At 34.2% G+C, this 140,596-nt stretch overlaps 4 protein-coding genes across 7 annotated transcripts; 3 read left to right on the top strand and 1 right to left on the bottom strand.

Moving 5' to 3' along the window:
• Positions 1-19,405: 19,405 nt before the first annotated feature.
• LOC115884108 (39S ribosomal protein L47, mitochondrial) lies at positions 19,406-29,852 on the top strand. The gene is made up of 5 exons (XM_030902596.1): positions 19,406-19,709; positions 19,764-19,910; positions 27,144-27,377; positions 29,464-29,604; positions 29,667-29,852. Exons 1-5 carry the CDS (start codon positions 19,618-19,620, stop codon positions 29,803-29,805), a joined length of 753 nt encoding a protein of 250 aa, XP_030758456.1. The 5' UTR covers positions 19,406-19,617; the 3' UTR covers positions 29,806-29,852.
• Positions 29,853-38,521: 8,669 nt separating this feature from the next.
• On the bottom strand, positions 38,522-80,034 carry LOC115884070. 3 transcript variants are annotated; one of them, XM_030902523.1, is made up of 17 exons: positions 79,951-80,034; positions 79,373-79,572; positions 68,516-68,815; positions 68,230-68,463; positions 67,884-68,166; positions 67,386-67,759; positions 67,159-67,301; positions 66,860-67,098; positions 63,361-63,673; positions 54,469-54,669; positions 54,255-54,410; positions 53,811-54,191; positions 43,121-43,278; positions 42,709-42,928; positions 42,428-42,652; positions 42,247-42,369; positions 38,522-41,629 (listed from the first exon to the last, which is right to left on the bottom strand). In XM_030902523.1, exons 1-17 carry the CDS (start codon positions 80,010-80,012, stop codon positions 41,498-41,500), a joined length of 3,744 nt encoding a protein of 1,247 aa, XP_030758383.1. In that variant the 5' UTR covers positions 80,013-80,034; the 3' UTR covers positions 38,522-41,497. The 3 variants fall into 3 exon arrangements, with proteins under 3 accessions (XP_030758383.1, XP_030758384.1, XP_030758388.1); XM_030902524.1 differs by having other exon boundaries at positions 68,230-68,436; XM_030902528.1 differs by having other exon boundaries at positions 79,691-79,960.
• A 473-nt stretch (positions 80,035-80,507) lies between these two features.
• On the top strand, positions 80,508-82,715 carry LOC115884093 (GPI transamidase component PIG-T). The gene is made up of 3 exons (XM_030902578.1): positions 80,508-80,823; positions 81,088-81,421; positions 81,476-82,715. Exons 1-3 carry the CDS (start codon positions 80,532-80,534, stop codon positions 82,665-82,667), a joined length of 1,818 nt encoding a protein of 605 aa, XP_030758438.1. The 5' UTR covers positions 80,508-80,531; the 3' UTR covers positions 82,668-82,715.
• Positions 82,716-91,926: 9,211 nt separating this feature from the next.
• Positions 91,927-134,209, top strand: LOC115884071 (serine/arginine repetitive matrix protein 1-like). Of its 2 annotated transcripts, none has more exons than XM_030902530.1 (8): positions 91,927-92,087; positions 92,362-92,451; positions 92,530-92,652; positions 92,772-92,942; positions 110,910-111,430; positions 118,429-118,851; positions 132,434-132,664; positions 132,755-134,209. In XM_030902530.1, the coding sequence occupies exons 1-8, from the start codon at positions 92,079-92,081 to the stop codon at positions 134,094-134,096; spliced, it is 2,910 nt and encodes a 969-aa protein (XP_030758390.1). In that variant the 5' UTR covers positions 91,927-92,078; the 3' UTR covers positions 134,097-134,209. The 2 variants fall into 2 exon arrangements, with proteins under 2 accessions (XP_030758390.1, XP_030758389.1); XM_030902529.1 differs by having other exon boundaries at positions 91,929-92,209.
• The last annotated feature ends 6,387 nt before the right edge of the window (positions 134,210-140,596 follow it).

Below are 140,596 nucleotides of genomic sequence, written 5' to 3'. Positions count from 1 at the left end.
TCAGTATAGTTTGATGTTGAAACCCTTTCTAACACAATCTCAGCTTCAGGTTTACATACCATTCATACCTTGATTTTTGACCTAAAAGAATCACTAAATATAGAAAAACTATGGGGAAAAAGTGTTTATCATAAACCTTACTTTTTGCTTTGATAAGGATATGGCCTGCAACTTTAGGCATCATAAAACCATAATCACTAACAAAATCTTGCTTTAAAATATTTGAACACACGCCTCCTATTTCCTTTTAATTTCTGGAAATTTGTAAGAATTCATGGTGAACACTACTAATAATTTCCGTGTTTCTTATATCTTTGAAAACTCCACTGGGCAGTCTGGGTCTGAACTAGCATTTAAAATAAATATCAAAACTAAGGGCTTCTATTTTCTATGTTATTCACAAGTTAAATGTTTGGTTTGTACCGATTCCGCATTTCTAGGCTTTCAGGTTCTAATTTTGCAAGATAACTTTACATTTTAAAGTATTTTAAGTGTACATTTCCACCAAAAACAAATTGCGGTGACTTGTTTACAATGTAAAATACAAATAGCGAGGGGAGGAGCCGAGATTCGATAACTTCCAATCGGGACCATTCGGTCTACCGTTCGCTTGCGTTCGGGTTTTCGATAACTTGGGCTTTCGAGAGTTTATGGTTCTCCCGTCTTATCTACTCTTTGCCTTTACCTAGTAAACAATATCATTTATTTGTTAGAGATGCGATTTATATTACAATAATATTGAAATATATATATTTTTTTAACAATGAAAAAGAATATCCCGGAACCTGAAAAAGAAAGATGATCAATTAATGACTTAAATTAGTTCAAAATACATTTTGCAAATAACTAGTGAATTGGATAGATAAACATACTATATTAAAAAACATGTTACATTATATCCGCCACATTTTTTGAAGCACCCATTATACTCAAAAATAATATTTGAACTGTGTCTCTTAAGATTCTCTATACCCTTTTTTTTTGAATTCCCAAACAGGCAGAGATAAATTAGCTTTATTTATTTCCTGATATCTCATTTTATAAAATTTCGGAAGAATCAATCAGACATCTTATTTTTTATAATTATTAGAAATAAAATCAGTTTAAAGGATAGAGATATGTAAGTGTATACCATACGATAAAACGGCGTCCCAGGAGGTGGCTTGGAAATGAATATCGATGTCATATATTTGTACATAAACAAATAGACGCCGTTTTTTTTTTCGCTCATACCATATAAGAAAACAAATTTAATAAAACAAAATGTTTTTTTTTATTTTTTAGTTATATGTATATGAATTTACATGGTATGAAAAATTCGCATTATAATCTCTGGAGGTCCTACCATGGTCCCAACAATGGTTGGTTAAAGTGGCGAGTACGACCACTTATCAGTCACACCTATAATAATTTAATAAAATAGCATACATATAATAAACAAACTTATTTCTTTTAGATTTTTTTAAAAACTGAGTTACATATGTGTTAAGTGGTTTTGATTATTTTAGACTAAATTTTTTTTAGACATATGAATTTTTAAAATAAAATTGTCTGCCCTCAAACGTCTTTCAAAGGAAAATTATATTAGAAATTCTTAATATGTTTTGGTGGGAATGCTTTTAGAAAGTTTCATTTTCGCAAAAATAAAACTACGTATGTAATCAACTATAATGCATGATATATACTGGTGACGTCAAAACTAGATGTTGGGTTTTTCTCGATTATTTCAAAGAGAACTCCACATTTTATGACTTGTAAACGTAGTTTTCTCAACTTTGTTTGAAAATGAATTTTTAAATCCAAATGAAATCGATATTTATTGGTAGTGGGAACTATCGAATGAGTACTATCGAAGCATTCGATAGTTGCAATTCATTCAGGCAATTCGATAACTAGTAAGAAAACATTCGTTGAAAACTATTCGAATAAAAATTATCGAATAGATGCGTCATCTACCTTGAAATATTGTATTCTAGTAATTCGGCAGTAAAAACCATTCATTTATAAAATTCGTTGTTTATCAAATTCATTTATTCGTGAGGATCGGTTTTAATGAAATATAAACTGGATTGGTTGTCGTCCGGCTGACGTAGGTTTCTTCCTAGAGGAAGCCCGACAGCGATCAGTGGCAATGCTATGAAAAAGCCAATCTTTTGATTTTTGCAGGTCAGAATAAAGATAAGGACACATTATTTTTATTGAGATTAGAGTATTTACACAAGAAAATACATTATGAAGGACGCTGTTGCCATATATTCGTATTAATTGGTATTAGCAAAAGAATATTATTCTTTAGCATCAGTTAGTTAGGGATGGTATGTCTAATGTTTTGCATTTTTTATTAATATTCTGTTATTACACTGCAATAATACTTTTTATTTTGGATGTAGGAAAATGATTTTTAATGTTTTTAAGCAAAGACTGGTTTAATAAATAATAATAACAGTAATAATTTGTTATACCTATTAACAACAAAATTTAAAATCATTTAATAATATAAACATTTTTTTAACTAGTAGCAAAATATAAACAACAAATAGAAGTTAATATAATAATATAATAGTTACAGAACTAATTTGTTATATTAACAACAAATTTTAAAATCATGAAATATAAGCATTTATTAATTTTCTAAGCATGCAGTGTAATGGAAGGAAAATATAAATAAAAAATTAGAAATCAAAATTATTTATATTACTTTTTATTACTTTTTATTACTTTATATTACTATTTAAAAATAATATTTACTTTTACTGGCATTTACTTTAAAAAATAAATGAAATATTTCTTCATATTTTTTTTTTTTTTTTTTTTTTTGAAAAAAATGTTTTATGATCGAAAAAACGGCGTCCAGTTGGCTTGGGAAATGACGATCAATATTGACATTTTCCATATAATTTTACGCATATAAAATGACAGCGATCTCTTCATTACATAGCCATCGTTGACGCCGTTTTTATTCGATCATACCAATTAAGCCAATGATAACTTTTTTTTTTTTAGAATTGGCGTGTAAAACTTTTAATTTAATTTTCTCACTTACCCCAAAATTTGGGTTCAATAACCATTTACTTAACCACATTACTTAAATATGATTATTAAGTTCAACTAATTCCCTTATTATTAAAACATCCAAAATACAAATATGTGTTTTAAAATTAGTGTAGTTCATCTCATCTCTCTTAAAAGAAATTGTTGCCTCAAATTCCCCATTAAATGTAATCTAACCTAACCATAATATACCATATAAAATTAAATGGTGAAAGATCGGGCTACGAGGAAATCCGCACCGTTTTTTCCGGAAAAGGAATTTTTGACCACTTCGCTCACAATCGTCAATTCAAAAAAACTATTATTTTAGTATTTAAATATTCTTTTTAATAAATAGCATAGTATTTACAAGGCGAAGTTATAAAAATTTGGAAGAACTAATAATCACTGACATACACAAAATCAAACGAATACTAAATTTCATTTATCAAAAACATTCGATATTCGTGGCTCGTGGCGCAACGATAACCATTTAGTCGCACGGCGATGTTTTCACATATGCTTTAGTATGAATGAATGATTTTATTCGAATAAAAGCATTCGATAGTCGCACGGCGAGGTTGTCGCATATGCTTTAGTACACAATTGAATGAATGGTTTTATTCATTCGATAGTTCCCATCGCTAATATTTATACAGTAATGTCCTCTTTTGGAATACATAATTATTTTCAGCTGCAGCGATGAAGTAAATATTTACTATTTTGTAAGTAACAAAATAATTAGGAAATTATTTTAGACATCTAATTCTTAGTTTTTGTCGCTGATAAATATGTAGATACATCACTTTTAACGACAAACCTACTAATAAAATTTAGAAAAAGAAACAAAATCCCATGTTTATTCTCAAAGGAAACAATTATTGAGAACAATTCAATAACTATTAATTTGGGATATAGATCTTAACAAAACAAAAGTTGGATAAAAGATTTGTTGATTTATGATATAAAATACAGTGTTCCATTTAAAATAAAGAAAATATATCTAATTTTGAAGAAACTTTATCTTAAAATATATAATACAAAAAATAATATAAAAGAAAATTTAATCATATTGTCAAGGTCAAGGTGTATTACTGGTTGCATAACTGCATACTGCTAAACAATCTCAACGTGCATTGAGGAACCCGGCGCATTCATAGAAAGTAAAAAATTATATAGAATGCTTTAGAAAAATCTAGAAAAAACCGCCAGGGGGTATATAAAAGGCCCGCGCTTTGACAGTTGGAGAAGTTTAGAAGTTTGAAGTCTAAGTCTGAAGATAGTCTGAAGTTTGAAAATGCCGCGAAATACCGTTAGAATATAGTTTGCATAAAGTTTATTGTTGTAAATAGTATAAGTTGTGGTATTTACAGAAATTGAAACAAATGGAGGTAGTTAAGTATTTTTATCCGTGAGTTTAAAAAAATAGTGGACTCACGGAATCCCGTACAATATAAATAATTTAGGAATGTTAGCATATTTTTATTATAATTATATGAAGGAACACATACCCTTTAAATTAGTTCCAGTAAAAATCTTCCATATACTTATTTTTAACTTAGAAGGGCTTTAAATAGTATATTTTATTATATACAACAAAAAATTTAAATTATCAAAATGGTCAAAATGAACTCTATAAGATTACGACATTATAGTAGGTATTTTCTGGAATGACAATTTTTTTGACCAATTCACCCAAGAAAATAAAATATTATAGCCTTTCTTTTGACAAACTATACAACTCTAAAGTAAATATGTATTTTAAATCTATGAATCATCCTGTAAAATTCTATAAAATACTCCCTGTTAAATTTACGTTACTTTTGCATGCAAGCATACCTATTTACAAAAATATGATTTTGAGGAAAATATAAAATATAGAGAAATCTGAAATAGGTATGAAGCTTTATCTAAAAACAGGGTTGACTGTAGATAACAATATTTTAACCGTTATATTAATTAAGAAAAATTAATTAAATACACCAAATTATTCTGAGAGTTTCCAAAAAAGAAGTAAGAATGAAACATAATTATAGATAAAATAGTATTTTTTAAAATTTTTAAAGTCCACTGGCCATTATCGTTTAATCTATCTATCAAGCGAGCGAGGAGTTAATGTTTATTAGTAAACTTATCTCAACTCCTAATATGAAGTAAAACTCTAAGATAAAATCTCTAAAAACCAAGAGTGATTTAAAACAAATTTATAGGAATTTTGAATAAATATGAACAGTATTTACTCACCTGTAATACAGATGCTTTTGTAAATTAAAATATGTTTCAAAATACTATCCAGCAAGTACAAAATACACATTACACATCACGTAAACAACACAACACAGACATAAAACTCCATAAAATAAAAGTTTGTAAAATCAGAATATTCAAAAAAATGTTTTTTTTTTTTTTTTTTTTTTTTTTTTGAAAAATAGATTTTTTAAATTTTATTTAGATATTGCATTAAGTTATATTTCAACCTCGAAAGCTTATAAATAATTATTTTTTAAAGACATAAAACCTAAACGAAAAACGAAAATCAGAAGTAGAGAAAAGATCTTTGAATAAGAAGAACATTAGGAGCATATCAAAATCTTAGGTACTATGCACCGCGGATGGGCCTCAAATATGGCCGACTATTTTAATTATTCCGCGTATTAATTATCAGTGTCGTTCATAAATTTTATTTAATTTAAAAAAATGTAAAACTAGAATGTAGGGTAGACGTGGGGTAGACTCAATATAATTGTTTGTTTATTTACGTTGTTGAATAAATGTTGGTAGTTATTATGTTATAAAAAAATATATAATTCCTAATAAAATTAGATTAAGTTATAATAAGTATTTATTACACAAACATCCGATACGCACTGAACTGAAGCACAGGTAAGTCAATGATTAAACGTATCTAAATTCCTTTGACAAATAATGAAATAAAATAAAAGATGCAAGAAAAAAATTATAAATTTAGTTAATTTAAGAGTGAAATTCATAAATGATCGGTTTACTAACACGTATGTATTATATAGGTCACTTACTAGCGAAAAGGTGTTTCATTATTTCACTCAATTTTGGCCGAGATCTACCGCAGGCTACACAACCAACTATTTCAGAGTCCTTTTTTCGATAAATCGCGATAGTGTCACTGTTATTATTTAAGTGGTCTGCATAATTTCCATCTAGATACTAAACCTTTAAAATAGTAGGCAACTATCAGTAGTGGATAATAATAAATAAAGCTCCGTAAAGACTGACAATATCCAACCAAATATTTCAAAATTCAAATTCATTTGACACATTTGAATCGTCAAACAGAACTTTTTAAGGATCCCCACCCTAGGAGCTTTTTAGGTGGCTTTTTCCGCTCCAGTGCACCATGCATGAATAACATGGATATATGGAGTCTAAAAGGATTAGGCGAATCGAACGTAAAAATTATGGGCCCAGTTTTTGAGATCTAAATGAAGTTCGAAAATCGCCGTTAGGGGCGATTGTGATGATTGGGATACTAGAAATACACAGCTTCTTATGGCAAGAATAATTACACTATGCTTTGTTATAAATATATTGGAGCCAGTTAAGTATTTGGGGCATATTTTTTTACGCAGAGTTAGAGTAGCTTTTAGAAACGTGGTTTTTCTAACTGAGCAATGTGCGTGGGTAAAATTGTGAATACAAACCTTAAATTTGAGTTTGAAAAAAGGTTATTAGGTTTAATATTAGAATTGTGCCGGTTTAATAATCTGTTCCTAAGTTGAAATTTTAGAAAATGTTTTATTTATGTGGTTCTTTTAGTGCATACACGACCAAAGAAAAATATAAAGGGCGCTAAATATAAATCTTCCCTAGAACTGTTGTACAAAAAAGATAGAAGTTCCAGCAACAAATTTATCACCAGTTAAACCTTTGATTTGATGTAAAAAGTAATTGTTCTTTTTATAGTTTATTGAAATTCCGAATGAAATCGTTTATGGTGTGATTGTGAGTGTTTTTAATTAATAGTTTTGTGAATGCAGTTTAAAGGTTCATAGTTTTTTCAATTAAAAACATTTGGTTAAATAAAATTTATTAAAAAAAAAAAAAATATTGATACCATTTAAATAAAACATTAAAAAATCTTTTTCGGATACTTAGTAGTGGATTTAATGGCGATTGTTACCCAGATTGGAATATACCGCAAAATTAAGGAAGTAATTATATCAGGTAATAACTTATATCATATAAATGAATACGACAAAGACGAAACGTTACCATTGCATATATTGTACCCTTTTGATCGTGTGGTTATCTTCTATTCCATAGACTTTTTATAGCTGAAACTAGAGAGTAGGTATATTGAGCTGAATCGTTTCCTGTGTTCAATAGCGTTTTTTCTAGCTTTGAATTGTAAGTTTTAATGTTATATGTAGAAAGTTTGGCAAATATTGGTCACTTTGTGTTTGTTGCGTAAGACAGACCCTACATTCAAGAATATATATTCAATTGGTGTCTACATCTAATAATTGTAAAGGTTTTCGTATGTGTAATATTGTGTTTCTACTGTTATAGATATGATTTTTGGGTATGGTTTTGTAAATAAGATATTAATGAATATAATAATGTACATCAGTTTTTTTGTGTTTATTTTTTTCTAATAATTCACAAAAAATATTTTTCAAAAAAAAAAAAAAAATGTTTATATGTTTTATTTCTTCCTGATCTTATTTCATCATTTATAAATTATTTATTGTAAGCGAATATTAAAAGTTATAACATTACGACTTGTGTTTCTTATTTAAACATGATCTAATTAATTGTGAAAATTAACCTCCTTTAATAATGGGTCTATTTTAGCACTCTCCCGGCTTCAATTCTACTGAGTAGGGTTTCGTCAGTTAGATTGAATCTCATAATATGGAAGTCAAGGATAGTGTTTCTTCATGGCTATGAATTTTGGGTTAGTTTCACAAAAGTGTTTGTGTGTGTGTAGCAGGCATCTGGTGCTGTCTTAATGTTGCTGGTTCTGATTCTGGCGTTATCATTGCCTTTGCCTGTAGTGGTGTGACTGTGCTTGGTAGCACAGGTCTAGGATCCTAATTAAAAGAGGATAATATAATTTGTTTAATAAAATAGAAAAATAAAATAGTTTTTTTTTTTTTTTTTTTTTTTTTTTTTTTTTTTTTTTGTTTTATTTTGTGAATGTATATAAATATTGTAAAAATATTCTAACCTTTTCAATAGCATTAGCTTAGTTCAAGTGGACTGTGTGTAAATTTATAGGTTTAACACTGCGAATCGTAGGTATAATTATGTTTGGATTTAAAGTGGATTTAAATAAAAAAAATTATTTTAGAATTTAGTAACACTGCACAAATTTTTTCTATGTCAATATCGTTTAATTTTTATATATTAAAAAAAAATATATTTTCCTATTAATTTGGTTTATAAATTTAATCTGTACACTGACAGTATAATTAATTTTTTAATGTTTTTTTTTTTTTTTTTTTTTTATTAATTTTATAATATAAATAGTCCAATACTACTTACATTAGGAGATTTGAAAAAAGGCCTTGGGTTTCTTTTGCACCCCGTTCTCCTTTATTGCCTTGTTTTTTATTAAAAATATTGGGATTCCACTCGTGTTGTGTAACGAGTCCAGGTACAAAGCCATTTCTAACCCACGACTCATGTGTTGTACTCTAAAAATTCAGTAATTAACTAATTAAAGTTTATTAAAAACAAAAATTAAATCGTAAAATACTAACAATGAAAATGTAGTATACCAGTCGATCGCAGTGCCTCTGCTGTCAAACCGAGAAACTTGCTTTAAAGTTGGGACAGAAATTTCAAATTTGCCCAATGCCAGATAAACATCCTCCTTTTTTAAGCTCCATACATGGATAAGGCATATCTCCTTCCTTAGTCTTCTTATCAAAGTTCAGGGTGCACCCACCATCCATACCTTCCTAGAAAAAGCGGAACAACGTATCGGCGTAATGACCTTGTATTGATTTCCAGCAATTCTATGGTCTGAAATTTTCGACAGATGAATTTCAAAAGATGACACGAAATATAATTTACCTGTGAATCAAAAAACTTTTTTAAAAAAAAAAAAAGATAAAAAAAACTGCCGAATTTAGAAACGAATATGACTTTTTTTCCTCTATTTTCCTTGTCAACAGTTGAAAACAAAACAATGGATAAAGTAATTTGTCGTAAAAGCATGCGTGAACCACACGTGCTAAAAGTAGCCCAATCCACGCCCTGATGTAATTAGCGCAGACACTCTTCCATTTTTGAACGATGGGCGGGTTTAACGGATTCCCCTCAAAGAAAATCGTAGGGGAATACAAAAATGCAGAACGCTTAGACAAGGAAAGAGAGAGGACGCGTAACAGAGCGTCGAAAGCGAAGCAAATTTGAACCAAACGAGTTCTGTGAAATTGCGCCATGGGCGTATCATTAGGGTTGGAAGTTCTTAATTAAATTAATTTCGCGTTATTTAGTAAAATTTGAGTATTGTAAGAAATTGATTTATAAGAAAAGCGGGAGTTGTTGAACACGGGTTGTTTTGTCAATAGTGTTTAAATAGTTAACAAATGGTGTATTAGATATAAGAAATCAATGGCAATAAACCAAAAATATTTATTTTTTTTTTTTTTTTTTTTTTTTTTTTTTTTGAAAAAATGAAAATTAAACTAGAAAATACATACAAACTTAATAAAAAACAACCTATTGAACCCTTTGAATAATATTGTTTTTGTCAAATTAAATTTTCCTAACTGGATCCGAATTTCCGATTTCCTCTTAGTAATAAAATGTATCTATCAAATATTAACAATATTTTTTATAATTATAGATTCAAATAGAAAAATATATAATTCGAGTTGGTGTTTAAAATGTGGTCTCTAGTAATTTTTTGGAAAAATAATTATTTATTTGAAGGCAATACAAACATACCTTACCTTTTTAAGAAATCTATAAAAAATTTTGTAAGACAAATTTTTTTTCACAATACGGGGCAAAAAAGCTCGGTAATCTGTGCATATTTCGACAATATCTTTACATGGATATGTAAGACCACCACGGTTTTTCTTTGCTATTAGTTGAATTTAAGAACTATTTATTACTGCGTGTAAAGTGAAAGATTGCGCGTAAAGCATTTCAACTTACACCAGATTTAATGGAGAGTTCAGCATTTGATGTGCACGAATCCAGCAATGTAATAAGTTTCCACAATTGGACTGAACAAATACTAATTACATTGTGGATTCATCGAATGTATTCCATGATCAGTGCCAACCATTAATTGTAGTTGGTATGTGTTATCCGAATATGCTATCGTCAATTATCTTGAAGCCTGGACCTTGTCTCGTTTAGGTTAATATTTAAGTCAGGGTTTTTGTATCTTGAAGGCCCTACTAAAATTGGTATATCTCAAGGGGGAAGGGATACAATCCTTCCTAGAAGTCCGCCATCGCGAATTTCTCTCTTTCTGCGCGTACTTATCGTTTTATTAGGCCGCGGAAAAATTGCCTACTGGTTTGAATTGTTGTTTCCATCCACACCTCCTAGAAAACGCAACTGAAGAAAAAAAGCTCCAAGTGGTCTTGGCTCATTTTATACATTGGAAGATAAATTAGCGATTTTTTTTCTGTTAATGGAGGTCATAATAATAGAAGCAACGTACTTTTAAGGCAAATTATTAACCCCAAAAATCCTGTTTTCCTTTTTGATGTTATAACTAGCTCACCATCAGAAAATTTTAATTGAGCTATATAATTAATGGCTTCATCAATAAACTTTGATGTTAAAATTCAAGTTTTCTCAACAGAAGAGGCCCTTGTAAATTTGTGAGGGAGGCACACCACAATTGGAAATGATTGAATAAATAAAAAATAATTATTAAACAATTTTAATAAAATTGGCTTGTTATGCCCGTGAAACCCTCTGAAACTCATCGAGGCCCTAGGAACAGTCTCCGCAAAAAGGAAAGGATAACGCACAGCACTGAGTTACTCAGTACTGTACAGCCGAGTTTCACACCACGGCGTTCATGTTTTTTGTTTATAAAAAAAAATTGAGGTGGGCTGTGCGAAGTTTATTGCCTAAATGTAACCTTCAGATTTTGTTAATTATTAAGTTCTTCCAGAAACTCCCATTTAACAAGCTGCCCACTATTAGCCATGAAGCTTTTTTTCCTTTCACCCAAATCGTGTCCTAGAACCAATTTTAAACAATGCAGTAGTTACACAAAAAATGTTAAATATTAAAAAAAAAAAAAAAAAATTAAAAATATGGTTTGTAAGGAGTTTGAAAATTCCCGCGGTTTTACACCCTAAAATATGGGCCATACTAATATTTGATGGATCCCCATCAAAAGTTAATGAGGTAACAAACGCCCCAGTTTCACGAAGCAGTTTTATGCATTGCGTTACAAGAGCACTTTTGGTTACCATTTAAACCATCCGTAAAAAAATATCCCACTGGCAACTTCCATCTTCCGTTAATACAGGATATCAATAAAACAAATGCCTCTTTTGCCATGGCATTCCCGTCATCCTGCAGATCCCCACACAAATGGTTAACGTACCATGGGAATTTCTTTACCGATCACCACTCTACATATTTAAAGCGAAATTGACATTTCCGTCGCAAATAATTAAACATAGATTAAAATATGGTTAGTTTTGAAGACAGAACATGCACTTTTAAAATATTAAATAAAAAAAAAATGCTTTCTTTTGTAAAAGCCCCGGTTCTGGCAATCAACATTCCATAAACCATTGTTGGCCAATTGATGCTTCGATTGAGGGCAAAGAACAACATATCAAATGCTTTACGTAACATAGTCTATTAGGCCTGTTGGCGAAAGAAACAATGTAACTGAGGCACAAACCTTCTAATTCGGGAGAGAGCGTCGGATTTCTTTCCCCTAAGGTCCGCCATATTTCGATTCTTGCGTAACACCTGGCATATTAGATTAATAATTTCGCGAATGTTCCTGTGATAATATGTTTTTTTGTTTGTCAAGTTCTCTTTACGAGAGATATTTCTGATAGAATATTATTTTTTCGGTTATACCTGGTGGTTCGTGACTTGTTTTGCTTAAGAACCCTTGAGACGTTTCTTGGGACTTCTTTAGAGGATTTCTGGGGCACTGCATTGAAGATAATTTCCTTCGAGGCCTTTTTTTTCGCTTGGGGTTCGCCTTCCCTCTGACTTTGCAGAAATTACTTTCATTCTTGATGTAAGGTACTGCGTCAATATTTTTCTTCTAACGCTAATTTCCAATTTTTATCTTATTTAAAAAAAAATCAATAACCTTAAAAATGAGAAAAGGATCCACTTACTCGCTTTGGTGTTGACTTTGGTTGAAGATATTTTGGCAATGCCTCGAACTTAATGGGTATGGCTTCACCGAGTAGATAAGTTTTGTTGCTGTCCAGTAGAAAAAAATATTTTTTGTTCAAAATCTTTGAACAAAAGCCTATCGAACTTGCTGTCGGTTATTTAAAATCATGTAAGAATGCGATGTGTTCTCACCCAATTGAGAAGTATGCTTCTGCATTTTTCCTTCAAGAATGCTTAAACAAAAGACAATTAGCAATATTTAAATAAAATTTTTTATTTTATTATAAAATAACTATTATTTCACACATTTTTTTTTTTTTTTTTTTTTTTTTTTTTTTTTTTAATGAAAATTTTTTTTTTAATTTGTCTACCATTAAAAATATCCACGCCACTGGTGAAAAGTTCTTGTTTAATCAAAGTTGACAAATTTAACTAGATAATATATGAATGATATATGAAAATATTCAAAAGACAGCAAACTTGTTCACACAACAAGAAAAGTTTACTTAATTACAGTCTTTAAGACTACTGCCGTTTAAATTTAAATTCGATATATAAACTATTCTTTTAAGAATATTTTATAAAAAATTTAAAGACGCAGGGGACGGGATAGTTTGGTATACATGTGAAAAACGTAATCCCGGCGTCCTTCCTATAACTACTCTAAGTGCTATTCCAGCCGTAGGTCTGCACAACCAACCATCTGTTTTCCACTTAATAATAATACAGTGCTATATGTTCAATATTCAATTTTAATCATTTAATCACAATCACACAAAATACGTTTGGTTCTATTGGACCAACAATATGGCGTCGCATCGAAAATCGGCACAAAACTGAGTCACTGGCAGAATACGAGGTTATCCGTCCCCTCTCTTTCCTTGTCTAAGGCAGAACGGGCAAGGCGCCATCTAGAAGATAGGATTTTACTAAGCCCTCATTGTATATCTATTTATACATAATCAAGGATACTACTATTATTTGCTATTATTTGGTTCATTTCCATCTCACCCAAATTTCACCGAACACCTGCCGAACACTAAAATTAATTTTCTTCTTTTATCTAAATACTTATTGATTGCAACTGATAAAATAAAAAGAAATACGAACCGCACGTAAACAAGGACATACTTATATCGTTTTAGAAGAAGCTTTTATTTTAGATATGAGCTTTTCAATAGGAATTGAAACAATCATAAACTCGGCACTTTTAAATTTAAAACTTTATGGTTTAATTTATTAAACGGCTTCGGCACAGTTAATAGAAAACATTGAATAAAGATTTTTTATTTTTTATTCAGTGATAGAATATATGGCAATGGTTCAGATTTGTTTAAAATAGCCCCTAGACGAGCACTAGCTGGGACGAATTATTTTTTAGGTTAAATTTATAATACTACTAAATAATTCGAATTATTAATTCGATGGTGAAATATGAATTATTACTAATTATTCGATGGTGAAAATAATTCGATTATTCCCATCACTAACGAATACCGCCACCTCGACTGGTGGACCCTGGGTGAACCTAACCCATAGACAAACTAACAAAAGCAAGACGCGTCAACGCTGTACTGCAAAACGGCAACAAGTTTGATAAGAGTTTATTACCGCGCTTGCGTCAACTGGCCTTTTAGACGAGGACGGTTTACTTATGGATTGTGTATTTTGTAGTAGTCTTTTAGACGAGGATGTTTTACTTATGGATTGGGTATTTTGTAAAAAGGATGTTTAATTAATAAGCGTTTATTAAAATCAAATACATTTATTTCCATTTCCATCGGTAAAATAAACAATAATTTCTGGACGTAACAGATATAAAAACAAAAAAGTCAAATAAACGAAAACGTATTCCTCTTTAATAAGAGGAATACGTTTTCGTTTATTTGACTTTTTTTTCGTTTATTTTAATAAATAACAAAAAAGATGATAAAAAACAACAGTTATATGGCAAACGAAATAAAAGCATTATTCTTCAAAAGGTACAAAAAAATAATTATGTATATTATAATATTAATAATAGGAACAACAAGAAACATCTTAAAAATATACAACTTTTTCAAATATAAAACAAAAACATAAACTTCACATTTCCACAAGAATTTAAAAAATATTAACATTTAGAGTCTATTATAAAATATAAAGCACGAAAATTCAAATCATAAAAAGATTTAAAAGATAAAGATTCTTATAACTTACAGTCAATTTGTAGGACCTTCGGTTTGTGTACGTTAGCGATGTAATCACAATAATATGTATAATCACAGTAATTATTATGCTCTTCATAAGTGTAAAATGTATTACATTACTTGTTTTCGTTTTGTACGCTAATAAAATAATAGTAATAACCAATCAAAACGCAAAATCAGGAATTCAACAGTTCGTTCAAGGCAAAAACGTTTTTCGTTTTATTTAGGTTAGGTTTGACGAGTGCGACTGCGCGATGAATTCTGACTCAACTGGCCAGCCAGAGAATAGGTACATTAAAGAAATGCTAACTTCATGTTAAAAAATGGAAACAGACGCCACCTGGTGTCGCCTGGCAGTACTAGCTAAATTGAGGGGAATTGGAGGGGCGGGGCTTAAAAGAGGGGAAATTTTTAAAAAAATACTTTTATAAGTATCACTGACTTACTGTTTAAAGTTAATAAACATATTTTTATTACTTTAATATAATTTAATGTATTAAAAATATGTCTATTAACTTTACACAGCAAATCAATGATATTATTAAAGACTTATTATTTTCAGAGAAAATTCATAGTAAATAAATTACACATTAGTAAACAATATCATTTATTTTTTAGAGCTGCGATTTATATTACAATAATATTGAAATATATATATTTTTTAACAATGAAAAAGAATATCCCGGAACCTGAAAAGAAAGATGATCAATTAATGACTTAAATTAGTTCAAAATACATTTTGCAAATAACTAGTGAATTGGAAAGATAAACATACTATTAAAAGACATTTTAGTAGTATGTTATCATCTATTTACTGATAATACATTACATAAGTATATAATAGGTAAATAACATGCATAAGGCACTATGATACAACTACCTGTATCATGATAACACACTAATATGACAAAAAATATATGCTAATTTAAATTCCTTTAATGATCTAATGAAACACTATCTAGCCTCAATGCATGCCATTCCAAAGGCAAAAAAAAACTGTTATACTAAATAAATATAAGCTGAATAAAACATAAACCAAGCCAACGTGCATAAACAAACAAAAAATGCATCAAAAAATACTTTTATCAGATCATACCCTTGGATATATTATGTATTTTATATATCGCACCTCCCGTTCAAAAGTTTACTAACTTAAAATAGAGAATATAGAGAACATTGTCAGGAGAAGTAAAAGAAAATTAAAGTTAAGGCAATATGCTCCTTTTTGCATATTAACTGCCAAATAATATTATGTTGTTGTTTAATAAAATTTTACTGGCATCCTTCTGAGGTATAAATCAGATTAAAAGGACATTGTTTTTTTAATAATTGTTTGTTTTGTAAACATTTTTTGAAGACAATACAGTTTTGAATGGGCTGTGCGATATAAACAAGGATCTTACTATTATTTGAGGTTAGAAAGTATTTAAATAATATAAAACATAATCAAAATCATTTTTCATCATAAATTATAGAGGTACTTACGTGTTTTGATATTATTATCAGGAAATAATACGTTTAGTTAAACAGGTACGCTGCCAGGCAAGTTCTATCAGCGGGTCTTTGCAAGAGTTGAAATCTAAAAATACAAAAATACGTTTACATCTTAGTTGTATTTACGAATAAAGTATTTGTGTGTAATTTCTGACTTACCAGTTAACTGAATAATCGCATTAAATACATCCAAATGGTAATTTAATATTGTAAAAAAGCAAAATTGTTTTAAATCACTTGCCAGGACAGCCCGGCCAGCTTCTTTGTTGACAAAATGGCCGCGGTATCATGATTTAAGCAATGTGAGTGACAAAGAAAGCCAATGCCTGGCAGATGTTGCTTTCTTTGTCGTTGGTCCTGGCACGTTTAAATTTGACTGTTGCCTGTTTTCATATACAAGTGACACCCCCGTGTGGCCAGCGCAAAAACAATAATTCGACTTCCTCACAGAATAACTACAGAACGATCAGTCAATGTAATAAAAAAGCGAACAAAATTTTTGCTGCCATCTATAGTGGGCCGAGTGCGGCTCAGGGCTTCAAGGTCAAAATAATTATTTATTAAATAAAAAAGTCGTGTCGGCGGCAGTCGGCGGCACGATTCGAACCGGCTACCTTCGTGTTGCTAGACGAGAGCCTTATCCCCTACACCACCAGATATCTTGACGAGAATTATATCTTTATGGTAATAAATTATGAATTCAGCCTGCTACAACGGATATGTAAAATTTATCCTAGAGGCTGCTTATACTTTGAAAATTCATCTCGTTGCAGTTCATCACAGTTGTATAATTCAAGAAGCACTAAGAAATATGGCTACCTTTGAATAATATAATATGAAAAAGTTGGAATACAAAAAGCACGAGAAATACATTTTGTATTAAAAACAAAATAAAGGCAGCTTAAATATAGTTTGAAGCATAAATATAGGAGTATTTGAAGTACTGTGTGGACGGAAAAGGGAAATCAATCGCAAAATTCATAAAATGAATTTAAAGACCGAACCAATCGTAACGTTTGAAGCAACCATACATACACGAAGAACTGTTCTGCAACCATATATACACGACGTAAATTAGCACCATCTATAGTGGGCCGAATCGTCAATTTGTAATTTAATGCTCCATAAGAGTGACTGAGCCCTGGACTTCCTCAATCGTTTGAAAAGTCTTGCTTTTGTTAGTTTGTCTATGACCTAACCCAAGGACCGCCAAGGACCTTCCAAGGATCTAACCCATAGAGAAAGTTAATAGTTTAGAGAGTGGCAAATCGCGTGGTAAAATGTTGGGAGATTGCGCTTTTGGCGCCCTCTGGTTGGCTACAGGTACGAACTATGAAAGAGCGGGAGATTTAAATTATTATTATACTTATTATTTTTATAGCAATTAAAACTAAGAGTGCCCTTAACCAAAAACAGTGAAATAAATGGAGATACCTACTCAATTTTTATATTATCATGATATTAAAGGATATAAATACAGCATTTATAATCCTTTTAGACCTTTTTATTCAAAGTCTTACACGCTAATATAAAATTTGACTATCTCCATTTATTTCACTATTTTTGGTTAAGGGCACTCTTAATTTTAATTTTCCTTTTTTTATGGGAAAACGACTAAATGGAAAGAATTGAATGGGAATGGAAAGAATGACCAATTATTGTATTTTGTATTAATTTATAATACCCCTATTCTACTAAATATCTAGCTACATTGTACTTACAGTTAAATAGCTACATTGTACTAGTTATATACATATTTACAGTTTTATGATGGCTATTATTTCTTTTCATCGTGCTATCTATTGATTCGATCCGACTTGAGTACTATACCTCGAGATGGCTCCAGGAATTATTTATCTTTACAGGCCTAGAATATGAAGATTCACAGTAGAATTTTTGGTTTTACTGCCTATTAGAAACAAACCTACCCCCCTACATCAAGGGGCATACAATTATGCCTTGTTCTCGGCCATGATATTCCTTCCATTCTATATCCAACATCCAACTTAGCAGACCTTCTGGTTCACAACAGGGCCTAGACTGGCCGGATGATATTTTAACAGAATAGCCCTTGATATCTCTTTCACACTTTCAATTAATAATTAAATAGGAGGGCTGGATGGTATAATTTCTAGAAAGAATAGCCTGTGAAATAAAAACTTCTGCATGGACATCACCTTTCTTACCTTTGTCTGCTATTTTTTAATAAAAAACAACTGTTTAGTTTGCACAAAAATAAAATTAACAATCAAAAATTTCTTAAAAAATGATCAAGCCTTGTACTACGCCGTGTGCCGGTTTATGAACAAACAAACAAATGAATGAGGTTAGCGGCGTTGCCATTGCCAATGTCAATTTTCTAAACTACCCAAAAATCTAAATTAAATTCGCCAATTTGGGGAGAAAAATATCCCGATTCACCAAAAATTCCCCATATGATTATTTTAACAAAAAAAAATAATTTTAATAAAAATACAATATTTATTATATATGTTAGATTTTATCTTTCACTTTTATTATTTTAAAAAAACATTAAAATGCTTAAAAACACTTTATTAAGTTTTAATAAAGATATAAAATTATTATATGAACTTCGATACGACACGGATACGAGTTGCGTTCGAGAGTTGTTCCTCCTGGGAAAGAGATTTTCTTAAATATTCTTAAAGTTGCTGAGTCTTCGCTTCCCATCACGGAACTGCGACTTGTTTACTGAAGAGACCATGGGAACATCGTAGTTGGAAAGATTCTCAAGAAACATAATATGATTGTTTATGAGTTATATTAGAACGAACTTATACGTTTAACTTTGGAATAAACAATGAATAAGAATAAATAAGTATAAAGAGTAAATAAGGTCATTTGAAGGTTAAATATGGATATAACATATATGTTAGAGGGATTAAACTGTAAATTACCTCCTTGTTTTTTAATCCCTTCCCTAGAAGTGATTAAATAATTTGAGGTCACTAAATTTTCTTTCAACTGAAGCATTTGCAAAGGGAAGCACAAGTAAAAAGCAGATTATAATTTTTAAGTTGGGAAAGATATATGGTCCCGCTCCGTTTTTAAAGCTAAAAATTTTACGCCATTTTCAATCAGCAATAAAATGTTGAAACTCCCCTTATTTTCGCCGCCTATTGCTAATCCCCACAAAATTCCCAATCGGCTCCGGATTCCCCAAAATTTGGGGAATTCCTCACAAATTGGCAACGCTGGAGGTTAGCGTGTTCTTTCTGAATATGCTAAGACTAACGGACTAGTGTCGAAACACAGATAGCTAGATGGACGTATTTCGGCACTTGCGTCGATGCGCTACAGGAACATTTGCCTGCGCCAAAGAGTAGATAAGACTCTTTGCCTGCGCGTCGTATGTCTTCTGGCTGGCAGTCTTTTAATTTTTCTGTTTGTCTATGATCTAACCGTGATCTAACCTAACCAAAGTAAATTTTTAGGTTTGGATTTTGGTTTTATTATTTTTTTTCTACATGTACAAGAGGTTTCTATTTTAAAACATAGACTATAGACCTGTGACATAGACAAGAGATTGAACAAGAGATATACTTATTTTAAAATGAGTTCTAACAAAATTTTAAATTTATGTAAACTTTTAAATAATGTTAGTCTTCGAAAAAATGAACCAATTGTTTCGTGTATATTCAGCAGGTATTTGGTAAATTATGTTGATATATATTCTGTGCTAATAGTTATTTAATTTAGGAATATCTCAACTACAACACGAAAATTTGATTTGATGGAATTTTTTGACGATCAAAAAAACTGGGGTGCAAACGACGTAAAAGTTGGTAGGGCATGGAAAAAAGATGAAATGAGATTAAAATCAAATGTAGATTTACATAAACTATGGTAAGAAGTTCTCAATTAAAATTAATAATTAAAGGGTGGTAAAATGAATGTGTTATGGTTATGAGTATCCTTAATCAGTATAATGTTTTGACCTTCCCCAGCACTCCTATTCGCTCCCTGATCCCGTAAGTTTGTTTGGTTGAAAAAATATTTAAAAAAACACAATTTCTCTACTCTCCCAGTTTATTTTTAATCCCTTGGGACAGTAGAATGTGAGTATATAAAATATTTCCTATACCGGGTGCATCTAAAAAATGGCTCACCCCTATAACTTTTTTAGTTTTTCAGATAAAACAACGAGATTTGGTATGTTAGTATATGACATAAATTAGGATTGATTGACATATTCAATTGTTTTCAGTCACTTCCTGTTTCACCAGAAATATCTACAACATTTCGACGGTTGAAAGGAGAAATGGCTAATATGCCACTTTTATCGAAATCAGCGAATTTTTCTGCGTCGATCTACTTAGGTTTTCTTCCTAATAATCCAATGGTTTGGCGCATTAAACATTTTAAATTTTGAATAAATTATAAGAAACATAATGCCAAGCGACAAAGTTTCGAAATAAAACAGACAAACAGGTCTTCTGTAAAGTTACGAAAGTGGCGTATTAGCAGTTTCTCCTTTCAACCGTCGATTTGATTTTTAAATGGCACCCTTGGTATTTTTTTACTTTATTTGATAGAAAATGACACTCTGAATCGAATGACATATGTCAACTTTGACATATTTGCTCAAAAATAAATTGTATTTTAAATTTCAGTCTAGAGTGCCATGGGTGTGTCAAAAAACACTAATTTTTAATCAAGGAGCCTTGGAAAAATAGATTTGATAGTCTAATGTTTTAAGTGTCTTGTCCTGGCCAGTTAAAAGATGCCCAAATTGTATTTGTAATCATATCTCAATTTTTTCAAATGGTACGAGGGTCATTAGCATATTTGGAAAAAGCATTTTTTACAAACAATTTGATACCACATACTTGGTTACAATTTCAAATATACCATATGCGAAAATGTCAAAAGTTGACATATGATATGTCATTCTATTCAGAGTGTCATTTTCTATCGAATAAAGAAAAAAGAATACCGAGGGTGCAATTTAAAAATCAAAAGTTGTAGTTATTTCCGGTGAAACCGGAAGTTTCCGAAAACAATTGAATATGTCAATCAATTCTAATTTATGTCATATACTAACATACCACATCTCGTTGTTTTATCTGAAAATTTAAAAAAGTTCTAGGGGTGAGCCACTTTTGAGATGCACCCTGTATAATCCAAAAATAGTAATTGTACAGGGTGGCGCCTCTCATACGAAGGCTCCAAGGAGAACGACAGTTTGTATCACAAAACACATAGGTTTGTATTGAAATAAAATTTTGTGAGCATATGTAGGTTAATACCGTTAATTCAGAGCACTTTTTAAAAATATACAGAATTCTACAGGGTGTTCCCAAAAAAGTTACATATCAAAGTTGTGTTTTTTGTAATGGAACACCCTATATATTAATTGATTTTCGGATTTTAGGAGAAAAATAAAGGTGAGTTTTATTAGAGAAGTATACCGGGTGCGTCTGAAAAGTGGCTCACCCCTATAACTTTTTTATTTTTCCAGATAAAACCAGATTTGGTATGTTAGTATATGACATAAATTAGGATTGATTGATGAATTCAATTGTTTTTGGTCACTTCCTGTTTCACTGGAAATGACTACAACTTTTGATTTTTAAATGGCACCCTCGGTATTTTTTTACTTTATTCGATAGAAAATGACATTCTGAATAGAATGACATATCATATGTCAATTTTTGACATTTTTGCTTAATCAAAAATTGTATTTTAAAATTCAATCTAGAGTGCTATGGCTATGTTAAAAACAACGATTCTTAATCAAGGAGCCTTGGAAAAATAGATTTCATCGTCTAATGTTTTTAGTGTCTTGTCCTGGCCAGTTAGAAAATGCTCAAGTCGTATTTTTAATCATATTTCAATTTTTTCAAATGAAACGAGGGTGGCTTATTAGCATATTTGGAAAAAGCATTTTTTTACGAATAATTTGACACCACACACTTGGTATTTCCAGTCAAATTTTTCTTACGAACCGCAAGTTATAATTTCAAATAAACCATATGCGAAAATGTCAAAAGTTGACATATGATATGTCATTCTTTTCAGAATGTTATTTTCTATCGAATTAAATAAAAAAATACCGAGGGTGCCATTTAAAAATCAAAAGTTGTAGTCATTTCCGGTGAAACCGGAAGTTTCCGAAAACAATTGAATACGTCAATCAATCCTAATTTATGTCATATACTAACATACCAAATTTCATTTTTTTAACTGAAAAAGTAAAAAAGTTATAGGGGTGAGACGCTTTTGAGACGCACCCGGTATAACTAAAATGTAAGGTTTTTAACATATTTAACATTTTCTAAAAATAAAAAGCAATTTTTAAATTTCAATAAAAGCTGTCTAAATTGGAATTTACCCGGTATACCCTAATATGAAGTTAAAATAACTATTGTACTTTAAATCAAATTAAAACTTGACCCAAAAAGTAATACAGGGGAGACAAAATTAATATCAAACATTGGTGACCTTTAAAAGCAAGTTACTCTTTTATTTTAAATGGAACACCCAGTATATTCAATGGGGAATTCATGTCACTTCAAAATATTATTAAGGTTGTCTACCCCTCAATCAAAGATTTTCCTAAATATTTTTATTTTTATGATTTAGTCTCAGTAGAACTTTATTATTTGATAAAATCTAGGTGGCCGTGATATGTCTGACGTTACTGCAACATAGCTGCCTAATTCGTCCAACTTTAATAACTAGTTATTATTTTGTGTCAGTCAAAACAAAAACAAATTCAGAAATTTGCCGAAAATGTAAACTTATTCTACATCATGCATCAGAGAGAATTGATATGATTCTATTAGTTGGTGAATGCAGTGTGCATTCGCCAATTAATAGAATACTTAAATGCTCCCGATTTTATCTAGTCTATGCTTTTTTGTATGGAAATAATATGTTAGACAGTGTTTACAAAACTCGACCAACTATTGTCGACAACATGAGAGAAATGATTGTAGCTGCTTTTAAAAGTAGAACACGTATGAATTTAAAATAAAAATATCTTTTGAAAAGATAATCATTTTATGCAGTGAACAGGAGAAGAAGCATTTTGAGCATTTGATTTCATCTAGGTAATTTTTGTCCCTTATTTGTCCTGGCTAATAAATATGATGCGAACACTGCACTAGTGTCTGAACCAAACAAAGCTGTCCTTAACAAATACCCTGGATGGGTTTGTAGTGAAAACTTCAATGCAGCTATCTGGTTGAGAAACGGAGCCTGCGACGAACTTTGGAAGGGAAGGAGCTATGTAGCTGCCAAGCTTGGAAAAATGATTGCTTTATCTGTATATCTGCACCCCAACGCCACGATAGGAGAGGTCTCAAATGATCTTGATGAGATGTCTGGGCTAGTGCAATCGGCACCAAATGGAATAAGTCTCCTCGTGGGTGGCGATATGAACGGCTGGCATGTTAGCTGGGGTTCAAGATGTAACAATACCAGAGGCACTATGATCGCTGAGTGGGCCGCACAAAATGGCCTAGAACTATTAAACCAGGGAAATACGCCCACTTTCAGCAAGGGTGGCAGATCAAGTATTGTCGATGTCACCTTCTGGAAAGCAGGGGCAAACAATATTAATGCGGACTGGAAGCTACTTGACGAAGATTCCGCGAGCGACCACAGAACCATAATCTTTCATACTAGTCTAACCTTGAAAGAACATAGGCCACCTCATAGACAAATTAGATGGAATAACCATGTCACCGCAAGATTCAGAGACAGGCTCGCTGAATCCATGCTTACTGTCAGGGAAAATACTATAGAGGCAATTGAAAAAGCACTAAGAAATGCGTGCGATAGTGTTAGGCCCAAAGGGCGACCACGGAAAGACACCGTGTATTGGTGGACACCTCAAGTCTCCGATGCTCTTAAAGTCAAAAATGCTGCACACCGCAGGCTTGCGAGGCTACACAAGAGAGGTGCACCAACGGAGGAAGAGACTGCCGCCAGGCAAGAACTCGTAATAGCCAGGAGAGCTGCCAAACGCGCAATTGAGGCTGCAAAAAAAGATTCGTTCAGAAATCTCATTAACGAGGTGGAAAACGACATTTGGGGCACGGCATATCGTCTTGTGACAAAAAGATTTGGCAAACAGGTGAGCCCAGTAGTGCCGGATAACATTACAAGAGTGCAGGTAGATAGACTGTTTCCTGACACACCTATAATTAGATGGGAGCTAGATTCAACTGATGGAAATAGTATCCCTCTCATCGAACGAACGGAGATAAAAATTGCGGCAGCCACCCTGGAAATCCACAAGGCTCCAGGACTTGACAACATTCCTGCAGAGGCGGTAAAGATTTTGGCAGATGATTATCCCGAAGAGCTGGCAGAGGCCATGACAAAGTTACTGCGCGAGGGACGTTTTCCTGATCAGTGGAAAAGTTCACGAGTCGTTTTGATTGAAGCCGGGAAAAGACCCAGGAGAGCCTGGAGGCCTACGACCAATCTGTTTAATCAGCGCGATGGGCAAATTACTTGAGCGTATAATCCATACAAGATTGGAGGATAATATGACAGCCAATAATGAAGAACTGAACTCAGAACAGTACGGGTTTCGCAAGGGATGCTCCACGGTGGAGGCTGTTAAGAGAATTTTGCAGCTCGCTGAGAGCGCAAAAGCTGGTGGATACAGGCACAGGGAGACCTGCCTGATGGTAGCTTTGGACGTGAAAAATGCGTTTAACACGGCCAGGTGGGACATAATAAATTATAGAAGAGCTGGAGAGAAGGAGAATACAGAAATATTTACTCAACATCGTAAAGAGTTATTTCTCCAAACGGGTGGTTCTTACTGGGAGTGGTTACAGTAAGGTAGTCAGTATGGGAGTTCCACAGGGGTCAGTTTTAGGACCTTTTTTGTGGAACATCATGTATGATCCGGTTCTCGCCATCGATCAACCCAGTGGCGTCTACACGATAGCCTTTGCGGATGACTTAGGCGTTGTGTCTATAGGTAAAGATCTGGATGAAGCCAAGAGACTAGCAACGATAGCCGCTGAAAATATAAAACAGTGGATAGAAAGCAGAAGGCTAGAACTAGCTCCTGAAAAGACCTGTGTTTGCAGACTGACCGGCAGAGCAAAACTGGTAGGGGCTTTGGAGGTCAACATTCTGGGAGTAAGGACATTCTGCCAATTAAGGACGAGATTACTCTACCAAGAATACTTGGGCGCCTGGCTAGACAAAAATGGCACCTTTGTCTACCACACTCAGACAAAGGCAAAGAATGCAGCGGAGAGTGCAAGAGCTCAACAAGACTCATGCCGCGCGATGGTGGCGCCGGCGATTGGGCACGCAGGATGCTGGCAACTGCACACGCGTCGGCTGTGCTGTATGCTGCACCCACATGGGCAGAAACCGCTCTAAAGCTGGCAAAGAATGTTGACGCTCTAAACCGGGCACAGAGGACGGTGCTCCTATATGTAAGCAGGGCAAACAGGACAGTGTCCACAGAAGCACTACAAGTGCTCGCTGGGATAATGCCTCTAGACCTACAAGCTAGATATAGGAGCGAATCTTACGGGTTAGAAAAAGGTGCCATCAAGGCAAAAAAAGAAAAATTCCTGGAGCTGTGGAATAGAAGTGGCAAAGCAGCGATCGGGGCGGATGGACTCGGTGCTGGATATCAGACCTGAGACCATGGCTACGGAGAGACCATGGGAGACTGACCTACTGCTTGGTGCAGTTTCTGAGCGGACATGGTACGTTCGCTGCCTACAGACATCGCATCGGAAAAGCTGCCTCTTCTCACTGCGGAGCTTGTGGCGATGTAGAGGATGCCGGGCAGGTACTATTGAAATGCGACCGACATGCGGCACTGAGAACTGAGACGGAAGCCATCACAGGACACCTGACTGAGGGAAGCCTCATCACGGTTATGCTGCGTGATGAGCACTGTTGGAAGGCTGTTGACCAGTTGTGTCTCAACATTCTTATTGAAGTCGACGAGGTAGTGGCCGCAAGACCTAATAGAACTATGTAAATTGTCCTGCATGGGCCCCTGTCAGTGATAATCGATTCTGTGATAATAAAGATTAAGTTTAAGCGAGCTACTAGAGCGATTCAACGTCGACGGAGTGACTAGTAAAGGTAGGAGTGGATGCATCCGTATGCCTCACGGCGATCGACATCCACTCCTAGCATAGGAGAGGGGTTTAGTGGGTATTATGCGGCTAATATGGTATTGTCGCATTGAGCCCCACACTTCGGCGGTAAATCGCTTCCCCTCTTCTCTAACAAAAACAAAAAAAAAAAAAAAAGGTAATTTTTGTCACATAATTATACTAATTTTAATTCTGTAATAATTAATATGTTTTAAACGTGTATTTTTTATTACCCTTGAATATTTTACTATACATCTTTTAGTTTTTGTTAAACTAACAATAGGTATATCACAGCCACCCTAGATTTTTTCAAATAATAAAGATCTACTAACGCAAAATCATAAAAATTAAAATACCTAGGAAAATATTTGCCTAAGGGGTAGGCAATCTTAATAATATTTTGAAGACATTAATTCCACATTGAGCACCGGAATAATATACTGAGTGTTCCATTTGAAATAAAGGAGTAACTTGATGATTTAAAAGTGACTAATGCTCTATATTAAATTTGTCTCATCGGGTCAAATTTTAATTTGGTTTAACAAACAATAGTTATTGTAAAAAATCGGGGTATACAGAGTTAATTAAAACTTTGGTAGATGTTATTGAAATTTAAAATTTAATCTTCATTTTCACAAAATGTGAAATATGTCAAAATTCTTACATTTTAGTAATATGCATTTTTTATAAAACTCACTTTTATTTTTTCCTAGAATCCGAAAATCAATTAATATATCGGGTGTTCCATTACAAAAAACACAACTTTGATATGTAACATTTTTGGGGACACCCTGTATAAGTGTACATATTTTTATAAAATGCTTTCGTAACGTATATATGATCGCAAAATTTAATTTCGATATAAACTACCGTTCTCCTTGGAGTCTCCGCGTCGTATGGGAGGCACCACCCTGTATATGCAATAATTACCACATTTTTATTATCTCTTGATCTTGATGGTTTTAAATAACAAAAATACTCCTAGGTACGTTTTACTTAAAGAAAGAAATATGCTATTAACAATGGAACAAGAGGCTAACGAACAAGTCCAACTATTTCCAAGCCCGGAACGACTAGATAAAGTTGAAGAATCTATGGAAAATTTAGAAGCTGTAATTAGAGAAAGAAATAAAGCCTATCATGAACTTGAAACGGGAGAAACTGGTGAGAGGCCAGGAAAACATGTAACATCTCGCCTCGGTCTGAGATATTATTATAAGTATGAAATATATATATATTAAATGTATCTTTTACTTTTTCTCTATTACATAAATTAAGCAGTCTTTATAATAACCACATTACACTTACTACCGGTATGTTTAGCATTAGGTTGTGACCAAAGATATTAAAACACGGGAGATATAATGATTCATTCATAAAATGCTCTAAAACTTCATCACACATTGGTTTCCGTAAATCAACGAGTGCGAGAGAATGCATAGAGAAGGGAATAGGTTATCTTCCCAATGGCAACGATGTAGGTGTATAAAGCCCCATTCTCAGAACTGCGACTGTCGCCAGCGACACGACAAAAGAACAGAATTAGACGTTTGAGGGTGCGTCCACATCATCCTAGAAGAAGCGGAACGGCGCGGCGTAACGACCTTGAATCGAGTTCCAGCAATTCTATTGGCTGATAAATTTATCTGTCAAAAATTTCATCTGTCAAAAATTTCAGCCAATAGAATTGCTGGAAATCAATACAAGGTCATTACGCCGATACGTTGTTCCGTTTTTTCTAGGATGATGTGGATGCACCCTGAGCTTTGAATAAGAAGACTAAGGAAGGAGCATAATGCTATCCATGTATTTATGCATGGTGGGCGGAAAAGCCACCATAAAAGCTCTCTAGGGTGGGGATCCTTGACAGTTCTGTTTGACGATTCATTTGACACATTTGAATTTGATTTGAAATTTTGTGGATTTGTCAGTCTTTACGGAGCTTATTTTATGTTACTTATTATTTATTCTACTACTGATAGTTGTATAAAGGTAGTAAATGTAGATGGAAATTGTGGCAGAACTTAAATTAACAGTGACACTATCGCGATTTATCGAAAAAGACTCTAAAATAGTTGGTTGTGTAGCGTGCGGTAGATCTCGGCAAAAATTGAGTGAAATAATGGAACAACTTTTCGCTAGTAAGTGACTGTATAATATACATACATGTAGTAAACCGATCATTTATGAAATTCACTTAAATTAACTTAATTTAATTATTTTGTTGCATTTTAGCTTTTTTTTATTACTTGTCAAAGATTAGATGTCAAAGAATTTAGATACGTTAATTTGACTTACCTGCTTCAGTAGCGTATCGGATGTTTGTGTTAATAAATACTTATTATAACTTATATTTTTATTAGAATTATATATTTTTATAACAATTTTAATAACTACCAACATTTATTCACAACGTAAAATAAAACAAAAAATTATTGAGTCTACCCTACATCATAGTTTTATATTTTTTAAATAAAATTAGAACGACACTGATAAACCGGAATTTAAGTCGGCCATATTTGAGGCCCATCGCGGTGTACGTAAGATTTTTGATATGCTCCTTCCTTAGTCTTCTTATTCAAAGACCCTGAGATAACATAAATTTCCAGTGGCGTGCAGATCGACCGACAGTATTTTAAGGAAATAAAAAAAAACTTACATATTTGTCGCAATGTAAAAAAAATAAGTTGAGGGAGGATAGTGAAAGAAATAAAAAACGGCAAAACTTTTATTATAAGATGTCTTTTCACATAAGGGTAACGATTAAAAAATCAATAAGTGTTTAATTTTATTTTATTAAATAAAATATCAAATTTAAGTGTCTCAGTAAATGCAGTTTCAATATATGTATGTAAGTAATAATTACAATATAATAATTAATTACTCTACAAAATTAAAATATGTACTCAATATAATGGCCAGGCTCTACAACAATAATATCTAAACTTATAATCAGTTATTATAACATTTATGGCATTTGAAAATGTGTTAAAACCCTGTGTTATACCCTGTATCTCCGAAACTAAGCATTTTAGGACATATATTTTATACGAACTGTTTTACTTGTTTTTATCTGCAGAATATGCTACCGAAGTTTCCGGAATATTATTCGGACCACCCTGTATATAAACGTGATTACAATTTACAATGGATAAATGGTTAATTATTAACTACTAATTAATCAGTAATTGTTGTCACAACCATTGCTCTTAAAATTGTGGTTTAAAAATGACAAACGCTCTTATTTTACGATAATTTGATCCGCTGTATTATAATAGTAACATTAATAACCACATTATTTTTAGAATGTCTGAACACGTAGTACCAAAGCATATGAATACAAAGTGGCAACAGAAATACCAGTTTTATAAATATGATAGAGATGTAGAAGCATTTTTGTTAAAATATAATGAGAAATTATATTTAACGAAAAAAAGGAAGCAAAGGTAAATCATTAAATTTAATGGATAAAAATACATTAATATATTTTCTTAATCACAATTTTAAGGAGAGATTTCAATCATGTTATTGGCTTACTAAAACGTTTCCCTGGCATGGATATGGAGGCATTAAAACAGCAATATCCAGATGTTGATATAGAAAAAGCAAAACATAGTCGTAAATGTCGAGGACATTTTGAACCTTAATAATGTATAATTAATAATTAACGTTAAGTAAATGTTTGTTAATATTTTTTTTACTTTGTTCAACCATTCACAGTTCACAGGGTGTTTCATACTTTCGCTCAAATAACATTTTGTTTTCCTTATAATACAGGTTTGTTCACCACATACGACACGGAGTATTGTAGCTAAACAATTAGATTTTTACAAATTGTAAGTTTTGGGTTCGTTGAAGGACTAGAGCTACAATTTAAAAATAATTTTACAGGATACAGAGTGTCCCAAATAAGTAAAAAATATTATAGTTGTATTTTTTTAAATGGAACACCCTGTGTATTATTCTATTTTTAGATTCTACGATTGAAATAAAGGTAATTTTCATTAAGGTTTATCACACTTAAACCTTACCGTTTTTGAAATATTTTCAATTTTGTAAAATTGCAGTAAAAAAATTAAGGCTTCATTTCTCCAAGGGTATCAAAGTTTTTAATACTAAATATTTATTGAAGATTATTTATCGATCAGATAATGGTGTTGCAATAATAAAAATTATGCTACCTTATAAAGTTCATATTATCAAGGTGTGTGTGGCGCCATCTGTCGGAGAAGCGAGTGACAAAAATGGTATTGTGGTTGCTTACATTGTCAATAAATCTGAAGACCTTGAGGCGCCATCTTTTAATCAAGTCGACAAGTACGCGAATCAAGCAATAGAATTTACTGGTAGATGGCAGAAAAGTATCGAAAATTACAGAAGGTTCGAGAAACAGTCAGTAGGGGTATATAAAGGCCCGCGCTTGGCGGTTAGACAGTTTGAAGTTTGATAATATCGCGTTTTTAATTGTGAATTAATTGGCGAAGGTGCCAGAAAAGTTAGAGTAATAGTAGTTGCATAAATTGTGTATTATTATCAGTATAAATTAAATTGTGTGTACGGAGTGAGAAAAAATAAATTCGTATTTAAAAATAAAGTATTTTATCGTGAGTTTAAATTAGTGGACCCACAGAATCCGTAACAATTGGTGTTGGAAGTGCGATTTAAGTGGATTTTGAAGATTTTACACCGGATTGGAGAATTTTATGGTTGATACAAGAGAACAAGCGAAGAAAATGGAGGAACTGAGCAAATTATTAGAAGGTTTTATGGAGAATATGAGAAGAGAAAAGGAAGAGGAAAAATTACGACGTCAAGAACAGGACCGGCTTGAGAAAAATTTTGAAGATCTGAAAATTCAACGACAACGAGACAAACAAGAAGAACAGGACAGGCTTGAGAAAATATTAGGTAATTTGGAAATTCGTTTGGAGGGGCGACATCGGAAATAAAGACAAGAAGATCAAAATCGTCTGAAGAAGAACTTTGAAGATCTGAAAGAAAGACAAGAAATACAACTTCAAGCCGTAGAAGATCTGGAGGAGCGCCTTCAGCAGAAAATGGAAAAATTAGAGATGGACTTACAGAAGACCAAGGAAGAAGTAAGAACATCTGGCGTTCCTGGAACTGCGAACCTTAAGGCCCCAACCTACGATGGACAAACCACCTGGACCATGTACCACCAGTTTGAAGCTGCCGCCGCTGCCAACGGTTGTACAGACCAGGAGAAAGCAGCGGCACTTGTCATCGCGCTGCGTGGCCCTGCCCTGGAACTGCTGCAAACTATTCCTGCAGCCCAACAGCAGGAATACGAAACATTGGTTGCTCCATTGGACAGAAGATATGGCGATCAACATCGACGTCAACTTTACCAGGCCCAGATCAAGACACGCCTGCAGAGGTCCGGAGAGAGTCTGCAGGAATTCGAAGCAGACTTACGTCGACTGGTACACCTCGCATATCCAGAAGCACCGGAAGGGTTTAGAGAGGAACTCGCTGTCCAGTGTTTTATCAGCGGACTGAGGGACAACGAATTACAGAGGGCGCTGCAAATATCCCGATTTTCTACTAGCAGCGAAGCACTGATCAAGGGGCGCTGGAAATTGAAGCTGCGTTTGGCGCCATTCCAAAACCAAAAATAAGATTGGTAACGGTCGAGGAACAGCCCGAGGGTACCCACAGAAGTTTGGAGATGTGTAGAAAATTCGACAAAACAAGGTGAGCTCCTAATAAACAAGGAAGTCAACAACACCCAGACAGAGAACCAGAGAAGATTCCAAGACATAAGATCCTATAGATGTGGCAGGAATGGCCACATCAAACGGGATTGCCGCGTCCAAATGCGATCCCGTTCACCATCCAGAGAACATAGGCACTAGGAAATCAATGCTAATGGGCGAGTATTGGATGAGGAAAACAGAACTTCTAGGATGTTTTCCATTATAGGAAGAACCGCTAACAGTTTACTGATCAACGGGAAGGTCAATGATAGAAGAATTCGAATGACTGTGGATACAGGCGCTATGGTATCGTTGGTGCGGACTAACTCAGTGCAAGGATTCAAGCTGATGCCTCTTAGAAGAAGAGTGTGTTTACGTACAGTTACGGGGGAAATAGCCGTTGTACGGGGAGAGGCTTTCATTGAACTGGAGTTAGGGAATTTGAAGTTTCGGTATAGCGTTTGAGTGGCAGACATTGAAGATGATTTTATCATGGGTATGGATGTGATCAGTCAACATGGTTTTTCGTTCAATCACCATAGAAACATCATGAAAATCGGAAATGAGGAATTTGCTGTATTTAAAGAGAAAAGTTCGGAAAATATGGAAGCAAGATCAGCAGAAATTGTGATGATACCTGGTGGTACCAAGAAGACAGTGTTCGGGAAAATGGAGAAAACCTCTGGGTGCCGTGTAGGACGGGTACAAAATATCGACAACGAGCCAGATCGACAACGAGCTAACTTGGACAAGAAAATGAAACATCGTGAAAGCACTATCAGAGTAAGGAATTTTAAACTGAGAACTGACGAACAATGGATAATGACACAATTGAGGAAAGATCAAATGGAAGATCCAGACATCGGAGCAATACTACGGCTCAAGGAGGGTAACGGCGAGAGACCATCGTGGTAGGATATTGCGGACAGAGGGCTGATTTTCAAAGCTCTCTGGGCTCAGTGGAATTCACTGTTTATTGAGAATGGATTGTTAAAGCGCACGTGGGAAAGTGCGGATGGCAGGACAGTAACAACTCAGTTACTGGTACCAAGGAAGAAAGTTGCCCAGGTATTGGAAGAAATTCATGGTGGTAAAACTGGAGCCCATCTTGGAGTAAACAAGACCTTGAGCAAGCTGAGAGATGTTTTTACTGGGTGGATTATTGCGAAGATGTCCAGAAGTGGTGTCAACATTGTAAGACTTGCGCAGCCAGACAAGTACTCGATCTGGGGGAAAAATGGAACAAGATAACGTTGGACTGTCGTTCGAAAGAATCGTTAGGAAGGAAAGATTACTGGACGTTCATAAGGCCGTTAGAACTAAGATTGCGCTAGCCAGTGACTGGATGAAAGCTCGTTACGACCTCAGAGCTAATTCTACGGGATTTCAACAGAACGATTTGGTATGGTTATATAACCCGCAGCGTAAGAAAGGAAGGTCTCCCAAGTTAACCAGTCCAGCATGGGAATGTCCTTATACAGTACAGGCGCCATCTGTCGGAGAAGCGAGTAACTAAAATGGTATTGCTGGTTGCCTACATTGTCAATAAATCTGAAGACATTTTAATGAGGCGCCATCTCTTAATCAATTCGACAAGTACGGGAATCAAGCAATAGAATTTACTGGTAGATGGCAGAAAAGTATCGAAAATTACAGAAGCTTCGAGAAACAGTCAGTAGGGGTATATAAAGGCCCGCGCTTGGCGGTTGGACAGTTTGAAATTTGATAATACCGCGTTTTAAATTGTGAATTAATTGGCGAAGGTGCCAGAAAAGTTAGAGTAATAGTAGTGGCATAAATTGTGTATTATAATCAGTATAAATTGTGTGTACAGAGTGAGAAAAAATAAATTCGTTAAGTATTTTATCGTGAGTTTAAATTAGTGGACCCACGGAATCCGTAACAATATTAAATAATTACTAAATTTAAACGGCAATAATTTGTTTAATTTAAATGGAACACCCATATTTTACGCGAATCACATGCACAATTTAATTGTTTATCAAATTGTATTATACTATTTTTTACCTACATATCTCTTCAACTTTTCCTAGAAAATGCATTTTCTTATAATTTAGACCTCGTTTATCACTATACCCATTGAATATTGACGTTTTAGATTTTTTAAAGCACAGAAACATATGAACAAAATGTACAGGGTGGTCGAAATTGGTCTGTTTTAACAGAGAAAACCTATTTCCTGACTAGATGGAGCAAAACCGACATAGATGTCATGGGCTCGATTTCAGAGACATGTTTAATGGCGTAAACCGCCTGTTGATATTTTCACTGCCAACTGAGATACGGAGTCTTTTTGAATTTTTTACCATTTGGAAAATTGCCCATAACTTTTGTATTTCGCGGAATAATAAAATTATGTAAAAACGTTCTTAAGGCACTTAATTAAGCACAATTCAGTGGCGTAGTCAGTTTTTTTTCTATACTTTCTCTTTTTGTCAGAAATGATAAAAAATATAATTTTTTAAATGGAAATCATAGTTGGCTATGAACTTAAAAAAATGCTGGCGTGTAACCCTTTCCAACGATATAAAGTTATGTGTATTTATTTCTAAGAATGAGAGAAATATTAGGTTTTTTATCTTTGTATCGAAGCGGGCCTTGATTTTGTGTTGACCTAGTTGCCTAATTATTTTTTGTCACAATTTAATATTCTATATTTTTATTTATCTGCATAATTAAAGACTTTTGAAAAGGTAAATCAACATTCTATATTAGTATAACCAATTATAATTAAAACGCCAGGGTTATAACTGAACTATTAAATGGAGAATTTAGAGAGTATTGGATTGGAAAATGGTCCTGAGATTTAACTAACCCCTTTGGACTTTTTTTATTGGGGAAATTAAAAGACCTTATATATACGGGAAGAACCATATTTTTAAAGAACATCTTTGATGGCTTTTTTTAGAAAACTATATTCGTGACTCAAAACATACGTTTTTTAGTTTTGTTCATTGTTTATTGTATCGATTTCAATTGTAATTACTAATGCTAATATAGAATAATTTACCTTTTCAAAAGTCTTTAATTATGCAGATAAATAATAATATAGAATATAAAGTGTAAAATACTAGGCAAATAGGTCAACACAAAATCAAAGCCCGCTTCGATATAAAAATAAAAAACCTAATATTTCTCTCATTCTTAGAAATAGATACTCATAACTTTATATCGTTGGAAAGGGTTAAACGCCACCATTTTTTTAAGATCATAGCCAACTATGATTTCCATTTAAAAAATTATATTTTTTATTATTTCTGACAAAAAGGGCAAACATAGAAAAAAACTAACTACGCCTTTGAATTGTGCTTAAAAAAGTGCGTTAAGAACGTTTTTACAGAATTTTATTATTCCGCGAAATAAAAAAGTTATGGACAATTTTCAAAATGGCAAAAAATTCATAAAGACCCCGTATCTGAGTTGGCAGTGAAAATATCAACAGGCGGTTAACGTCAGATAGGGCAAAAATAATATGTACAGACGACATTTCACTAAACAGAGATATAAACCACATAAAAAGTACATTAATAAAAAACGACTATCCACCATATTTTATTGACAAAACATTAAACGAAATACAAACCCCAAATCATAGACACAATGATAACAATACACAATATATACAACTTACAATTCCATACATACGAGGCGTTTCGGAAAAAATAAGAAGGATAGGAAAACAATATAACATACGAACATCTTTCAAAACACAAAATACACTTAGATCCATTTTATCGCATACTAAACTAATAAATACAGAACAACAAACAAAAAATGTAATATACCAAATACCCTGCGAATGCGATAAATTTTACATTGGTGAAACATCTAGACCCTTAAATGTTAGAATTAAACAACACAAAGATTATTTAAGAAAGGGAGATTTTCACAAACCTAAGATTTGTCAGCATTCATGGGACACAGGGCACAGAATAAATTTTAATAATGCCAAAATTATAATGAAAGAAGCGATAGCCTCTAAAAGAAAAATAAAAGAGACTTTTTTAATTCAATCTAATAAAAATAAATGTATTGCTTATGCATCTGTAGATGTTAGTAATGTATGGCAATCGCTTCTTTGATTTTAAAGAACATAACATAAATAAACATAACATACGTAAAATTTAAAAATAATCATACAGAAAGTTTGGGCTTTAGACTAAGGAAGGAGCATAATGCTATCCATGTATTCATGCATGGTGGGCGGAAAAAGCTCTCTAGGGTGGGGATCCTTGACAGTTCTGTTTGACGATTCATTTGACACATTTGAATTTGATTTGAAATTTTGTGGATTTGTCAGTCTTTACGGAGCTTATTTTATGTTATTTATTATTTATTCTACTACTGATAGTTGTATAAAGGTAGTAAATCTAGATGGAAATTGTGGCAGAACTTAAATTAACAGTGACATTATAGCGATTTATCGAAAAAGACTCTGAAATAGTTGGTTGTGTAGCGTGCGGTAGATCTCGACAAAAATTGAGTGAAATAATGGAACAACTTTTCGCTAGTAAGTGACTATATAATATACTTACGTGTAGTAAACCGATCATTTATGAAATTCACTTAAATTAACTAAATTGTATATTTTCTTGCATTTTAGCTTTTATTTATTACTTGTCAAAGATCAGATGTTCAAAGAATTTTGATACGTTAATTTGACTTACCTGCTTCCTGTAGCGTATCGGATGTTTGTGTTAATAAATACTTATTATAATGTTACGTTTTTCGTCGGTTCCGTGTGGATAGAAAGTCACAATTTATTTAAACACTATTTATTTAACACTAATTAACAAAAACAATAACGATAAAAGACTTATAGAACTATTTACAAACGATTTATAACTAAGAATTTATTTTGAATTTTAGCGCGTCAACTGCACTGGTATATTTATAACTGTCCCCTGTAGGCCACAGCCGCCGGCTTTTATACCGACAGGTAAAGAACTCTAGAATAGTCCATATATCGTTAGGTGCGTAGAGAAGGTTTTCGAATGTTCTCGTATGTACTAGTCCATTCCAGTGGGACTCGATTCTTCTCGAACGAATGAATCATTACGGTGTCTATTCTTTAATGCGATGTTAAGGTCATTTGAGGGCCGGACATATAGTTAGGTTAGGTCGAGTCCACACGGGTCCGCAACACTGCCCCCTTCTTAGGCACATGCTCGTCCCGAGATGTACACGGTGAATGAAGGTCTTTGCAAAGCTGGCCCCTGGTACATTGCGAAGTCTGGTAGAAATAGCAGTCTACAGTTTTCTCTCCCGATCTCAGCTTTGGGTTGTAGCAGCAAACGAGGATCTCGATTCCCGTAAATCTGAACAAGACTTCAATCATGTTCCGGATTGTACGCCAACTCAAACCATCGAGTCCACACGCCAGCTTCGGAATGGCTAATCGTGTAATGTTGTTGTTTAGCAAGGCTTCTCTGAGTTCAATCAGGGTCTTCCATAGATTGAGATAAGTCGGCTTACTCGGCGACCATTCCTTAGTGACCAGGTAGAAGATGTGTCTTGCTTGACCATGCGCATTGTCGGTTAGCCTCAAGACGCTTCAAACCTCTAGATCCTGCCGGCGTAGTTCTCCGACACGCCCAAACTTCTCATTGAATTCCTCTGGACATCCGCAAATCTCGGGCCACACAATGAGCGAGCAAATAATCAAGAGGCACGGAAAAGAGGTCTAATAAAAAACGCTTAATAAAAAAAACGGTTTAATAAAAAACGCTTAAACACGTATATTTTATTTTGTTTTTTAACATATTTTAAGATTTTTTAAAAATGTATACAGGGTGTTTCGAAAAATCTGGTCATTGATTAATCACGATCCTGCTTAAAGCGCTTGACGTAAAAAGCTGATTTTTGGAAAACGGATTTTTCGAAACTCGAATTCTAAGGGGGTGAAACTATCCCTCAAATATTAAAATATTTTTTATTTAAAAACCGGTGAGCTTTTCGGAAAAAAACTCTTAAACACGCATATCTTATTTTGTTGTTTTACATATTTTAAGATTTTTTATAAATTTATACAGGGTGTTTCATAAAATATGACCATTGAGTAATCACGATTCTGCTTAAACTGCTTGACGTTTAAAGCTGATTTTTGGCAAACGGATTGACTGTGGGGTGTAGAGGTTCGATAAGGAAGGGTTTCTTGAATCTCAAATTCCAAGAGGGTGAAAACGCCCCTCAAATATTACAATATTTGTTATTTAAAAAACGATGTCTTTCGGGAAAACGCTTGGACAAGCATAATTTATTTGTTTTTTTACATATTTTGAAATTTTTTAAAAAATCATACAGGGTGTTCCAAAAAGTTGGGTAATTTCTTAAGCACAATTCTGCTTAAACTGCTTGACGTAAAAAGCTTATTTTTGGCAAACGGATTTTTCGAAAGTAAAATTCCAACGAGATGAAACTACCCCTCAAATATTACCAAGTTATATAATAATATTGCCATATTGTTTTTTCTCATGCTGACATAAATGTGAGAAAATTTTATCCAGTTTGTATGTTAATGGAAATTCTTGCTTTGCTTTATCATCGCCATTACAAATGATTAATTCGACGGGAACGAAGTCGCTGGTACACGCTAGTAGGATATAAAATAAAACATATATTTGGACTCAACTCTATTATTTATATTAAATATTTTAAACCAGTTTACACTCTGACGAAATACATAGGTGGTGAAGTTTTTAGAAAAACCAGTTTTAATGTAATTTTTAACGCATATATGCAAGTAAGTAAACTACTAAGGGTGGCTGCAACGACCTCCCGTAATCGTGCTGTTAAAACAAAACAATTGGATTTTATATAAAAAAAAACCAGTTGTCATGTTTTAACAGTAAGATTACGGGACGTCGTCGTTACAGCCACCCTAAAGGTACTAAAAATTAGTGAATGAAAAATAGCTGACTAAAAACTAGCTACTAAAAATTAGTATTTGAAAATGTTGTTTAACGTTATATTTGAGTTCTTTGATCTATAATATGCATATAGGTAATATTAATTTGTAAAATATTTTAAAACTGTTAATGTCACCAATTTTATAAACAAATTAATTACTACGCAACGTTCGTAGTTATATGATTTTTTTTTTCAATTAAAAAGTAGTTAATATGTTTATCCATTGTTTTAATAAATTGGCAAACATGTATAAATAAAGTAATAATAATATAGTAGCAATAATTTTAATAAATATTAACTAACTATATATTACTTATACCAAAAATTATTAGATATAAGGTTAAAACATTTTCAAATAAAAACAATGAAACTTTTTAAATCAAATAATTAAGGCAGAGTTATCTTATCATATTATTTGTCCTCTACAGATATAATATATCACGTTATCCAATGATGAATCGTCAGAAGAATCTGACGTAATATATCTTATGCATAATATCAATATAAATAATATCTTCTTTTTTTTATAATATACCTATTGTTTAAGATGGGACAATTCGCACATACCATGCCATCCAACATCATCCAATGTGATGTGAATTTTTGCTAAATTTCCTTTATAAAATATTATATTATAAAATTCCAATATCACGTTTTACTTAAAATTGACATGATTCTCCCCCATGATTGAGTAGGGTCAAAATCTTTACAGTCAATACGCTCAGTACAATAAAATGTACTGGACAGGGAAAGAAGAGCAAGTATTTTTCCAAGCACATCAAATATAGCTGTGATAAGTTATTATGTACCTAATTAAAAAATGGTTTATTATAATAAAAATGAAATATTTATTTCGCATTTTCCTCTCCGACTTACAAGATCGCCATAGCGATTCACTCCTAGACATGTAAATACCGACCCAAGGCTGTGGCTTGTCGATATGGTATTTATTGGAAATATACACACAACTGTTTTTTTATCATTATCACCATTACTTAAATTTTTAATCAAAAGATTATAAATTAATTTTTCTAAAGATGCTAATTTGTGCGTCTAGATTGTAAAGAACTTTGGTATAGCAGAGCAAAAGTATTTTTCTTTCACAAGTGGAATAAGGTTGGGACCATATGGGTGATAGAAGACCAACCTGAAGTTTTCAGTTAGTTTTAGTTAGATTACATTTTTATATCATCTTTGAATTTAAAAATACTATTACATATTCATTTTAAAAGGGCATTGAAAAATAATGTTAGATGGCATGGAAACAGTATACAGTGTACATTTCAGTAGGACTGTGATGTTATTCTCAAGAAATGATTATGCCACAACTCCGACGCTGTTAGTCACAACCTATAAGCACAAAATAATAAGCTATATTTTTCCTAAATCTTTAAGGAAAGAGCTTCGCTAAACCAGATATGACAATGGCGCATTTCTCCATCCGACCCGACAATAGTGTCCGTAGCATTTAGCTGTGAATGCAAATTTTTAAAATTAGATAAGAGAATGACCTTGATCTAAATTTTTCAACAGGTTCTTACTTTTAAACGTTTTATTTCGTTATTTGGATCTTAGAGACTTGTTGCAGAGATACATTGCATATGTCTGTGACAATGACAGGTCGGAGATAAGACATAAGAGTCAAGCTTTTCTTCAGTCCTACATCTCAGGCATTAAGTTCAAATGGTTAATAATAATTAATTAAATTACTCCACTTATAATACTTAATATTTCATAATTGTATTTGGTGTTATACCACAGATTATGCTACTCAAAGATAAATATTTAGGATATTAGTATATACATATTAGCTATTAGGTAATTAAAATAACGCCAACTAAAACGAATATAACATATAAATAATTTATCACTGAGGAAATAATAATTATTACCCAACAGAATATATACAAAAATGATATTATCCAATTGTCCCTTTAAAAAAGGTACAAATTCTTTTTTAGTATTCATTAACATCTAAACAGCAATTAATAAAAATGAGCCTACTTCTAGCTTCTAGAAGTTAAAAACAAAAAAAATATTCTCTTATATCCTTATAAATATTTAGTAATTCCCTAGTAAATTATGTAAAATAAGACATTTCACCTCATGAAATGCATGAATTAAATTCCATCCCATTTTACACAAAATATTACCAATTTATGATATATTTTGATTATTGTGCATTGTCTACATGTGCATATATTTTAAGCATTATATATTTTATAGGATTACTAAATTATTGTTGTCTTTCTTAATACCATACACTATACACCAATACAAAAATTATTCGGTATTATCACAATACAGGTTACAACTAATAAAAAAATTGTAACCAATTTTGACTAGAAAATCACAATATGTTCTTCATAATGAAACAAATATGGCAACAAATAAATATTCCATGTCAATTCTTATCGTATTATATGCCGCATTTAAATGTCATGGATTATTAAAAAAATAACTATTTAAAGCTACCATTATCTCAAAACATGGTAATTACTCTTTTAATGCGGTATATAATAAAAAAAGAATGTATGTCACGGTATAGATGTAACAATAAATTAATAACAATGTAAAAAAGTAAAATTAGTAGGTAAATATAACATAACAATATAAACATCTTCTTTTCCATGTGTGGTAACTAGAATGCTGTAACGGACTGAAAATTTTAGTTACGTTGGTTGAGCGAGTATCACTCATTTCGAAAATATTGTAAATGTACAGTGTTTGGAGGCCAGGTCTTTATCAAGGTTGAATATATATCTACACACTTCTTACTTAAGGGATCCGTCTCTGGAATGGTACTTAGGGGAAAACTTTCCTCCTAAAAAGTTAAAAGAAGTCTTAGTCTCTAAATATGTACGGGCGATACGATATTAACTCATAATAATCCCTCACTGCCCCGAGAAAACTGCTTTTTAAATTTTAGCCTGAGATGTTTGAAAATAATATGTTTATTCTCAGTTAACTACCTTCAGCGTACAACGACTGTTCAGTAGCTATTATAAAATTATATCTAAATACTATTAAAAATTAGTGATCGTCCTCTATTTTTAACTCGACTGCGGCAAGAAGAGACAAAAGCAATGAAAAAAATAACAGTTGACCAAATACTAAAAAATAAATACATAGTACAATTTTAACACCTTGTGCAAAATATCAACACTCTGTGAGATCTGTATATCCTTCAAAAACGTTAACCAAGACAACGCCTGCTCTTACAAAGTGTAGCGTCATAGCATATGATACACAGGCGTTCTCGCTGTCGCGGAAGAGATGATTTTATCTGAGACGGTTTGACGGAGGTTAGTTCTCCATTTCCGATATCAGTCTTAGATAACTTAGTCTTAAATAAACTTAAATATTAGAAGTTATAATATTGCTCAAAGAAATATTTGCATTAATGCCAGAAAATTAAAACAATACAATTTTAATACTTACATCATCATTACTATACTGCCACAGCATTTCTAAAGTTGAAATAAAGGTCTCTAACTCGGCATTTGTTGAGAAATATACAATCCAGTCGCCACTGTACTCATGAACTTCTCTGCATGAAAATTCCTGCAATATTGTTTAGTTTAACACAATAACTTATGTGAAATAGTATTCAGTTGCTTACCATAACGCACCAACTTTGTTCAGCAGATGGCAAGCGAAATGAAAGCAAATCCGTGATAGCGGCACAAGAAAGAGCTTGAGGACCTTGTATAGGTTCATGCTTACTTCTTTGTGGAAGAAATAAGTTAACGGTACTTGGAAATGATTCCCTAATTGTTAAAATATGGTGACCGGTCATGAGAAGGGAACACGAGTAAGTTGATTTTTTTTCTTTGTAACTACACATCTGCAAGAATTAATTATAAAGCAACTGTTATCAACTATTCCGTTCTCTAAGCTTACCCCACTGGCGGAATGTATTAATTCCTGTAACCATTCACTAGCTACATACTCATCAGGTGCAGCCAAATGTAAATCTTTTCCTTCAATAATGACTTGAAACGTATGAGGTCTTTGACAATTAAAAACTCTTCTGGCTCCTTGACAGGCCCCATTAATTAAAGGAAATATCCTCATTGGTACTCCTTGTGAAGCTGAAGATAACATGTATAAGACACCAGCTCTAAAAGAATGAGAGTATATATTATATCATTTATTTGCAATTATTAACACTCTTATGTATTTTAATAGGACTAGTATATTTCTCATTTCCATGTTACCATTATATAGCAGAACTACAGTGCCAAATAGGAAAATGAGAAAAACTAAAAAATATTTATGAACAAAAATACATATTTTTGAACAAAGAACTAACTTTAATATGAAATATGCTGTTTCCCATCTACCATAATCAATATCTCCAATTTTAAACATCAAAGGACCTTCTTTAGTAGGCCCAAGTGGTGTTTGCATTACATCTTCTTGGCCAGAATCTTGAATATTAACAACACTATAGTAGTAATATTCTTCATCCTGCAATTTCAAAAATTAGAAAAAAAAACATATTCTTAAAATACAAAAAAAAAACATTTTAAAACGGCTAATTTACAGTAAGAATTATACGGTGTATAATTAGTTAATATAATATAATGTAATACAGTGTGTATCAGCCAAAAAAAAATGTCTTATTTTAAATGAAAAAACCTAGAGACGAGTCTACCATGCCTATCTTCAACTGTTGTCAGTGATATAATGGTTTAAATTTCATTAACTTCATATCATAAAAAGGTTAATTTGCGAGAAATGTACAAAAAACGACTCTATAGAATTGTTTGGTTGTGGAGATTATTATAGACAGACAAAGAAATTTCATAAAAAAACAACCAATTTATTTTTTTTCTTATTTAGTTAATTGATCGATTGGTATTTTTAGTTGCGTGCGTTTCTTTAACAAAAACTTTTTATACAGGGTATGTCATGTAACAATGGCAAACACCAACTTTTGTTCCAAACAATTTTGATTGTCTTCCTTAAGCTTAGGAGCTCGTGAAAGACTCTTTCAACTCCTGCTTTTAATGTTCCGATAACCGATATTGAATATATCTATTTGACTGCTTGCCATGTAGAAGTATCTAAGTTTTTCGTAACACTCAATTATAGAAAAGAATGATTAAAAACTCAATTATGATATCCAATTTGTTCTCATTACATATTGCCTTGGCAGGTATATTTTCATCTGCCTTACATGTTAAAGCTCGCAAACTTCTTATATACAGGGTGAGTCTTAAATAAGAGCAAATATTTTTAGGGGTAGTATATTTCGAGCCAGGGGCGCATATACGGGAGGGGTAATGGGGGTAATTACCCCTCCCAGGAAGAAATTTATTAATGAGAAAATCTGGTATAAATTAAAATTGCCACAAAATAAATTAATAATATCAATCAAAATAGAAATCCAGAACAATCTAGGTTTATTTTTTTTCCATAGTCACAATACCTTTAAGCGAAAATTTAATTTAAATCTATTACTTTATTTAAATATTGCCACTACCCCTCCCAGACTCACTCTCTGGATGCGCCACTGTTTCGAGCCCAGAAACACGATTATAAGGTTTTTTTTCGCGAAAAAAAAAATTGAAAATTTGGAATTTTTAAAAAAAAATTTGGATTTTTTTTTAGTTTTTAGTTAATTCTTGATAATATGGCAACTGGCAACAAAGGTAGTAGATTAAATTCTCATTAATATATTTTTAAAAAGATTTGTTAATTTACAAGAAAGAAAACCCAGAGAAGATCTAGCGATTAGTGATGGGCAAAAAACAGTTGAACATGTTATAGTTATCTATAAAAAACAGCTTAAAATGACAGGTTTCTTTATTTTATTGCTAAATATCTGAAAGAGTATGAGGCGTATTAACGCAGTTGCAAGTTGCAACAATGACATGCTCGGTGGTAGTATTTCCAGGGTGTCAAAACATTTCTAAATATCGATTGTTATATAAAATACCTCTCTAAAAACGGTGGTTGTTTACAAATAAGCGCTGTTGCGCAAATTGCGATATAAAAAAGCCAAAATTCCGCCACTCATCTATACCTATACATTCCGATCTACCTACGCCTTGCCCCTCCATCCGCGTAGATCCTGAATTGCGTACAGGGTGCATCTCACTCGACGGGCGAGAAGCTCTTAGTTATAATTTTACCATTTGCGGTCAAAAAATAACAATATAAGAAAATGTGTAGTATATTCTTCATAAGTAAACCAACTACACACTAGAGTTCGAATTAATTTTACACTTAAACTAGCGTGTACCCGCGACTTCGTTCGCGTCGAATTAATAATTTGTAATGGTGATGATAAAGCAAAGCAAGAATTTCTATTAACATACAAACTGGATAAAATCTTCTCACATTTGCCAAAAATAAGCTTTAAACGTCGAGCAGTTTAAGCAAAATCGTGGTTAATCAATTACTCAACTTTTTGGAACACCCTGTATGATTTTTTAAAAAATTTCAAAATATGTAAAAAACAAAATAAATTATGCGTGTCCAAGCGTTTTCCCGAAAGACTAACCGTTTTTTAAATAAGTAGTTTTCACCCTCTTGGAATTTGAGATTCGAGAAACCCCTCCTTATCGAACCTCAACCCCACAGTCAATCCGTTTGCCGAAAATCAGCTTTAAACGTCAAGCAGTTTAAGCAGAATCGTGATTACTCAATGGTCATATTTTATGAAACACCCTGTATATATTTTTAAAAAAATTTAAAATATGTAAAACAACGAAATAAAATATACGTGTTTAAGAGTTTTTCCGAAAACTCACCGGTTTTTAAATAAAAAATATTCTAATATTTGAGGGTGGTTTCACCCCCCTAGAATTCGAGTTTCGAAAAATCCCTTCTTATCGAACCTCTACACCCTAAAGTCAATCCGTTTTCCAAAAATCAGCTTTTTACGTCAAGGGCTTTAACAGGATCGTGATTAATCAATGACCAAATTTTTCAAAACACCCTGTATACATTTTTAAAAAATCTTAAAATATTATTCTGAAAATTTTTCAGAATAAATAAACACCTAAATATTGAAACTTAATAACGTACTGAAACATACAGCGGCATAATATCTCAACCTCCGCCCGTTATGCTCGTAACAGGTTGAAAAACAATGTATCTAAAACAACTGATGCGTTATTCTCCAACCTGTTTCGAACCTCCATCGACAATCGACCGATGCAGCAGCGTTCCTTTCCCACTCCGATTATCTCGACCGTCGCCCTGTTATGCTCGTAACAGGTTGTATCTAAAATGACTGCTTCTCCAACCCGTTGCGAGCCTCCATCGACAATCAATCGATGCAGCAGCGTTCCTTTCCCACTCCTGTTATCTCGACCGCCAGGCGTTATGCCCGCAACTGTTTCAAAAAACCTGCTTCTTTTATATCCTATTATTTTTAAGCTGTTGCAAACCCAATACGACCACCGACGGCGTCGACCGAAGCAGCTACGTTCGCCGTAGCGCATTCCCCACTCCGTTGTCCGTTGTCTCGCCGCCTGTATCGATGGTTGACGAAATAACATGTTTTCCATCCATACTAGTTGTTTTTTGGAATTGCTTCGAGCAGCATAGAATTTCGCGGGTTTTTCGTTTCACGAGCGGCCGATCTCTACGTGTCGTTATTTTATATCTGTTATTTTTTATAAGTAGTAACGGTTGCGTTATGTTATTTCTAAATAATAGTTAAATAACAACCCATCACTACTAGCGATTCTCAAAGTTTAAACAATTTTTTTTGGAAATTTTCAAATTAAAATAACTCGGATATTTTGGACTTATTTGAAAAACGGTAAAGAGAAAATATGTTTCTTTTATCGAGATTTAACAGCCCTGAAAATATTTACACTTACTTAAGACTCTTCCTGTATATTCCAAGAAAATCCTGTATATTCCAGGTCCCTGGAGTACAGGTAGCAAATATGTATTTTTTATGATATAGGCGAGCAACTTTCACTTATGTCCATGCCTGAGATCTACTGTTAAACGATGCACCAATTGAAGAGAAACTCAGTTTGCGGGCAATACGTGAAACGACTAGGCACTACAGGTAATGACGGATTTCAATATATAATGACGATATAATAGTTTTACACACATCAGTGGTCTAATAAATAGGATACTGATTGTCCTGGCTGGTTAAAAGATGCCCAAATCGTATTTTTAATCATATCTCAATTTCTTCAAATGGAACGAGGGTGGCTCATTAATATATTTGTAAAAAGATTTTTTACGAATAATTTGGCACCACACACTTGGTATTTCGAGTCAAATTGTCGTTACATTTTTAGCCATGGATTAAAAATACGATTTGGGCATCTTTTAACCGGCTAGGAAAAACATTAGGCGATCAAATCTATTTTTAAAATACGACTTTTTAAGCAAGAATGTATGTCATTCATTTTCTAATGAAGTAAAAAGAATACCAAAGGCGTTATTTAAAAATCAAAAGTTGTAGTCACTTCCGGTGAAACAGGAAGTGACCGAAAATAACTGAATATGTCTCAATCAATCCTAATTTAAATCATATAGTAACATACCAAATATGTTTACCTGAAAAAATAAAAAAGTTATAGTGGTGAACCACTTTTGACACGCACCCGGTATAGCACAATTGTCCAGTGAAAAAATACACATTGATACTGACAATTGTCTATTCTTTTAATTAAAACGGAGTGTGTTTAGTAGTATGTAACAATATAAAAATCTGTATATTGTTGCGGACCGGTGTGGACTCGACCTAACCTAACAATATGGCCCGCCCTCGGATGACCTTAACATCGCATAGACACCGTAATGATTCATTCGAAGATTCGAGAAGGATCGAGTCCCACTGGAATGGAGTAGTACATACGAGAACATTCGAAACCTTCTCTATGCACCTAACGATCTATGGACTATTCTAGTAAACTTTAACTGTAGGTATAAAAGCTGGCGGCTGTGGCCTAGAGAGGGCAGTTATAAATATACCAGTGCAGTTGACGCGCTAAAATTCAAAATAAATTCTTAGTTATAAATCGTTTGTAAATAGTTTTATAAGTCTTTTATCGTTATTGTTTTTGTTAATTAGTGTTAAATAAATAGTGTTTAAATAAATTGTGACTTTCTATCCACACGGAACCGACGAAAAACGTAACAATTGGTGTCAAGTGTGGCGTGTGTGATAGACTAGAAGAATAAAAAGACTGACCATGGCTCTGAAAAAATTGTTGAAAGACTTGAAAGTGTCCGAACTGAAATGCATATTGGAAGAGAGAGAGAGTGCGAGACAGATGAAAAAAAAAAGCATTTTGCAAGCTAGACTGAGAGACGTTTTGGTGGAGGAAGGTGAGGATCCTGACACATTTTACTTCGAGCTGGAAGGTGACCTTGACTCGTCCTTACAAGAATTAGAAGACAATTTGAATAATAAAATCAGTGATAAAATTATGGAAAATTCCCAGGATTTGCAAGAAACTTTAAATGATAAAATGAATATTTTAGAAGATAAGATCGCAGAAAATTCTAAAGACATACAGGCCAGCTTCAATAATAAAATATTGAATTTAGAACAAAGTTTATACAACAAGATAACAGAAAACTCCAGGGAATTAGAAGAAAAGATAATAGATATACAAGACAAAATAGCACAGATTGAGGACGATGTTAACAGAAAAATCGAAATTTTAAAAGAAGAAATAGCGAAGTCGAATTCACCAAAATGTCAACAAACATCGGAGGGACCGAAACTAGTCGAAAATAGGTATGCCTCAAAATCAGTTATGAAACCTCCACAGTTTGACGGAAAAACCGCTTGGGCCAATTATTTTTGCCAGTTTGAGGCCGCTGCGAGAGCGAACGGATGGACAATCGCTGAAAAGGCTACCGCTTTGACTGTCGCACTGCGAGGAGATGCGACGGATATCCTGCAGACACTGTCACCATCGGAACAGGGAGATTATCAGCAATTGGTACGACATTTAGAAATGAGGTACGGCCAAGCTCGTTTGGCACATGTCTATTATTCCCAGCTAAAAAATCGCATTCAAAAGTCAAATGAGTCTCTGCAGGTGTTTGAAGCCGACGTAGCCCGTCTCGTTCGCCTTGCGTACCCCGCTACGCCCGAGAATGTGGAGCGGTTGGCAGTACAGGCATTCTCCGACGGCTTACGTGACAACGAGACAAGACAAGCACTTCTCCTAGCCCACCCAACGCACTTGGTGGATGCTTTAGCACGTGTTAGAATTTGAGGCCGCGAAACAAAGTTCTCGGTCTTTAGGAAGAGTACGGGCCATCGACGAATGTTCCGACGAATCCGTGGAAGGGATTGTTCGGAAGGTAATGGACCAGTACATGGGCAAGAAGGGACCAATTCGTTGCTGGAACTGCGGACAGGTAGGACACGTGCGAAGCCGTTGTAAGGAGAAGAACGAAGAACCGGCTTCGTCGAGGTCGGAAAACTACTAAGGGTCGAAATGAAGGGGCACACGTCGACCTGTACCCAACATGCCCCAACGAAAACTGCTCAAGTCGCCTCGCTACAACACAAGTTCAACAGCATTTTTGTGGATGGTTTCGTGGATGGAGAGTTACGGACCATGCTGTTGGATACGGGTGCGACCAAAACGATCATCAGGCCGGATATGCTTAAAACATCAAAAAGGATTAAAACAACACAATGGCGACTACGTACAGCTACAGGAAGCTCCGCTCTCATCCATGGAGAGGTAGATCTTAATTTTGTTATCGGAAGCACCTGTTTTAATCATCGAGTGTTAGTAGCAGACATCGAAGATGAACTTATTCTCGGAATGGACATCATGACCACTAGAGGTTTTGAACTAAACCTCAAACAAGGAATTTTGAAAATAAATGAAGAAGAAGTGGTTCTACATCGAAAATGTGAGGAGACGCTTCGCGTGGTAGTAGCAGAAGATGTTTCGATCCCTGAGCGCTGTGAGATATTTTTGGATGGTTGCCTGGAAGGTAAAATGAATAATGGGAGTATTATTCTGTTGGAGCCAAGGAACCATGACAGCGAAATAGGACGAGGGGTCGCTGTTGGAAAAGCCCTGCTACGAGCGAAGAAGTCTGTACCGGTAAGAGTAATGAACACGAATTATTATTCTGTATCCTTGAAGAAGGGAACCCTGTTAGGGTACTGTTGTTCGGTCTCCTCAGTCATTCGAGGCGTGGAAGCCTCCAAAGTTTCGACTTCAAAAATTCCGGACAAAATGGTGAAGGAGTTAGTAAACGTTAAGGGATTATCTCCCGAAGATAGTAGAAAATTGAGAAACCTGATAATCAAGTATCAAGATGTGTTTGATAAAGGAGAAGCAGGACATAGAGGTCGTACCAATTTAGTACAACATAAAATTGACACCGGAGATGCACGACAAATCAAACAAAATCCGGGAAGACTTCCGCTCGCCAAACGTGAAGAAGCTGACAAAATCCTTCGAGAAATGAAAGAAGAGGGTGTCATCGAACCATCTAACAGCCCGTGGACATCGCCGGTAGTACTAGTAAAGAAGAAAGACGGTACCACCAGGTTCTGTGTTGATTATCGGCAGCTCAATAATGTTACCAAGAAGGATAGTTATCCCCTGCCGAGGATAGACGATACTCTAGACACGTTGGCGGGATCGACAATATTCTCTACCTTGGATCTGAAGACTGGATATTGGCAAGTCGACATGGCGCCTAAAGACAGGGAGAAGACAGCGTTCTCGGTGGGCTCCGGACTGTGGCAATTTACCGTCATGCCTTTTGGATTGTGCAACGCGCCAGCTACCTTAGAAAGACTAATGGAGTCTGTGTTAAAGGGACTATCCTGGACCACCTGTTTAGTGTACCTGGATGACATTATAGTGATGGGGAAATCCTTCGACGATCATCTGAAGAATTTGGAAGAAGTTTTCAAGCGACTTGCGAGCTCTGGTTTGAAACTTAGCCCCAAGAAATGTCATCTGTGTCAAGAAAAGGTACACTACTTGGGCCATGTAGTCTCCTCCCAAGGAGTTGCGGTAGATCCACAGAAGACCAAGACAGTGGAAGAGTGACCGATACCCAAAGACAAACATGAACTCAGAAGCTTTTTGGGGCTATGCACATATTATCGCCGTTATGTACAGGGTTTCACCACCATCGCAAAACCATTGACCAGACTTACCGAAGGCGAGAGGCGTTTCTCTTGGGACTCAGATTCTGACGAGGCATTCCGAAGATAGAAGAAAGCCCTGACTAGTGCGCCTGTACTTAGCTATCCTCTTGGCAACGGAAACTTTATATTAGATACCGACGCTAGCAATGTTGGATTAGGCGCTGTTCTGTCTCAAATCCACGATGGCCAAGAAAAAGTAATTGGTTTTTTAGTAAGACCTTGTCAAAGCCGGAAAGGAACTACTGCGTGACCAGACGAGAATTACTAGCCGTAGTTAAAGCAGTGGAACACTTCTACAAGTATCTCTATGGAAGAAAGTTCTTGTTAAGAACAGACCATGCTGCTTTAAAATGGCTGTTGCAGTTTAAGAATCCTGAAGGGCAGGTAGCTAGATGGATCGAACGATTACAAGAATTTGACTTCGACACAGAACATCGAGCTGGAGGATTGCTCCAGCTCGATGTCGAAATGCCGACGCACTTTCCAGAAGACCTTGTGCTAAGGACTGTAAACATTGTTCCCGAGCAGAAGAGTAAGAAGCGAAACTCCTAAGAACAACTGCGGTTAACGATACTTGGCAACCCGAAGATCTTGCAAACGACCAAATCAGTGACCCAGAATTAGGCTTAGTGATTAACTGGAAAAACGCGGACCAAAGACCAACGTGGGAAGAAGTTTCCAGATATTCCCCGAACGTGAAGTCGTACTGGGCCCAGTGGAATTCCTTGGTAATAGATGACGGGTTACTCCGCCGCGTAATTGAGAGACCAGAGGGACAAGAAGAGAGAAGGCAGATCGTCATTCCAAAGAAGAGAGTCCCGGAAGTCTTGGAGGAAGTTCACAATGGAACCAGCGGTGGACATCTTGGTGTTACCAAGACACTTGGCAAACTGCGTGAACGGTTCTATTGGGTGAACTGCAAAGAAGATGTGAGGGCCTGATGCAAGAAATGTGACGTTTGCGCCGCCATCAATGGGCCACAAAAGCGCGGTAAAGCCCCAATGCGCCAGTACAATGTAGGCAGTCCCTTCGAACGAATAGCGATCGACGTGGCTGGTCCTTTCCCAGAGACGAACGACGGCAACAAATATATTGTGGTAGTAATGGATTACTTCAGCAAATGGGTCGAGGCCTACGCGTTGCCAAATCAAGAAGCGTCCACCATTTGCTGATGCCCTTGTTAAAGAATGGATCTGCAGGTTTGGTGTTCCCATGGAGCTTCATTCCGATCAGGGAAGAAACTTCGAGTCTAATCTGTTCCAAGGCGTCTGTGAAGTCCTGAACAGCCGCAAGACCAGGACGACTGCTCTACACCCACAATCCGATGGGATGGTTGAACGCATGAACAGATCTATCAACCGTTATCTGGCTAAAGTAGTCTCTGACCACCAAAGAGACTGGGACAAATTTCTTCACCTGTTCCTGTTGGCCTACCGTTTATCAGTCCAAGAATCTACAGGGCAAACTCCAGCCAGCATCGTTATGGGACGGGAAGTGCGCCTACCCTGTGATATTGGTTGCCGACCGGGAGAAGAAGTCGCCGGAGATTATGTCCACACACTACGTCAAAGGATGGACGACATTCATCAGAGAGTCCGCCTCAATATTCAAAGTGCTAGTGACCGAATGAAGGAGCACTACGACATTCAAGCTGAGCATGGAGGATACCAACCAGGGAAGTTGGTGTGGCTATACAACCCGCAGAGACGTCGTGGATTATCTCCGAAGCTACAATCCTCATGGGAAGGGCCATACGAAGTCATGGATAGGATTAATGACGTCGTATACCGTATCAGAAAATTGCCAAAAGGAAAACCGAGGGTAGTCCATTTCAACCGTTTGAGCCCCTACCAAGGCGTAATAGAAGATCGTGCTGGGACCGTGAGAAGCTGCAGCTTTGATCCCCCTGATTCGGAGATGTCTTTTGACGATTTCATGGCCCGATACAACAGCAGTGAGAAGGCTCGCTATGGTGTAACCAAAGAAGATCAACGAGACCTCTTTTCCGTGCCTCTTGATTATTCGCTCGCTCATTGTGTGGCCCGAGATTTGCGGATGTCCAGAGGAATTCAATGAGAAGTTTGGGCGTGTCGGAGAACTACGCAGGCAGGATCCAGAGGTTTGAAGCGTCTTGAGGCTAACCGACAATGCACATGGTCAAGCAAGACACATCTTCTAAGCTGGCGTGTGGACTCGATGGTTTGAGTTGGCGTACAATCCGGAACATGATTGAAGTCTTGTTCAGATTTACGGGAATCGAGATCCTCGTTTGCTGCTACAACCCAAAGCTGAGATCGGGAGAGAAAACTGTAGACTGCTATTTCTACCAGACTTCGCAATGTATCAGGGGCCAGCTTTGCAAATACCTTCATTCACCGTGTACATCTCGGGACGAGCATGTACCTAAGAAGGGGGCAGTGTTGCGGACCGGTGTGGACTCGACCTAACCTAACAATATGGTCCGCCCTCGGATGACCTTAACATCGCATAGACACCGTAATGATTCATTCGAAGATTCGAGAAGGATCGAGTCCCACTGAAATGGAGTAGTACATACGAGAACATTCGAAACCTTCTCTATGCACCTAACGATCTATGGACTATTCTAGTAAACTTTAACTGTAGGTATAAAAACTGGCGGCTGTGGCCTAAAGAGGGCAGTTATAAATATACCAGTGCAGTTGACGGGCTAAAATTCAAAATAAATTCTTAGTTATAAATCGTTTGTAAATAGTTCTATAAGTCTTTTATCGCTATTGTTTTTGTTAATTAGTGTTAATAAATAGTGTTTAAATAAATTGTGACTTTCTATCCACACGGAACCGACGAAAAACGTAACAATATTTTCTTCATAATTATTGATATTTATTACCTTATCCACAGCAGTTTGTTTACATATAGCTTTTCTTAAATTTACCATATCCCTCATGGTAAGATGTTTGATGGCTGGCAATTTAGGTTTATTGAGATCCCTTCTCATAGCTACTTCCAAGTGGCTAACTATATCATTTGCAATTTTAGAACAACCAGTAGTTAACATGCATTGCATGTCCAAATTATTGTTAGAGATGTGAAGGACTTGAGCATTGGGACCGATTAGTACTGCATTAAGGTCTGTATATGGCAAGATGAAATGATTGCAGAAAACATTGTCGTGTTTCAAACTGGTAACATACAATGTTATGTCAGTTAATATGAGCAAAAGAGGAATACTATCTCCATTTGTGGCATATGCACTTCTTATAGGATATACCTGAAAATATAAATCAGTTCTTAAATGATATTTCCTAATACTTATACAATTAGATTTATTTACTTTCAACAATTTTTCTTCTTTATTTCTAAAAATTTGTTTTCTCAGCTTTGTTGCAGTAATTTTGTCCCAATATTCAATGGTTATCTGTTTTTTCTTTCCACAAATAATTTCATTTTCAATCACCTGATCAATTTCTTTATTACAAGTAGGAGCAACCTTAAAATTTCACTAATTAAAATAAAAAGTTGTGGTTGATATATATATTTGATTGTACCTTACACCCTTTGACATATAAACCTATGCAATTGTTCATTTTCTTGCTATATCCCTGAGTTTGAATATCTACCATTTTCTTTAAAGTAACATTCCTCAAAAACCTATTAATTAGTGATGATTTTGATGTGGACGTCCTTAAGTTGGGTAAAGATTTACTAGCATCCGTTTGGTTAAGACTTTTGTATTCCGCAAGTGGTACCTATATAGATTTGATGTTATATATTTTATGATATCTTACATATCGCGGGGCAACCAAGATGCGGACGATTGCGTCTAAACTCTTCCGTGTTTTCAAAAACCCTTTCTCGTAAATAGGACAGGCTTTAACAAAGAAATTAAATGGAACACTCTGTCTAAAACTATCCAACATTAAGTAGAGATGGGCAAAACTGTTCTATCCAAAAAAACAACTAGTTAAGTTACATCTTACTGTTAATTAAAAATAATAGCTTAAAATAATAGGTTATAATAGGCAATAATAATAGAATGCAAGGTAGTATGAAAATAGGTAAATTTGTTGATATTATTGTTAAAATGTAAAAATATTAAAAAACCAAGTACACAGGATGGTCAAAACATCACAGCCAACTTTCAAGGAGTGATTTAGTAATTTATTCAAGTAGTTTAACCAAGTCTAAATTAGGTCAATCCCTAAGGATGGACTAATATGGCATATAGACAGGTCAAAGACCGCTGGCGGAACAGGAGTTGAAGTATTTGGGGAAGACAATGGGCAAGCTTACAATTTTCTTTGAGTAAATCTTCTTCTTCTTCATGTGCCTTCTCCTCATGGGAGGTTGGCGACCATCAATTGGAATTCCTCCCTGTTCAAACGGATAACTGTACTGTTCCTCCCTGGGTCAAATTAAACTGTTCTGTTCCTCCCTGGTCTCTCCTATATTAAACCACTGGCACAAATCCCGCAACCAGGAGAACCGTTTATGCCCGATGCCTCTTCGTCCTTCAATCTTTCCCTCAACAATCAGCTGTAGGAAGCTATATTTGTTATTCCTCTTGAGTAAATACTCAACCGTATTCCAGGCAGAAATCTTCGCCATTCTAAAATGCGCGAATGAAAAGAACAGAAGAATTTTCGCAGGTAAGCACATCAATATATGCCGTCACACGGCTCTTAAAGCACTTATGAGCCAAAAAGTATCGTCGAGACTCGTCTGGGAATCCTTTTTCAGACAAAATTAAATTATCCTGAGTATCGGGTCACAGCGGCATCTCAGAATAATAAAATGACATCTCAGAAAAATAATTTTGGGAAAAAATTGTAATAAATTAAAAAATAATTAATATTAACCAAGAGAAATCGGTGGAAATTAATTTAAAGTTCGAAAAATGTCCGCTGCCTCTGTGATGAATCAAAAAAACAGGATATTTCTTAAAATATGCAGGTGAAGAGTTATTGTAAATATTGCTATTGTAATAAATGAGAATTTTTTTTTGATATAGCGTATTTTGATCATTTCATAAAATAAGGTGGTGGGGAAAGTTAAACTTGCTTTTGGGGAAAGTTAAACCTTTTTTAGCCAATATAAACAAACTAGGGCTCGTTTAAAAGATAATCCCTAATGATCTCCAGTATAAAATGTATTTCCATAGATTGCTAACATAGTGGTAACCAGTTTGACATAACAGATATTGCGCTTTTGCTTAAAAAATTAAATAGCAGGTTATGTTTATATTTGCACAGTTGAAAACTAAACTTAAACGTTTTAATATTTTTATGTAACTAATTTACCTCTTTTTGTTTCCTAGCCTACTTCTATATTTTTTAGACCTTGTAATCTTAGGCGGTAACCTAACATGATTTGTTCTCTTAATATATCCCGTTAGAGAGATGATAGAAAATTGCGGTTTGCGCTGATATTTTGAAAAAATTGTGCTCTTTTTAACTGTACGATATTTAGAATGAGTGGGAGGGGGGTTAATCACTTCGACCTTACAGATCCATTGTGTCCCCCTTTCTTGAATCATAACTCATCATACAGTCCCAGGGCTTTGACAAAAGCCAGTATCTGGGACGGTTTTATAGAGGGTAGTTCTCCATCTCCAATATCAGTCGTACCAAAATTCATGGCACGAATGGTTGTCGTCTCGGCGCACTCAGTGATGAGGTGTACTGGTGTTTCACCATCTTTCCAACTGTACGATATATTAATATACTGTTGCGAGCCGGTGTGGACTCGACCTAACCTCACAATATGGCCCGCCCTCGGATGACCTTAACATCGCATAGACACCGCAATGATTCATTCGTTCGAGAAGAATCGAGACCCATTAGAATGGACTAGTACATACGAGAACATTCGAAAACCTTCTCTATGCGCCTAACGATCTTTGAACTATTCTAGATTTCTTTTACCTGTCGGTATAAAAGCCGGCGGCAGTGGCCTAGAGAGGGCAGTTATAAATATACAGTTGACGCGCTAAAATTCAAAATAAATTCTTAGTTATAAATCGTTTGTAAATAGTTCTATAAGTCGTTTATCGTTATTAGTTTTGTTAATTAGTGTTAAATAAATAGTGTTTAAATAAATTGTGACTTTCTATCCACACGGAACCGATGAAAAACGTAACAATTGGTGTCAGGTGTGGGGTGTGTGATAGACTAGAAAAATAAAAAGACTAACAATGGCTCCGAAGAAATTGTTGAAAGACTTGAAAGTGTCCGAACTGAAATCCATATTGGAAGAGAGAGAGTGCGAGACAGATGGAAAGAAAAGCATTTTGCAAACCAGACTGAGAGACGTTTTGAGGGAGGAAGGCGAGGATCCGGACACATTTTGCTTTGAGTTCGAAGGTGACCTTGACTCGTGCCTACAAAAATTAGAAGCTAAAATGACGGAAAACTCTCAAAAATTAGAAGACAGTTTGAATGACAAAATTACAGAAAATTCCCGGGAATTGCAAGACAATTTAAACGGAAATTTGAATAGTAAAATAATTGACTTGGAAGTTAATTTAGAAGAGAAAATCAGTGATAAAATTAATATTTTAGAAGATAAGATCGCAGAAAATTCTAAAGACATACAGGCCAGCTTTAATAATAAAATACTTAATTTAGAAGAAAAGATAACAGAAAATTCCAAGGAATTAGAAGAAAAGATTATAGAGAATTCTACGGAGCTACAAGACAAAATAACACAAATTGAGGACGATGTAAATAAAAAATCGAAATTTTAAAACAAGAAATAGAAAAGGCCAATTCACCAAAATGTCAAGAAACATCGGAGGCACCGAAACTAGTCGAAAATAAGTATATCTCAAAGTCAGTTATTAAGCCTCCACAGTTTGACGGAAAAACCGCTTGGGCCAATTATTTTTGCCAGTTTGAGGCCGCTGCGAGAGCGAACGGATGGACAATCGCTGAAAAGGCTACCGCTTTGACTGTCGCACTGCGAGGAGATGCGACTGATATCCTGCAGACATTGTCACCATCGGAACAGGGAAATTATCAGCAATTGGTACGACATTTAGAAATGAGGTACGGCCAAGCTCATTTGGAACATGTCTATCATTCCCAGCTAAAAAATCGCATTCAAAAGTCAAATGAGTCTCTGCAGGAGTTTGAAGCCGACGTAGCCCGCCTCGTTCGTCTTGCGTACCCTGCTACGCCAGAGAATGTTATGGAGCGGTTGGCAGTACAGGCATTCTCCGACGGCTTACGTGATAACGAGACAAGACAAGCACTTCTCCTAGCCCACCCAACGCACTTGGTGGATGCTTTAGCACGTGCCCTAGAATTTGAGGCCGCGAAACAAAGTTCTCGGTCTTTAGGAAGAGTACGGGCCATCGACGAATGTTCCGACGAATCCGTGGAAGGGATTGTTCGGAAGGTAATGGACCAGTACATGGGCAAGAAGGGACCGATTCGTTGCTGGAACTGCGGACAGGTGGGACACGTGCGAAGCCGTTGTAAGGAGAAGAACGAAGAACCGGCTTCGTCGAGGTCGAAAAACTACTAAGGGTCGAAATGAAGGGGCACACGTCGACCTGTACCCAACATGCCCCAACGAAAACTGCTCAAGTCGCCTCGCTACAACACAAATTCAACAGCATTTTTGTGGATGGTTTTGTTGATGGAGAGTTCCGGACCATGCTGTTGGATACAGGTGCGACGAAAACTATCATCAGACCGGACATTCTTAAAACATCGAAGAAGGTTAAAACAACACAATGGCGACTACGTACTGCTACGGGGGGCTCCGCTGCTGTCCATGGAGAAGTAAATCTTAATTTTGTTATTGGGAGCACCAGTTTTGAACATCCAGTGTTAGTAGCAGATATCGAAGATGAACTTATTCTCGGAATGAACATCATGACCACTAAAGGTTTTGACCTAAACTTCAAAGAGGGAATTTTGAAAATAAATGAGGAATAAGTGGTTCTACATCGAAAATGTGAGGAGACGCTTCGCGTGGTAGTAGCAGAAGATGTTTCGATCCCTGAGCGCTGTGAGGTATTTTTGGATGGTTGCCTGGAAGGTAAAATGAATAATGGGAGTATTATTCTGTTGGAGCCAAGGAACCATGACAGCGAAATAGGACGAGGGATCGCTGTTGGAAAAGCCCTGCTACGAGCGAAGAAAACTGTACCGGTGAGAGTAATGAATACGAATTATTATTCTGTATCCTTGAAGAAGGGAACCCTGTTAGGGTACTGTTGTTCGGTCTCCTCAGTCATTCGAAGCGTGGAAGCCTCCAAAGTTTCGACTTCAAAAATTCCGGACAAAATGGTGAAGGAGTTAGTAAACGTTAAGGGATTATCTCCCGAAAATAGTAGAAAATTGGGAAACCTGATAATCAAGTATCAAGATGTGTTTGATAAAGGAGAAGCAGGACACAGAGGTCGTACCAATTTAGTACAACATAAAATTGATACCGGAGAAGCACGACCAATCAAACAAAATCCGAGAAGACTTCCGCTCGCCAAACGTGAAGAAGCTGATAAAATCCTTCGAGAAATGAAAGAAGAGGGTGTCATCGAACCATCTAACAGCCCGTGGACATCGCCGGTAGTACTAGTAAAGAAGAAAGACGGTACCACCAGATTCTGTGTTGATTATCGGCAGCTCAATAATGGTACCAAGAAGGATAGCTATCCCCTGCCGAGGATAGACGATACTCTAGACACACTGGCGGGGTCAACGATATTCTCTACGTTAGATCTGAAGAGTGGATATTGGCAAGTCGACATGGCGCCGAAAGACAGAGAGAAGAGCGTTCTCGGTGGGCTCCGGACTGTGGCAATTTACCGTCATGCCTTTTGGATTGTGCAACGCGCCAGCTACCTTTGAGAGACTAATGGAGTCTGTGTTAAAGGGACTATCCTGGACTACCTGTTTAGTGTACCTGGATGACATCATAGTGGTTGGGAAATCCTTTGACGATCATCTGAAGAATTTGGAAGAAGTTTTCAAGCGACTAGGGAGCTCTGGTTTGAAACTTAGCCCCAAGAAATGTCATCTGTGTCAAGAAAAGGTACACTACTTGGGCCATGTAGTCTCCTCCCAAGGAGTTGCGGTAGATCCATAGAAGACCAAGACAGTGGAAGAGTGGCCGATACCTAAAGATAAACATGAACTACGAAGCTTTTTGGGACTATGCACATACTCTCGCCGCTATGTACAGGGTTTTGCCACCATCGCAAAACCATTGACCAGACTTACCGAAGGCGAGGTGTCTCTTGGGACTCAGATTCTGACGAGGCATTCCGAAAATTGAAGAAGGCCCTGACTAGTGCGCCCATACTTAGCTACCCTCTTGGCAACGGAAACTTTATATTGGATACCGACGCTAGCAATGTTGCGTTAGGCGCTGTTCTGTCTCAGATCCAGGATGGTCAAGAAAAAGTCATTGGTTATTTTAGTAAGACCTTGTCAAAACCGGAAAGGAACTACTGTGTAACCAGACGAGAATTACTAGCAGTAGTTAAAGCAGTGGAACACTTCTACAAGTATCTCTATGGAAGAAAGTTCTTGTTAAGAACAGACCATGCTGCTTTGAAATGGCTGTTGCAGTTTAAGAATCCTGAAGGGCAGGTAGCTAGATGGATTGAACGATTACAAGAATTTGACTTCGACACAGAACATCGAGCTGGGGCAATCCATCGAAATGCCGACGCACTTTCCAGAAGACCTTGCGCTAAGGACTGTAAGCATTGTTCCCGAGCAGAAGAGAAAGAAGTGAAACTCCTAAGAACAACTGTGGTTAATGATAGTTGGCAACCCGAAGATCTTGCAAATGACCAAACCAGTGACCCAGAATTAGGTTTAGTAATTAACTGGAAAAACACAGGCCAAAGACCAACGTGGGAAGAAGTTTGCAGATATTCGCCGAACGTAAAGTCGTACTGGGCCCAGTGAAATTCCTTGGTAATAGATAACGGACTACTTCGCCGTGTGATCGAGAGACCGGAGGGACAAGAAGAGAGAAGGCAGATCGTCATTCCAAAGAAGAGGGTCCCAGAAGTCTTGGAGGAAGTTCACAATGGAACCAGCGGAGGACATCTTGGTGTTACCAAGACACTTGGCAAGCTGCGTGAACGGTTCTACTGGGTGAACTGCAAAGAAGATGTGAGGGCCTGGTGTAAGAAATGTGACATTTGCGCAGCCATTAATGGGCCACAAAAGCGTGGTAAAGCCCCTATGCGCCAGTACAATGTTGGTAGTCCCTTCGAACGAATAGCGATCGACGTGGCTGGTCCTTTCCCGGAGACGAACGATGGCAACAAATACATTGTGGTAGTAATGGATTACTTCAGCAAATGGGTCGAGGCCTACGCGTTGCCAAATCAAGAAGCGTCCACGATTGCTGATGCCCTTGTTAAAGAATGGATCTGCAGGTTTGGTGTTCCCATGGAGCTTCATTCAGATCAGGGAAGAAACTTTGAGTCCAATCTGTTCCAAGGCGTCTGTGAAGTCCTGAACATCCGCAAGACCAGGACGACTGCTCTACATCCACAATCCGATGGGATGGTTGAACGCATGAACAGAACTATCAACCGTTATCTGGCCAAAGTAGTCTCTGACCACCAAAGAGACTGGGACAAATTTCTTCACCTGTTCCTGTTGGCCTACCGTTCATCCGTCCAAGAATCTACAGGGCAAACTCCAGCCAGCATCGTTATGGGACGGGAAGTGCGCCTACCCTGTGATCTGAAATTTGGTTGCCGACCGGGAGAAGAAGTCGCCGGAGAAGATTATGTCCACACACTACGTCAAAGGATGGACGACATTCATCAGAGAGTCCGCCTAAATATTCAAAGTGCTAGTGACCGAATGAAGGAACACTACGACATTCAAGCTGAGCATGGAGGATACCAACCAGGGAAGTTGGTGTGGCTATATAACCCGCAGAGACGTCGTGGGTTATCTCCGAAGCTACAATCCTCGTGGGAAGGGCCATACGAAGTCATGGATAGAATTAATGACGTCGTATACCGTATCAGAAAATTGCCAAAAGGAAAACCGAGGGTAGTCCATTTCAACCGTTTGAGCCCCTACCAAGGCGAAATAGAAGATCGTGCTGGGACCGTGAGAACCTGCAGCTTTGATCCCCCTGATTCGGAGATGTCCTTTGACGATTTCATGGCCCGATACAACAGCAGTGAGAAGGCTCGCTATGGTGTAACCAAAGAAGATCAACGAGACCTCTTTTCCGTGCCTCCTGATTATTCGCTCGCTCATTGTGTGGCTCGAGATTTGCGGATGTCCAGAGGAATCGCTGCGACGTTCAATGAGAAGTTTGGGCGTGTCGGAGAACTACGCCGACAGGATCCAGAGGTTGGAAGCGTCTTGAGGCTAACCGACAATGCACATGGTCAAGCAAGGCACATCTTCTACCTGGTCACCAAGGAATGGTCCCCGAGTAAGCCGACTTATCTCAATCTATGGAAGACCCTGATTGAACTGAGAGAAGCCCTGCTAAACAACAACATTGCACGATTAGCCATTCCGAAGCTGGCGTGTGGACTCGATGGTTTGAGTTGGCGTACAATCCGGAACATGATTGAAGTCTTGTTCAGATTTACGGGAATCGAGATCCTCGTTTGCTGCTACAACCCAAAGCTGAGATCGGGAGAGAAAACTGTAGACTGCTATTTCTACCAGACTTCGCAATGTACCAGGGGCCAGCTTTGCAAATACCTTCATTCACCGTATACATCTCGGGACGAGCATGTGCCTAAGAAGGGGGCAGTGTTGCGAGCCGGTGTGGACTCGACCTAACCTCACAATATGGCCCGCCCTCGGATGACCTTAACATCGCATAGACACCGCAATGATTCATTCGTTCGAGAAGAATCGAGACCCATTAGAATGGACTAGTACATACGAGAACATTCGAAACCTTCTCTATGCGCCTAACGATCTTTGGACTATTCTAGATTTCTTTTACCTGTCGGTATAACAGCCGGCGGCAGTGGCCTAGAGAGGGCAGTTATAAATATACAGTTGACGCGCTAAAATTCAAAATAAATTCTTAGTTATAAATCGTTTGTAAATAGTTCTATAAGTCGTTTATCGTTATTAGTTTTGTTAATTAGTGTTAAATAAATAGTGTTTAAATAAATTGTGACTTTCTATCCACACGGAACCGATGAAAAACGTAACAATACGATAAGTAGTTTCGGAGATAGAGCCGGCGTCCATTCTTAGTTGGCCACCCGGTACATGATTATTAGATACTAATTATTTTTTAAACAACTGTTACAAATCTGCTAACTTCGTGGCGATCGCAACTTCCTAGACTATTCCACATTATACCATTAAAACCTACTGTATCTAAGGATATTTACAAGAGAGAGTTTATATTGAAATGTGTAACTCAATCGTCACCCCTTATAGTGACTAGAAAACAAATAATGCGTGTTCACTTACTTTTAAAGGAGACTGGCATATAGTATAATGATTATTTCTTAACACCTTCTTTTTAGGAGAATCTAGATGTCTTGAATGACGAGATTCAGACAGATCAGATACAGTTTCATTATCAGACCAATCTAACTTAACAGAAGATATAAACTTATCCATGTTATTTTTTGGTGTGCTACACGTAAGCTTTCCATCTGACTCTTTAACTTCAACTTCTGAGACTTCTTCTATTAAAACGTCACTGTTGGTAGGTGTTAAGGTTTGGTTAATAATTTCGAAATCTTCTTCAGCTTCCTTCTCAGGTTCATCTTTAGCTTTCCTATTTGGAAATGATAATGAATATTTAATCATACTAAAATGATATCAACCTTAGTATATTAGTGTGACATACAATAATTTTACAAGGAATACTTAAATCCCTATAAGCGTTCAATCTTTCGAACAAAGCATATTTATTAGTACATTTAGACTTGAAAGGAACAAATACAAGACAATCCTATAAGGTAAAATACGCAGCAATCGACGACTGAAATAGTTGGTAACACTGTGGTAGAAGATTTTAAGATTAGTAATTGGTACTGATGCTTAAACAAATTATCAAATTTTACAAAATATGTCAATGTAATGTAATGTCAATTCATTAACGTCATTTTTTTGGCTTTTCTTTACTTTTACTTAATATGTATTTTATTATCAAACTTTATTAGAAGCACATATAATTTAACCCATTTAACCCATATTTTTTTAATAAACTTATTCCATAATTAAATTACAATACCTTCAGATTATCTTAAATATTATATATATTTTAAATATTATTTTTATCATGCTGGCAACTCTTACTTTTGGGTCGGTATTTACACGAGTGGAAGTAAATCGAATAGGGATCTTATTAAGTCGGAGTGAGAGAAATGCGACGGTGTGCTGTTGCGGTGTTGCCGGTACGCCTTTCCCTATCAAGTAAAGTAATATCACGATCACAAACCGCTTATCTTTAAAGTACTTTTTTTTCCAAAAGATAACTAGGTAAAATCATTAGATATGTTTCTGAGTATCTGAAATGGAATTATAAGAATATCGTTAGGGCGTCCATTTTTTTATAACGAGAAAGCATCAGTAATCGCGATAATTTAAAAACTCAACTTTTTAACACATAACACGCGATAACTCAAGAACCATTTTAGATATTGAAACTTCTAATTTTTATTTTGAAGTTCGGATCTTTTACAAGATGTTTAAATAAAAGACATTCGATAGGCTTGTTTTTTTCCATTCGAAATTAAAAAAATAACATTCATTTACTTTTTTATTTTTATTTAGTGCATGGCAATGTTCAGTAATCATGTAACTTTTTTGTCTGCGAAGAAAATATAACAGAAACATAACAAGAAAGTTTGACCACTGTCAAAAACCAAATCAATTCCACTTATTTTTACCAAGTGCAAGTGTTTCTAACTTGCACTTAAAAATTTACAAGCTACAGGGAAAATTACGACACGTTAATAAATAAAGAAATAAAATATCACGAGACGTAATTAAATCGTGAAGCTGAACGCATGATGTACACCCTTTCCTAGAATTTTAAGTACTGATTGGGTCGACCGGAATACAGGTCACACTGTGTATAAAACATAATTAAAAACAATTTGTTATAGAAACATTAATATTGTTGCGGACCCGTGTGGACTCGACCTAACCTAACTATATGTCCCGCCCTCAGATGACCTTAACATCACATTAAAGAATAAACACCGTAATGATTCATTCGGACGTTAGAGAAAAATCGAGTTCCACTGGAATTGAGTATACGAGAACAATCGAAACCTTCTCTATGCACCTAACGATCTATCCACACGGAACCGACGAAAAACGTAACAATATCAATATAGTGACATCGTTAACAAACGAATATTTAAACACTCATTCCAAATATAATGCTTCTAAATCATGAATTATCGAGAGATAATTCACAAAATTTTATACTTAAAACTCGATTTTATAAAAAAACTAAAATAATACATAGACATAAAAACGCGAAAAATGTAAAAAATGCATTTATTTTTCGTTTTTTTTTGCTTCTATCTCCAACAATATAAAATTTTCAGAAACAATACTTTAATACAAAATAAAAGTAGACAAAATTCAGTTTTTTATATTTTTCCTCAGACAATCCGCCACAAAAGTATTATTTTTTACGACGTGATTGACGATAGAAGTAGTTTTACGCCTAAGCACAAAATTACCAAAATATATCATTAAACTGATAAAAAGTGTAAAATTCAACGAGCGAAACATAATTTCTCGATATACCGTGCTGGCAACTGTTACTTTTGGGTCGGAACTTACATGTGTGGAAGTAAATCGCATAGGGATCTTATTAAGTCGCAGTGAGAGAAACGCGACGGTGTGCTGTTGCGGCGTCGCCGCGCCGGTACGCCTTTCCTTATCAGGTGAAGTAAAATAACGATTGCAAACCGCTTATTTTTAAACGAGTTTTTTTTCGAAAATATAACTAGATAAAATCATTAGATATGTTTCTGAGCATCGGAAATGGAATTATAAGGATATCGTTAGGGCAATCAATTATTTTTAATAGATTTTGAGATATCGATTCATTTTGAATTAAGAGTTCTAATAGCGCGACCACTGTCGATACCAACTCAATTCCACTTATTTTTACCAAAAATGCAAGTGTTTCTAACTTGCACTTAAAAATTTTCAAGCTCTGGGGAAAATTACAACGACTCGTTAATAAATAAACAAATAAAATATCACGAGACGTAATTAAATCGTGAAGCTGAACTCATGATGTACACCTTTCCCTAGGACTTTAGGTACTGATGTGGTACTGATTGGGTCGACCGGTGGACTGCGACAAATCTGCTATATCCCCTTCCACGTCTCTTAGCAATGTGCGCAGTTTCTCGGTTTATTTCGTGCGTTTGGCAACGTGTTTCCTGTTCTCTCTTTGATCAGTATATTATAAACGCATTGTACTCTTCTAACTTAAGGAAATCTCGACTCAAGAGTAACCCTTTGCCAGCGCTTAGTATATATATTATATATATATATATATATATATATATATATATATATATATATATATATATATATATATATATATATATATATATATATATATATATTTTATTATCTTAAATCCATTTATTTCTCATCTAGTATTGATTAGTCCCACATTATTATGAAAAAGAATTTAAGTATCATAAAAAATAATCATATTATTTAATTTGTTTTGACTCTAGGGATCACAGACAATAAATATGCGAATTTTTAAATATATTGCAAAAAAAACGATCAAAATCAGAATAGCTAACCATTTCAATCATTGTTGATCGAAATATAACTTTCTAATATGCAAAGTTTAAAACTAATCCTCTTATTTAATTGATGCGATTGAAACATTTAGATGTTTCAACATTAGCCTATAACACTTGTCTAATGGTTTTAATCATTCAATTTGACCTTATTAATATGAAAAGTTTACCTGCGAAAAAAATTTAACTCCTTTAAGATTTTCTGATATATAACAGAACTCTTAGGTTTGTTTTGTTGTTCAAAAGCTTTCTGAAAATTATCATATTCATAAGAGTAGCTAATTCCCTTGTGTTCGTAAACTTGATTATCACATAATATAATATTGGCAGGAAGATCCCGATTAGGTTGGTAATTCGGATAAAAACCCTCGCTCTTTGTTAGTTTCAGATTATTTTTAGCTACATGTATCTAAAATAGGCATACATAATAAACGTAACTTCAATTACAAACAAATAAATTTGAGTTTACTTTGTTAATAGGTTCAGGTTTAACTTCAGCCACTTCAACAGTTTCGGTATTTTCAAAAGAAAAACTACCAAAGGATTTGCGTCTGTTTGAAATATCATGAGAAGAAGAGTAAATGGTAACATCTTCTTGGCCTTCAGGGACACCTATTAGAGAACAAATAAATTATTTACTGAAATATGTATCAGAAAGATAGTCTGTAATGTATAAATATTTTAACTTTAATTTACCTCTTTTGGCCAATGGAACTGATGTGGAAAAATTAAGTATATTCTTCAAACTACCGAATATATTATTGTCCAGCAAGTTATTTTCACATTTTTTCTTTGTTAGTTCTTCTTGAACAATATCAGTATTAATATACTTTTTATTTTTAGTTTTCTTCAAACAACTTGATTTGGGCATTTTTTGAGTTGGTTCTTTTTTTGGAATATTTTCATCTGATGCGCTGTCTTCTTCATCAATTGAACTAGTTACACTTCCAGTAGAACTGGAAGATGTTGATGAATATCTAGGATGGTGTATGTATATATCTGACTTTATTTCGCGATCGGTATTTGCTTTTTCATAAAATGGAGCATCTCCTTCTGCAGCCCAGCTGTATCTATAAGTATTAAAATAACAATAAGCTTACTTAATCCATGATCTGTATTAAATATAACTTTGTGTCAATTTATTTCAGTTTAGATTATTAAGTTTACTAAACTACAAAAGTTTAGAATATTTACCTTCCCTTTACAACATCAGGCTTACGGACAAATCCTCTTTGAAAAAAACTTAGTGAGACATCTGGCTCATGAGTGATAAAACCTAAATTTATATGAATATCATCAATTTTTGTGCTGTTCAAAATATCTTCGTGAAATGAGACTCTCTTTTTGGGGGTATCAGATTTTGACTTTTTCTTCCTTTGTCTCCTAAAGACAATTTGCTCTTCAGCTGGCTTAGTTTCTGGACTTTCAATTACAGATATATTTTCTGTTATTGCTGGAGGGACAAACTCTTTACCATCTGATAAAAAATGATATTAACTAGAACATAATAAATCTCAAAGCCTAAAAGTAGAATCTTTACCCAAATTAACTTTCAAATTTTCATTAACTTCTTCTGATAAACTAACATGCATATCAATAGTTTCATATTCAGGTAATACATTTGTGGTATTTTGTAACGTGTAATCCAAAAGTTCATAACTATTAAGTGAAATATTCATTAAATCAGTTTCAGTTGATGATTTAATTGGATGTTCCATTTCAAAGACATCGTCACTTTGATCTTTATCTACACACAAAGGTGATATCCTTAAATCTGTAGAAGAATATTATATATTTATAATTTCATGTATAGATTTTTTCAATACCTCTGTCAGAAAATTGATCAAAGTAAGTTGGAACTGAATGTGATAACTTATCATCAATCACATTCTTATTTACAAAATCACTTTTTGTAAAATTATGTTTCAATTTAAAATAACCAGGACCTTGTTCATTTTCTTTCAAATTCGGAATAGACAAATTTTGTTCCGCTATTTTCTCTAACTCCTTTTCTGCTTGTAAGTCATTAGGCTTTTTCTTATTTAAGACAACAGTAGAAACAGTATCTTTTGAAGCTAGTTCCCTATTATCTGACTCTATATTAGGGATAACATCATTTTCACAACCTAAAATTTATTTATCTAAATCATAATATACATATCAACTTTTTTAATGTTGGTTTTATTGAATAACTGCACTATATTGAGATGTTAAAACGTACAACTTCAAAAAATGACAACTTCAAAATTTAATATCTGTTCTACCACAATGTTATTACGCTACATTCGTTATTAGCACATTACATTTCTTCTATAATAAAAATATAGTTGTTTACTAAGTTGAGAAATAATACAAGTATTTGAAAATGGTTTAGATCAATCTAGAGATTTGATGGTTGATCAATGTCGAAAAATAGAGCAATACCTTTATGGCGCGTTCTGGCGACTCGTTTACTTGGCAAGTATTTTTATTGGCATACAGGGTACACCGGGAGTACGGCGTAGCTCCTAAAATAAATAACATAGAAATTCTGTACAGATGCCCGGCGCACCGTGTATACCCTGTAAACCAATTACAAATGTTCGTCAAGTACTTGGCAAGTACAGTACGTCTGTCCGTTCTGTGGCTACGGGGTATCCGTGAGAGGGGAAGCGATATTCTCTCGATGTTTTTCGTAAAAAATTAGACGACGCGTCCATCAATAAAAATTCGGCAAATTTGCAAGTAGCCAATAAAATGAGTGGGCGGAGCGATTTGCGGTGACGTACTCGTCAAGTCGACGTATAAAATATATTGCTGTTTATTTAAATGTTTTTTGTCCGCATTCCTTTCATAGACACAGATCCAGCAGACAAACTGTATACTATCTTTGTAAACAACTTTTTTTTGCAACTAGCTTGCCTCGATAAATAGAGTGATAAATAATAATTGTACAAGGAAACCGCGCACACGACATGGCAAGTAAATGCCAATATCCAATGTTTGTACAAGCACACCAGACGTGAGAGTCCGCCTTTAAATGCGGATTCTGACGACTCGTGTCCTTGCATTGGCGTAACTACTAACTACAGTGGTGCCCGGTAGTTTCTTTAAAGTTTTATTTGCATTAAATTACTATAAAAACCGTATTTATTATTTGTATTATTCTTTTCATGCGACCCGTAGTTTTTGCCTAAAAAAATTAAAGCTATATTACTTTAGGATCATATTGCTAAAAATCTAACGGGGTGATTGTTTTCTGTATCGGCTGGATGGAAATTAGAGATACAACAAAAAATTCGTTTTTATCTCATAGAAGACGTGTATTAAATTTCGTAAAAATATCTCTAATAACATCAGAGTTAATAGGAAAAAAAGTTTTATTTTAAAAAATTTTACCACCCTGTAACTCAAAAGTTAAGATGTTTAGGGCATACAGTCATATGAAGTTTTTTTTTCTTGAAATAGGAAATAAGCTTAAGAATCGCCCCCTTAAATATTAACATGTTATTAAGAAACACCCTGTATAAATAAGTAGTTTATTGTATTTATTGTCGGGTAATGAATAAGTTAAATATTTTTATCTCGTGTTTAAATTAACAACAATATTCTGACGCAATCATCATCTTTCGTAAATCAGAGTATACTTATATCAATTTCTCGCCCAGAAAAAAATATGTTAAATTTATTTATTCGGAAATCGGAGTATACCGGGTGGGTTTTAAAAGTGGCTCACCCCTATAACTTTTTTACTTTTTCAGATAAATAAACGAGATTTGGTATATTAGTATATGACATAAATTAGGATGATTGACGTATTCAATTCTTTTCGACCACTTCCTGTTTCACCGGAAATTACTAGAACTTTTGATTTTTAAATAGCTCCCTCGGTATTTTTTTACTTTATTCGATAGAAAATGTCATTCTGAATACATGAATACAATGACATAGCATATGTCAACTTTTAACATTTTCGCTTAAAACAAAATTGAATTTTAAATTTCAATCTAGAGTACCATGGCTGTGATAAAAACACCAATTTTTAATCAAGGAGCCTTGGAAAAATAGATTTGATCGTCTAATGTCATTCGTGTCTTGGTCTTGTCCTGGCTGGTTAAAAGATGCCCAAATCGTATTTTTAATCATATCTCAATTTTTTCAAATGGAACGAGAGTGGCTCATAAGCATATTTGGAAAAAGCATTTTTTACGAATAATTTGGTACTACACACTAGGTATTTCGAGTCAAATTGTCGTTATGAACCGCAGGTTACAATTTCATATGCGAAAATGTCAAAAGCTGACATATGATATGTCATTCTATTCAGAGTGTCATTTTCTATCGAATAAAGTAAAAAAAAAATACAGAAGGTGCCATTTAAAAATCAAAAGTTGTAGTGATTTGTGACCGATGGAAGTGACCGAAAACAATTGAATATGTCAATCAATCCTAATTTGTGTCATATACTAACATACCAAATCTCGTTGTTTTATCTGAAAAAATAAAAAGTTAGCCACTTTTGAGACGCACCTGGTATACTCCGATTTATGAAAAATGGGGATTGTGTCAGAATATTGTTATTAATTGCGCATCAAATTGCGCAACTTTGCCTCCATTTAACCGATCCTGTATCTCTTACGGGTTCCGAAATCCCAGTGATAGCCACCCTGTACAAGGTGGACAACTGTATTTTAAATATTATATTTAATGTTTTTCAAACAGTGCCCATTAGACTATATTTTTACTAGGATTAATTCAATACCCTGTACCTAACACAAATACCAAGATATATGTAGAGTTAAAAAATTAAATATTTATGTTTTTTATTATATAAATAAGTCATAAATAAATCACTTGTTTTTAATTCAGGAACAATACTATTTTTGTCCTTTATTGATATCATGTGTTTATTAATATTCTATTCAGTTTTGTCTCCGCATATCGTAGTTCTTTCGTGATTTTCGCTCGGTATGGCTTTGAAGAAACATTACTTTATTTAATATTAGAACATTTAATAAGCTCATAAATAGGAACTTCGCTTTTTAGTTAACTCGGATATTTTAACATTTCTGAAACTTAGTTTTTCCGAAACAATATTTTCTAATTGGTAAAACTTAAAAAATCTGACAACTCTGTTGAAACTGGTCGTTCATCTGGCCGCAGCTATGTAGGCAATACATCCGGCCAGCCAACGAACGAATGGCCAGGTCGTTGCGACCTGGTCGTCAGTGAGTTCATCTGTAATAACATCAAAGATATCTGTAATAATATCAGAGTAATAATGAAAAAAAGTGTTGTTTTAGAAAATTTACCACCCTCTATCTCAAAAGTTAACATATTTAGGACATACATTCATATGAAGTTTTTTTTCTTAGAACAGGTTCAAACATCACCCCCTTAAATATTAGTATGTCATTAAGTAACACCCTGTGTAAAAATACAATAATAACACTCTAAGGCTCGGTGTTTTCAGTTATAGATAAATAGCTTTTATCTAACAAATAACTATCTAAAAGATAAACAATCTAGAGCCTGCTATCTATAGGATATAACATTTGGGTATTTTCATACAAAATAATCCAAAAGATAACAATTTGGAGGACGGGCCGCCTACGGACCGTTAGACACTCCGTAGAGAAAGTGTTGCCAATATAAGATATCTGAAATTCAGATGGTTATATATAAAAAGTCTATGCAACAGACAGAGACAAAAACTGGGAATTTCAAATCGTTAGATTAAAAAGTGAGGTTATTATTCAGTTGTCAAAAGATCGTCAAAATGAAAATAAAAACAATAAAATTCAACTAAAATATATTTTGTGTTCAACTCTGACCGGTTCTATTAAGGTATAGGTTAATTAATTTTACCTTTATGGAAAAAGGGAATCAGTTTCAACAGTAGTAGTTGTGAAATAGATCTGTTGATGGAATGCGATTTATAAGAAATTAAAACAAGAAAAAAAGTATGTGTAAGTACTTAATTTATAATTTAGTTATATGATATTACTGTTATATTTATTATATTAACATTTTAGTACAATAAATTGATAATAGAAAATATGGAAGAAACTGGTGAAGTTCAAGCAGATCGAGATTTATAGATAATTCCTAAAACCACAATCTGGTAAAAAAATAGCATAAGGTTGTTAGTATTAACAAATATGTATTGTTGCGGACCCGTGTGCATGGTACAAAGAATACAAGGTATGATCGATAGCGGCTCCAATTTCGTTCAGTTCGCGCATACCACCTGTGACGTCACTAGGAAAATAATGAATAAATAAAAAATAAAGAAAGTTGACAGGAGATCTGCATTTTTTGGGGTTATGGTTAAGAATTGTTTATTTTTAAGACTTTTTAGTTCGTTTAATTTAATAATTACTAAAACCAGCAGTTTCAAAAATATATTTAAAAATAATAATTATCTATTAACATGGATTTGGACCATAATAGCACAGAATATCTAGCTACGCAAGATATTCTGTGATAATAGGTAAGAATACTAAATTTATTTCTATATTCGGTATAAAATTGTTTATTAGGTTTTTAGTTTGCGATGTTTATGGTAAATAATTTTTATGTTCATTGCCTCTGAATTCACATGAGGACAGAGATGAGGATATCTATGGAAAAGTAACCACAAGAGGAATTGTTACATCATTTAAAAAATGTTGGGAATTATATTGTTTCCCATGGAAAAGTAGAAAATGCCAATGCAGATGAATGTATTGTAATTGTGATAGAAGTAATTCCAAGGGTGAAGTTTATTATAATTAGTGACCTGTGCTTTTCTTTTTATATGTAGATGTTTCAGGTTTTGAGAATAAATCGGTTGAACGAAATCCAAAATTTAGAGGAAGTATTTGCATACCCAGAATATGCCCATCAAGGATTATATAGCTCAAATTTCCTTTGATCGTAGGCAATTATTCAATGCAAATTAACTTTTTAAGTGACTGAAATATTCAATAGTTATACAATATGGTATATCACTGTAAAAATATATTACTTTTAGGTACAATTAGGGCCAGATACATTTCAAAAAGTAGAATATTATTTTATATTAAATGAGGTATTGTATCAACAATCAATTTATATTAATACCGCAGATTAAAAAATAACAGAATAAATAGTTCTTTCTTTTATACTACAAAAATAAACTATAGAATACAACAGTATTTAAAAAAAAAAGTTGTGTCCCGCCGAGATTCGAACTCCGGTCTCTCGCTTCCTAGCCCAACTCCTTCCGCACTGCTCCACAGTAACTTGCTTAGCGATAATTCAATGACGGTATATAAACAAAAAAACAGGTTTATAACAATACCTTGACGATTTGAATTGGCGCGCGGAGCGTGCTGACCAATAGCGCCTGTTATCACCTGTGACGTAGGGACTAACCTGCGCAATATCATACCTTGTATTCTTTGTACCATGCCCGTGTGGACTCGACCTAACCTAACTATATGTCCCGCCCTCAGATGACCTTAACATCGCATTAAAGAATAGACACCGTAATGATTCCTTCGTTCGAGAAGAATCGAGTCCCACTGGAATGGACTAGTACATACGAGAACATTCGAAAACCTTCTCTACGCACCTAACGATCTATGGACTATTCTAGAGTTCTTTACCTGTCGGTATAAAAGCCGGCGGCTGTGGCCTACAGGGGGCAGTTATAAATCGACAAGTGCAGTTGACGCGCTAAAATTCAAAATAAATTCTTAGTTATAAATCGTTTGTAAATAGTTCTATAAGTCTTTTATCGTTATTGTTTTTTTTGTTAATTAGTGTTAAATAAATAGTGTTTAAATAAATTGTGACTTTCTATCCACACGGAACCGACGAAAAACGTAACAGTATTGTTGTAGGGCTTCTCATAATAAAGAAATAGGTAGGATAGCATCGATGATAGTAATTAAGGTGAGTTTTTATTTTATAAAATAGATAAATGTACTTATATTATTTTTATTTAGAAAAGCACGATTGAGAATAAGTATATAACCCCAAAGACCAGTACTGCAGTTTTATCTCCTCATTTATTGGTATACTAGTTGAAGCCTGGCGCATCCGCCACGACAGCGACATCAGGAAAAAAAATACCTATTATTTTTTTTAATTAAATGAAAAACAAAAAATCCGGCGACGACAGTTTTTAGAAGAGCCAATTAGCTATCTTTTATTAAAAAGCAACTTTCTAGAGCAAGTCGTTACTTCAGTAGAGACGACACAGATAAACATTAGCATTTTATATATGTAGATGATTTTAAATATACTCTGTTTTTTTTCACAGGTAAGATTTCGACAGACGATGACAGAAAAAAAGTAGATTACTTCCATACCAATCCATTTATTTCACTAAAAAAAGTTTCTAATATTTTTTAAGTTAACTATGGATGAGTTTATAAATAAATACGTCATGCGTCGTCTCTTGTTGTTTTTAACCAGTTTTATTGGTTTATTTAAAAAATGACAGATCATATTTTTTATATTATTGGTTTGACGCAACGATGAACGACAAACGGACGCCTATGCGTATGAACTCGACTTAAGATTTTTGAGAATTGTCAAACTCTGGCCAAATTATAGGTTATAATTTTGTGTCAAAATATGACAAATAGAAATGATAAATATTTTACATTTTGCATTTTGGACTGTGTTGTTGCTTGTGTTTCGTGTTTTTTAAAATTAAGTGGAGGAAAACTCGAGGGAAAATTAAGTGTTGACCCAGACCATAGTTTACAGTTAATATTCGGTGCACAGAGACCGCCAGAGACACAGTTTGCCAGAGACCATGACCAGAGAGTTGTATTAGCCACAAATATAATTGTATACCATCTCGTATATGGTACCAAAAACTGGAGTATCTGTAAAATAACATCACACGATAGGTAAATAATACATTTTAGTACTGCAGAAAAAAAATAAGATTAAAGTTAATTAACCAAGATTAGATTTTTTCAATTTTATATAGTTTTTTTTCACAATATTTTGAAGTAATCACTTGTCACTCAAAATTTAAACATATTAATTATTAGTTCCAATTGTACCAACTTATTTCTTTGTAAAATAAAATAAACTTCTTTGAAATGACAGACACATCTATCACTGTCAAGGATCTTGTCGTTGGACAGACTATATATACTTTTGTCTTGATTAATAATAAATTAAGAGCACCTATAATAATTGTTACATTAACACATATGTACAAATTTTTTAATAAAAAATAATAAATATAAAACAATTTTGTTGTACTTTTATTTTTAAGAACTCAAAGTGATGAAACTTCAAAAAAACCAGGAAAAAATAAAGGAAAAATATTGTGTAAACAAAGTTGATATTAATAAACCTTTTAACCGTAAAAAAAGTTGAACTAACTGGTATTCAAAGGAGGTGTTTTAAAAAAGGTTTAGCTAGAGAGTTACTTATAAAAAACAGCATGAAGAAGAGATGTATAAAGTATAAGGTACATAGTGCAAGAAATTAAATTAAAATTGTAACACAAGAAATAAAAGCAAATGTGAATTGAATGACAGGTTTTCTAAGGTTTCTGTTGTAATATTAATGAACTGAGATATGCGAATTAAAAATGAAATAAATAGTTTGATTCCAAGAGTTTTATTTATTTTTTACCTACTTTAGAGCTTTATTAAGTACGTAATGGTTGAAGGGATTTAAGTAAAATAATCTATAAATTGCCGTTGAGTTATATTTTTACTCGGTAATTGTATATATATTTCATCACTATTATCCTAACTTAATGCATTCTTTTCGTTCTAATGCTCTAACAGAGGCTCCTTTTATTTTGTAACACTCCTTATAAAATCCAGCATCAGCAACAATAGTTTTTTGCACCATTTCAATGTGTTTATTAGTGTTTATACCTCATACGTTCTAAAATGATTATAGTCTACATACTCAGAATAGGTAAGTCTTTTCGAAATAATCTAAAATCGAATTTATTGAAATAAACGAAATATACAATAGTAATAATGTCTTAGGTTATGTTAAGCAATTTTATTAAATTAAATCAAAATCTCCTCATGTGTCAAATTTTTATCTGACAAATAAAGCGATATTTGGCAGTTCAGGTCTCAAATAGGATATCTGATGGATAAGGTTATTTTATCTAATAGATATTGGTATCTATAGGTGAAGATACACTTTTTTCTGCTATCCATCAAATAAAATATATCTGGCGGATTATAACGCGCTATCTATACCTGAAAACACCGGGGGTAATAGTGATGAGAAATGGCAAGAGCAAGACCTCCTTGGTCTTGGTCTAGCAGGGTCCAGTCTTGCTCTTGGGTCCAGTCTTGCTGCAAGACTCTTGTAAGTGTCGCATTTTTTTAATAGATTTTTATTAGAGGTATTTTCTAGATAGAAAAAAATATTACAAATAATAAATACTGTTTTTAGTAATTTAATGCAAATAAAATTTTAAAGAAAGAAATTATCAGAATACTTTTTTATTTTCATTTTTCAATAAACCATACTGAATCAGCATTTCAACAAATGTCATAAATGTTTTTTGGACAATATTATACAGGGTGTTTCAAAAAACATGTGCCATCTTTCGTGGGAAGATTCCTCACGTAAAAATAAGATTTATTTGTCATATCAACATAGGTCTGATTCTGCTTTGTTTTCTACCTACAGGGTTTAAAGTCTTAATATTTTTTCGATTTATTATAATTTTTTCCAAGTACTTTTAGCGTTTCAAATGAAATTTTGAGGGTAAAAGTTACTATAAATGCGACATATTTTAAGGCTAAAAAGTGTCGCCATATTCACCAGGGACGTGCATATGGGTTATCACTGGAATGTTTTTTCAAAAAAGGCATGTACGCCACTGATTTTTTTTCTTTTGTTAGCGAAGTAGTGTAAGCAGTTTAATGTCGATTAAACGCTGTCTCTTGATATTTTGTCGATTTCGGCCTCCTTGATGAGATAAACGCATTTTTTTAATTTGCCAAGTCCTTGATACAAGTTTAATAGCAACTTTTAAAAATTTTAATATCATTAACTTGTGAAACTTTTAAATAAGTACTCATTGATTCTTCATCAAAAAATATGAAGACAAGTTCCTATAAACATGGGTATGGAAATGCATAATTTTAGAGTTACAGGATGAAAAAAAACCTTTTTAAAATTAGGTTTTTTTGTAAATATCTTAAATACCATATTTTTTTTATTTGAATTTGCTATAGGTTGGACTAATAGTAATAATAACTAATAGTAATAATATTTGATAATAAATTAGGTAAAATATATAATTTATTAATTTTTATTTTGATTTTATTAATAATAATTGCGTTTATCTCATCAAGGAGGCCGAATTCGACAAAATATCAAGAGATCACTTTTAATTGGCATTAAATGGCCTACTCAATTTTGATATCAAAAGAAGAAAAGTCAGTGGCGCACATATTTTTTTTTGAAAAATATTCCAGTGATAACCGATATGACGTCCCTGATGACTTTATCGACATTTTGTTAGCATTAAAATATGTAGCACTTATAGTAACTTTTACCCTCAAAATTCCATTTGAATCACTAAAAGTACTTGGAAGAAAATTATAATATATCGAAAAATTATTAAGACTTAACACCCTGTAGCTCTGAAACAAAGCAGAATCGGACCTATGTTGATATGAAAAATAAATCTTATTTTTACGTTAGGAATCTCCCCACGAGAGATGGCACATGTTTTTGGAAACACCCTGTATATGTTACGGCTAGGTAGGATACTTGAAGGATACTTGGCTAGTTTTAAAACTAGCCAGCTATTTTTCAAACTAACTAAAAGCGCTGTTATTTTGAAGGAATCCGCCCATTCTTGCAAAATAGCAGACAGCCAACGGCTAGTTTACAAACTGGCTAGTTAGTTTGCAAAGTATATATTCGTATTGGATAATGTCATAATTTTATATATTTTTTTTCATATTAACCAGTTATTTTAGTTAGTTTGTATATTAATCATTTATAATTTGGGGTAATACGATAACTCCATTAGTTTTAGTCACCCAAAATAGCAAGATTCTTGGCTAGTTTACGAACTAAAATCCTTGCAATTTAAGAGCGAGATTATGCCTATATATTCTTCATGTTGAAGAGCTTACTTGTGTTTCTGTGTTTGTACGCGTATTTATGTGATTTTGTCAACTGAAGGTGGGTTCAAGTAGCAAAATAAAATAAAAAAGAAGAAATGATTAGTTCTAATATGGGGGCATTCAAACAGCCAAATAAAATAATAAATATACATTTGCAAATGAGCAATACGTTAAAAATTTAGTTTTCAGTTTAGAAGTTGTTTATAATTTTAGTATTTGCAATGTACTTATTTCAAAAATCATGCAATAAAATAAATCCAAATCCTGAAATTATTTATAGGTTAAAAACTCTTATTATTATACCCTCTCACTTATTTTATTTTGTCTGTATAAATGCAACTACCATGTTCGATATAACCAACTTATCTCATATATTACAATCTCAATTTTGACAAAAATGGACATAGACTAGTTCTGCTCTAAAGGGACGAAATGTCTCATTACTGTATAAAACATTACTCATAGTTTATTCCAATTAATGCGGAATTGGTAATATTTAAAAATCATAAAATTACACTTGCTTTAGATGTGTAATTTAAACTTATAGTAATGATAGGCACTAAACTAAGTTTTGCTTAAGTATAAACTGACCAGATCCACCTGACATAACAGAAGTCAGTTCACATTCACTGTCCAACATTTGTACTCCGGAATCGACCGGTGATGCTAGACTGGAAATTGTAGATATTGTGCTTGAAGTCATTTGTGTTTCATTATTTTTCTTTATCTCTTCGTGTTTTTTCAAATTAATTTCCATAATTTCAGTAATACGCTCCTTTTGTAGATCCATACTAAAAATATATGTGAAAATTAGATACATTAAAAAAAATGTCAGAGTAAATTATTAATTCCAAAGCAATTTAAAAGAGATATGCTTGGATATATAAACTTACGGTATACCAAACTTACTTCAATTGATGTTTATGAATTAATAATATATTTTATTAAGTCTATGAGCTCAAACAAAAAATTCATTTAAAACACCATTGCGATCGTTTCAATACTTTAAATCATGCGCAAAATTTCTATGCGATATTGATTTTTCCCCAATCTTTCAAAAACAAATAAATGATCTTTTTGCTTTATAAGTAAATATCTATAAACCATATCTTAAATATTTGCCCAATATCTTAAAATACATAATAAAAACTTAATATATCTAGATATACCTCGGAACTCGGAATGCCTCGGAGTTTGAAGTGTTTTTGTTTTTAAAAAGCAATAAATCCATAGATCATAGATCTACAATAACAAATTAATGTCTTTTGTTTGACTGTCATGGCTAACGGGAACTACCTACTTTGTTTACAAGGAATCCGAACCGCGATCGTCAGTCAAACAAATGGGTTACCTAAACTTTAGCGAAAGTCTTTATATCGTGAATTATTTACCCTGTCTATTATATGTTACTGAACCCGTTTGTTTTGTGGTATATAAAATAAATATATTATAGTTTAAGCAGTTTAAGTAGGTTCCATAGTTATAAAATAAAATATCAATTCCCTTAGCATTTCCAGTAGACTTGATAGCTATTATATTAATGTACTTATTCTCTGATAGCTATGTAGTTAGAGCCATGTTAGAGCTCTGAGTTAGAGTCATTTATCATTCGAATAGCCCTGGTGATTAACACGGGCAGCAAAAAGGAGACGTAACCCACTTTAAACTGTGAATTCTATGGCCATAGTAACAAAGAAGAAGAAGTCTAGAGCATAGAGGACCAACCACAGGGGACCAACTAGCGTCTACAATGTCTACATTCTACATCCCACTAGTCTTTTCGGGCACCCAAGTTATTAAAGAGATACGGAAGTGGGTTTATAGAGAATTATCAGAAAAAAATCGATTTTATGATGATAGTATATTGATCACAATGAAAATTGTTTTAATCCTCTGCTTCTTAGTTAAGATTCAGCTTGTATTGTGTTATGGAAATGATACTTTCACTGAAGAATTACTGATAAAGCCCTTATTTAGTGATCAAGTATATGCTCATTTTCAGTTTGCTGTTACATGGGATAAAGATCCTACGATTAAAAAATGTAAGTGAAATATGGTCTTTTAGTTCCCAAATTACAATTAATTTATTCTTACCTATAGGTGTTTTGAACTCCTAGATGTTACTATTTATAAGAATATAAGGGAATTATATTATTTCTAAGAATATAAGGGAATAATAGCAATTGATTGAAGCTTATTATTTAAATTTAATAAAAGCATATCTTTAAATTAAAATATAATATGGGTTTTCCATTTATAGGTACTTTGGTAAGAGTCATTATTATTAAATATATTTTATTTTGTAGACCATCACACTCATTTGTTCCCTCGAGCTTTGGGTGAAATTATAGAAAGACACAATATTCATGAGCTTCATATTAGTTTAACTGGTGGTTTGTGGAGATACGAGAGTTGGGGGTATCCAGTGGTAGATGCTGCTCCAGGTGCTGAAGTATGGGCTTGGTTCAAACCAGATACTGTAGATATAGATCAAAATTGGAAATTACTTGCAAACACTTTATCTGGTTTACTATGTTCTTCATTTAACTTTATTGACGTTTCTAATAGCATTAGTCCTGAGTTTTCCTTTAGACCAAGAGGTTCTACCGATTGGACTACTGTTAATAGCACCTGGTTAAGGTATAAATATTAATTTTATATTTAATGAAGTACACTATATAATCATTTCCTTAGGTATGCAAGTTTGCCCCGAGAAATTGTGTGTACAGAAAATTTAACACCTTTTAAAAAGTTATTACCCTGCGATTCAAAATTAGGATTAGCATCATTGCTTAATTCAGGGTTCATACATAATACTAAATATCATTCTATTGCTTTACATTTACGACCAATATGTAGAACAGAAACTTGTGAGTCAGTTTCACTGGAATTACAGTTATCAGTATCTTTAGTATATGATTATGCTATATTAGGAACAAGGAATTGGTCATTTAAAAAACTCTTTGGTCAGGGTTTAGAGGGAAAATGCCCTCTTTCATCCAGAAGTAATATATATGTTGACTTATCGACTTCTGATAGCAAGAAGTTTGATTTAACTCCAACTCCAGATGAAGTTGTTACATCAATTAGAGGTGGATTTGTTAATAAATATGCATTATATCATATTTCACCCAATTTTTTAAGTATTAGTGGAAGATATGAAGATGATAATGAGATATTTGTTAAAAAACCTCCTTCTTTGTATGCTAATCAGTATTTAATTGGTTATGGGCAAGAAAGGGGAGGCATTGTATCAAAAATATATAACAATCACTGGTCAGCTTTGGAAGTAGTTCTTCTTCAAAGCATTGCCTGGTATGTTCCAGTATACCTTCATACATTAAAAATTGTGTCAAATGGTGAAATACTTAAACCAACAATCTTAAAATACATTCCAGGAAAGCAAAGAGAAAGGCCTTACTATATTGAAATGGTTTTAAATTTACCCCCACTGTCAGAAACTTTAATTTCTGTAGATTTCGATTATATATTTTTAAAATGGCAAGAATACCCACCAGATGCTAATCATGGGTTTTACATAGGCTCAGCAGTTGTATCAAGTTATTTGCCACTAGCCAAAAATTTCACTGGTTTACCACAGGATTCCTCCACAATTTATAGTTCATTTAATGCTTCAAGAAGTGGATATTTAGTACAAGTGCGTACAGAAAATATGGTTATTACATTACCTACTCCTGATTTTAGCATGCCATATAATGTGATTTGTTTAACTTGTACCGTAGTTGCCTTAGCATTTGGTCCATTACATAATATTACCACAAAAAGGTTAATTCTGAAGAAAAAATGTGAAACCACTCTTGTACAAAAATTAAAACTTAAATTTGAAACAATTAGAAAACAACTTGTGAAATCAAAAAGTGATTAACTGTATGTATTATAGAATTAAAATGTAATAAATGTGTCTTTTTTGTTACTATTTGTTTTTTTTTAAATAACTAGTTGTTCAGTGAAAGTTATCGGCATCAAGTTGCACGCCTAATGAAAAATTTTATATGAACATTTTAATTAATAAGAGCGAACAATATATAAATAATAAGAATAATACATTTTCTAAGAGCTAGCAACGTTTTCGAAAAGTATTTTAAGAAAGCTGGTTCTTTCATATATCTTTAACTATGCTCTCTGGAAAAGCGTGCGGGCCGTGTATAGAACTACCGAGTGAAAAATATACATTTTCGTGATTTTTTACGTAAAAAATGTGTCTTGGTAAAAATCGCTTCGAGCAACTGTTCTCAAGATATTTAGAGTAGAAATAGTCAATACATGGCATTATTGACAAAAAATAAACACGTTGAATAGATATAATAGTTATTGGACTGAAATAATAAATTTGGGAAATTTTTATCTTTTTAAATTAATCATAAATTTTTCTTCAAAAAAATGATGATAAAACAGTTTCTGTTGAACTTTTGGCACAAAAAAAATCAAATTTATGACTTCAGTCTTAAAACTATTTAGTCAACATGTTTAATTTATGTCAACGATGATAGGTATTTTGTGGTATTTATAATTTCGATTCCAAATATCTTGATAACCATTACCAAAGATAATTTTACTACGAATAGATAACCCACGTAAATGGGACGGCCGGAACCGGCCAAAAGACATCAATGCACACGTAAACTTTAATTTTTCGTGCGGAAACCCTCGTGAACGAGACGCGACGTTGCCAATAACTGTATTTTAGAAGACATCTATATTTAGTTAGAAAATTATATTGAATTTAACATTTATCTTTAGAATTTTTTTGGAAATTTGATACAAGTTAACTTGAAATAAAAAAACTAAAACTAAACATATTTTAATAGATAACACTCATGTTTACAAAAAGCTACATAACAACATTTGACAATCAAAGAAACAAAATAAAAATTTGTCGAGTTAAATCTAAAAATTAGTTAAATGAAAAGAAGTTTTAAATATATTGACTTATAGAGGAGAAAAAAAATTAAGTATTTTTCATTTTGATATTTATAGTATATACAGAGTGTCCCATTTTCGTATGTTTTACACAGGGGGGTGACAGTGAAACACAGAACACACTAAAGAAGAACGCTAACTCCCATGCATTTTTTAGTTTCAAAACGGTTTCAAATTTGTAAAGAAATCTGTATATTGAAGTGGCGCCATCTAGCCACCCAGGAAAGTAACAAAGGTGGCGGCAAATTTAAATATATGCAATTTATTTTTAAGCAAGACGTATTGACTTGTTCGCCAGTTAGAGCCAATCAGATTTCTACAAAATAATGTGTAGTCATCTGATTGGTCCCAAGTTAGCAAACAAGTCAAATGGTAAAAAACAAGGATTTATATATAAAGGTTAAACCAGGTTAAACTATTGTAAAGTGTTAAATGGTTTGCTTATATCATTTTATGTGCATAAAACCTACAATAAATAATTTATTTAATTTACAGAAAATTATACCATGAAACATTTTACAAACAAATAAAACAACAGTTTAAAAAGTATAATATTTATTATAGTACCAGATTTAAGAACACAACAAATATCGTTGGAATACAAGAGAAAGTGACGTCCATTAGAAACAATGTTTTATTTACGTGTATTTTTTACATATGGACTTGAACAATTGTGTAATATCACATTGTGGAGTTTATGTACAAAAATATGAAGTTGATCAATTTTTTTTTTGTAAAAATATATGGCGTTGTAAATATTACATTGTTAAAAAATAAAATTCACGAACATTTGGACTTGGTTAGGTTAACTCACCTCACTTTCTCGGATTATTAAATAAAATTGTTAGATAAATCAAAGACCTTTAACTTAAACCTTACCTTTAATAAAGACCTTAAAAATCAAACACAAAACAAAGTTCAAAAAAATTCAAAAATACAAAATCACGATTGTAAAATGAAGATTGCAAAAAACACAGCCAAACAACCAGAAAACAGCGAAACGCACATCTCCGTTCAATTGCAAAACACAACCGAAGAGGAAGGAGGAAGCCGGAAACGAAAAACTGATTTGACATACAGAACAATGACAGAACATAATTAATAGGCCTATTTAGGCAACTATAAAAACAATTTTGTACGCAATTGTTAGGCAACTAGAAAAATTAAAATAAAAATACGCCATCTAGCGCCCCAGGAAATTACTACCCCAAAAATAAATCGTTCAAGGTCGTATATCTCAGTTGACTGGCCCTGCAGTGAAATAGGAAAATTGGAAACAGTCATTAGTGTCATTCCTGTCATTCTCCTCACGACAAGTATGGCCGCCTAGACAAGGACAGCATTGTTTGTGTCTAACTATTGTCTAACTTCAGAGTTTAGAATTGACAGATTTCAGTTTCAGAGACAACTTCAGATTTGTTCTAGAACAAATTCGAAAATATTCGACGCCATTTTAATTCATTCCGTTTAGTTTCGTTTTGGAAGTTCAATTTAATATTTCGGCTGAAATGAATATAAAGTATATAAAATATATATTACATGAAGAATCCTGGAGAAAATGACGTTTATACAGTAGTAGGTATGTACCATGTATATGAAAAATAGGTAGTAAATAAACACTGTTTTTACATTTTTTAGATGCAAGAAAATGGTGTCATAATCTCTTTGACCGGCGATTTTTTTGAAAATGGAAACAATCTACAGCAAGGTAAGATCATTTTTAACTATAGCCAACAATAGTTATCTCCAGTATGTGCGATTTATTGTCAATAATGCAATAAATCGGACTGATAATCTGATTATGTTATCCGACTAAAAGTCTCTTTTTGCATCTTTTTGAAGCCAGGTTCTTTGAGAATAATGGACGCTTTTTTTAAACAGTATATTTATATTTTATACCTACTGATATTTTTACATTGTTAATTTTAGTATAAAAAAATTGTTTTTCTGTTTTCAGGTTTTTGTATAAGGATCCCGTTTTCATATTGCTGTGTCCGTTTTCTGTCCTTGAAGTTTGCGAATGCGTGTGTTTATTTACAAATTACTGTAAGTCATGCTTATATCTTAACTAATTTACGTTAAAAGTGCATATAATTAACTAATTGGTATTGAAACAATACAATCCTCTATATTTTTATATTTATTTAGTCACGTTGTTCCATATTTCAAATAAATATGTGTGAATAAATTATTTTTGGTTTTATTTATGAAAAGAAAAAAATACAAAATACATTTGAACTGAAAGAGGGCCCGCCATTGAATAACCGGAAACGGAAATGAAAATTAAGCCATCATGTCCTTATCATGTCAACCTGTCAATTGGAAAGTTAGTTCTCCAGACGACAACGAAGGCTTTCGGTGGCGTATCGTGTTTCCACGATTTAACACAGAGTTGACACTTCTTTCTAGTTAATTATTTTATGGTTTTACACAGGGGGGTGACAGTGAAATAGGAAAATTGGAAACAGTCATTAGTGTCATTCCTGTCATCTCCTGACGACAAGTATGGCCGCCTAGACAAGGACAACAATGTTTCTGTCTAACTATTGTCTAACTTCACAGTTTAGAATTGACAGATTTGTTCTAGAACAAATCGAACAAATTTCGACGCCATTTTAATTCTCTCCGTTTAGTTTTGTTTTGTAAATTCAATTTGATATTTCGCCTGAAATTTATAAATATAAAGGTAATAAAGCATATAAAATATATATTACATGAAAAATCCTTGAGAAAAAGACGTTTCTGCAGTACTAGGTATGTCCCATGTACTAGGTATGTCCCATTAAAAATAGGTAGTAAATAAACACCATTTCCATGTTTTTTAGATGCAAGAAAATTTTGTTATATGTTTATGATCGGCGATTTTATTGAAAATGGAAACAATTTACAGCAAGGTAAGATCATTTTTAACTATAGCCAATATTAGTTATCTCCAGTATGTGCGATTTATTGTCAATAATACAATAAATCTGTCTGATACAATCTGATTGTTATCCGATTAAAAGTCTCTTTTTACTTCTTTTGGATTCATAAACCAGGTCTCTTTGGGAATAATGGAGCTTTTTTAATTAGTATATTTATATTTTATACCTATATTGATATTTTTACATTGTTAATTTTAGTATAAAAAATGTGTTTTTCTGTTTTCAGGTTTGATTTGTTATGGAATAAGGCTCCCGTTTTCATGTTCCTGCCCCCGTTTTCTGTTTCTGAAGGCTGTGAATACGTGTATTTATTTACAAATTACTGTAAGTCATGCTTATACCTTACTAATTTACGTTAAAACTGCATATAATTAAGTAATTGATATAGAAATCATTCAATTCTTTATTTTTTATATTTATTTAGTCACGTTGTCTCACATTTCAAATAAATATGTTTGAATAAATTTTTATTTTGTTTTATTTATGATAAGAAAAGAGTACAAAATACATTTAAACTGAAAGAGGTGCCCGCCATTGAATAACCGGAAACGGAAATAAAAATGAAGCCATCATGTCAACCTGTCAATTGAAAATTAGTTCTCCAGACGACAACGAAGGCTTACGGTGGCGTATCGTGTTTCCACGATTTAACACAGAGTTGACACTTCTTTCTAGTTAATTATTTTATGGTTTTACAGGGTTTCTCATTTATGAGTAGAGGTACAAAGATGAGGTTTTCACTATTTAGTATTTTATTATTTTTTTCGTTTGATTTGCCTTCCTATGGGATTTCTAAAAATATAATTTAGGTAATCTATATTTATTTTTATAAATAAGGTAAAAAATGCATTACATTTAACTTTTTCACATACGCGGCTTGTTTGAATTGCGTAATCAACACAATCGAATAATTTATTCGACTTCAAATTTTAGATGTTGGTTATTCCACGCTTCTGTGTGTAAAATTATTGCACAAGTGCATCAACAGTTTCTGTAACTCTGATTGACAGCCGTGTTATGTAAAAATTACACAAGTTCATTTTCAGTGCAGTTTATTAAGATAACACCGTGGAAAGCATAATTATCTGATTAAATAAAATAAAATAAAATAATAATCTCTTTTAAACAAGTTTATTCACGTTAAAAAGTTAAAAAGTGCATTTTTTACCTTGTTTGTGACAAATAAGTATATTATATTTGTAGAAAGCTCATAACAAGGCAAATAAAATAAAAAAATATACAGGGTTTCCCTTTAAAAACTACCGAACTTGAAACAAATTACATATTAACATTGGTTTATAATTTTTTCGAATTTCGATAAAACTGTTGAAAGAAAGAACATGTGTGATACATTTAATTTTTATAACAGAATAAAAATGTACTATACAGGATGTTTCAAAAAACATGTGCCATCTCTTGTGGGGAGATTCCTCACATAAAAATAAGACTTATTTTTCGTATCAACAGGTCCGATTCTGCTTTGTTTCGTAGCTACTGGGTGTTAAAGTCTTAATAATCTTTCGATTTATTATAATTTTCTTCCAAGTACTTTTAGTGATTTGAATTAAATTTTTGGGGTAAAAGTTACTATAAGTGTTACATATTTTAATGCCAAAAAAGCGTCAATAAATTCATCAGGGACGTGCAAAAAAACATGTGCGCCTCGGACTTTTTTTTTGATATCAAAACTGTGTAGGCCATTTAATGCCAATTAAAAGTATTCTCTTGATATTTTGTCCAATTCAGCCTTCTTAATGAGGTAAACGCAATTTTATTAATCACAATAATTAATAAAATAAAAATAAAAAATTAATTAATTATATCTCTACCTAATTTATTATTAACTATTATTACTATGTCATTATTCTACTAGTAATAATACATCAAACTAATCCAACATACAGCAATTTCAAACAAAAAAAAATATTGGTTATTAAGATAACAACAAAAAACCTAATTTTAAAAAAAATTAACATCCTGTAACTCTAAAACTATGCATTTCCATACCCATGCTTATAGGAACTTTTTTTCATATTTATTGATGAGGATATCGTTTTGCGTTTATCTCATCAAGGAGGCCGAAATCGACAAAATATCAAGAGACAACTTTTAATCGGCATTAAACTACTTACACTATTTCGCTAACAAGAGAAAAAAAAGTCACTGGCGTACATGATTTTTTAAGAAAATATTCCAGTGATAACCCATATGCACGTCCCTGGTGAATATGTCGCATTTATAGTAAATTTTACCCTGAAAATTTCATTCAAAACGCCAAAAAGTACATGGAAAGAAATAATATAAGAAAATTATAATCAATCGAAAAAATATTAAGACTTTAACACCCTGTAGCTACGAAACAAAGCGGAATTGGACCTATGTTGATATGAAAAATTAATCTTATTTTTACGTGAGAAGTCTCCCCACGAGATATGGCACATGTTATTTGAAACACCCTGTATAAATACACTTTAAATATACTGGGTGTCCCATTAAAAAAATTGTTCATACAAATAACGGTGACATTTGGCAACTTATGACATTATTGATTATAATAAACAATAAAACTTGACTAAAGGCCCTAAAATTTGTTTTTTAATGAATGTTCTATACAAAAATAGAAAAAGTTATAGCCTGGCAAAAATGGGACAAAATAAAATGCTAATACTGTACATTATTTACATCAGACAACAAGTAATTACCGGTTAAGTTAGGTACCTATCTTAGGAAATCTACAATTATTCTAAAATTTATGCCAACAAATTAAATAATTTTATTTTACTAAACAAATCACAAATAAGACAATCTAATTTTTTATAATAAACAAGATTTGGCGGTAACAGTGTAAATAGTAAAAAGGGAATTTTTTGCAACAAGTATCTAAAATCAATTTTTTTGGGATGAATTGTTTTGCATCCCCAGATGAGGCGGATCTAGATTGTAAAGCAGAACCGTCAGAAAAATGGCCCTAAAATATCTAATTAACGGGCTCAAATGAACTAGTAAAATTGTTATTTCTGTAGGGTAGATATGCTAAAATTCTACTTATTTTTTAAACTTTTTAGTTTTTGTTTGTCATTTTTTTAACTTCTTCCCATTTGCAAAATTTGAAGATATTAGTAATAATTAAATAATTCATTAAAAAAAGTTTGTGTGGGTAGCATGTTTTTTCCTTACTACATAACCAAATCTCAATAATTTTGCTTTTTATTTTAAGACCTAAATATTCTTATGTTCTTTATATTCATTAAAAAGTTTTTTTGACAAAATAAACATCTTTTGGACTAAGTCCGAAATTTCTGTACATGGCACAATTAGGAAAAGTCTGTCCACCTCATAATATTTGTTCAGTAAAAAGTTTTTTTTGGATCGAGTTGATGAGCAATAAGGTCTTGGTTGTGAAATTTTGAACTGCACTCTAAACAATTAATCTTATCTTGCATTTTTTTTAGAAGATATCCAGCATAATATTCAGTCACGCCTCTGTTTACCCGAATTTAAAATCCAACGTTCGCATATACTTCGATTTTTATAAGGGAACCTAAACATTTTTAAATAAGGATTGTCCCTCCTTGATAGTCTGCAATTGTAATATCACAGTTTAAAGAATATAAAATATATTTTATAATCTTTAAACTGTGGTAATATTGACATACATTGTCCGATATATTTTTAAAACACGATAACTTAAATCAAAATATAATAATACAAAATAATAAAGCAAAATCCACAATTCAAAATATAAAAAATGAGCACACCATGAAGCCTTCACAACGAGGTGCGGGGGAATACGGAAGGCTTTGATGATCGCCGTCGGGCCGCCGCGTGTGCCGGTAGCATTATTGGGCGTACGATTTGGCAACATAGACAAGGAAGGAATCGCTTTTTAACGTTGCGGCGCCTCGATGGATCCCGGCTCAAAAAGCCGGGCTCCTTTTTGGTTCCAAAAATTTTACACGGGATGGGTTTTCTATTGTGTTAACTATAATATTCTTTGCCATTACTCATAGCTATTTTTACCAAGAGACCTTTGTTACGTAAAAAACACCGTAAATGCAAATTTTTTCACTTTAACACAACGAAAAGTTATTACTCTTCAAAACAATCAAAACACATGTAAGTGGCGCCCCCGCCCTCTATAAATAGGAGTAATATTGACATCAAAATCAAATTATTTCTAAAGTAAAAAAAACTCCCAGACACCAATTTTCATCTAAATATTGACGTTACTTTAGAAATTATTTGAGATAAATCGAAATAAAAATGAAACTTCTACACCCTGTATCTCCGAAACTGGACATTTTAGGACATACATTTATACGAACTTTTTTACTTATTTTTATCTGCACAATTTGCCCCCGAAGTTTCCGGAATACAGTTCGGACCACCCTGTATGTTTTTATATTTAGTTCGTTAAATTCTAGTATTGAATATAAATCGAATAAGTCTCCATAACGGAGCGAGCAGAGTTTCCGCCTGTAATATAAACGAAATTAAAATAAAAAAGTTTTATACCTCGAGCTGGTCTCGAACTCGGACTCCTCGCTTCATAGGTGAAAACCAGTACTAGAATTTAAAGGACTAATAAAAAATATTTATAGGATCTTCTTTCAATGTGCAGTACTAAACGCAACGTTTACCGGCTGCCAGACGGCTCGCACGCTGTTCCAGAGAGCATAGTAAAAGATATATTAAAGAGCCAGATTTCTTAAAATAACTACTCTTGTTTTCCCGACGTTGCTAGCTCTCGTACTATAAAGCCGGACTCTGACGACTCGTGTAAAACTTGGTCTTTGACTTGGTGCTCACTTGTCGGAAACGAGATGATCAGAACAGAAGAGATTCCGGCCGAAATAAAAGCATACAAATACAAATCAATCAAGGGGCGCACACTATGGCGAACGGATTCCGTTCGGCCTAGTGGACGCGTGCTCATACAAAGCAAAATTATTCATAATATCAATAGATAGTTTATTAACGTAGATTTGATGTAGTTAATGAACGGGAAAAGACGTAGTTTTTGAACAAAAACTACACGTAGTTAAATGCGTAGTTAATCAGGTAAATTACGTTTTAATTAACTACTTCCAAACCCTGGTCATAGTTCCTTGTTCTAAGGGCACAGCTGCACGGATTATCCGGCCTGTTGATTTGAATACTCTTCCGTCTCTATGAGATAGATTTATTTAATCCGTGGTAGTGAATCTACCTTCTAACTAATTATGTTCTGTGGTACTGTCCAACCTAAGGTCCAACCGTGGTCTGTGGTCCAACCGATCGTTAACGAACGCGTAGAGGGATCGGGGCCATCGGGGCTAACGTCAATACGTTGCGTTTTTAGTTTAGCGCCATTTTGTATCACTTCTATTACTTTTTCTTGTGATTAATAATTAATCTAGTAGGATAAATATTGTTCTGATCCGCGAATAGAAATGTTTTATGTATAGTATAATCTTATGAATTAATTTTGCTAATTTTGTATTTGTAGATCAGAGTTAAGGTACCATTGTACCGGTACTGAAATAATTATTTTTATCTTTTGATTTGTATAATAATGTACACGGTAAGTTCATTCTTGCTTACTAAGAGATTAACTTTAACGTTATTCATAATCAAAGCTTCAACTAATTTATAAATATATTAACTTTGATTTAAAAATACACGATTATAGCAAAAATACTAAGAGTTAATAGTTACATGTGCTTTTATTTATAGGGTACTACAACAGAACAAGATAATCGCTTCAGCGATAAAGAGAAGAAACTCTTGAAGCAGATGAAGTTCAATGACTGTTTAACTCAAAGGGTAAATATTATTTTATTAACTGGTCTATATTGTATTTCACTGTTTTTTTTTATAATATAAAAATTAATGTGTTTTTAGGTTGATATGACAAAAATTAAACTTGATGTTATAAAGCCTTGGATTCAAGATAAATTAACTGAAATCTTGAAAATCGATGATGATGTAGTTATCAATTTTGTATATAACCAATTAGAAGAGAAGGTACAAAATTAACTTAGTATAATTTATTAATCTACCTAATTTACTATTTTTTTATTACTTATGCTAATAATACATAGACATATCAGAAGGATTTATTTCAATGGAATTATTTGTTTCAGTATCCTGATCCTAAGAAAATACAGATTAATTTAACGGGATTTTTGGAGAAGAAGAATGCACGTGAATTTATGGCAGAATTGTGGTCTTTACTTATATCTGCACAAGAAAACCCAACGGGCATACCAGAATCTTTAATAAATTTAAAGAGAGAGGAATTGGCAAAGAAAAAGGTATGTGTCATTTTGTTAAAATTATGTAACTTTAATATAGTACTATTCTTTTAAAAGTTCCTCAATATGGCCGACCTAGTTACGAAAATTGGTAATTTTTTTTTAATGAAAATAAGTTGGCGTTAGCGAATTCAGAAATTGATTTACTCTTTGGTTAACAATAATATTTTTTAGGATTGTCAAGTTGACGTTAAAGTTAGGTTATTAGGTGGTTATCATAAATAAAAACATAGATTATTGAAATTATTTAATAAGAATAAAGGTATTTTACCGCAGATCCGAAGAGATTTTACTTAAAGGTATTTTATAAACTTTCTCAGTGAGAATATTAACTCCCCTGTTTCTTATATTTCAGTTAAAGGGACGTAAGAATTATAGGAAGTGAATTTTGTTTTCATGTTTTGACGATATCTGAGAGTTCCTAGAATTATCAAGATTATTGAATAATTATAGTTGTTTAATAAGTGAAATTAATAGAAGACTTGGAAATAGGATGATGCTTTTCATGTTATAGTTGATAGATCACCCTATTTCTCTTAATTTGTTTTTATTTCAGTACAGTTAATCACAAATTGAATTGATGTGTGCAAAAACAGCTATATATTTTCAAACATCTTATTTAAATAATTTTTTTATATACTGTTAAACTGTATCAACTACAAAGTATTTAGCAAAAAAATATTAGGTAATACATTTTGTAGATATAATTTATGAAAATTTATAATATATAAAGATTAGAACACAATCCTCTGAAGAAAAAAGAAATACTCAAAAACTCATTAAATATACTTTATTAAAAATAACACCATACAAAAACATCCATGCAAACTGTAATAATCAGAACATTATCCACATTATACCTTTATTAAATTTGTGTCCACACTCCTGTGAGGAAAGCCAGAAATGTTTGTTTAAATATTAACTTATTTTAAATTGCCAGAAACACATCAGAATATATCACAACCACAACTATAGGTTAATCAGTACTAAATTTTATACCTAGTAAGTGATGGCGTTAACTAACAAGTATAGGATAAAAAACAATTATTAATATAGAGTGTACTATACAATGTCCTGCTTATTTATGAAATGACTTTCCCTTCAAATGTGAGGAATACCAGTAAAATAAAACATAATTTTTGGTTTGGTTTGGTGTTTGATATTCTAACTAGATCTATTACAAACCTTAAGTGCTTTTAGTGAGTAACTGTATTTTTTTTTATTCTTTGTGTATCCTGTAAAGTAAAAAATTATATATTTCAAGAAATATAAAAACAATGCAATAGATATCATACAGATTCATAAAAACTACTTACAATTATTGTACATAATTATATATTTCAAGTGTTATTTGATGTTTGGTCCCATTACCAACATTACCTTATTTAGGTCTTCTCTACTAACTCAACTTTTAAACATGTTTTAAACCTTCTTTATATTTTAAAACTGATTTACAACAATCTGTAATGCCCGCGCTGTTTCCTGAAATATAAGTTTTAATCTATTTATTATCATATACATATTACAAACCTGAAAATTACTGATACGAGGAAATTTCTCAAAATAATTAGAGACCATTTTACAAACATCTGGACAAATTTATTTTCACAAATTTGTGAACGAGTCAATGTTTTCTAATACGTTTTTGAGCGTTTTACACATTTTGAATATCTTCTAACCTATTCGCCAATTCTTGATCGGTGAAAAGATTATTTATAACTATATAATTAGTACTGCAGGTTGCAGGTTAAATAAAAAAACAAAATCAAGTAGAATTTGTGAATAAAAACTCAAAAAAATAATGAAAATATTTAGAAAAAGGAACCGTAAACGTCAATGTTAGCCAAGTGTCAGAGTTCAATTTGATTTACCACAGATTATCAATTTGAACGATTTGAAGTACAGTCGATTCCAGTTTAGAGATTTTCGTTTTTTAAGCCTCCCATACTGAAGTCCGCCATATTGGGAAGTTTTAAATGAATACAAGTATAGTATCACAGAAATACCATATGATCGAATAAAACGGCGTCAGCGATGGCTATGAAATGAAGATCGCTGTCATTTTATATGTAAATTTATATGGGAAATGCCATTGATCGTCATTTCCCAGCCAACTGGACGCCATTTTTATTCGATCATATGGTAGAAAGAAGTATAAAATATAGTGATATTCAAAAATTCATTTAAATAAGAGTTTTTTGGATATTACATCGAAAGATGGTTAAAAATCTTGATACTAGACTACAGTTTTTGTGAAAAAAAACTCCTGCCAACTTAATCTAGGTACTCTGTGTTAGGTATTTGATTGAGTTTGTGATTCCTGTACATCAATTATATATTTTTTAAATGAATCACTTTACCACACCAGATTAAGTGACTACTATGAGTTAACTACCAAACTTTATAATAATTACAAAGTTCTAAATAATTTAAAATAATTATAATTTCTAAGATATTTGCCAGTAAAAATGAGGATTAGAATTTAAAAATTGACTCGTTTTAAGTTACAGTGGGTTTATAGTATTTATAATATTTTGCAGTTACAGTGGGTTTATATTTATTAAGACAGAAAAAAAGTTTGTGCCACATTTTTTTATTTTTAATCCCGTTTTCATAATTTTTTTAGTAAACTGTATATAGACTTGGTGCATTTCAGTTGATTTCAACAAATTCTGATCGTAGCGCTTCAATGGAAAAAATCTGAATCTGAATCTAGACCTAACCTACCCTAACCTTCCGAAGATATAAAAATATTTACTTTTTTATTTTTATATTTAGAATTTTCACAAATTATACTCCCTAATAGAGATGAGCAGAAAATCGCAAACTGCGATTTAATCGCAGCGATTGTAAATTCGTAATCGCAACCTGTGATTCCTTTCCATAGCAAACTGCGACTTGCGATTGAAACATATATCTGCCGATTTTGGATTTTTAGGCAACCAATATTACACTAGTTGCGATTTGCAAACCAAACCAAACCAAACCGAACGATGAGCTGCGAACGAAAATCGCAATATTGCGATCCTCGTACGCCCCGGCCGGCGGCGGCGCGTCTTCAACACGGTAGTGGACAGGCGAACGAGGAGCTGAACGAAAATCGCAGCTCATCCCAGCATTGCGATTGCGATTTTCGTTGGCACCGGCGCGGCGCGGCATCGGGAGTGGGCACGCCAACGAAGAGCGGCGATTGCGATTTTCGTTCGCAGCTCCCAACACATCGGCCTAGACTAGATCGCAAAATCACATTCGCAATCAGGGCCCCGTAATTTTTATGAAGCGTTGGAAAATAGGCTTATATATGTTTATATACCGCATAATATATATAATTTATTAGTTTTAAATTTTGATAATAGTTTTAGATTTATAATATAATTATGGGATTGAGAAGGTTAAAAAATTCTTGTTTTCGGTTATGACTAATTATAGTTACAGTTGCTCCCAGGTAATGATTCAGGTAAAATGATTCATAAGGACAGTTTTGGATTCAAATTATAAAAAATTATCTATTTTTATCCTTTATTTACTAGAAGATATAGAGCACGGAAAAGAAACAGCCCTTTTTATTTATTATATTTTGTTATATATTATATTATTATAAACATTTTTATAACAATCCATAATATAATATAATTTTCTGAATATACTAACAGTTGTGGATCGGCTGCTATGTTAATTTAAATACATCCTTTACAATCAGTTTTTTTATTTTAGAGAAATTTTAAATATAATAAAATGTGATATTGTCCTTTTATTTATCTAAAAGTTCGAAAGTTTGCACACTGACGGACCGTATCAAAGCCGTCGGTGTCGGCTTCTTTTGAGTTACATATAAAGAAAATGTTTTTAAAAGAAAACAAGATAAAATAAACAGGTTTTTTTTTAGTTATCTGAATTAAGGTTGGCGGCAACCTTTTTATAATAAATTTTTCGTTAGTATACCTACTGTCTAAAAGCACATTCGAATATTTTGAACATTTTATGTATTTTTAATTTTCCTTTTAAATTTATTCGGTCTGTTCTAATCAAAAATGTTTAAAAAAAGGAAACTAAGTTATTTGTGGATTTATTTTGGTAGGTAATTGATGAAAATTTTAAGTGCAATATGTGTGCAGCAAAAATATCATAAAAAACACGCACTACAAATTTTAAAAGGCACATGGCATCGAAACACCCAACAGTTTCTTTGTAAGTTTTTATTAAAAAAAATTATTCCGCTATTTATTCTGTTTTTTATTAGAAATTTTGGGATTGAGCTTCCCAGATTACAGCGTACCAATTTAAAAATATCAAAATCGCAATCGCAGGTTACAGTCGCAGCGATTTATAAATCACAATCGCAGTTTCAACTGCGATTGGAAAATCGCAGTTTTGCTCATTCTACTCCCTAACACTTTTAGAAAATTAAATAATAAATTTTTCGTATACTCGCTATTTAAAGCTGTGTATTTGTATATATTGATTGTTTACGATATTCTCCGATGGTGGCAGCACCGGCGGAGAATGCACCAAGCCTATAGATTATAGATATATCTACTTTAATTGGTAAACTCAATTTTCAAAAAAAAATTGTATTTGGCTTGTCATTCAGTGTCAACTTGGTGTTAACTAACACGTTTTGCGATAATTTCGTAAGTAAATTTTTCTTAAATATTATTTTTCAGTCAGAACCATGACCACTGAAAATTTTGTTTGTGTCATATCAACACATGCCTTGGTTAATTTTTAAGATTGAAATGAACTTACCACCAGCAATTTTCAATTTTTTCAGTTATGACTTTTTAATGATATTTTTTAGTATGACGAGGTGGATTTGGTGACTATTCTTTTAATGCCATATTGACAGTTAGATTTTGTATACCTACGATTCGACGAACTGTAAATACACTCACATTCTGGTCTAGAACCTCTTATAGTTGAGGGTTGGAACCTTTGGTGTTACACAGCAAAATAAAAACACTAAATCACCACAATACACCGAAACACTTTTATTTTACACTGGACGCGCGTTTCGCTAACCATGTTAGCATCATCAGCAGATGATTATAAACTGACTTTTATAATAAAGTTTATAATCATCTGCTGATGATGCTAACATGGTTAGCGAAACGCGCGTCCAGTGTAAAATAAAAGTGTTTTGGTGTATTGTGGTGATTTAGTTTCCACTACCCTTTTAATCGTAGAACAAACCTATTGTGTCATGATGGGCCAGTGTGATTCGATTTCTTGTTATATGCATATGAGCATCGATAAGTTTTTTGGGAGGATGGAGAGCTAAATTTGCCGTAGACTCGCGTTTACATCTTCTGGATTGTTATTGTAATAAAAAATTGACAGTAAATAATAATGATTTTTTTTTCTTATCTTACAATATGGATTCGATTTAATTGCCTTTCAGTTTCGGTTTTGTTTAGGCAACACATCAGGTTTGTTCCAACCCGTCGTAGAACCGTCACCGAACGATCTCGCTCGTGCGCAGTAATTCAAATGTGTTCCAACCGAGATTTGACGGTTATCGGACGATCCTATTTGCGTACCAACCTACCTTGGGATCGTTTAGTTACGACTTCAGAACGGTAATTGTTGTTCTCCTTTCACGCAGTTGAGCAGCTCTGAACTGTTCAAGAACGCGATACTCTCACTCCATTCAATTGAGTCATAAAGCTCCAGAACTGTTCCGCGTTATATGGAGGCACCAGGCTATCGCGCACCGCTCCTTTCAGAACCGTTCTCGAGTAGCCCCAGGGCGTAAAGCCCGGAACTCGAAGTTCGCGAATGGAGGACAGCAAATTTGAGTACATGGTCCAAATTGAGAACTGTTTGGGTTGACTTGCGCATTAAAGCATATTGGCAGGGATTATCGATTTTTAACAGCTGATTTTGGTCCAGCGTCCGGCTGATGCTTCTGTCTTGGTTATTTTTGGTCTTTGGTCTTGGTTATACTTTTGCTTGTGAGTTTGTGTGGAGCAAATCGTTCGGAAAGTTTAATTCATTTTTTATTTATAAAATAATGTTCAAAGATTCTACCACTGCAATGAAATAACAGGAAACTACGTATAACAGGATCATAAAATTAGAGAGGATAGGTAAGTGAGTTAGTGAGTATACAGTTGAAACAACACTAACCAACAATTACTGGATTCAGATTCTCCATTTCAAGAATAATAATTATATTATTGCAAATTGCAAACAAAAATAATAGGGGTATGTTATGAAATTCTAAACAAAAACAAAAAACAGATCGATACACGCACGCTTGACACTTTTGCCAGTCCCGAAAACAATCCACAAAGCGTTCCAACGTTGATACTTTTTGCACCGTCACGAAACTATTCGAAGTCCGCGCATGCTAACAAAGTGCAAGAAAACCGATTCGAGTACGATTTCGAAACGATCCCGAAATGCTGGTTGGAACAAACCTATCGTCGCGGCGCGTTGTTGCCAGTGCTAATGTTAGTAGGGGGAGAATTATTATGAGAAAATATTCAAGAGGCTAATTGGTTATGCATATGAATATTGTAAACTAAACAAAACTAAAACAAAACACGTGGTGGGCTTTGTGCTATGGGAATTACCGATCTCCGATTTTGCGTAATGACTACCTTTTCAAACCAATGTTGCCATCATCCTTTTATTGAGTATGTGTGCTCTAATTTTCTAATTTAAAAGACTACTTTAGCTCTTCAAGATGCTTGAGAGTATACCTGTACGCCTATATTAAATAACATTGTATATGAAACTACCCTTAAATTATCAAAAAAGTGTGTTTAATTTTTCTTGTATTTCAAAGTACTCAATTTTTTATCATTTGGCAACATGGAGTACCGCGTCAGCCGTCGGGCCTCTCGACAGTGAGTGCGAGAAACCGCAAACACGAAACCCTGTGTGTGTTAGAAGTATCTTGCCCCAGCAGGCAACTATTAAGCTTGACCAATCAGGTTGGTTAGCGTGGTTATTTGGAGGGTGATAATTCATTTGTGTTTGTCACAAACTCTAACGTGATTGGCCGGACTTAATAGTTGCCTGCTGGGGTTAGACACAAGTGTGTGTGTTTATCTGAAATAACGCTGATATAGTACTGTGTCATATGACACAATCGTGCTGATACTCTGTGTTGATGCCGGAAAAGGTGTCATTGTTACTGTATCAACACACGAAAAATTAGTGTTACCCATGACTACCAGCCACATTCATAATTTCGCCTATCTTCAACAAGAGCAACGGCTTTTGCACAATCTTCGACACTGAAACCCATATTCAATCGTAGGTATACAAAATTTAATTGTCAATATGATGTTACGATAATATTCACTAAAACCACCTCGTCATATTCAAAAATAATATCAAAAAACAATAATTGAAAAAATTGCAAATTGTTGGTGGGAAGTTCATTTCGCCCTTAAAAATTAACCAAGGCATGTATTGATATGAGCCAAAAAAATGGTCAGGGTACTAAGCGAAAAATCGGTGGTTTTATGGCAAAAGGTCCTAAGTCGAAATCTTATTGCGATGTTATTGTAACACGAAAAACGTGTTTTGACCAAAATTTCCAATTCTATAAAAATCATATGGTTAAATATATGGTTTAAACTATATGATTTTTATGGATCATCGAACTTATTGCCATTATATGTAACAAGAAAAACCCCAATATTTCGATATAAGACCTTTTGCCATAAAACCACTGAAATAGTGTTTTAAAAAAATTTACTCAGGAAATTATTGCACAGTGTGTTTAAAGTTAGGTTAAAAAACAACCCTTCGATTAACCCTGTATAATAATCCATAGTTAAATACAAAAGTTTTTAAATTAAGTTTGGTGTATTGTGTATATTTTTTAAGTTTACCAATTAAAGTAGATATATTTATATACCTACAGTTTACTAAAAAGTTCATAAAAATAGGACTAACAATAAAAAAAAATATAATACTTTAAATTTGATGTAAAGTGACATCGTGTTACCACCGTGAAGCGTATAGGAATCCTAACCTTAAGCTCCGCGCGCACTGAAGGGGTATCGGCGCGAGCGAGCGGAACGTAATTTTCAGTTTACGTTGAAATAAATCGATCGGTGCGATCGATGCGCTTCGAGCTATCGGCGGTACTCGCGCAATCAGGCGAAATCAGAGAATGCATGGGAGGGGGACGAATAGTCTACGCCGAGCGACTGTTTTTAGTGGAGCGGTTTTACATTAAACATGTCCGATGAATTATTAATCGAAAGTGTACGAGACCATATCATACTTAATATGCGGTTTTTTATAAAAATTTCTTACAAGCACGTAACCTATATTGTTTACTACACTTATTCAATAACTGAATTAGAAAAACTTCCGATTAAACCCATTTATTTCTCATCTCGTTTTGATTATCTCACATTAATATGGAAATCGAATTTAAATATCGTCAAAAAACTGATCATATTATTTAATTTTTGGTTTGTTTTGACATTAGTAATAATAGCTGATTAGTCATCCTATGTTACTATGTTGATCGCTCCGTACAAGGTACAAATAGAGAAAATAATATTTATGTTTGAATAAATATTTGTACATATATCTACCGTATGATAGAAAAAAACGGCGTCCAGTTGGATGGGAAATGACGATTGATGACATTTCCTATATAAATTCACATATAAAATGGCACCGACCTTCATTTCATGGCCATCGCTGATGCCGTTCCTTTTCGATGATAAGGTTTGGTTTGGAAAAACTATTAATATTTTTCTTTTTTCAATTTTCTTTGACTTTTTTATTATATTTTAAGTTTTTAAAATCTTGGTTTTAAGTCAGTAGTGAATAAAACGAAACTTGTGTTTACATTTTGTTTAATGATTGACGTTTCGACCAATTTTAATTCGGTCTTCTTCAGAATCTATAATATACAATACAATTTTATCAATAACAGTGTGTTTAATATATAATTTTTTCTTACCACAAACGTAGAAAATTATTTATACGTATATTATAGATTCTGAAGAAGACCGAATTAAAAATGGTCGAAACGTCAATCATTAAACAAAATGTAAACACAAGTTTCGTTTTATTTACTACTGACTTAAAACAAAAATTTTAAACACTTAAAATAAAAGCTATATATAAATGTTTGTAATGACACTTATTTAGATTAAAAAACTAAAAATAGAAGTTTTATTTGACTATTTTTCATATCTAGCTTTGTTTTTAAAGAACAAATTAAACCCTTTTGAATGATATCACATTTGTTAAAATCGGTCAAGCTAAGAGTCATATAGTATATTTTATCCCCATCTTCCACTCTATTTCACTAATTTTATGTGGTTTGTTAAGATCTAAATATATTAATGTGTGTTTGGTTAAGATCTAAATAATATTAATTTCCATCATAAAGCATAAAATATAAAAAGTTGCATAAAAATATAAATAGTAATAATACTTTATAATTTTTTGAAATGCCGAATGAATTTGAATAAACTTCTCGTCTATGCTCAAATTTATGCTGGTGACTTACTCTCGACCGTCGATCGTGCGACTCCAGTGCGCGGCTACAATCGACTTTCCGACCGGTCGTGTCGGTCGCGCCGCTATTACTAAGTAATGCCTAGCTATTGCCTCCTTGCAAAAGCAGCTGTGGCTCGATTGGTAAGGCTGTTGCTTACGAAGCAAGAGGTCCAAGGTTCGATTCCCACAAATATAGACTTTTTTATTTTTTTCACAAATATCGAGGTGTAGTGAAATGTTGGCCTAAAGTAAATTCAACCCCAAGATGCACCAAACGTAAACAGAGACATGAGGCAAGCACGTGAACAGGAACGCTGTAGTAATATAACCAGGACCGCACTAAGGTCGGATATTTCAAATCATAAAATTATTATGTATATTTTTATGATTTTTTTTACTATTGTTTATATTTTATGATGGAAATTTATATTATATAAATGGGTAATTATTGGAAAAACTGGAAATCGTCCTATTTTTACCAAAATTGGTATACACCCTATTTTGAAGTCGTAGATACGAATCTGACCAAACCTAACCAACCAGCGATCTCTTACCGTTTTTCAGAAAAACGGAAAATAACTTCAACATTGAATTTTTCTTTATTTCAGCCCTATAAAGTAATAATTTTACTATATTTTTATATTATATCATAGTTTATCTAAAAGCCACACTTGATTCAGGATTGACAAATGTCCAAAATTTTACTGAAAAACACTTTTCTTAACAAAATAACAAAGAAAATTGACACCAGATGGATGTTTGACATTTCATATATTCTTATATTCTTCTTTCTCTCTCCTATGTAATGAGAGAGACAAATATTTGAATTTTTTCGGGTGATTAGGGATTTTAAATAAATTACCTATTATGAGATTTGACAATAGTTAAATATACCTATATCTACAAAGTTACGCGGAAGAGTTTTAATTACATTGCTTTCAACTTCTATGCTTAGGGGGATGATATTTTTATGTTATATTATATTAAAAAAAGATTAAACCCCTTCGCAAAGAAGTTATATAAATACTATTTATAAGCACGAAGTTGCATGAAAGAGTTTTGATTGCACTGGTTTCAACTTCTTTGCGGAGGGGTTAATCTTTTTTTTATATAATATAACAAAAAAATATTAACACCCTCCGCATAGAAGTTGTAACCAATGCAAACAAAACTCTTTCTTGCCACTTCGTGGTTATAAATAGTCAGATCTCATTGGTAAAATAGCAGTTATGGGAAGGAGCCGTTCCTCAGGCAACCGCCTTTCGTAATCCCAGAATGAGCGAAAAAAACACGCTAAATTTACGTTCAGCATTGGCAACGTTGCTTTAAATGCCAGAAACACATAACCCAACATTTTCAGATTGTTTATAAATTTATTTTGCAAATTTTCCTCTGTTATGCATAGATGTGGTTAAAAAAGTAACAGAAAATAGCAAAAACCTCATTGTTTATTGAATACCTAGCAAAATATGTGCTAGAAAACCTTAAAAATATGAGAAATTAAGTAAAATTCTATGTTGAAACTATTTTCCGCCAGGAAAAATGTTCAGATTCGTAATCTACGACGTCAAAATAGGGTGTATACCAATTTTGGTGAAAATCGGACGATTTCCAGTTTTCTCAATAATTACCTTTAATTATTATCAAACTACATATAATTAGAGAAATAAAGTGATGGAAAGGGGGCGGGAATATTAAAATATTACATTACTCTTTGGCACGACCGATTTTAACAAATTGGTGTTTTTTAAAAGGGCTTAATTTGTCCTTAATTATCTTTTTATTTGGTACTACTGATTTTTTTTATTTCCATTATTGACAGCAATATCTGAATATCGGTATAAATAGGTATCTGTTTCTATAATACTATTTGCAAAAAATGCAATGATGTAAACTAGTAGTGGGAACTATCGAATGAATACTATCGAAACATTCGATAGTTGCAATTCATTCGAATAATTCGATAGTTAGTAAGAAATCATTCGTTGAAAACTATTCGAATAAAAATTATCGAATAGATTCCGTCATCTGCCTTGAAACATTGTATTCTAGTAATTCGGCAGCAAAAACCATTCATTTATAAAATTCATTCATTTATGAAATTCATTTATTCGTCAGGATCGATTATAATAAAATATTAACTGAATTTTAGTTGTCGCCCGGCGACGTAGGTTTCTTTCCGAGACGGTCGGTGGCAATGCCACAAACGCAATGCTATGAAAGAAGCCGGCATCTTTGATTTTTTGCGGAGTCAGATAAAAATAAGGACACATTATTTTTTTTATTGAGGTGCTAGTATTTACACAGAAAATACATAATGAAGGGCGTTGTTGCCATATTTTGGTATTAGTTGATATTAGCAAAGAATATTATTGTTTTAGTTAGTTAGGGATAGTATGTCTATATATTCTGCATTTTTTTATTAATATTCCGTTGTTACACTGCAATAATACTGGTTATTTTGGATGTAGGAAAATGATTTTTAATGTTTTTAAGCAAAGACTGGTTTAATAAATAGTAATAACAGTAATAATTTGTTATACCTATTAACAACAAAATTTAAAATCATTTAATATAAACATTATTTTAAGTAGTAGCAAAATATAAACAACAAATTAGATGTCAAAATTATTTATATTAGATCCTATTTAAAAATAATATAGTCTCTAAATTTTTTGGCAACGTTGGTTTATTAAAGAATAATAATTACAGAACTAATTTGTTATATTAACAACAAATTTTAAAATCATGAAATATAAACATTTATTAATTTTCTAAGCATGCAATGTAATGGAAGGAAAATATAAATAAAAAATTAGAAATCAAAATTATTTATATTAGGTGCTTTATATTACTATTTAAAAATTATATTTACTTTTACTGGCATTTACTTTAAAAAATAAATGAAATATTTCTTCGCAAAAAACTACATGTAAGAGAATTAGCATAAACAAAATACAAACATTGTTAACCTTTTTTTTAAATTGGCACGTGTAAAACTTTCATTTTAATTTTCTCACCCCATAGTTTGAGTTCGATAACCCCCCATTTACTTAACCACATTACTTAAATATGATTATTAAGTTCAACTAATTCATATTATTAAAACATCTAAAATACAAATATGTATTTTTAAAATTAATTGTAAGTATTTTTAAAATTAATCAGTTACGTGAAACAATGGAGGGTCTCAACGGAACCCTCCCTATCAGATCACAGAATCATCGAGTTCAAATTAGGAGGAATCACACCCCAAACAGAAACTCGAAGGAATCCAAGAAAAACAGACTGGGACATGTATAACACCAATCTCGTAGACAACCTAAACCGTATAGATGCAAGTAGGGCCAGAAACCATCTGCATCTAGAATGGTACGAAAGGGAAGTCAGCGGTGCAATATTGGATGCATACGAATCTAGTTGCCCCGCAAGTAAAGGCATACAAAAAAGTAACAACAAGCCCTGGTGGAACAAGAAGTTGGCCAATCTTAGATCGGAGGTCCGCCGACTCTTTAATAGAGCTAAATCCAGTGCCGAATGGCAGCTCTACAGCGAGAAATTAACTGAGTATAATGAGATAAGAAGAGCAAAGCGGTCTGACTTTAGATCCTTTTGCGAAAACATCACTTCTACTCCTGATGCAGCTAGATTACATAAAGCTATGGCCAAGAGTGGATCTATCCTCAACATGGCACTTAAGAAATCTGACGGAAGCTACACGGAGGGAGAGGAAGAGAGAGCAAATCTCCTACTTTATATACACTTTCCAGGTAGCATACCTATTGATACTCATGTAGCTCCCACTGAACCCCACAATCCTTGCAGGGAAGATTGGGAAGTGGCCAAGCTAGTAATAACAGAACAAAAACTGAAATGGGCGATCGACACCTTTCAGCCCTATAAAGCAGCAGGAGTAGATGGGACCTTTCCTGCCCTTCTAAAGGAAGGTCAGCAAATAGCTACTCACCATCTACTAAGCATTACAAGAAGCAGTCTAGCGATGGGATATATACCAACCACATGGAGAAGAGCAAAAGTAATCTTCATACCCAAAATAGACAAAACTGACTGGACAAATCCCAAGTCATTTAGGCCTATTAGTCTCACATCGTTCATACTAAAAACGCTGGAGAAAGTAGTTGACAACCATATTGGAGAAAATCATCTAAAGGTTAAACCACTGCATGATAGTCAGCATGCATATAGAACGGGCAGATCCACAGAAACTGCTCTGTACCAATTAACGGAGCTAATACAGACAAGTCTGGATAGCAAAGAAACAGCAATTTGTGCCTTCTTGGATATTGCGGGGGCGTTTGACAATATACCACATAAGGTGGTCAGGCGATCTCTAGAAACAAGAGGGGTGAACAGAACTATTATTCGCTGGTTTTGGGAAATGCTGTCAACACGAACAGCAGAGGCTCAGATGGGCACCAAAACTGTAGCTGTTAAAACAACGCAAGGAACTCCACAAGGTGGAGTAACCTCCCCTTTGCTGTGGAGCTTGGTGGTGGATGAACTACTAGATGAATTAACTCTAGCGGGAATACACTGCATTGGGTATGCAGATGACATAGTCATGATCGCTCGGGGGAAACATGAAGGCACCTTGTGTGATATTATCCAAAGAGGACTCCGTATCACTGAGAGATGGTGTAGGACTGTCGGGCTGAGTATCAACTCAGACAAAACCGCGATAGTGCCATTCACCAGAAGGCGAAGTCTGAAAAACTTGAAAAGAATCCAACTAGATGGAAAGGAAATACTGCCAACACAGGAAGTTAAATACCTGGGAATAACCCTGGACAGTAAACTCCTGTGGAACAGGCATATTAAGAACACTACCAGCAAAGCCATAAAGGCTCTCATGATATGCAGAAGACTGGCCGGAAATAGATGGGGCTGCTCCCCTAACATTTTGCGCTGGATGTATACCATGATAGTAAGACCCATGATTACTTATGGAGCAGTTGCCTGGTACACAAAACTAGAGCAACGGACGGCAAGGCTAAACCTATGCAAAGTCCAGAGACTAGCATGTGTTTACATCACAGGAGCCATGAGAACCTGTCCAACAGCAGCAATGGAGGTCATTCTAGATCTACCACTGCACATTGTCATTGGTAGATATGCCAATGCGACAATGATTAGAATGGTCACTAACGGAATTAGTACTGGGAGAATTGTCAGATCAGGGGCTTGGAACACCCTCAAAAAGGAAATACCACTCCTGCAACTCCCAGTGGACGATATGCCAAGAACGTACAACTTTGACAAACATGTCAATGTAGTATTGAGCAATAAGAAGGATTGGAAGAGCGAAACGCTTGCCCAGCAGTTAAAAGACCATACCATAACTTGGTATTCTGATGCTTCCAAAACCAATACGGGAACAGGGATCGGAGTGTTTGGGCCGAGAGCTAATTACTCCGAACCAATGGGCACTTACCCTAGTATCCAACAGGCAGAAATCTACGCTATCGAGAGATGCGTACAACTTATCTTAGATAGGAACTATCGGAAACAAGAAATAGCCATCTTGTCGATAGTCAAGCAGCGTTAAAGGCGATCAACTCAGTATCAATCAATTCGAAATTGGTCAAAGAATGCATAGAGAAGCTGAATAAATTAGGCAAAGAAAACAAAGTCCTCCTACACTGGGTGCCTGCTCACCAAGGGATAGAAGGCAATGAAAAAGCAAATAATCTAGCTAGGAAAGCAGCGAACACTCCACTAACTGAACCAGAACCGTTCTGCTTTCCAAGTGGTAACCAACTCAAGGCGGAACTCAAGAACTTGGAAGATTCCATCCGCAACCTGGAATGGAAATTTTCCAATGGTCTAAGACACTCGAAGAAGTTTCTGAGGGCTTATGATGAAGAAAAATCACAGATCTTCCTGGGTCTGAGTAAGAACAATCTTCGGATTGTCACGGGGTTTTTAACAGGACACTGTCTCCTCAACGAACACCTCAGTAGATTGAAACTAAGAAGAAACGGCGAATGCAGATTCTGTGGGGAAGATGGGGAAACACCAGTACACCTCATCACTGAGTGCGCCGAGATGACAACCATTCGTGCCATGAATTTTGGTACGACTGATATTGGAGATGGAGAACTACCCTCTATAAAACCGTCCCAGATACTGGCTTTTGTCAAAGCCCTGGGACTGTATGATGAGTTATGATTCAAGAAAGGGGGGACACAATGGATCTGTAAGGTCGAAGTGATTAACCCCCTCCCACTCATTCTAAATTCTAAAAATTCTAAGTTCATCTCATCTCTCTTAAAATTGCTACTTCTCAAAATTTCCCATTAAAAAATTGACCATATACCATATAAAATTAAATAATTGAAAGATCGGACTACGAAAAACCACACAAATTTTCGGAAAAATTTTGACCACCTGCACATGCACACAATCGTCAATAAATAAAATTAAAAAAAAACTACTATTTTAGTATTTTAAATATTTTAATAAACGCAAAAATAGCACAGTATTTATACGGCGAAGTTATAAAAATTTGGAAGAACTAATAATGCACTGATGCACACAAAAATCAAACGAATACTAAATTTCATTTACGAAAAGCATTCGATAGTCGTGGCTCAACGATAACCATTTAGTCGCACTGCGAGGTTGTCACATATGCTTTAGTATACAAATGAATGAATGATTTTATTCGAATAAAACCATTCGATAGTTGAAATCATTCATTCAGTAAACCATTCGATAGTATAATTCATTCGATAGTTCCCATCGCTAATGTAAACGTTTTTACATCATTTAAAAGACCAATTGCATTATAACATAATTTAATACATTTTAGTTGACAAAAAAAGCACTTAGTTTTAACTTGCTTCCGTAGCCTGCTGTATTACCCGTTTTAAAGTATAACGACATTTTTTTTTGAAAAACTAGTCAAATAAAAACTTTTATTAACATTATATTTACAAAATGTATAATTTTATTAACATTTACAAAATAATAATTTTATATAAAATATATAACTTTTGACTTTTTGTAGTAGGTATGTGTGTACTAATTGTAAAAATATTTTATGCAAACATAAATATTATTTTCTCTATTTGTAACTTGTAACTTGTACGAAGTGATCAACAATTATTATTGAAATAGTTGACCGTTCTGATTTTACTCGCTTGGTTGGGAATAAATTTAAAAAGCATTTTTATTTTATCAAACAGTATTCCTTAACGCGCTATGCAAGCCGGCCCTGTAAAAAATCTCAACCGCCTACCTCAACGGCTCTATGGCTGGCCGGCCAATCAGGCTAGATTTCGCCGCTGGCTCTCGCCTGGCACGTGCTGATCACGCACTGTGCATTTGTTTATACTAGTGCATTTTGAATTTGAATACAGTTTAGGTATTACCAAAAAAAAAACACGCCGTAGGCGTGCTTTTATTGCATTGTTTAATCTCTTGGGCAAATTTCTTTAGATTGCACGCGAAATACGACGCGTCGAATAAGGTTGAGATTCGTAAATACGCCACCGGGAAAATTACAGTTTATTCTTTATTGCCGAATTATGAGTTTGGAGATTTCCCAGTATACTATTATACCTATAGATTTGGCTACTGATTTACCGTTTTGAATTGCAAATTGCAGTATGTAATGTTTGTAGTTATTTTACAGTATAAATATGTACAGAATGAATTATAACGTGTGCTGAATACCTATTCTCGATTTTTTTTCTTCTTTTTGTTCTAACTTTCTGTTCTACCGTAGACAAACGGCCAGTCTCTCTACAGGTGATATATGCAGCGTCGAAATCTTGTATTTTGGAGCTGAATATCTTCCTGGACAATATCAAGTAGCTCATTAAACTTGCTAGATGACATACGAAAGTACTGAAAAAAACCTCTGTTCATCGAGCAGCAATTTACCGAATAATGTTGAAAATTCGCCTTCCACATCTCTGCTTTTGTTAATTGGTTGAATCCAATATCGCACGCGCCTTTTTCTTTGTCGCTTTTCTTCTTCTTCAAACAGAAGAGCCAAAAAAAAGACCTCTTCCATAGAACTCATTTTTACTATATATACAAAAGTGACCGTGAGCAGAACTGTTGCAACTACGAAATGCGACTAATTTTTGTTTAAATTGAGCCCAGCTCAGCTTAGATCGGCCAAGACCGCGACCGCCTAGTGCGTTCCTTCCCTAAATGTTCTCAAAATTCTCATTTTTTTTTGATAAAACAAGAAACGAGAAAATTCAGAATAAAATGTAAAAATCTAACTGACTGATTGTTCAATATTTTTTTGCGCTTATTATAAATTTACGATATTTGCCTGCTTATTCTCGTTCGTTTTCCAGAAATATATTCTTGGACATTTTACATTATACAGCCTATAGTACTATACAGGATATCAAATGTAGAAACTAGGAATAGTAACATAATAAACACTATAGCAATGCAAAATTAAATCTTCTATGATCACATACGGTAATTTAATATTTATAGGAACAAGACGACAGAGAGCGAGAAACAAGAGAACGAGAACGTGATCGCGAAAAGGATAGAGACCGGGACAAGTCTGAAAAGGAAAAGAAGTATCGTGATCGGGACAGGTCCAGATCTCGACGGTCAAGGTCCCGTTCGAGGGGACGTAGGAGGTCATCGAGCAGGACGAAGAGAACCAGCAGAAGTAACGACCGAACGTCTAGAAGTAAAGATCGTCGCTCGAAAAGCAAGGACAACGTCGTCCGGAGCAAGGATCGAAATTCGAGCAGTAAGGAGAGGAAGTCGAGGAGCAAGGATTCGCGCAGTCGGGACCGCAAATCCAGAAGTCGGGACAGTTGGGGCAACAGAGATGGCCGCAACAGAAGATCCGTGAGCAGGGACAGAAAGTCGAGAAGCAGAAGTAACAATTCTAGGAGTCGGTCCAGGTCGCCGAAGAACCGCACTTCAAGGAACGGCAACGCTAGTCCTAGCGAACGCGAGAATGGCACAGGCGATTCGAAGCTCGATGGATCGAAAGCTAAGTATGTAGAGAATTTTTTTAAGCGTTTTAAGATTTATTAATATTTTATAAGATCAGTTTGCGTCCAAATAGCCAATTAAAATAAAGTAGGAAGACAAGCTAATAAGAGATCAATGATTTGAACATGCGTATTATGCTAAAGCTGCAGTAATTATTGAGATTGATTGTTTATTGCAGATTTAAGCTTCATTCAGAACCTCGCAATTAGTGGAATAAATTAGTGGTTTCAATTACACTTTATACTTTTTAGGGTGCTGCAACGACCTCCCGGTAATCCTGCAGTTAAAACATAACTGGTTTTTATATATAAAAACCAATTGTTTTGTTTTAACAGCAGGATGACCGGACGTCGTTGCAGCCACCCTTAGTTTACCATCATTTACAATGTTTAAAAAACACAATTAAAATTAATAGAATATCCTGGCAACAGTGCCACGCCCTTTCCTAATTTGAAGTTCAATAAAACACAAGTTTACTTAATGCAGAATGAGTTACATAGAGGCCACTAGCTTTTTAATTTTAACAGCCGGGTGGTCGGGGTTCAAAGATATTATTAAAAGGGCGCCACGAGATTATACTCTATGAACTTGGCATAAAAGATGTTACTATTAAGTAGACTTCAACACTAACCTCGAACTGTTGAGTGTAACTACCATGAACTTCAAATATACTATAATTACTTGAACTTAAGTGACTCTAACTTAACTATGAGACTGTAAACAATACTACTAAAAATGATTAAGCAATTTATTAAATATCAAAAAGTTAATATATATATATATATATATATATATATATATATATATATATATATATATATATATATATATATATATATATATATATATATATATATATATATATATATATATATATATATATATATATATATATATAATATAAAATGAAATGTAGAAGATTGAAAATATGTTAAAAAATTTAAATCCAAAGGTTGGAAGAGAAAATAGAATTTTAAATTAAATGTAATAACTAAACCTATGACGTCAAACCTCCTTATCTAACTTAATACTAGATACAATCAGGATGGTTTATACCCATAAATCAAATCTAAAATTATACAAATATCCAAACAGTCTTACTCTACTCGATGTGATATACTTGAAAATTTCTGAAACTTCCTCCGGTTGAGCTACGGTGTATAGCTAATGGTGGCTACAGCTCGGTGTACTGTCACTGGAGCCCACGTATGTCAGCAGATGTACAGATGAAAGGCAAGTTGGTGAGGTTTCAATTGGTGAACATAAAAACCCTAAATAATATTGGTTGTCTTAGAAAAGAGCCTCAATTATAGAACAAGGACTAGCACAACGTGTATGAGTTAATAAAGGTAATAAAGAAGGACTAATCAAATCTGAACTTTACCTCAACGAGGGTTTATGATGTCCAACAGGTAACTCTACACACGGGCAACAGGAACGGATGGAATTCTGGACTGTTCTGTGCTGTACGGTCTGGATCGGTCTTCTTGCTCTACAATTATGAACAACCAAATAAGACTTAAGAAAGATAACACTCAACTAATCTTTCTACACCACGTGGGCGTGGAAAAGTCGAAAACCAGTCAACAATACGAATAAAAATCAGTTGAGCATTGACTTAGAATATGCAGAAGAATTATAGCATACCTTGGAACTATTCGGGGACTTCTTGGGCACGTGGAATCGGGATATCGGTCGGAAAAAGTTGGCTATTTAATCTCTTACGGAAATTGGTCGGCGGTCCATAAAAATCATGAAAATCCAACCACGTCTCTGACCAAATGTGTTTCGGAAGCCTTAATCCTTCTTTACGAAGACCAGCTATTCACCAACAGGGAATGCTTCACGAAACGACAGCCAGTTCTTCACGACGATATTCTGACGGTGGATACACAAGAAGTGATGCAAGGATTCGATTTCCTTCACAAAATCAGATTTCAACCGGAAATCTCCCTCCAGGATATAGATAGAGAACTATATATCTTGACGAGTCCAACTCACAAAAAGGCATAAATAAAAAACGATGTTCTAGAATATTTTCTCCTCAGCCATATTCTATATCCGGTCAATGAACGAACTTAACTGACAAATTCCCACAATTAAATGAACGAATTACACACTGCGATCCACATCAAAAATAACCAATTTAACTACGAAATTTTATCTGGTAATTATAAAATTTCAATAACCAAAACAAACGATAAATAAGTCCAAAAACATCTGATTTGATCTGACAGTGACAAGTGACGAACAGGTGATGATCAAAGATATAGAGAGATGGACAAAAAGCCTACTGCTGGTCGGCATCAGTGACAATAATGTGTAGCTGAATAATATCGCGGTGTATATCGGGTTGCATAATTGTAAAATTTAAATAAAATAATATTTAACAATAAAATTCCTGACAGGCAGTCCGAATAGCGCAAGCAATCTGCGGAATATTTTGATCCCAACGACGATGATTTTCATGCGTGTAAATGGAAAGCATAGTCTTCAAGGTCTTATTCTGTCGTTCGGTCGGATTCGCTCTAGGGTGGTAGTTTGCGTTGAACTTAATTCGGCACTGGTACTGGTCTGTAAACTTTCTGAATTCCTTGCTACGATACTGAATACCATTGTCACACAATAGTACTGGTGGAACACCAAACACTAAGAAAACTTGTTCCTCAATCCTGTTAATAATAAGCTGCGTCGACGCTCGACGAAGTGGAAAAATAAGTGAAAACTTGCTGAGGTAATCTGTCACTACAAGAATGAAGGTATTACCTTTGTATGATCTCGGTAATGGTCCTACCAGGTCTGTCAAGATCATCTCCCACGGACGGCTAGGTTTCGAATGTGATACCATCTGATCACTTGGGCCTCGAGGATCATCTTTGTGTGTTCCACGCTTCAAGCACGACTTTACGTAAGATCCAACATCTTGACGCATCTTCGGCCAGTAATACTTCTCACAAAGTCTGTTGTACGTCTTATATACACCCATATGTCCTGAAATCGGTGGATCATGAGCATCTCGGATTATCTGCAATCTGTTCTCCTTCGGCACGACTTCTTTCCAAGTGTCACCTGACAAAGTTGGATAGTCTTGCTTGACATACTTGAATAACTTCCCATCAGTATACCTCCACTTGAAAAACTTCAAAGGTTCTTGGCACACATTTGCTACCATCTTATTGTACCATTTATCTTTGACGTTTGGACGGGTTGAATCGTCTCTGGATGGTTCTATGGCGTCAATCACCGGTACTGCTCTAGAAAGCATGTCTGGCACGACAAGATCTTTCCCACTACGATGTATGACCTTGAAGTCATATTGCTGTAGCTTGACCGCCCACCGTGCTAACCTACCACTCGATTCTTTCAGAGTGTGTAGCCATTTCAAGCTAAAATGATCTGTGATCACGGTGAATGGTACAGCTTCCAAGTATGGTCGTAGCTTCTCTATCGCATATACTAATGCCAAACATTCTCTCTATCTGTCGTGGAGTATACTCTCTCTTGCTTTGTCAGCGATCGGCTCAGGTAACAAATTACTTTCTCTTCTTCAGGTGACGGCTGTGTGAGTACGGCGGCAATGCCATACCCAGATGCATCAGTCTGTAGGACAAATTCTTTGGTATAGTCAGGACAGCTCAAAATAGGTGCAGCTACTAACGATTCTTTTGTCTTCATAAAAGACTTCTGGCACTCATCTGTCCACACAAATTTCTGATTTTTCTTCGTTAGTGCTGTAATAGGTGCTACAATCGACGAAAATTCAGGCACAAATCTTCGATATCGCGAAAATGATCCTACTACTCGACGTACTTCGGTTGCACTCTTCGGTCGTGGCAACTTCAACATGGCTTTGACCTTATCCGGATCGACTCTTAAACCACGCTGATCCACTACATATCCTTAAACAGCTTGCGTTAGTCAGTTGTATCCATAGAGAAAACCTAATATTTAGCTTATAAAACAATCAACTTTTGATTTCTAACCACAATTTCTCTTGACGGAAGGTAACCGAAGGTCAAAATGACATTTCTCGCAAATTAGTCTCGCAAAGTATAATTAGTGGAAAACTTAAAAGTTTACCAATTTTTTTTACTAATTGAAAATGTCTATCACTAATTTTGACGTTGTGAATGCTTACATTGAAATTAAAGGAACAAACTTCTACGCTATAGTGATGGGTTGTTATTTAACTATCTGTTATTTTATAACAATTATTTATAAATAACATAATGCAACCGTTACTACTTCTAAAAAATAACAGATATAAAATAACGACACGTAGAGATCGGCCGCTCGTGAAACGAAAAACGAAGTCGGCGCTCTGCACCGTCACGAAATTCTATGCTGCGCCGAAGCAATTTCAAAAAACAACTAGTATGGATGGAAAACATGTTATTTCGTCAACCATCGATACAGGCGGCGAGACAACGGACAACGGAGTGGGGAATGCGCTACGGCGAACGTAGCTACTTCGGTCGATACCGTCTATGGTCGTATTGGGTTTGCAACAGCTTAAAAATAATAGGATATAAAAGAAGCAGGTTTTTTGAAACAGTTGCGGGCATAACGCCTGGCTGTCGAGATAACAGGAGTGGGAAAGGAACGCTGCTGCATCGGTCGATTGTCGATGGAGGCTCGCAACGGGTTGGAGAAGCAGTCATTTTAGATACGTTGTTTTTCAACCTGTTGCGAGCATAACAGGGCGGTGGTCGAGATAATCGGAGTGGGAAAGGAACGCCGCTGCATCGGTCGATTGTCTATGGAGGTTCGAAACAGTTTGGAGAATAACGCATCAGTTGTTTTAGATAGTACATAAATTTTCAACCTGTTACGAGCATAACGGGCGGAGGTCGAGATATTATGGCGCTGTATGTTTCAGTACTTACTTATTAAGTTTCAATATTTAGGTATTTATTTATTCTGAAAAATTTTCAGAATAATATTTTAAGATTTTTTAAAAATGTATACAGGGTGTTTTGAAAAATCTGGTCATTGATTAATCACGATCCTGCTTAAAGCCCTTGACGTAAAAAGCTGATTTTTGGAAAACGGATTGACTTTAGGGTGTAGAGGTTCGATAAGAAGGGATTTTTCGAAACTCGAATTCTAAGGGCGTGAAACTACCCTCAAATATTAGAATATTTTTTATTTAAAAACCGGTGAGTTTTTCGGAAAAACTCTTAAAACACGTATATTTTATTATGTTGTTTTACATATTTTTAGATTTTAAAAAAAAATATACAGGGTGTTTCATAAAATATGACCATTGAGTAATCACTATTCTGCTTAAACTGCTTGACGTTTAAAGCTGATTTTTGCCAAACTGATTGACTGTGGGGTTGAGGTTCGATAAGGAGGGGTTTCTCGAATCTCAAATTCCAACAGGGTGAAAACGCCCCTCAAATATTACAATATTTGTTATTTAAAAAACGGTTAGTCTTTCGGGAAAACGCCTGGACACGCATAATTTATTTTGTTTTCTTACATATTTTGAATTTTTTTCAAAAATCATCCAGGCTGTTCCAAAAAGTTGAGTAATTGATTAACCACGATTCTGCTTAAACTGCTCGACGTTTAAAGCTTATTTTTGGCACATGTGAGAAAATTTTATCCAGTCTGTATGTTAATGGAAATTCTTGTTTTGCTTTATCATCACCATTAGAAATTATTAATTTTGACGCGAACGAAGTCGCGGGTACATGCTAGTTTAAGTGTAAAATAAATTCGAAGTCTAGTGTGTAGTTGGTTTACTTATGAAGAATAAACTACACATTTTCTTATATTGCTATTTTTTGACCGCAAATGGTAAAATCATAACTAAGAGCTTCTCGCCCGTCGAGTGAGATGCACCCTGTACACTGCTACTCAATACAGGATCTACGCGGATCGAGGGGCAGGGCGTAGGTAGATCGGAATGTATAGGTATAGACGAGTGGCGGCTTTTTTTATATCGCAATTTGTAAACAGCGCTTATTTGTAAACAACCACCGTTTTTAGAGAGGCATTTTAGATAACAATCGATATTTAGAAATGTTTTGACACCCTGGAAATACTACCACCGAGCACGTCATTGTTGCAACTTGCAACTGCGTTAATACGCCTGGCGGTGACCGCCTCATACTCTTTCAGATATTTAGCAGTAAAATAAAGAAACCTGTTATATTTAAGCTGTTTTTTATAAATAACTATAACAGTTTCAACTGTTATCTAAAAATAACAGTTTTGCCCATCACTACTACGCTAGTTGAAACCATTAATTTATTCCACTAATTGCGAGGTTCTGAATGAAGCTTTACAGTTTACGGCTATTATTTACTGTTTTGTCTGTATACTAACTTTATGTAAAAGATTTAGATCAAGTCCAACTTTAAAATAAAACAAATCGTAATAAGTTATTATAAGTTAACATCTCCTTTATGCTGCCAGGTTTAATCTGGACGATCTACCGATTTAGCGACTTTCTAAATTATTTAAAAAATGGCAAGATAAGGAACTTGCTTATATCATTTTATTTGTTTGTTTCAATACATTTTAACATTTTTTATATTATCTATTACATAGTTTTATTGATAATTGAAAGGATACGATTAAATCAAAATATTATTAACAGCTATGTTATGTGCATATTGATATATATGCAAATCTGAAATAACTCTTTGCTTTGAGAGTAAATTTTCAATCAAATTGAATTGTTATTTGTAGGGTATTTGGTCATAGGGTATTTATTGAAATTATGAAATCTTATTATATAATTATAATTCAGTTTTATGCATGCTTTATTATACTAATTATGAACATTTTATCTACACTGATTTTTTTCTGTAGATATAAAATTTGTGGTAAGTACAATATAAAAACGTTAAGTTGGAATGATTTTTTGGCTTAATCGAAATTGTAACTTTATTTTTCTGGTTTTATTATATATACAATGTTTATAGACACGTGACTTATTATGTAAGATTAGGTTTATAGATACGAAATTGCTTTTATAACTTTATAGTGAAGCGCCAGCAGGCCAACCAATCTCAAAGTTGCAAGCCAAGCTGATGTCATTGGCGGAGCATAACAGGTCGTCCAGGTCTCGGTCTCGTTCCAGGTCAAGGAGCCAGACAAAGTCCAGGACATCGAGCCCAGTATCTTTTAAAGGCAAATCAAGGTCGCCGTCGAAGTCGAAGCCCAAAGACAAGAGGAAGTCTCGTTCCAGTTCCAGGGATTCAAAAGACAACTTAGAACTGAAGAAGAAAGGGGACAGCGTGCAAAAGAAGCGGCACTATAGGTCGAACAAGGACAGCAGCGACAGCGAATCGGAAGGACGAAAGAAGCGATCAAGGTCACGCAAGCGCAGCAGGGATCCAAGTCCGAGGAGGAGGAGCTTATCGCGCTCTAAGAGATCAACAAGTAGAAAACGAAGCTTGTCGAGAAGGTGCGGTAACGTTTACTGATTTTTATTATCTAAACCGGTTTTAAAGCAATCTGCCTGTAAGGGGCGGTTTATTGAACGCTTCTATCAGAGTGTCTACTATTTATTTTTGATTTTAGTACAAGCGAAATATCAGTAGTTTCAATCTATTTTACATTTACATCTAATTGTTTGATGCAGATACTTATATTTTATTTTCGAGATTATTAAACTATAATTATACTAAAGTAATTTTGAATGCAGCAATAGCTACGTGTTTTATGTTAAGAGTAATAAATTTATATTATTTACTGGTTGAGAATATTCTTCAAAAGATACAGATATATTAAAAGGCACAATAAGATTAGAATAAGGAGTCAAACCCAAAATTTCGCCTTTCCAGCGTTTTGTTAATCTGATTTATGTATAAGCAAATAACATTTTGTAGGGGAACTAGAAATTTTATATGCAAACCTAAATTTTTCAGAAACATTAATTCATTCACTGTATATTCAAGAAAATGTATAAGAAAATAAAGTAATGAGCTTATAGATAAGATCTTCTAAAAGAAATGCAACATAAATTTATTAAAAAAATACATTAACTCTTTGACATTTTGTATATTGCTTGTGGCGTTTTAAACACAAGTTTAAAATCATAAGAATTCAATTTCACAAGTTGTTTTATGGATAAGCTCTAATTGTAGTATTTAGTAGTACATATAGTTTTATCCTTTACTTGTGCTTGTTTACATTTTACTCAAAGGGTGAAATAAAACACGTTAGGTTTCTATCCCTTCCATATTAGTAAATTTTGAATATACCGATTTGGTCATTTTAGAAGTGTGGTCTGGATTTTAACGCGTAAGACAGTTATGTAGGCAGCTTAATGGAAAATCAAATGTATTAAAAAGAGATAAAGTTGGGTTGATACATTTCTTCTATGCGGTATTGCCGGATTTTGCATCAAAAGTTCAAACCGTACAAGGAGACGGGGATGGAAAATGTTGCATCTAGCGTTGGAACTTATTTTTCACAATTAGTTATTCATTTTACTACAGATGTAATAGATTATATGTGGCTTAGATATACAGGGTGGCGCACCTTATTCGCCTTGGTTGATTATACGAAAACCGAAAGATGTAGAAACAAAATATTTTATGAATATATGCGAGAAGGCAATGTGCACAATTTAAAATTATTTTGAAGTATACAGGGTGTTTCAGAACTAAGATCCATACAAAAGTTATATTTTTTCTTATGGAACACCCGGTATTTTATTTCATTTTTGGATTCCTGGGCCCAAAAAAAGGCATTCATTATAAGGGTTAATTATGTTTAAAATCATTGGTTTTTGAGATATTTAAAGATATTTAAATTTGCATGCTACTATAGAATATATTATTAACACCCTGTACATTAGTTTTCAGAATTAATTCTTGTGCTGAAATTAAAGGTAGAGAAATAAACTTTACTGGAAAATGTTATTGCTTCCTTAAATTTATACACGGGTATCAAAAATTGCTGATCTTTTTTAAGGATTTATTTTACATAAAAACTTCGTTATTTCAAATACAACACCCTGTATTTTTTATAATAAATCGAAGCAGATTCAAATGCTCTTTCAAACTATATTAGGGTTTCCTATACCTATCTAGCTCAGATTTTGAATAAAGAGCAATTTTTCAATAAAATGGCAACTGAACAGTTGAAATAACGAACTTTTTATATAAAATAAATCCTTAAAATAGATCAGCAATTTTTGATACCTCTGTATAAATTTAAGGAAGCAATGCTAGTTTTCAGTAAAGTTTATTTCTTTACCTTTAAACTCAGCACAAGAATTAATTCTGAAAAGTAATGTACAGGGTGTTAATAATCTATTCTATTGTAGCATGTAAATTTAAATATCTTTAAATATCTCAAAAATCAAAGATTTTAAACATATTTAACCCTTATAAATAAATGACTTTTTTTGGGCCCAAGAATCCAAAAATGAAATAAAATACCGGATGTTCCATAAGAAAAAATAGAACTTTGATATGGATCTTAGTTCTGAAACACCCTGTATATTTCAAAATAATTTTAAATTGTGCACATTGCCTCCACACAAAAAATTGGCGTATTCATTTAAAATAAGTAAGTTGTTGTCAACTTCCGGTATTTTCGGAAGTGTCGTCATATTAGAAATATTTTTAATGGATAGATCTCGAATTATGTGCAAAAAATCTTGGAAATAGATATTGTAATTCTCTATAAACTTCTAATGCCCGCTCAGCATGGTACACTTTGTATATATAAGTCATTGATTTATTTTATGCTGAATTGATTTCACTTTTTTTTTCAATAACATAACGATAGAAAAATTACATTTGTTTGGATGGAATCACATGGACTTGGTATCTTATTAATTGTATAAATTATATTTATAGTTCGTTCAGCGAAAAAAAAACATCATTAGTGTGACACTTCAATTCAAGTTACATTGTTTTTTTAATTTTTTTCTGATTTTTTTTGGATACCGTCGGGAAATCATTTTGCTGCTGAATAGACATGATTAGATAATATGAAATTTTGATATACAGGGTGGTCTAAACTGTATTCTGGAAACTTCGGCACCATATTTTGCAGATAAAAATAAGTAAAAAAAGGTTCATATAAATGTAGGTACTAAATATACAGGGTGTAGAAGTTTCATTTTTATTTCCATTTTTTTCAAATAATTTCTGAAGTAACGTCAATATTTGGATGAAAATTGTTGTCTGGGAGTTTTTTTGATGTGAGAAATTTGATTTAGATGTCAATATGCCTCCTACTTGTAGAGGACGCCACCTACATATTTTTAAATGGTTTGAAGAGTAATAACTTTTCGTCCATACCTGTATAAATCTACTGAATAAAAAAGGTCCTACTTTGGTAAAAATAGCTACGACTAATGGTTCTTGAGATATTTGGAACCTAAATTACCTGTCACCATTGACATAAATTAAACATGTTGACTAAATAGTTATTAGACTGAAATCATAAATTTGAAATGTTTTTGTGCCAAAAGTTCAACAGAAACTGTTTTATCGTCATTTTTTTGAAGAAAAATTTATGATTAATTAAAAAAAATAAAGTTTCCAATTTTATCATTTTAGTCAAATAACTATCTACTCAACATGTTTATTTTTTATGTATTGACTATTTCCAATCTCAATATTTTCAGAACGGTTGCTCGTAGCGATTTTTACCAAGAGACATTTTTTACGTAAAAAATCACGGAAATGAAATTTTTTTAACTCAGTAGTTTTATACAGACAATGACGAAAATTTATTACTCTTCAAAACAGTTAAAACATATGTAGGTGGCGCCCCCTACAAGAAGGAGTCATATTGACATCAAAATCAAATTTTTCATGACAAAAAACTCCCAGAGACCAATTTTCATCCAAATATTGACAATACTTCAGAAATTATTTGGAAAAATCGAAATAAAAATGAAACTTCTACACCCTTTATCTCCGAAACTAACATTTTAGGACATGCATGTATACAGACTTTTTTACTTATTTTTATCTGCAGAATATGTTGCGAAATTTCCAGAATACAGTTCGTACCACCCTGTATATTCCATATATTCGGTATTTGAATTAATTTTATTGCGATAAAAATATTCTATACATACATTATTTATATTAGCTTTATTCGACTTTTTCTTATTACCGGTTCTAAACCGTCTAGTGTTAGGCTCATGCGCAAGAAGTCACTTATTCCGCGCATGCGTCTCACATTTATCGGACAGTTCAAAACCGGTGATATCAAAAACCCGAAGTAAGCGATTTATGTCGTTTTTAACTTAAAGATAAACAAAGGAGAGAAAATTACTTTAGGGTAGTGGCAAGTATAAATATTTATTTAGTTCCATAAGGGAAACTATGTTTTAAATTCTAAAACACTGTTTTTTTTTCAAATGGTTTTTAATTGTGCTAAATGTTAACTAAAAGTTCGATTTCGATATAGCACTCTTATGGTTGTGGGCTGAGTTGAGCATCACCAATCAATAAAGAGGCTGCCTTGACAATTCACCGACACCGTACAAAGTTCTCCTCTATAGGACTCCTCCGTGAGCAACGAAGTGTAAATCTGAACGAATCAGAGTAAGTTTTCATTTTTCTTATTATTTAGGATTGTCAGTGACATTTATGCAATCTAATAAAGTTTTCTTTTAACAGATTTTTTAGAAACGTCATAGCTGTAAGTAACAAGTTTATTGTAATTGCTTGTTTCTAAATTTTATAATCTTGATATTTTTTGTTTCTCACTAAATTTATAAATTAAACGAAATTTTTATTTTCATATTTTTTTTATTGTTTTACTTAATAGGTTTATATATTTTTAAAATATTCTATGCAGGGTTAGTCTTAAATGCAAATACAATATGATCGAAAAAAAAACGGCATCAGCGATGGCTGTGAAATGAAGGTCGCTATCATGTTATATGTAAAATTATATGGGGAATATAATTGATGTTCATTTCCAAGCCAACTAGACGCCGTTTTTTTCGATCATACGGTATTTTCAGAGCTGGTAGATCTCGATAAAAGAAACATATTTCCTCTTTACAGTTTTTCTGATAACTTTGAAGCATCCGATGTATTCGGAAGATTTTAGAAAATTAAAAAAAAATAATTTTTGGCGTAAATTTTGGTAACCATTTGATTTTTTTGTGTTTTTATTCTTTAAATTTAATCTACTATCTATATTGTCATATTATCAAGATATGATATTTATGTTTTTATATGGAGTCTCATCCAACTTGTGATAAATTGTAAAGAGAACTTTATTCTCTATATAAATATAGTCCAAGAAAATAGGCCTTATGATAGGAAGTGAAATTAAAATACATAAATGTAGTTAATCACTTATCTATTAAGAAATAATAACGGGTTATACATTGAGCAGAGAGTCTTTCAAAGTTAAACGCACGCCGGCGCCGCTTCGTTCACTTCTCTTGTCGCTATGCACTTTTTGGCACGTAGGCGCGAATTCTATTCGCTCGCATCTCCCACTTCTTGACCGTTACGACGGCGCTCAGGGTCGTCTTCGGCGATGGCCTACGATGGTTCAGTCAAACCGGACGCGGCACTATACCGATAGCGACCGTAAAATATTGTTACAGCCTTCAAATATGAAGTTTTGGTAAAAACTTAAATTTTTGATATAACTTACTTTGAAAGATCTGATAACGAATTGTGATAGATTTTTTTAAATTCGCCCTCAAGAAGGGGTGCAATAAATAAATAAAGTTAAAATCAAATTTCGACAAAACGGTAAGGATTAGAAAAAAAAGTTCAACTAAAAGTCGTAGAGTGTCAAATTATACATAAAAATAATCCCTATACTTTTTTTGCTCTAATAAAAATTAACCGAGATAGGATGGCTAGAAGCTAGGGGATGATAGAAATTAAAAAAAATATAAATAACTTGCTGAAAAATTCATATATTTAACTTTTTTTTTTCAATTTGCTCGGAAAATTATAAATTTCAATTTAGATTCTTTTAAATTCACCCCCAGAAGGGATGAAAAATATAAATAAAGTGTTTTTTTTTTTTCAAATTTCGGAGTAAAGCTTCATTCAGAACCTCGAAATCAGTGGAATAAATTAGTAGTTTCAATTAGCCGTAGAAGTTTGTTCACCTAATTTTAATGTAAGCATTCAGAATGTTATAATTAGTGGTAGTAATTTTCAATTATATTGGAAAAAGTTAACAAACTTCTGACTTTTCCACTAATTATACTTCAAAATTCGCCAGGAATGTCATTTTGGCCTTTGATTATCACCCGTCTAGAAAAATTTTGGTTAGAAATCAAAAGTTTATTGTTTTATAAGCTAAATATTATGCTCCCTCTATGGATACAACAGACTACCGCAAGCTGTTGCTAGGATATTTTATTAATTTTAATTGTGTCTTTTAGACATTGTGAATGATCGTAAACTAAAAAGTATAAAGTGTAATTGAAACCACTAATTTATTCCACTAATTGAGAGGTTCTGAATGAAGCTTAACGGTAAGTACTTGAAAAAATGTTTCAATAAAAGCTGCCCCCTAGATTCTAGCCACCCTATTTCGGTTAATTTTGATTTAAGCAAAAAAGTATAGAGATAATTCTTACATAAAATTGGACGCTCTATAACTTTTATTTGAACTTTTTTTCTAGGCTTTACCGTTTGTCTGAAATTTCGAAAAAAATCACCCTTCCTCGGGGGTGAATTTTTAAAAAATCTCCTACAATTCGTTTTTAGATCCGTCAGTGAAACTTATATCAAAAATTCAAGTTTTTACTAAAACTTCGTATTTGAAGGTCTATTTTCTTGGACTAAATATGTAAAAAATACAGGAGGTGAATTCAAAGTCTCTGCTTATATACCGCTTCCGTTAAGTCGAAAGTTATATGCAGTTGTTTCTATTGCAAAATGTGTCTTTTAATGAACTGTACAGGGTGTCCCATTTTAGTTGAAATCATACAGTATCTCCGCGTTATTCGTGAAGATAGAAGGGTGCGGTTTGCACAAAGCTGTGCCACTTTTTTGTCGGAATAACGGAAGATGCTGTAAACAAAATTTTCATAACCCTCTTCGTTTCTGAGCTACAGGGTCTATTTGAAAATTTTGCAATTTGGGACGTCCACATTTGGGAATCTCTGTTATTGTTAAAGGTATCGAGAAGGTGAAAACTGTTGTATATTGTAGAACTTTTTTCGTAGAATTCAGTGGCGTACTCTGTTATTCTACGTAAAGGATATTTTTAAAGATATGAATTAAAGTTATGTTTTCTTAAATGGAACACCCTGTATATTTATAAATTATATGATCTGGCTTGCCATAAGCTTCTCAAAAATATATATCACTCTATATTTATATTCAATATTTACTGCAATATTTAAAAAAATATATATTAAAAGATCATATTATTTATTAGTAGGCCATGATTGATAATAAAAGAAACTAAAGAATTATTAAAAGTATATTGCTATCTGTCTCTTGTTTTATTTTGAGGGCCACTAATAAATCCTTTATTTATTAGGGAAACTTAACTTTCTACCGCTATTTCTAAATCTTGGAAGCTATCGTATCGGAACTTTTAAATATTTCTTTAGCTAATTTATACTTGAAAAAACAAGTTTAGTTCATATTTTCAAAAATATTTTTTTCGTAGAAAAACAGACTACGTCGCTGTATTTATTCTACGTAAAAAGTTCTACAAGAATCAGTTTTCACCTTCTCGATATCATCCATAATAACGGAGATACGGGGCCTGCCCCAAATTGCAAAATTTTCGAAAAGACCCTGTAGCTCAGAAACGAAGAGGGCTATGAAAATTTTCTTGACGGCATCTTCCGTTTGACAAAAAAGTGGCACATGTTTGTGGAAACCGCATCCTCCTATCTTTACTATAAACGGAGATACCGTATGATTTCAACTAGGGAATGCAATCCCGCAAATGCGGGATCCCTCTGTGATTCCGCGGGATCAAATTTGCGGGATTTACCGTGCGGGATCTGCGGGATCGACATAGGGTTCCCAACTTGAGCATCGGCGATTCCGGGACAATTATTTTTAAGCTTTTAAATAACTGAAGCAAGACATTAAATATTAGAAAATAAAATATATTATGTGTGTAGTACACATTTTTTTAGTTTCCAGGTCCCGGCCAAGGCAAAACTTTCACCGGGACAAACTTTCTGATTCCTGGTTAATCCCGGCTAAACCGGGACGGTTGGGAACCCTAGATCTACACCAGGGGATTCCCCTTACGGCTTGGCCATTAAAAATAAGTGAAACAAACATGTTAGTTGTTAGATTTCTTTCTGGCGTGCGTAAGTGAAGAAACGCGTTTAACTAGTACTTGTGGACAATTTCGTCAAATACACTGCCGGACATAATTATCGGGACAAGCAAAATTTTAAGGTAAATTTAAAGTTGAATATCTCTTGAACTAAAAAAAAATTTGGGATGCGGTTTGGACCAGGTTTTAGATGCATCTATTGTGATTAAGATACTATGTGATTTTCGAAAATATATTTAGCGAATTCTCGTATACAGGGTGTTTTATAAGAGTGTGAAAATTTGGTTAAGAATCTTTTTTACCGCAAATTTACAGTTTTTAAAAAAGAAATTTTTACCAAGTACGATTAATCTGTGTTGAAATTAGAAGAAAACAATTTGATCGGTTTTTTATTTTTTTTTGTTTTAAGGAAAATACGACGTTTTTTTCGAAAAATGTGCATTTTTAGTCATACGATGGTCCTAAATGGTACAAAAAGCTTTGTACATTCTGCATATGCCAAAAAATTATTGATATAGAGTGTATCTAAAAGCAGATAACTAACACAAATTAAAAAAAAAACCTTCAACATCAGAATAATATTTTTATTTATAAAATAAGTAGATAAATTATAATAAAATTTAAGTTTATTTAATATTAAATATATTTTTTGAACACCCTGTATACATCGGTCCAAATTTCTGTTCAGCTAGTTTAAGATACATGCTATATCAGTATATTGTGGGCCTATGCAAAATGTACAATGCCTTTTGTACCATTTAGGACCAAATGTATGACTATAAATGCATATTTTTCGAAAAAACTCGTATTTTCCTTAAAACAAAAAAACACTAAATTGTTTTTTCTAATTTCAATACAGATTAGTCGTACATAGTTAAAATTTCGATTTTTCAAAAATTGTAAATTTTCGGTAGAAAAAATTGTTAACCAAATTTGTACGCTATTATAAAACACTCTGTATACGAGAATTCGCTAAATATATTTTCGAAAACCACATAGCATCTTAATCACAATAGATGCGTCTAAAACCTGGTGGAGAGAAAAGATCATTTGTTGTTTACAATCCCGCAATTTTGCGGATCCGCGGAATTGATTGCTTTAATCCCGCGGGTTTGCGGGATTGCATTTCCTAATTTCAACCAAAATAGGACACCCTGTACAGGGTGGTCGAAATTGGTCTGTTCAGGGAAAATCTATTTCCTGGCTAGATAGAGCAAAACCGACATAGATCATGGGCTCGATTTCTGAGACATGTTTAATGGCATAAACGGCCTATCGATATTTTCACTGCCAACTGAGATACGGGGTCTTTTTGAATTTTCGACCATCTTGAGAATTGCTCATAATTTTTTATTTCGCAGAATAATAAGATTCTGTAAAAACGTTCTTAAGATACTTTTTTAAGCATGACCTATTGGCGTACTCAGTTTTTTTTCTATACTTGCTCTTTTTGTCAGAAATAAAACATTTTTTTTAATGGAAGTCATAGTTCACTATAACTTTAAAAAATGTTGTATGAACTTTAAAAAATGTTTATTCCATTGATTTTAATTGTAATTAGTAATACTAATACAGATTGTTAATTTACCTTTTCAAAAGTATTTAATTATGTTGATAAAATAAAGATAAATAATAATATACAATATTAAATTGTAAAAAAAAATAATTAGGCAAATAGGTCAACACAGAATCAATGCCCGCTTCTATATAAAGATAAAACACCTAATATTTCTCTCATTTTTATAAATAGAAATAGATACCCGTAACTTTATATCGTTAAGGGTTAAATGCCAGCATTTTTTAAAGTTCATAGCCAACTATGATTTTTATTTGTAACAAAAAGAGCAAGTATAGAAAAAAACTGGGTATGCCAATGGATTATGCTTAAAAAAGTATCTTAAGAACGTTTTTACAAAATTTTAATTTTGTGAAATCAAAAAGTTGTAGGCAATTTTCAAAATTTTCGAAAATTTAAAGACCCCGTTTCTTAGTTAACAGTGAAAATATCGACAGGTTGTTTATGCGATTAAATATGTCTCAGAAATCGAGCTCATGACATCTATGCCGGTTTTGCTCTATCTAGTTAGAAAATAGGTTTTCTCTGTTAAAACACACCAATTTCGACCACACTGTACTTTGAAACTAAGTTTCAAAATTATGTATATGATATGTCATTCTATTCACAGTGTCATTTTTCTGTCGAATAAAGTAACAAAATACCGAGGGTGCCATTTAAAAATCAAAAGTTGTAGTCATTTCCGGTGAAACAGGAAGTGACCGAAAATAATTGAATACGTTAATGAATCCTAATTAATGTAATTTACTAACATATCTATTCTTGATTTTTTATCTGAAAAAAAAATAAAGTATTGTAGCCAAATGATTGGATTTTTAGAAATTGTGAGTTTTTTCCCCGAAGCAGACCTACAAAATATACAGAGAGTTTTAATATTCCGTGGACATGTTTATTGGACACAATTTACCTCTATACAAAAGTGCTTAGTTTGTCCGTTAAAGTACATTAATCACAAATAAACTCGAAGGTTAATTTAAAATTAATGTAGCTTGTCATATTATTTGTGATACTAACATAAAATTCCATATTTTTGCTAACTAGGTTATTAACGCATACTAGATTTTATGTGCCTACATAGCTTGACGTGTCAAGAAACTTTTTCAGTCACGCTTCAGAGAAACATTTTTTTCTTCAAAAAGTATGCGCGGTGGCGCTTTTTTTACAGGAGACAAAAAAAGTAGTAAATACTAGATTCTCTACTGACCATTTTATGAAATAAGGGGGGGTCTGTCGTCGGTGGAGCTGGAAAATATTTATACTAAAATTTATCTAGGGGTTAGGGCACTGAGATGCCCAGAACTCGGCCTGTTTTTTCGCCTAGAATGACTGTAACCAAGACCGAGTTCTTGTCGGACCTTGATTTGATGCCCTTTAACGGACAAACGAAGCACTTTTGTATACCGGGTGCGCCTCAAAAGTGGCTCACCCCTATAACTTTTGAATTTTTTCAGATAAAACATCGAGATTTGGTATGTTAGTATATGACATAAATTAGGATTGAGAGGCATATTCAATTGTTTTCGGTCACATCCGGTTTCACCGGAAATGACTACAACTTTTGATTTTTAAATGGCACCCTCGGTATTTTGTTTCATTATTCGATAGAAAATGGCACATCAATCCTAATTTATGTCATATACTAACATACCAAATCTCGATTTTTTTTTGAAAAAATAAAAAAGTTATAGGGGCGAGCCACTTTTAGGCGTTTACGAAAATTGCACCGGTAGGTACCGGGTAACTTTTTTACGTTCGAAATTGATAACGGTATTTTTGTTCCTTGTTCTAATTTTATCACACATTTACCGGTGCATGTATTCGGTTTATAGATTATGGATCGGGGTAAGGTCTCGGTAAATGACCGTTATGAGAGAAAACCGAACTTATAAGAGTTTAAAACGCGTTTAAAAAATCAGAGATCAGAAACCTATTAATTGAAAATCGCCATGGACATGGATGTATTTGAAATTGAGCAGGGGAAATGCTCTGTATGTGGTCTTGAGGGAGATTTGACTGAAATTCGAAATCATTTTGAAGAACATATCAGCAGAGATTTAACTGGAGAATTGGATGAAGAATCTACTTCATTCATCTTATAGGCTTAGAGGTTGTGGCACAAAATCTTGTTATTATTATATTAATTGTATGTTATTATTATATTAATTAGTATAATAAATTTAATCTTAAGATATTAACCAGTTCGTTTTAAAAATATTCTACCAGATTCATATTTGACATAAAACATATGTTTACCGCTGGGTAACGGTAAATACCGAAGGTATAATTTTCGTAAACGCCTTTTGAGATGCACCTGGTAGAGGTAAATTGTGTCCAATGAACTTATTTTGACTTCAAAAATATGTAGTAGTTCTATGCCCCCGTAATATTGGGACGCACTGTATATATTTTAATATTACATTAAGGCGTGATATTTGTCTTTATTTTTTAGTGTTATTTATAAAAATTGTTTGATATCAATATTTTCATATTTGCGAAGATAAGTACCCAGTTAAAAAAGAACGGATTCATAGAAACTTTATGCAGTCGAATTGGTCGTTGCAATGTTATTTAGAATGTTTAATAATAAAAAGTTATAAAGAATTTCATTAAGTTATAAAGAACATTCCAGGAGAATCCGATGTTATGGAGCTCCTCTAGTTTCAAGTTTGTGCTGGACGGCCGGGTCTTCTTTTTCCTTGGGGGTTCTATTCGAGAGAGGTTCTCACAATATCTTTGTTTGGCTTTCTCAGAGCATGTCCTATCCATCCGTATTTTCTTTTCTTAATTTCTACATCCACCTCTGGATGGTTAGTGAGGTGAAGTAGGTCTGTGTTACGAATAGTATTAGGCGAAAATATTTTTTTCTGAAGATATTTTGGCCTATTTTGGATATTTTTTGTATTCGTTTAATAGATGATTTGGTTACTTCCCAGTTTTCGCAGCCAGACAGCCATGACATATCCTAAGCAATATCATTTAACAAAATAATATTATAGACTACATTGTGACATTTTATATAAATTTTGAGTATGAGGATTTTCTAAAGAATGTAACATGTTCAAAGTATAATCTATTTCCAGTTCTCAATATTACACTGGATATAAAAAGTGTTCAACTTAAAATTAGAACAAAAATTTTGGTTCAGAAATCTTTAAATAGATTGAATTTTTTACAAAATATTTTTAGCAATATTAGATTTTAGCAATTAGAGCGGGATAGATTTTTGGTTCTACGAAAAATAAATAAAAAATTAAAATTCCTGATACTTTTATTTATTTATTTTATATTATAAATAGTTCCACACATTATTACTAATATTGAATTTATAGTAGACACTCTGATAAACAAAAATTCTATTGATGAATACTTTTATTGTAGCTCTATCATCTATTTTTTTTACAGATGGGGAATTTTTTCATTTATAAATCAAGTTGGCTTTCTTAGTTTCATTTATTTTTTAATTCGGTATATGTGTATACATTAATAGGTAGTGCGGACATTAAGTTACCAATTTAAACATTTACATAAACAAAACGATTTTCAGAATGAGTTATTCACGGTCTAAAGAATATTATTCTATTATATATTTGATATTAAGTTAGAGTTGTTAATATGCAATAATTAAATTATTGTGCTTGTTTTAATAACATTATTAATATAATTATGTTCTATTATTTTATCAAAAAAAAAAAAGAACAAAGTAGTTTCGACTTGGTCTTATATTATCGCCTAAAATGGAATAATCCAATTTTTAATCTCTATATATTATACATATGTGACACATTTATTTAATAATTATTATCTTAGACGTTAAAATACACATCGCCCATTTAGGGTAACTAGCACTTTTGGGGGGCTAAACATTGGTTAGAAAAGTTATATTTGCACGCCTTTCAAAATGGAAATTAATTGTATATCTGTAATGAACCGATCTAACAGCGTTTTCAGATGGAGCGGATCGTCCGCGACTTCGAGCAAGTACCATGAGTTTATATGAACGATTTCACATGGGTCGCGTATGCTCCGTCCGGATGAGCTATATTGAAAAAACATCCGCGCGGACGACGCTCCGCGCGTACGGTCCGCTCCATCTGAAAGCGCTGTAATTGCAGTTACTTAATTTGCTATAAAATAAGTTTTATATAATTTTTATCAGTTATTGATTGTTTTACTTCAATTACAGATGAATTTTTGGTTGCAGACGTAGCATATCTAAGAGAAGGAGCATCAGCCGGCGGAGAACAAGCCCATCAAGAGGACGTAGGAGCATTTCGCGTCGCAGGAGCCCTTCTAGACGCCGAAGTCCTCGAGGAAGGCGCAGCTATAGTCGCAGGAGAAGCTTGAGCAGAAACAGGAGGCTGCAAAACAGCCGAGGTAGACGCAGCCCCAGAAGAAGAAGCAGAAGCATGAGTAGACGACGCAGCCGTGATCGGTTAGTTTGATAGCGACAGTATGCCCGCGAAATCCTCGTAAATAATTATTTAAACGTAATTTTATTCTAATTGTTTATTTTACATTACAGGAGAATTAGACGAAGTCGTAGTCGCAATAGACCTTTCAGACGGTCCCCTATTAGAAGAAGAAGTAGATCAAGAGACAGACGGTCACGTTCGCGTAGGAGATCCAGAGATAGAGGAAGCATAAGAAGAAGAATATCTAGAGATAGATCCCGTGAAAAAACACGGAAGCATAGTCCTAGTCCCCCCAAAAGAGAGGAGCGCAAAGAAAACGATTTAAGAATTCGCAAAGCTTCGAGCCCGAGGAAGTTAGAAGAAAAAAAGCGCGAAGGGTCGGTTGTCGTTAAATCTGACGAATCTAAGAAACGCGAATCTCATAGATTCGAAATCGCTCCTGAAGAGAGGAGGGTTATTACAATGGTTGAAGCACATACTGTTGTAGAACTCAAGAGCAAAGATATTGAACGTAAGAAATCAAAGTCTAGAAGTGTTAGTCCACAGAAAAATTATCCTATACCTCCATATGGTCCACCGCGATACTCTAGAAGTCTTTCTAGAACACCCTCGCCATTTATTAAAGCAAATGAATTTCCGCCAAAAGGTAAATTGAATGTTATTAATGAAGATAAAAGAAAAGTTCAGAAAGAAAAATCTGAAATCAAACCTAAAAAAATAGTTAAAAAGATATCAAGATCAGAATCAGAATCTAATTCAAGTGAGTCAGAAAGCGAACGAGAAAAGGAGAAGAAACGTAAGCTTAAAAAGAGAAAAACCAAAAAACGTGATTCAAGCTCTAGTGATAGCGATGATGACGATACTTCTTCAAAAAGTAAAAGGGGACGAACCAGCAGTACGGAGGTAGTAACTAAGATCAAAAAAATTAAAGAAAAAAAGAAGGAACGTGACAGTAGCGATGACAGGAAAGCAAAGAAGCGTCGCCAAAGCTCGGAGTCTGAGGAAGAGAAAAAAACAAAAAGGAAACGTTCAGTCAGCCCGGAAAAAGCGCGAAAATCGAAGAGAAATGATTCGAGCGATAGTGATGTTCCTAAAAAACCTAAGAAGAAAAAAGAGAGCTCAGATGAATCGGAAAAAGAAAAACCTCAAAAGAAAAAGAAGGAGTCATCGTCTGACAGTGACGAAGAAACTGTCAAAAAGAAAAAGCATAGGAAGAAAAATAAATCTGATAGTGATTCAGAGGATGAAGTGGAGGCGAAACGACGAAAGAAGGACAAGAAACACAAGAAAAAGAAGAAGCATTCGAAGAAGCACAAGAAACATAAGAAGAAGAAGGTCGAGACCGAGGATTCTGAAAGTGACGGGGACGTAGTTGTAGAAGAAGAAAAAAAGTTAAGAGAAAAGGCTCTAAAGTCGATGAAGAGACAAAATTCTAGTGATAAATCTGATTAAATAGTAATGTATGATTTTTTAAGTGGTTTATTAAAATATCGATGAGATAAAAATGTCACTGTGTTTTCAGTTAGATTTGTGGTGTCATAAAATATACATAGTGGAAAACGCCACGCTGACTTTTATTTCTGAACCTTTTGTATTTAGTGTAAAATTAGTTATTCCTCCACATTATAATTAAATTTTATAATTGAAACTATACGTTTTCATTTTAGCATTTTACTAAACTTTAGAAAAATTATTTTTAGTGTCAATTACTATTTATATTTTTTAATTCCTGTTTTCAACAATTTTTTTCAAATATATACTAGATACTGGAGTTAATAAGCCTTAAACTTATTTGGATGAAATAAGTGATGTGGCTAATAGTACGTTGATATTAGCATATTAGAAAAAAAAATTATAAAGTTTTGATATGTTGAGGTTATACGTACTAAAAGGAGACTTTTTAAAATCAAAAGAGTTCCTAACTGTAAAGTGTGAGCTTCACCCCCAATACGCACTGCGGTGGTTTTTCTCGTTTTTCTCGAAAAGCATTAGTCGCACAGAAAATTTTATTCTTGTCAGAAATATTCCTTATAAAATTTGCTACAAGAAAGGTTCTATTCATTATTTATATTTATCCAATGTATTTCGAGCAATAACCGTTTGAAAAATGGAGTACAAAAAAAATACAGGCCGCCTTTCAAATTATAGTCTCCCAAGGTATTTTAACGTGTTAAATATACACGCAACAGCTATAATACTGTATAATATAAACAAAAACATTGTCTATTCGACTAAACTAACATTCCATAACATTACTTTCATCTACATATTTTCATCGTCTATAGTTTCTAGAATGTGCTCAGTATTCAATCAACTTTGGCCACGACAGGTTCCATAGCACATAGTTGTACATTTCATTACCCCCCCCCCCCTTTTATTAGCAGCACTTTCCCCCGATGAAAAAGACATTCTTTTTCTGAAAGAAGCCATAGGTAATGTGACAACAACGAAAGTATTGTTACGTTTTTCGTCGGTTCCGTGTGGATAGAAAGTCACAATTTATTTAAACACTATTTATTTAACACTAATTAACAAAAACAATAACGATAAAAGACTTATAGAACTATTTACAAACGATTTTTAACTAAGAATTTATTTTGAATTTTAGCGCGTCAACTGCACTGGTATATTTATAACTGCCCCCCTGTAGGCCACCGCCGCCGGCTTTATACTGACAGGTAAAGAACTCTGTGAATAGTCCATAGATCGTTAGGTGCGTAGAGAAGGTTTTCGAATGTTCTCGTATGTACTCAGTCCATTCCAGTGGGACTCGATTCTTCTCGAACGAATGAATCATTGCGGTGTCTATGCGATGTTAAGGTCATCCGAGGGCGGGCCATATTGTGAGGTTAGGTCGAGTCCACACCGGCCCGCAACACTGCCCCTTCTTAGGCACATGCTCGTCCCGAGATGTATACGGTGAATGAAGGTATTTGCAAAGCTGGCCCCTGGTACATTGCGAAGTCTGGTAGAAATAGCAGTCTACAGTTTTCTCTCCCGATCTCAGCTTTGGGTTGTAGCAGCAAACGAGGATCTCGATTCCCGTAAATCTGAACAAGACTTCAATCATGTTCCGGATTGTACGCCAACTCAAACCATCGAGTCCACACGCCAGCTTCGGAATGGCTAATCGTGCAATGTTGTTGTTTAGCAGGGCTTCTCTCAGTTCAATCAGGGTCTTCCATAGATTGAGATAAGTCGGCTTACTCGGGGACCATTCCTTGGTGACCAGGTAGAAGATGTGCCTTGCTTGACCATGTGCATTGTCGGTTAGCCTCAAGACGCTTCCAACCTCTGGATCCTGTCGGCGTAGTTCTCCGACACGCCCAAACTTCTCATTGAACGTCGCAGCGATTCCTCTGGACATCCGCAAATCTCGAGCCACACAATGAGCGAGCGAATAATCAGGAGGCACGGAAAAGAGGTCTCGTTGATCTTCTTTGGTTACACCATAGCGAGCCTTCTCACTGCTGTTGTATCGGGCCATGAAATCGTCAAAGGACATCTCCGAATCAGGGGGATCAAAGCTGCAGGTTCTCACGGTCCCAGCACGATCTTCTATTTCGCCTTGGTAGGGGCTCAAACGGTTGAAATGGACTACCCTCGGTTTTCCTTTTGGCAATTTTCTGATACGGTATACGACGTCATTAATTCTATCCATGACTTCGTATGGCCCTTCCCACGAGGATTGTAGCTTCGGAGATAACCCACGACGTCTCTGCGGGTTATATAGCCACACCAACTTCCCTGGTTGGTATCCTCCATGCTCAGCTTGAATGTCGTAGTGTTCCTTCATTCGGTCACTAGCACTTTGAATATTTAGGCGGACTCTCTGATGAATGTCGTCCATCCTTTGACGTAGTGTGTGGACATAATCTTCTCCGGCGACTTCTTCTCCCGGTCGGCAACCAAATTTCAGATCACAGGGTAGGCGCACTTCCCGTCCCATAACGATGCTGGCTGGAGTTTGCCCTGTAGATTCTTGGACGGATGAACGGTAGGCCAACAGGAACAGGTGAAGAAATTTGTCCCAGTCTCTTTGGTGGTCAGAGACTACTTTGGCCAGATAACGGTTGATAGTTCTGTTCATGCGTTCAACCATCCCATCGGATTGTGGATGTAGAGCAGTCGTCCTGGTCTTGCGGATGTTCAGGACTTCACAGACGCCTTGGAACAGATTGGACTCAAAGTTTCTTCCCTGATCTGAATGAAGCTCCATGGGAACACCAAACCTGCAGATCCATTCTTTAACAAGGGCATCAGCAATCGTGGACGCTTCTTGATTTGGCAACGCGTAGGCCTCGACCCATTTGCTGAAGTAATCCATTACTACCACAATGTATTTGTTGCCATCGTTCGTCTCCGGGAAAGGACCAGCCACGTCGATCGCTATTCGTTCGAAGGGACTACCAACATTGTACTGGCGCATAGGGGCTTTACCACGCTTTTGTGGCCCATTAATGGCTGCGCAAATGTCACATTTCTTACACCAGGCCCTCACATCTTCTTTGCAGTTCACCCAGTAGAACCGTTCACGCAGCTTGCCAAGTGTCTTGGTAACACAAGATGTCCACCGCTGGTTCCATTGTGAACTTCCTCCAAGACTTCTGGGACCCTCTTCTTTGGAATTACGGTCTGCCTTTCTCTTCTTGTCCTCCGGTCTCTCGATCACACGGCGAAGTAGTCCGTTATCTATTACCAAAGAATTCCACTGAGCCCAGTATGATCTTTACGTTCGGCGAATATCTGCAAACTTCTTCCCACGTTGGTCTTTGGCCTGCGTTTTTCCAGTTAATTACTAAACCTAATTCTGGGTCACTGGTTTGGTCATTTGCAAGATCTTCGGGTTGCCAACTATCATTAACCACAGTTGTTCTTAGGAGTTTCGCTTCTTTCTCTTCTGCTCGGGAACAATGCTTACAGTCCTTAGCGCAAGGTCTTCTGGAAAGTGCGTCGGCATTCCGATGGATTGCCCCAGTTCGATGTTCTGTGTCGAAGTCAAATTCTTGTAATCCTTCAATCCATCTAGCTACCTGCCCTTCAGGATTCTTAAACTGCAAAGCCATTTCAAAGCAGCATGGTCTGTTCTTAACAAGAACTTTCTTCCATAGAGATACTTGTAGAAGTGTTCCACTTCTTTAACTACTGCTAGTAATTCTCGTCTGGTTACAGAGTAGTTCCTTTCCGGTTTTGACAAGGTCTTACTAAAATAACCAATGACTTTTTCTTGACCATCCTGGATCTGAGACAGAACAGCGCCTAACGCAACATTGCTAGCGTCGGTATCCAATATTAAGTTTCCGTTGCCTAGAGGGTAGCTAAGTATGGGCGCACTAGTCAGTGCCTTCTTCAATTTTCGGAATGCCTCGTCAGAATCTGAGTCCCAAGAGAAACGCCTCTCGCCTTCGGTAAGTCTGGTCAATGGTTTTGCGATGGTGGCGAAACCCTGTACATAGCGGCGATAGTATGTGCATAGTCCCAAAAAGCTTCGTAGTTCATGTTTATCTTTAGGTATTGGCCACTCTTCCACTGTCTTGGTCTTCTGTGGATCTACCGCAACTTCTTGGGAGGAGACTACATGGCCCAAGTAGTGTACCTTTTCTTGACACAGGGGCTAAGTTTCAAACCAGAGCACCCTAGTCGCTTGAAAACTTCTTCCAAATTCTTCAGATGGTCGTCAAAGGATTTCCCAACCACTATGATGTCATCCAGGTACACCAAACAGGTAGTCCAGGATAGTCCCTTTAACACAGACTCCATTAGTCTCTCAAAGGTAGCTGGCGCGTTGCACAATCCAAAAGGCATGACGGTAAATTGCCACAGGCCGGAGCCCACCGAGAACGCTGTCTTCTCTCTGTCTTTCGGCGCCATGTCGACTTGCCAATATCCACTCTTCAGATCTAACGTAGAGAATATCGTTGACCCCGCCAGCGTGTCTAGAGTATCGTCTATCCTCGGCAGGGGATAACTATCCTTCTTGGTAACATTATTAAGTTGCCGATAATCAACACAGAACCTGGTGGTACCGTCTTTCTTCTTTACTAGTACTACCGGCGATGTCCACGGGCTGTTAGATGGTTCGATGACACCCTCTTCTTTCATTTCTCGAAGGATTTTGTCAGCTTCTTCACGTTTGGCGAGCGGCAGTCTACTCGGATTTTGTTTGATTGGTCGTGCATCTCCGGTGTCAATTTTATGTTGTACTAAATTGGTACGACCTCTATGTCCTGCTTCTCCTTTATCAAACACATCTTGATACTTGATTATCAGGTTTCTCAATTTTCTACTATCTTCGGGAAATAATCCCTTAACGTTTACTAACTCCTTAACCATTTTGTCCGGAATTTTTGAAATCGAAACTTTGGAGGCTTCCACGCTTCGAATGACTGAGGAGGCCGAACAACAGTACCCTAACAGGGTTCCCTTCTTCAAGGATACAGAATGATAATTCGTGTTCATTACTCTTACCGGTACAGACTTCTTCGCTCGTAGCAGGGGTTTTCCAACAGCGACCCCTCGTCCTATTTCGCTGTCATGGTTCCTTGGCTCCAACAGAATAATACTCCCATTATTCGTTTTACCTTCCAGGCGACCATCCAAAAATATCTCACAGCGCTCAGGGATCGAAACATCTTCTGCTACTACCACGCGAAGCGTCTCCTCACATTTTCGATGTAGAACCACTTCTTCTTCATTTATTTTCAAAATTTCTTGTTTGAGGTTTAGTTCAAAACCTCTAGTGGTCACGATGTCCATTCCGAGAATAAGTTCATCTTCGATGTCTGCTACTAACACTCGATGATTAAAACAGGTGCTTCCGATAACAAAATTAAGATCTACCTCTCCATGGATGAGAGCGCAGCTTCCTGTAGCTGTACGTAGTCGCCATTGTGTTGTTTTAATCCTTTTTGATGTTTTAAGGATATCCGGCCTGATGATCGTTTTGGTCGCACCCGTATCCAACAGCATGGTCCGTAACTCTCCATCCACGAAACTAGCCACAAAAATGCTGTTGAACTTGTGTTGTAGCGATGCGACTTGAACAGTTTTCGTTGGAACCTGTTGGGTACTGCTCCATATGTGTCCCTTTGATTCGACACTTGGCGAAACCGAGTCCACGTCTTTTTCTTGACAGTGACTTCTTACGTGTCCTGCCTGGCCGCAATTCCAGCAACAAGTCGGTCCTTTCTTGCCCATGTACTCCTCCATGACTTTCCGTACAATGCTTTCCACGGATTTGTCGGAACATTGGTTGACCGCCCGTACTCTCACTAGAGACCGAGAACTGTTTCGCGGCCTCAAATTCTAGGGCACGTGCTAAAGCATCCACCAAGCGCGTTGGGTGGGCTAGAAGAAGCGCTTGCCTTGTCTCCCTGTCACGTAAGCCATCGGAGAATGTCTGTACTGCCAACCGCTCCATAACATTCTCGGGCGTAGCAGGATACGCAAGGCGAACCAGGCGGGCTACGTCGGCTTCAAACTCCTGCAGAGACTCATTTGCCTTTTGAATGCGATTTTTTAGCTGGGAATGATAGACATGTTCCAAATGAGCTTGGCCGTACCTCATTTCTAAATGTCGTACCAATTGCTGATAATCTCCCTGTTCCAATGGTGACAGTGTCTGCAGGATATCAGTCGCATCTCCCCGCAGTGCGATAGTCAAAGCGGTAGCTTTTTCAGCGATTGGCAGCCGTTTGCTCTCGCAGCGGCTTCAAATTGGCAAAAGTAGTTAGCCCAAGTGGTTTTTCCGTCAAACTGCGGAGGTTTCATAACTGATTTTGAGGTATACCTATTTTCGTCTAGTTTCGGTCCCTCCGATGTTTCTTGACATTTTGGTGAATTTGACTTCGTTATTTGTGAATTTGACTTCGTTATTTCTTCCCGTAAAATTTCGATTTTTCTGTTTACATCATCTTCAATTTGTGTTATTTTGTCTTGTAGTTCCGTAGAAT

The sequence above is a fragment of the Sitophilus oryzae genome, unplaced genomic scaffold, assembly GCF_002938485.1.
Source record: "Sitophilus oryzae breed Bouriz unplaced genomic scaffold, Soryzae_2.0 scaffold_2014_pilon_pilon, whole genome shotgun sequence".
NCBI lineage: Eukaryota > Metazoa > Arthropoda > Insecta > Coleoptera > Curculionidae > Sitophilus > Sitophilus oryzae.
This window is presented reverse-complemented; position numbering and strand designations above follow the sequence as displayed.

Coding starts and splice junctions, on each gene's coding strand:
- LOC115884108 (XM_030902596.1), top strand. CDS start 19,618: ATGAGTTCTAACAAAATTTTAAATTTATGTAAACTTTTAAATAATGTT. Junction 27,378..29,463: donor GGTCTGAGATATTATTATAA/GTATGAAATATA, acceptor CATTATTTTTAG/AATGTCTGAACACGTAGTAC. Junction 29,605..29,666: donor ACGAAAAAAAGGAAGCAAAG/GTAAATCATTAA, acceptor CACAATTTTAAG/GAGAGATTTCAATCATGTTA.
- LOC115884070 (XM_030902523.1), bottom strand. CDS start 80,012: ATGGATTTATTGCTTTTTAAAAACAAAAACACTTCAAACTCCGAGGCA. Junction 67,302..67,385: donor AGTTCCATTGGCCAAAAGAG/GTAAATTAAAGT, acceptor GTTCTCTAATAG/GTGTCCCTGAAGGCCAAGAA. Junction 42,929..43,120: donor ACAGCATATTTCATATTAAA/GTTAGTTCTTTG, acceptor TCATTCTTTTAG/AGCTGGTGTCTTATACATGT.
- LOC115884093 (XM_030902578.1), top strand. CDS start 80,532: ATGTCTACATTCTACATCCCACTAGTCTTTTCGGGCACCCAAGTTATT. Junction 80,824..81,087: donor AGATCCTACGATTAAAAAAT/GTAAGTGAAATA, acceptor TTTATTTTGTAG/ACCATCACACTCATTTGTTC. Junction 81,422..81,475: donor GTTAATAGCACCTGGTTAAG/GTATAAATATTA, acceptor TCATTTCCTTAG/GTATGCAAGTTTGCCCCGAG.
- LOC115884071 (XM_030902530.1), top strand. Junction 92,452..92,529: donor ATGACTGTTTAACTCAAAGG/GTAAATATTATT, acceptor ATGTGTTTTTAG/GTTGATATGACAAAAATTAA. Junction 111,431..118,428: donor CTCGATGGATCGAAAGCTAA/GTATGTAGAGAA, acceptor ATAACTTTATAG/TGAAGCGCCAGCAGGCCAAC.